Raw genomic sequence first — 144,179 nt, forward strand, 5'->3', positions numbered from 1 at the left:
TCGAAGAACTGCCCTGGGAGACGCAAGGCAGACCCGAAGACCAGGGTGGATGGTGCAACGCCACAGTCTACCTTGGAGGTTGCACGAATGCCAAGGAGCGTTAAAGGCAAGCGCTCGACCCAATGGGTCGGGTCTTCAGAGGCACGTAAAGCGGTCTTGAGCGTGCGATGGAACCGCTCGACCAGTCCGTTGGCGCTTGGGTGGTAGGCCGTGGTGAAGTGATGGCGAGCGCCAAGGAATCTGCAGACGTCGGCGAAGAGGCGGGACGTGAATTGGCGTCCGCGATCGGTCGTGATAACGGCGGGAGCTCCAAAACGCGCCACCCAGGAGGACAGGAACGCGAGAGCGGTTGTCTCAGCCGTGATATCCTTAATAGGTACCGCTTCAGGCCACTGGGTGTACCTGTCAATGCAGGTGAAGAGGTAGGCGAAGCCGGCAGACGGAGGAAGAGGACCCACCAGATCTAAGTGTACATGGCGGAAGCGGGCATCAGGGGTGGGAAAGGGCATCGACGGGGATGTCGTATGGCGCTGAATCTTGGAACGCTGACAGGCCAAACAATTCCGAGCCCACTGGCGGATGTCCCGATTCATGGACGGCCAGACGAAGCGGGTGCCAATGAGTCTCTGCGTCGACTTGATGCCGGGGTGATGCAGAGAGTGGTAGCGGTTGAAGATGTGGCGACGGAAGTCGTGGGGAACCAGAGGACGTGGGGTAGCCGTAGAGGTGTCGCATAACAAGAGGCTCGAGGTTCCAGGATAGGGAAGCTTGTGGATGTTGAGGGACGGAGATGACTGAACCATGGCAGGCATGTCGGGGTCGTTCGCTTGCGCTTCTGCAAGCTCAACATAGTCAATGTCTGGTGACAGATGGTGGGCCAGGCCAGCAATGTGAGCTCGAGAGAGAGCGTCCGCAACGACGTTAGCATGACCAGGAACGTGCCTGATGTCGGTCGTAAACTCGGCGATGTAGGCCAGGTGACGGATCTCTCGGGGCGAGTGAGAACCAGTGGCAGATGTGATTGCGTAGGTGAGAGGTTTGTGATCGGTATAAACAATGAACTGGCGTCCCTCGAGAAGGTGGCGAAAATGTTTGATAGCCAGGTACACCGCCAACAGCTCGCGCCCGAAAGTGCTGTACCGTGCTTCGGCGGGCTTGAGGGGTTTGGAAAAGAAACCCAGCGGCTGTAACTGGTCGTGCGGGCCGAGCTGGTGCAGAGCGGCCCCAACGGCTTCTGAAGAGGCATCCACGAAGAGTGCGAGTGAAGTGTCTGGGATGGGATGAGCCAATAATGAAGCGGAGGCGATGTCCTCCTTTATCTTCCGGAAAGCTTGGTCAGCGGATGGCATCCACTCGATGGTTTTCGACGGACCGCCAGGGCCAGCCAGCAAATGACAGAGCGGCTTGATGGTGTGCGCGCAGTGCGGTATGAAGCGGCGATAAAAATTCACCATGCCCAGAAATTCACGAAGCTTCCGCCGTGTGGTAGGGCGGGGAAATCGGTCAATGGCGTCAACCTTCTGCCGCAGAGGGGTGATGCCGGAAGTGTCAATGCGATGGCTGAGGAAGGTGAGGGAAGGAACACCGAGTTCGCATTTAGCCGGACTGATGACAATGCCATGCTGACGTAGACGCTCGAACAATTGGCGAAGGTGTTCGGCGTGGTCCTCGGGAGTGGAACTAGCCACCAGAATATCGTCGAGGTAGGCGAAACAATAAGGCAGACCGCGAAGGACCTCGTCAATGAATCTTTGGAAAGTTTGCGCGGCGTTGCGAAGACCGAAGGGCATTCGAACGTATTCGAAGAGGCCGAACGGGGTCGTGATTGCGGTCTTCGGAATGTCACTGGGCTCCATGGGGATCTGGTGGTAAGCCTTTATAAGATCGATCTTGGAAAAGTGTGAGGCACCGTGGAGATTTGCGGCGAAGTCGTGAAGATGTGGTAAAGGGTAACGGTCGGGTATGGTGACAGCGTTCAGCGCCCGATAATCCCCACACGGTCGCCAATCTCCCGGGTCCTTTTTGGGCACCATATGCAATGCCGAAGCCCATGGGCTGCTGGACGGACGAATGTACCCCAAGGCGAGGAGATGGTCGAACTCGCGACGGGCGATCGCAAGGCGATCAGGCGGAAGACGGCGAGGCTTCGCATGCACCGGGGGGCCTCTGGTGAGGACGTGGTGCGTGGTGGTATGGAGAGGGGGTGCATCTGTAGGTGGCAAACGGACGATGTCGGGGAAATCCTTAAGGATGTCACGGAACTGCACAGGTGCAGATGGGCGGGTGAAGACAGGGCCAATGGGGTTACAGAAGGCACGAAGTCCGCGGACAGATAGGCCTGTGCCGTTATCAATGAGGCGTCGTCCCTTCACATCGACCATCAAATCGAAGTGCTTGAGGAAGTCCGCACCGATGATGGCATCAGAGACGTCGGCTATGATGAAGACCCATTGAAAGTTCCGACGCAGGCCCAAGTTCAGGGTGAGGGATCGCTCACCGAAACATTTAATTGGTGAAGAATTTACAGCTTGCAATGAATGCTGAGAAGTGCGATGACGGTCCGAAGGATGGGGTGGAATGATACTGACTTCAGCGCCAGTGTCGATGAGAAAGCGAAGATGATTGATGGTGTCGTGGACGTAAAAGAGGCGGCTGTTATCAGGCCCAGCGACTTCGGCCGCGTTCAGTTGCCGGGGCTGTGGTTTCCCGGCCACGTACATGGTGGTTGACAGTTACGGGCCCGGGGACCGAACTTGGCATGGTACCAACAGTAAGGTGAAGACTGAGCTGGAGATGGAGAGCGGTGTCGTCGGGGCGAGCGAGTGTGTCGGCGACGGGTATCCCGGTAGTGCGGTGAAGGCGATCGATGTTGTCGCGCGGTTGTAGAGGCAACCAGAGTGGTCAATCCAGTTACAAGCTGTGTGAGCCGATCAACGCTGGATTGTAGGGTGTTGACAGTGACGGAAAGACTTGAGATCGAGCGCTGACCATCAGGATACTCGGCAAAAGGTGTGATGGCAGGAACGGGCGGCACCGTGTGAGCCGGGGGATGTACGGGGTCCGGATTGCCGTATGCATGAACGGAGCGGGTAACGCTTGCAACGGAGTCTGAGCGCAAGTCGAGGATACGATCCGCCAGCCGCGCCGCGATCCGCATCTCGCCGGCTGCGGTTAAGACCACCCGAATGTCGGATGGCAAGCGGTGGAGAAAGAGTTCTTGCAGGATGGTAGAGTCGAGAGGTGTATCACCTGTGAGATGGCGCATGCGGCGGAGTAACTGAGACGGCTTCTGGTCGCCCAACTCCTCAGCGCTAAGGAGCTGTTGAAGACGTCGATGAGTAGAGAGGGTAGTACGGGCGAGCAATTCCCGTTTCAGGGTATCATACGGCGCTTCTGCCGGCGGACGGAGAATGATATCACGAATTTCGGCAGCGGCATCCATGGGCAAAGCCCTGACGACATGTCCGAACCTGGCGGCTTGGGAAGTGACGCGGCGGGCGTCGAACTGCCGCTCGATTTGGGCAAACCAGAGCTCGGGGTCTTGGGTCCAGAACGGCGGAAAACGGAGACGAATAGCATCTTCGGGACCCCCGAGAGCTTCTGTGGTGCTGCGTTGAGCAATCTGCGCCGCAGCTGTGGCTGCCGCTGAGGTGTCGGTACCCGATCGGAGAAGTGGCATAGAGGCAGGAGGATCAGGCATCGGCATTCAGTGTTCAGGTCACCAGATTGTCGCGAAGTCAAGTCCCGACAATAGAGGAGACAGAGGCAACAACCACTTTACTGCGTGAGTGCCGGATCTCAACTAACGAATAATCGCACGAACAGTCAGCACGAGCAGGGCAGAGACAGGGCTCGTCGTTGTCAGCAGGTGCCGCTACATAGTATTCGCCTTGTAGGGCTTCATGTTTTGTTTCTGAGAAGTTGCTTCCTCCTCCCTGTGCAACTGATCTTCCGCAGCTTGATTTTCTTGTTAACAGCGCGTTTACAGCCAGAAAGTGGTGAAACAAAAGTTTCCGAATATGTCCAGAGTTGAACACCTATTGATATCTTCTTCCTCCCGAATGCAGTGAGCAGCGACGCTGAATGTTCCTCCTTTTTCAATTGTTTTAGGAGAGGAATCTCTTGTTTTCTTTTGCTCATGCAGAACTATAAAAGGGTGGGCTGAACTAAAAGTTTGTCCTTTGACAGTCGGACAGTCAGATACGATTCAGCATGTACTTCGGTTTGTGGCCTCTGTCTTGAAGAACAAGACACAGTTTTATAAATGGACAATAGCACCATCAAATTTTGACTCCACGAATGTCCATCTATTGCTCAAAGAAGAACACTGCAACCTTTAGTGCGTCGCTTGCCTCACTCGGAGTGACGTGAGGGGGCCTACTCAGCTCACCGGCAGGCACTCCTTCCGTGACGTTATCGGGCGGCGTCTGGGCAGACTCAATATGTTACACTCGGGAAGCAGTCAGAGGCAGTGTGTGGCTGTGGTCACTGAGCAGGACTTCAGCGCTTTCGCGTTTCGATAAGCGCTATACGTTACACGGAAGTCAACGACATCAGGAGTCATCCCAAAAGTTTACTACTACTCGAATTTTAAATGTGTGTCCTACCTGACGTAGTCTCTCGGGGTCAGTCTGGGGTCAAGTGCCGTTGTCATAATAACGGAAGAATAATACATGTGTTTGACCCTACTCGTGACGCAAATATATGTCGCGTAAGAGAATTGCATTCCTAAGAAGGTGGATTTACATAGCTGCGATACCGTTCCCAACAGAATCGGTCATAAAGCGAGCATGTCAGATTACTAACGAGGGTTAATTGCAGCACTAAACAATCGGGAACGTTACGGTAATACGGTAATTCAACTGTGGATAACAATTTTGTGAAGTAGCCATTCGTGTAATAAAATTTGTGAAAGAGCACTTGCGAAAGGGAACCCACTGACGCGTGCGTATATACAAAACGTTTTTGCAGAGACGATGACATAATACGTTTCCGACGTCTCTTACAATGATTATAAGTTTTCCGATTGAACGTCAACATGGTGATCACTGCCTCATGTCATGTAAATAAAAATACGTATTAAAAATAGTAAAAATAGTATTGTCGTAAATAGTATTGTAAAATAGTAATAGTATTGTAATAGTATAGTAAAAATAGTATTGCCGAAAGGACGTGGCCGTGATTAGAGCCACTAAGTAAGCTTTGCTTCCGAATAGCGGCACAGCGTTCCGTGGGCGATCTGGAGAACCATCTTATTTCTGCACCACGATAGCGCAACTATGCCATCTATCGAGCGCTCTCCGGAACGTTGCTCTCTGCTGCAGGCAGCTCATACCTTCATTGAGCTTACCTTGACATCCTTAGAACGCTATAGTTCACATGCTTGGCCATCCCATGGGGAGCTTTATGTTTGCTGTCTCTGATGCTCGACTGGGTATGGCGCTGGTGAGCTGCTGGAACGTGACGCCCCTGCTCGCCTTTGGACCCCAGTGTCGCCACTCTGAAGCGAAGCTTATTTAGTGACTAGCTGTGATTGCCCGACGCTAAATTGGTAGGGCGCCCTAAGGTCATGTCAATTCGAATAACTGTATTCGCCTCGAGATCGAACAGCGTCGCCACCATGTAGCTGCCCCATGAACTGCCTTTAGTGGGGATGCGCGGCTTGAGCCGGTGCTTTCGCTGTGGTCATAGCGCTCGAAAACGTGCTTACAAGGCTCAATTTCTGGGCATTTGAGCTTTAAAAATCCTTTAAAATGAGTGAAAATGACTTGGTGGAAAACTCTTTTGAACTTGTCTAGTTCTCTGCACCAGCGTGCTTTACAGGGAAGAAAATTACAGCACAGGCTTATGTTCCAGTATGCGGATTCTACTCGGCCTTTGTTATATTATATTTGTCACTGAGGTTCTGTGTGCCAAACAAAATGCACCAAGAGCTAAGGTCCACTTAACTGTAGGGGTGACAGCACTCGCGCTTCGGATCAACCACTTAATGGGCCAGTTTTCACATCGGTTCCATCGTCTTTGCATGCTCACTATGCGATTCAAGCGCCTTTGTTTGAGATACCTGGTGCATTCCACGCAAAGTGATCTAGCGGTGCTGCTCGACCATCGCCGATTATCACCGTTTGACGATAGAGATTCAAGACCATTTACGTCTTTTTGCCCGTTTTGAAGTGACAGGAACTGCTACCGTCGACTTATCGCCTACCGCAACGGCATTTCAAAAACACGTACAGAGACAGGTGGCGCTCAGTCTGCTCCTCTTGTCGACGACGAGCATATCGACATTAAATGTTCGGTTTCAAACTCAAGTTCGAATTTGGTACTCTGCGCGAATGTTTCTCGTATGTTTGCTACGAGAAAGTAACTTAGGCGAATTGCGGTAGGTTCATATACGATTAATATACATCATGCAATGTAACATGAGACAATTGATGTTCTGAGGCTGGAACACATAGAAAGGACAAATACATACAAATCCTCAAGTGAATGAATCATGAAAGATCGAAGTCACGGAAAAGGTTAGCCAGCTTTAGGACTCGAACCCACATCTTCTGGATTACCGGTCCAGGGCTCTACCAACTGAGCTAAGCTAACACATTTTTTTTTTAAATCAAGAAAGTTTTATTTCACTCTGCTACAGTACAAGACGTAGATGTTATTTTCACTGCAAGATGCGGTATGAGATTGAGAGGGATGACACAAGAATACATTCTTGAGATGAAGTATGTACAAAAGTGTGGGTGTGATTTGAGGACTAGGGCCAGTTCATTAACACACCTCCTCAGCAACTTTCAAGGCTGCGTCATCTGAAGGGACAAACCAACCACTCCCTCACTCATCCCCCTTTCACTCTTACATTTTTCTCACTCATACACACATTAATACGACGTAAGCGGCATCAGTTGAACATAAGACAATTGATGTTCTGAGGCTGGAACATATAGAAAGGAGAAGTGCATACAAAGCCTCAAGTGCCTAAGAAATTAATGATGAAAGATCTAATCTTTTCAGTGACGTCCATCTTTCATCGTGCTTTGTATGTATTTGTCCTTTCTATGTGCTCCAGCCTCAGAACATCAATTCTCTCATCTTCAAGTGATGCCGCTTGCGTTGACCCCGTCGTATGAATGTGTGTATGAGTGACAAAAATGTAGGAGTGAAAGGAGGATGAGTGAGAGAGTGGTTTGTTTGTCCTTTCGGACGACACACACTTGGAAGTCGCTGGGGAGGTGTGTTAGCTTAGCTCAATTGGTAGAGCCCTGGACCTATAATCCAGAAGATGTGGGTTCGGGTCCTACAGCTGGCTAACCTTTTCAGTGACTTCCACCTTTCATCATGCAATGTAAATTAAGATTCTCATTTGTTTTGCAAAAATGTAGGGTGCACGTATCTGCACGTACTAGCTATCTGGGCGGCTCGGTGTCCCGTAGCATGTCCCATATCCCCCTCAAGGGTTTTTGATCTTAAGTGACCGGGGGCTTTCACTATGTGGGCACGCCAGTAACACTGTTTATATTTTATAGGAGAGCAAGCTGTATAGCTTGCACTCCATCTTCGGTTGCTGCTTCCTTCAAGTCACATATTGTTTTTTGTTTTTTTTGTTAGGTTCGTTCACAATAATGGTGCTCATATAATGACAAAGCAAATTCCTCTGCACAGGAAAATTCTAAGTTTGCGGCAGTTTTAAAAGGACATTGTTTCAACTCGAGTGCTTTGAAGATGTGAAGTCTGCTCATCCTGGTTTGGTAAACTGAGCGCTTCTTTTTAAAGTGGGTGTGACGGAGCTGACCGCTATTTTGAACCTATGGAAACACATGGATGAAACTTCGGCTATGCTAGCACACCAAATAATATCCGCAGGAGCAACCGTTAAATCGCTTTTCATGATTTGCCGTAGCTTGTTGTACTATAAACTTTGCTCCGGAGACAACGAATTAGAGTTACATTCGATTATTGGGGTTCTCTACCCCAACAACACCGAATGTCTGTCAGATGTACATGATAGACCCGAATGACCGCAGTCCGCAGTCCGGTGGACGTACTTTTAGGAGCCGGGTCCGAGCGAATCACTAAGCGCTGTCCAGCGCGCGATCTGGCGCGCGGGGAAACGTCCAGACGGGATCTATCACGCAGGTCGGGGACAAAAAGTAAAAAACGTGTGGCCGCTATAGGTGTAGTAATAAGAGAAGCTCAAATGTGTCATTAACAACTCAAAATGAGGTGTCGTTTCCACTGACGGACGCGTAATTTGAGAGAACATATCCGACAGCATAATTTGAAACTGCACGTCTAGATGGCGCGTTAGCGTCTGCTCCTCTGTTCCTTTCCTACACTTGGTGCTGCTGTGTGTGGCGGGTTTGCCTTGCTGTTGTGACGCATCTGCGTGTGTTTCAGGAGCTCATAGTAACATAAATTCTTGTTGTAACTGCAAGGCACGACACGAAGGGTGCGTCAAATAGTGGAACGTAAAATTTGAACACTGTCGTGAGAGTTACGTGGTACGCTGCGTCGACGCCAATGTGGTGCGCGGACAGATGGACGCGCTACATTCAAGTAAACGCCGGTTGGAAATGACCCATCATAAGTCAACGATTTACCAAAAGCTGCAACGAAAGGTTCGTCACACTTTGTCAAATGCGTGTGCGGATGCTTCTAGCGGTTTCGCATGATGATTTTTTGCCCACACCAGTTGCCACGACATTTGGAGCTGCAGCGAATGAGCAACTGGGGGAAGCAACCAATTTCTACACAGTGCATCTTTTTGCATAATAAAGAAATGTTACCAATGAACGAGTCACGAGTCTTTCTAGAAGAATATAGAAGTGTGTAAATTATGTCAACATTAGGTTGCCCATACCAAACAAAACCAACATAATTATAATACGCGAATATACGTCCCCTGCGTTGCCAGTTTTGATTCGATAAGGTCCGCACGGGACATCCCTGGGCACTCCAATGGCGCTGTCTTCCTGTCTCATTCTGCCCTTCTCTCACACATTAAACGGACCTAAAACGGATGCGCATGGGACGTCCGAATGTCCGCTGTCGGATATTCCATGCACATCCATACGAGTGCAATGTGTTGTTGGGGTCTCCTTCCCAGTTGTTTTCGATTGGCACTTGTCTGAAAGTTTTCTTTTTGTGCCAATAAATCCCGCCCCCCTCTCACAGTGCCTGGCACTAGAACCTATCATTATTTTGCTGCGGTCTCCTGTTGTCACGTTGCTCCAAAGTTGACGTCATTCTCACCAAAAACGACAGTATTCCTTGACCATAAGGGGACCTTCTAGCTGTAGCGAATGTAGTTTGCATATTTCCTTCTTGGCGTTATTCACATAACGCATTAGAAAAACTTCAGCTTCGTTTCAGCAAGGTTTTCTTTGGCACAGAATATAACATATATAGGTTATAGCGCAAAATAACAGATAACTCAGTGAGAACCGCGATCACAAAGGAGGAGCCGAGCAAACCAAGATGAGCAAATTACACATGTCCAAGATAGTCGAGTTTAAATTATGTTCTCTTAAAACTGCCGTAAATATATAATTTTCGTTTGCAAAACAATTTGCTCATTTTCATCCGTCAAGCGCCATTGTTGTCAACGATGGCGAAAAAAATCTTTTGAAAACGCATATATTCGCATGCATTAACTTTGGTACACTTCAGGGGGCCAGATCCCATGGCATAGTGGTTAGGAGGACCGCTTTTTACGTCGAGACGAGGAGGTGAAGCGGGTTGGAATCCCCCCACCGACTGTGTTGCCTGGGGTTTTCCATGTTTTTTTCGGCAGGTTTTCTGGACGACTGTCGGCCCTTAATGTCGACCCAGGACGCATACTCACTCCCTTGTGTCCCCTCCTTCCTGCTGTCCTCTCTCCATCTCTCCCCGTGTGCGCGCTGCTGCATAGCCGCAGTTGCTTCGCGGAGCTAACACGGAACCAATCAGGGGCCCGTGAGAAGGCAAGGGTGCACAGAACAAAATGAACTTCTACTAGATGTACGTATGTCAAACATATAGAAATGAAACTGCAGGGAACTAATTATCAAAGTGCAAGTAAGGCAAGGAAAAAAATATATAACGTTGACTTTTGCGTCCAAATTACACTGCAACCAAACAATGGCTAGCAACTATGTCGGCAGCACACGCCTGACGTTGACAAGTCTACTTGTTAGAAGAAATCAATAGCAATGATAATTTAAGGTTCGACAGATGTTCCAACTTTGTCAGAGCGTACTGCACTTTCCAACCGGGATTCAATCACAGAATGTTAAGGGCAACGGTATTGCAGCAGTGGTAGGCCACTCAGAGCCCATTATCCTTCGCTAGACGATATTTTTTCTGAAAGTAGTGCTATAGAAACGTAGTGGAGACGGTGTTATTTGATCAACATTCGACCGAACTGGTTATTGTCACGCAAAATTCAATTACAGCATGTCCAGCGTACGTGTGTTGCGAACGGTTGCAAGACACACAAAAAACAACTTTCTGTTGTGCTTCATCCTGCTTGTCGTACCCTGGTCACTTTGCGTACGACAGCTTTTTTCGATCGATCTTTCCTTCGCGATGAATCCCACAAACCCGGTTGGACACTCAGTGGCAACTTTCTGTTGTGCTTCCTTATGCTCGTCCTTACCTTGGTCACTTTTCGCTACGATAGCTATTTTCTATCGATCTTTCCTTCGCGATGAATCCCACAAACCCGGTTCGACACTCAGTGGCAACTTTCTGTTGTGCTTCCTTATGCTCGTCCTTACCTTGGTCACTTTTCGCTACGGTCGCTTTTTCTATTGATCTTTTCTTCGCGATGAATACCAGAAACGAGGTTGGGATCTCAGGGCAACTTTCTGTTATGCCTCTTCCTGCTCGTCCTTACCATGGTCACTTTTCGCCTGCCATTGTTTTTTTCTATCGATCTGTTCTTCCCGACGAATCCCACAAACGAGGTTGGGCTCTCAGTGGGAACTTTCTGTTGTGATTCCTCCTGGTTGTCCTTACCCTGGTGACTTTTCGCTACGACAGCTTTTTTTATCGATCTGTTCTTCGCGATGAATCCCAGAAACGAGGTTCGGATCTCAGTGGGAACCTTCTGTTGCGAATCCTCGTGCTCGTCCTTACCCTGGTCAGTTTTCAGTACGATAGCTTTTTCTATGGATATTTTCTTCGCGATGAATCCCACAAACCGGGTTGGACATTCAGTGGCAACTTTCTATTGTGCTTCCTCCTGCTCGTCCTTACCCTGGTCAATTTTCGGTACGATAGCTTTTTCAATTGATCTTTTCTTCGCGATGAATCCCACAAACCTGGTTGGACACTCAGTGATAAATTTCTGTTTTGATTCCTCTTGCTCGTGCTTACCCAGGTCACTTTTCGCTACGATAGCTTTTTTCTATCGATCTTTTCTTCGCAAGGAATCCCACAAACCGGGTTGGACACTCAGTGACAACTTTCTGTTGTGCTTCCTCCTCCTTGTCCTTACCCAGGTCATTTTTCTTACGATCGCTACGATAGCTTTTTTGTATCGATCTTTTCTCGCGGTGCATCCCACAAAACAGGTTGAGCTCTCAGTGGTAGATTTCTGTTGTGATTCCTCCAGCTCGTCCTTACCCTGGTCGCTTTTCGCTACAATCGCTTTTTCTATCGATCTTTTCTTCGCGATTAATCCCACAAACCCGGTTGGATACTAGTGGTAACTTTCTGTTTTGATTCCTCTTGCTCATCCTTACCCAGGTCACTTTTCGCTACGATAGCTTTTTTCTATCGATCTTTTCTTCGCAAGGAATCCCACAAACCGGGTTGGACACTCAGTGGCAACTTTCTGTTGTGCTTCCTCCTGCTTGTCCTTACCCAGGTCACTTTTCTTACGATCGCTTTTTTTCTATCGATCTGTTCTTCGCGATGAATCCCACGAACCAGGGGGCTTAATCGCTTCATCGTCGTTACGGTCGTTAAAAGCTAACGAGTGGCGGGAAATTCAAAAAGGCGGGCAGGAAATTTAAAAAGGTGGGCACGTGATAAAACACGTGCACGGCGCTCTTCGCGCGATACGTGAAGGCCGGGGTACACGTCACGCGCAATGTGTCACGTGCCCACCTTTTTGAATTTCCCACTACTCGTTAGCTTGTAACGACCGTAACGATGATGAAACGATTAAGCCCCCAGGCTGGGCTCTCAGTTGGAACTTTCTGTTGTGATTCCTCCTGTTCGTCCTTACTCTGCCCACTTTTCGCTATGATAGCTTTTTCTATCGATCTGTTCCTCGCGATGAATCCCACGAACCAGGGGGCTTAATCGCTTCATCGTCGTTACGGTCGTTAAAAGCTAACGAGTGGCGGGAAATTCAAAAAGGCGGGCAGGAAATTTAAAAAGGTGGGCACGTGATAAAACACGTGCACGGCGCTCTTCGCGCGATACGTGAAGGCCGGGGTACACGTCACGCGCAATGTGTCACGTGCCCACCTTTTTGAATTTCCCACTACTCGTTAGCTTGTAACGACCGTAACAATGATGAAACGATTAAGCCCCCAGGCTGGGCTCTCAGTTGGAACTTTCTGTTGTGATTCCTCCTGTTCGTCCTTACTCTGCCCACTTTTCGCTATGATAGCTTTTTCTATCGATCTGTTCTTCGCGATGAATCCCAGAAACGAGGTTCGGAGCTCAGTGGGAACCTTCTGTTGTGAATCCTCCTGCTCGTCCTTAGCCTGGTCAATTTTCGGTACGATAGCTTTTTCAATGGATCTTTTCTTCGCGCTGAATCCCACAAACCGGGTTTGGATCTCAGTGGGAACTTTCTGTTGTGCTTCCTCCTCCTCGTCGTTACCCTGGTCAATTTTCGGTACGATAGCTTTTTCAATGGATCTTTTCTTCGCGCTGAATCCCACAAACCGGGTTTGGATCTCAGTGGGAACTTTCTGTTGTGCTTCCTCCTCCTCGTCGTTACCCTGGTCAATTTTCGGTACGATAGCTTTTTCAATGGATCTTTTCTTCGCGAGGAATCCCACAAGCCGGGTTTGGATCTCAGTGGGAACTTTCTGTTGTGCATCCTCCTCCTTGTCCTTACCCTGGTCAATTTTCGGTACGATAACCTTTTCTATGGATATTTTCTTCGCGATGAATCCCACAAACCTGGTTGGACACTCAGTGGTAACTTTCTGTTTTGATTCCTCTTGCTCGTCCTTACCCAGGTCACTTCTTGCTATGATACCTTTTTCTATCGATCTGTTCTTCGCGATGAATCCCAGAAAGGAGGTTCGGATCTCAGTGGGAACCTTCTGTTCTGAATCCTCCTGGTCGTCCTTAGCCTGGTCAATTTTCGGTACGATAGCTTTTTTTTCTATCGATCTTCTCTTCGCAAGGAATCCCACAAACCGGGTTGGACACTCAGTGGCAACTTTATGTTGTGCTTCCTCCTGCTTGTCCTTACCCGGGTCACTTTTCTTACGATGGCTTTTTTCTATCGATCTATTCTTCGCGATGAATCCCACAACCGAGGTTGGGATCTCAGTGAGAAGTTTCTGTTGTGATGCTTGCTGCTCTTTCTTACCCTGGTAAATTTTCGGTACAATAGCTTTTTCAATGGATGTTTTGTTCGCGATGAATCCAACAAACCGTGTTGGGATCTCAGTGGTAACTTTCTGTTGTGCTTCCTCCTACTCGTCCATACCCTGGTCACTTTCCGCTACGATCGCTTTTTCTATCGATCTCTTCTTTGCGATGAATCCCACAATCCCGGTTGGACACTCAGTGGCAACTTTCGGTTGCGCTTCCTCCTCCTCGTCGTTAACCTGGTCAATTTTCAGTACGATAGCTTTTTCTATGGATATTTTCTTCGCGATGAATCCCAAAAACCGGGATGGACATTCAGTGGTAATTTTCTGTTGTGATTCCTCCTGCTCGTCCTTATCCTGGTCACTTTTCATACGACAGCTTTCTTTTTTCTATCGCTCTTTTTTTCGCGGTGAATGCCACAAACCGGGTTGGACACTGAGTGTCTAGTTTCTGTTGTGCTTCATCCGACTTGTCATTACCTTGGTCACTTTTCGTACTTCAGCTTTTTTCGATTGGTCACCTCTTCGCGATTAATCCTACAAATCGTGTTGGACTCTCAGTGACAACTTCCTGTTGTGCTTCCTCCTGCTCGTCCTTACACTGGCCACTTTTCGATACGATACCTTTTACTATCGATCTTTTCGCGATGAGTCCCACAAACCAGGTTAGACTCTCAATGGCAACTTTATGTTGTGCTTCTACCTGCTGGTCCTTATCCTTGTCACTTTTCGCTACGATACCTTTTTCCTGTCGCTCTTTTCTTCACAATGAATCCCACAAACCGAGTGGGACACTCAGTGGCAACGTTCTGTTGTGCTTCCTCCTGCTCGTCTTTACCTTCACCACTTTTCGCTACGATCGCTTTTTGCATCGATCGCGATGAATCCCACACCGGGTTGGACTCTCAGTGGCAACTTTCTGTTGTGCTTCCACCTGATGGACCTGATCCTTGTCACTTTTCGCTGCGATCGCTTTTTTCTACCGATCTTTTCTTCGCGATGAATTCCACGAACCGGGTTGGTCAAACACCACCTAGATACACAAGCCCCCCCCCCCCCCCAACTTTGTGACGTCACCCCATGCCGTTCGTTAGGGAAGGCAACATGGCGTCCGCTTGCTGTGGTTGTGCTCGGCAGACATGCTATTTCGAAGACGATTTCACCCATTTTCTCGATGTGAAACAGCGAACCACTGTGCTTCCGAAGAACGGGATCCTACTGCAGTGTTTGTGCCCATAACTTACAGAATAATTGTGTACACAGCAGCAAGCCAGCCAACTTACAGCTTCTTCTGTTACGAGTATACGAAAGCACAAATAGAAGGTGAGTTGGAACAGCTTTACTACTAGTTTCGCTTGTGTAGCTTTTAATACTTCGTCCGGAACACTTCTAGAAAGGTCTGTGAGCAGAATTACTTGCAAAAGTTACCTGTAAAAAAGTGCTTTGAGGCGTACAATTCCTGGTGCAGATGTCTTTGGATGCAACATTGACTACGTTATGAATGGCGCCCGTAGAACGCTCTGATCAAATAGGGCTATTATAGTATTCGCCTTGTAGGGCTTCATGTTTTGTTTCTGAGAAGTTGCTTCCTCCTCCCTGTGCAACTGATCTTCCGCAGCTTGATTTTCTTGTTAACAGCGTGTTTACAGCCAGAAAGTGGTGAAACAAAAGTTTCCGAAGATGTCCAGAGTTGAACACCTAATGATATCTTCTTCCTCCCGAATGCAGTGAGCAGCGACGCTGAATGTTCCTCCTTTTTCAATTGTTTTAGGAGAGGAATCTCTTGTTTTCTTTTGCTCATGCAGAACTATAAAAGGGTGGGCTGAACTAAACGTTTGTCCTTTGACAGTCGGACAGTCAGATACGATTCAGCATGTACTTCGGTTTGTGGCCTCTGTCTTGAAGAACAAGACACAGTTTTATAAATGGACAATAGCACCATCAAATTTTGACTCCACGAATGTCCATCTATTGCTCAAAGAAGAACACTGCAACCTTTAGTGCGTCGCTTGCCTCACTCGGAGTGACGTGAGGGGGCCTACTCAGCTCACCGGCAGGCACTCCTTCCGTGACGTTATCGGGCGGCGTCTGGGCAGACTCAATATGTTACTCTCGGGAAGCAGTCAGAGGCACTGTGTGGCTGTGGTCACTGAGCAAGACTTCAGCGCTTTCGCGTTTCGATAAGCGCTATACGCTACACGGAAGTCAACGACATCAGGAGTCATCCCAAAAGTTTACTACTACTCGAATTTTAAATGTGTGTCCTACCTGACGTAGTCTCTCGGGGTCAGTCTGGGGTCAAGTGCCGTTGTCATAATAACGGAAGAATAATACATGTGTTTGACCCTACTCGTGACGCAAATATATGTCGCGTAAGAGAATTGCATTCCTAAGAAGGTGGATTTACATAGCTGCGATACCGTTCCCAACAGAATCGGTCATAAAGCGAGCATGTCAGATTACTAACGAGGGTTCATTGCAGCACTAAACAATCGGGAACGTTACGGTAATACGGTAATTCAACTGTGGATAACAATTTTGTGAAGTAGCCATTCGTGTAATAAAATTTGTGAAAGAGCACTTGCGAAAGGGAACCCACTGACGCGTGCGTATATACAAAACGTTTTTGCAGAGACGATGACATAATACGTTTCCGACGTCTCTTACAATGATTATAAGTTTTCCGATTGAACGTCAACATGGTGATCACTGCCTCATGTCATGTAAATAAAAATACGTATTAAAAATAGTAAAAATAGTATTGTCGTAAATAGTATTGTAAAATAGTAATAGTATTGTAATAGTATAGTAAAAATAGTATTGCCGAAAGGACGTGGCCGTGATTAGAGCCACTAAGTAAGCTTTGCTTCCGAATAGCGGCACAGCGTTCCGTGGGCGATCTGGAGAACCATCTTATTTCTGCACCACGATAGCGCAACTATGCCATCTATCGAGCGCTCTCCGGAACGTTGCTCTCTGCTGCAGGCAGCTCATACCTTCATTGAGCTTACCTTGACATCCTTAGAACGCTATAGTTCACACGCTTGGCCATCCCATGGGGAGCTTTATGTTTGCTGTCTCTGATGCTCGACTGGGTATGGCGCTGGTGAGCTGCTGAAACGTGACGCCCCTGCTCGCCTTTGGACCCCAGTGTCGCCACTCTGAAGCGAAGCTTATTTAGTGACTAGCTGTGATTGCCCGACGCTAAATTGGTAGGGCGCCCTAAGGTCATGTCAATTCGAATAACTGTATTCGCCTCGAGATCGAACAGCGTCGCCACCATGTAGCTGCCCCGTGAACTGCCTTTAGTGGGGATGCGCGGCTTGAGCCGGTGCTTTCGCTGTGGTCATAGCGCTCGAAAACGTGCTTAGAAGGCTCAATTTCTGGGCATTTGAGCTTTAAAAATCCTTTAAAATGAGTGAAAATGACTTGGTGGAAAACTCTTTTGAACTTGTCTAGTTCTCTGCACCAGCGTGCTTTACAGGGAAGAAAATTACAGCACAGGGTTATGTTCCAGTATGCGGATTCTACTCGGCCTTTGTTATATTATATTTGTCACTGAGGTTCTGTGTGCCAAACAAAATGCACCAAGAGCTAAGGTCAATGTTGTAACAGTTTGTTTAAATCATAATTATACAACTATGTCACAGTTATTTCTAGAATGGTTTATGTGCTAGCAATTCTTCATAATGTTCAGTTCAGATACACTGCACGCACTAAACACAAGTTGTATCGAATGTATTAATATATGGAATATATGAATGCATGAATATATATATATATATATATAAAGAGGGGGGAAAAGCCATTAAAAAATAACTTACTTATTTTTTTAATGGCTTTTCCCCCTCTTTATAATTCACTGGCTTGCACTGTGGCATTGAGGAGTGCTCAGTCACCCTCCCAGGTGTATGTCGCTCGCTGAGTGACCCCTGGTTTGCCAATCCCGAACGATGCACAGCTACCCAGGGCCGACGAGCCGCAAACACGGCGAAACACCTGTCCTCTGGTCAGACTTGTACATATTTGGAGTATTGTATTTAGAATACTGTATTTTAAATACAATTTGCGGTATTTTGGTACTCTACTCAATACTTTTTGTTTTGTGTATTTATACTCTATTTAAAATACATTTTATGGTATTTTGTACTCAATACTCTAATTACATATTTTGGATCTCCCTCTCAAACTTTCTGTGTCTCGTCTTTCCATTATCTTGCTTGTTCAGTGGAAATTTCCTGAGTCCCTCGGACATGACCCGGACATTGGCCCTTCTTGGAAGTCCCCATTTAGAGATCTTGCCTCGTGTGTACTAATCCTTGGCCAGTGAGGGTTCTATTCTGTGTGCCTTGACACGGTGACGCCGAATTCTGACCTCACCGTGCAGGGACGTCTTAGAAGTTTGCTTTGTTCTGGGTCACATACTTAGTGGAGTTATGTGGTACCTCCTTGTCATCTTTTTGGGACTTGTGTTTAGATGACTCCTATCAGACAGCGGCGGCTAGCGTAGTGCGCAAGGTTTACGTGATTCATGTCACATAGCGGCGACTTGCCGCATTGACCAGTGACCCGTGACTTTTTGCGTTCAATGATAAATAGTATCTTAATTGTATTTCAAATACTTTTTGAAGTATTTTGTACTCTATCTTAATTACTTTGGTTTTCATGTATTTATACTCTATCTTAATTACATTCTAACGTTAGTATTTATTATCCTGTCTTAAATACATTTTTGAGGATCTTGTACATGTCTGCCTCTGGTGCTGTCGCATCGTGCAATGAGTATCTATCTATCTATCTATCTATCTATCTATCTATATATATATATATATATATGAATGTATAACTGAGTACAGATGGACGCGAAAACAAATAGACTACAAGTAATGAAGTGACTTGGGAGGCCGTATAAGGGTTAAAAACACTTGCTACTTTTATTACATTAATAATTAAAGGGGCGCTAGGAATAGATTTACAGTTAGGGGTCGACGTTTCGGCAGTCAGCGCTGCCTTCAACAGAACTAAACTTGGAAATAGGTGACAAGGGCTTATATACAAGGGAAAAGGGGAAAATGAGAGGGGAACAGTGCACGTGGAGCGGAGTTGGTGATGTTGCAGGAGCATTGTTGCTAATGGTCCATTGAGCACTTGCAGGAGCGTTGGCTGTCTTCCAGGAGAGTTCTCCTTGGTCGTCTGATAAACCTGAAATGATAACAGAGAGACGGCAGAAAGAACGAAAGAGGGTCGGGGGACTTGGTCTAGGAGCTAAGGCTGCAAACTGTAGACAATACGCCGGGGTCTTCGTTTATCGTGGACTGGAATTTGTGGATTAGGAATGATTCACGCTGTTGCCTGCTACGGTCTGAGGGGAAACCAGATTGTAAGATGTACACGTGGATGTCCTTGAATGAGTGGCCGGTTTGATTGAAATGACGCGACACAGGGAGATTTGGTTTCTTTGTAATATCGGACTTGTGATTATTAAAACGAATTCGGAATGATGTTGTAGTTTGGCCGATATATTGTGCTTTGCATGCGTTGCATTCCAATAGATATACTACGTTGGATGAGTTGCAGTCAGAAGTAGTTTTGATTTTTACTTGGAAGTTGCTGTTTGTGCTTTGTACCCTGTCTGCAGTCTGCATTACAATACAAATTTGGCATCTTCGTCCGTTGCATGGGTGGCAGCCTTCGGTTGTAGGAGGTGGCTTATTGACTTTTGCGTTGACTAAGTGGTCTTGAAGATTCCTTGCACGACGATATGCTATGCGAGGCGGTTCTGGGAATATGGAGGGCCTTGGAGAAATATTCCCAGAACCGCCTCGCATAGCATATCGTCGTGCAAGGAATCTTCAAGACCACTTAGTCAACGCAAAAGTCAATAAGCCACCTCCTACAACCGAAGGCTGCCACCCATGCAACGGACGAAGATGCCAAATTTGTATTGTAATGCAGACTGCAGACAGGGTACAAAGCACAAACAGCAACTTCCAAGTAAAAATCAAAACTACTTCTGACTGCAACTCATCCAACGTAGTATATCTATTGGAATGCAACGCATGCAAAGCACAATATATCGGCCAAACTACAACATCATTCCGAATTCGTTTTAATAATCACAAGTCCGATATTACAAAGAAACCAAATCTCCCTGTGTCGCGTCATTTCAATCAAACCGGCCACTCATTCAAGGACATCCACGTGTACATCTTACAATCTGGTTTCCCCTCAGACCGTAGCAGGCAACAGCGTGAATCATTCCTAATCCACAAATTCCAGTCCACGATAAACGAAGACCCCGGCGTATTGTCTACAGTTCGCAGCCTTAGCTCCTAGACCAAGTCCCCCGACCCTCTTTCGTTCTTTCTGCCGTCTCTCTGTTATCATTTCAGGTTTATCAGACGACCAAGGAGAACTCTCCTGGAAGACAGCCAACGCTCCTGCAAGTGCTCAATGGACCATTAGCAACAATGCTCCTGCAACATCACCAACTCCGCTCCACGTGCACTGTTCCCCTCTCATTTTCCCCCTTTCCCTTGTATATAAGCCCTTGTCACCTATTTGCAAGTTTAGTTCTGTTGAAGGCAGCGCTGACTGCCGAAACGTCGACCCCTAACTGTAAATCTATTCCTAGCGCCCCTTTAATTATTAATGTAATAAAAGTAGCAAGTGTTTTTAACCCTTATACGGCCTCCCAAGTCTCTTCATTACTTGTAGTCTATATATATATATATATATATATATATATATATATATTTATGACACGGGTGTGTTTAAACGTGTGAATTTCAAGCTTTCATCCCATTTCATCTAACCGTATGACAGACTAGACTTTTATCGTTCACATACGTCATTGGAGCATCATTGGGGCACGCATTCAAGGTAAAATGCTATTACCCCCCCCCCCCCCCCGAACGTGATATGTAAAATACGCGCGTTTTTCGGGGTGTGAAGCACGTGTGCAACAGCGTGTTTCAGAATATATACCTCCCGCTGGAACAAAAAAACTTAGCTTATATGTAGTTATTACCTGACCGGTAGCACCCCACAGAAATTCAAGTCCACCACACAGGTGTGGTAATCGCGTAACATATTTTAGCATCATTTAGTGAATGCCCGCTCAGGAGACGAATCAAACTTCGAACCTCTGCCGTACTCACTCGACGCAAAATTGCAAAAATTGTCGCGAAGGGCTTCAATACTTACTGGACTATTCTGCCCTTATGTTAGATTTTTGCACATTTGTTCATTTAGATTCATTGTTATTGTTGATTAGTACATTGTACATTTAGATCAGTGGAGACAGGAATTTTGAGTGGGTGTTTTTCTTTCTTTTTTATCCTTGTTGTCTCGACGTAAGATAAAGAGGTACAGGGAAAGACAGCAATACACAAGCGACGAATAAATATTCGAGCGAGAGCAGCAGAAGACTAAAACAAAATCACGCTTGGAACAAAAGAGGCAGTGTTTCCCTTCAAAAGCACACAGGATATTTTCTTTTCACAACTTCGCGACTTGTGCGTTTCGCAGTGCAGCAATATTTGTCAACTTTCACACCTTATGAGCGTTCCAAATATCGCATTTCAACACGTCCGCAATATGTGAGGCACTGACAGCGGCATTTCATCCAGAAACACTGCGATATCTGCGTAGAAAAGCCAGAGCCTGCTGCGTACGATCATGCTGTACCCCCCCTAGGGCATCCGTCGCAGCGCCAACTACAGTACGATCTCGAGGCGAATACCGGCAGAGTACAGCAGTGCGTCTCGTACGCCGCCATCACGAACAGTGAAAGATGAAAGTCACTGAAAAGGTTAGCCAGCTGTAGGGATCGAACCCACATCTTTTGTATTGCCGGTCCTGCCGGTCCTGCTGGTCCTGCCGGTCCTCAGAACATCAGTTTATCTCTTGTTCAACGAACAGTGCTTCTTACAGACACGAAGACAACTGGGCTGCATTTTTCACAGAATCATTCTGAATCTTGTTTCTGCGGATGCTACGAACATTTTAGTCTTTCGGTAGACATGAAATTCCTCATTCCTTCAACCGGCATTCCCATGGACATTGTGCATAACTTGTTCTTGTGTTAAGCTTTCCGAAGCTACTCGTTGACGTGTTTTTGAGCAGCAACTGCATACGGCACAAAAATAATGGGAGGTGAGCTGCCTTGAATGGAGTTTACAGAGTTCAAGCACCACTTATCCTTCATCTACGCCATTCTGTCTAAGCGCTGCTTTGCTGAGAATGCTTCGACATATTGTAGACGTCACAATCCCGTTTTTTTAACGTTAACTTTTTTGCACCTAATTTCTTACCCTCCAATTCTGTGCACGGCACATCGACTGTACAATTGGATGTATTGTATGCATGAGCATTGTCACAGGTTTTCCAGTCGTATTTAATGATATACCGCCTACTTTAATCCTCATGCTGCCACTTTTAATCCTTATGCCGTGGAATTTAATCCTTCTGTAACATTTAATACAGGTGCTGCCGATTTTAATCCTTATGCTGTGGAATTCAGTCAAATGAAATTTTGAATCAAATGGAATTCAAATTTTCGGGTTATCTTTCAAGTCACTTTTTCCGCTACAATGGGATAGTATGGGATTGCGTGTACGATATACGTGTTGTTATAACCATTTTCTTGTTTACAGCTATATATTGTGACGACTACGACTTCGACTACTTTATGCACTACAATGAATACAACCGGACTACCTTCATGATTTATGACCTGGTAATGCTTTTTCCTTGCTGTTCATTTCCTTTTAGTATGCAAGCAAACTGTCCCTGCATTTCACATGTCACGGCCCTTTACAGCATCGTCTAGGTACTTGAAATGATTGCTGTCGTAGGCCACATAGTCTGAATTTTCCCCACTGCTTCTTTCTTGACCTGAAGAAATACGTTGCAGCGGTCTTCTATCATACTCACATCTTGCGGCGTTGCGAGAATTTCGTCCTGCCCCTCAGTAAGGAGGAACTTTACTCGTAGAATTTGGAAAACATTTCCTCACTGGGTTGAGGAACGGGCTGTAAGGGGTAGATACTTTGTAGAGTGTCGTGTGCTTAACCACGCGTCGTGCACGGGTTTGTGTGCAGGCGCGCTGTTCATCAGAAAGAGCTTCTTGATTCGTCTCGGACACTTCCGCAAGGCACGACGCCTCTGCTATAAATTCGTCATATGTCTTCCACGAAAGTTTGTCCGAAATTTGCCAGTGCAGGAGACCGCCCCATGACATACGGGCAATCAAGTTAATGTTCGCACATTTCGAGCCTACTTATAAGCGCACAGCTTTTGTTCGCCGTTGCGAGCTCCCATAGCTTCTGCTACACCGTATGTTAAAGTTTGTTTCATCCACATAGTAACGGAGCAGCTACAGACTCTATCTTTGCTCCATATTGTTTCCTTTATTCTTTGACGTCAGGCCGGTTTCGGTTGACAGTTTGACACGAGAGTAGTTTTATGGTGTAGCCATGACCATCTAGGAGTCTGTTCACAGATGATGTGCTGATGGTGAACTCCGGGGAATTGCTGCGTTGCGTTATGACGCCGCAGATCTGTACCAAAGTTAAGCTTGCATTCTCGTCTACAGTTTACTTCAACTTGCGCACTATCTCATCTCGATACCTAGTAATTGCCCCAACTCCCTTCTTTGTTTCCTCTTTGTTTCCTCTTTGTTTCCTCTTCATTATCACCATTCACTCGGTGGTCTTCACATTCACTTCGAGCATTTCGGCAAGCTAAAGTAGATCACAGCCGTACCTTGGGCAGTCAATGATCCTCCATGAATATTGGGGCGACACGCGTTTTCTTTTTTTTCTCTTTTCTTCTTCTGGTGTTTCCTTGGTGCTTTCGTGAAGGCCCTCGTGCATTGCTACTTGGTGCATTCAAGCATTCATTCCGCTACCAGGTTCAGCGCTGATTGATATCAATGTGAAATGCAGCACGGACGGTATGGTTCGCTGCATGCTCGTCTGCATGTCGCTCACTTATACGCTCAGTTTGCGGTGCACATTTTATGAGAAAAAGTGAATATACAGCTGTCTCATGCAAAAGCAACTGGTATTGGCCGACTTTCAGTTTTGGGTCTTCTGTAAGCACGCAGACGACACGCAGCAACGAGTCAACAGCCGGCAGCATGGTAGCAGACCGCGCTGCGATGCGATACGTCCGACGTCTGCGCGTATGGGGACCTGTTTTACTGTCGTCTGCAGTTCCCCGTCACTGAAAGTGAGAACGAAATTCTTGCTTTTTTGTTTTCCTGTGTTAGCGCCCGGAAGCAAATGTGGCTATGAGCACCCTCGCAAGGATGCATGATGTGACTGTAAGTGAATACTATTGCAACATATTGGTTCGGGTTACGGAAGAAATAATGAGGAAAATTCAACGTTCGGACTGTGCGGCCTACGACCGCAATCACATCAAGTACCTAGACAACGCTGTGATTGGCCGTTACATGTAAGACATTGAGAAAGTATATTTTTATACTACAACAAAAAAAGTTTAGTGGTCAAAGTGTGGCCTCTTTTTATTGAATGCCTTATCATCTTGCAATGTTAATAGTCGGCAATCACTTACGAATGGCCCCAATTTTCAGCTCGCTTTGCGCTCATTATTTAACAAAAGGGACATTCTTGAAATTACAACATTGTAGCTTCAAATAATAATACTAATACTAATAAGGATGATATTACACATAAGGAGTGACTGCCCACTGTGGCAACATTATATCTTAATCCTAGTTTTTTCTGAGCTATATCAGTCGACACAGGGACTGTCCTGACCTCCTTATCATTTGGCCGTATGTGTCCAGTGTTGCAACCACATATCCATGGTCGCAGTAGGGCGACTGCAGAAAGTCAGCCCGTTAATTGGTTACCCTATATTTGCCTAAGGGTTTCAACCCGTATCCATCATTCACCACGACAAATTGTGTCAATGAGCTCATAGTACATTAAAAGGAATATCACGCCCCCTTCTTTTTCACACCTCTTTCCAAATGTAAGTTGGTCAGCCTTAGAGGTTGGTCAGCAGTAACAGGCACATAATCACAGAATAGAATAGAAATAGAAAGAAAAAAACGACAACGTAGGTCGCACTAGTGCGATCATTCTGTTCATCGGTTCTTTATAATGCTCTTCATGTCCTCTTGTAGTTTATCACTTCATTAATCTCCTTGCGCGTCACAGGTCTTCTATCTTAAACTCACCTGGGCCTCGATCTTGAATTCTCACATAGCATGCGTTATCGTTATGTTTAAAGTTCGCACGCTCCAAACGTCACGGGGCGGCACGTGAGAACCGTTTTAATGGGCCGATATTTAAAATTAACGTTGCGATTGGCCTTCGCACGGGAGCTCGTGGCGAATAACGGGCGGAGTGAAATTGAAGATCGGGCGCCTGATCCCTTCTGTTTACCACTGATTATTTAGCGACATAATCGGACAACCGCATACCGCAAGGCGCGTTCAATTCTACTGCTGGGATTAGTCGCTGAACTTCGGCCTATCACACGTTACAGGGTAGTATCGCTGTTAGTAGGAAAGGTTTAACTCTTAATCACGCGTTGAGTATTTATCACCAGTGCACGAGAGGCTCGCAACAATGGCCATGTATATTTACAAGTCCGGAGCAACGAATCTTGAAAAAGATTGCATCGAGCGGCTTCAAAAAATGACTCAGAAATAAATTGGACGATACGAAGTGCGAAGTCAAATACAAAACAATGGGCTTTGTGTCCACCTCCCAGCTACCTCAAATAAACTTTGTATCACTGCACACCGCTAAAACGTATTCATGACTTGTTTTAACATGATAAGTGCCCTGTGCTGTCAAAAGAAATTAGCAGCCTAGCTGCTGCAGACAAAATTAATTGCCTTAATACTGCATATAGATAGAGAAGTATAAGTTACGATTCTTGTAAGAACCACGAAGGCACACGCTGTACGAAGAAACTGAATTTCTAAAAACTGGTTCATAGGTGTATACATGAAAAGTAAAGCGACAGGTATTTCCTATAGATTGGATCGGTTGACTTATATGGTGAATGACGATCAAGTGGCATAATTCATACAAGTGGTCATGACCTCCGTACTGTAATGCACAAAATAGGCCTAAACATAATTACCGCAAAAATGGGTGTCAAGGTGCGGAAAGGATAGAGAGGCAATGTTTCCGACAGGCAATCAGTCTTTACCACAATATAAGCAAACAACAGCCGCAATTGCGCGAAGTCAACTGTTAGCTGCTAGTATTGAGATAGTCATAAATATAATATTACAGAGGGAATCGTACATCAAAGCGTTGTTGTGCCAACAGAAAGACAATTTCTAACTGTCAACAGGTCCTACATCATGCATGTAGCCTTATACTATCCCAGCGTTGTGCAAGGAGTAGTCGTAATTATGAGAAGTTCATTTATAGAACGATGTAAGGATTTTTTTTCCGTTGGTGGACACTAAGGACACTAAATACATAGTTGCAAACAAAGAAATATTCATAACAGGTCATAAACCATGCAGGTAGTCTCATGTAATCTCAGTAGTAGTCTCAGTAATAGTGCATATAATAGTCGTAGTTATAAAACATGAATATATAGCTGTAAACAAGGAAATAGCCATAACGGGTCATGAACCATGCAGGTAGTCCCCCACTATACCATAGTAGTGCATAGAGTATTAATAGTCGTAAAAAGTCAATTTATAGCTGTAAACAAGGAAGTAGTCATATCGGGTCATAAACCATGCAGGTAGTCCCATACTATGCCATAGTAGTGCATAGAGTAGTCATAGTCACAAAAATCAATTTATAGCTGTAAACAAGGAAATAGTCAAAACAGGTCATAAATCATGCAGGTAGTTGCGTACAATCGCATTGTGGTAAAAAGAGTAATGAAAATATTCAAGGAAGTTAGGATTAAATTTCACTGCGTATGGATTAAAATCGGTAGCACGAGGATTAAATTTAGCAGACGAAGGGTTAAATACCATAGCAAAAGGATTAAATCCCGCGGAATAAAGACTAAAGTGGCGGCATGATGATTAAATTCCACGGTATAAGGATTAAATTCCGTGGTATAAGGTCTAAATAGAACGGGAAACCTTGTAGTTGTGGGACGTACTGCGGAGTCCTGCCGCTGACCACGCTTTGCTTCAGCCTCGGCAGCTCGTAGTGCGGGACCTTCACGGCGTTCCGCTTCGCTGCTGCCTCGGCGGTACGAACTGTTTCATCGTCATGCCAACGCTTATCCCTCTGGTTGCACGACAGGATCTTGTCGATGGGCATGCCTAGCACGAGCCCAATTTGTGCGAACCTCTGACTTTTGCAGTACAAGGCGTTTGCGCTCCCTATCTCTCTCTCTTGGCGCTTGGCCTGATATGCTCACCGGAAGTAATCAAATAAATGTCCTGTCCTTGTGAGGTGTTGCTGCTAGTGTTCTGTGGATGGTGGGTCATAGTCCGTAGGGTGCCAGATGGAGAATCCCACAGGATGAAAGCTCCTGCATTTAGTTTAATTGGAAACACGAGAACGTTACATGTGTGAGAAGGAGTGTAAGAAAGTGAAGAGTGTGAGGCACAATCGCTGCTTTCACAGCTAAACATCACAAGTGATTTCCAGCAAATTGTGGCTATTTTGTTGTTCAAGAACGACACTCAATATCTAACGCGTGAGGAAAAGAGCTCACAACATTCGAAATCCACTTTATTGAACTGAACTCAAACGGTGTCGATTGAACTTGTCGCATCCGTGGTCGAGGCTAGTTTCGAAGGATTGGTGTGTCTTGTCTGCACTCGCCAACATAGCACCGACCATTACTCTGAAACGATGATTAGGCAAGCCTTGTAGCGTCTGATACATTGAGTTGTGGTGCAAGGCAGCATTTGTAAAAGTCCACGCTCCCAAATGTTTGCGCAAAATGGCAAAATGTGAGGTTTTTGGTGAAGCCCGCCTTCGACTAACTATAGGCTTCATGTATTGCGTACACTGCTACGTGCATAACGCTATTACCATGTGAGTAACAGAAATGTTCTCTGGAATTGTTCAATAGGATATAAAATTGATTAAATTACTAAATTGGAAATATATGCAAATATTTGAGCGGTTCTATATGGAAATTGGAATGGGGAATTCCGTGGACCTTGTGCTAAGCTTTCGCGAATGCGACACTCTTCACTACCAGCGAGTGTAAATTATTAACTGCCTACCAAGGTTCGCTGTTGGACAGCCTTGTTATGGGAATATAATCGACATTTGATTGCTGGCATTGGGATTGATTTCCAGATCGCAGGACCATGTCGCTGCTGCTGATGGTCAATTGCAAAGAGCTGAGCCAGCATCTGTCGTCTTCATTGTCTGGCTCAGTCCGTGACAGAATCAGACAATTTCTCCGCACCACGCTGTCGCTTTTCTCTTGGCTTTCGAAAGCATTGCAACAAGTTGAAAAGTCGGAGCTACTCTCCTGCCTAAATGAACTTTGGATTCACTGGCATCAGTACGAGCCTTCGATTCGTTATATCGGAAAGTCTTTTGAAACAACTGAATGAATCCCAAACCTCAAAGGACATCTTGGGACGGAACAATAAACATAAGTATAGAACCATTCCTCTCACGCACACACCCTACGGGAGTTTGAGACAACAGAGCAGACCTACGGAAATGCGTCCAAAAGCAAGTAACTTCGCAATACAACGCGTCTGTATGACAAGTATTAGAAACAGCACAGCCGGACAGCCGTTTGATGAGCCAATTCAACAGTCAGTAACAGTTGAACAGTTGAAAAGTAGTTTCTCTGACGATAGTTTGGTGAAGTGCTTCTACGCACGGAGCCTACAGAAATGTATGCATGAGCAAGTGGCTTTGCTAAATAATGCATACATACGAAATATTATTCGACAGCCAGAGAGCAATAGAGCAATTCCACAGTGAGTTACATGGTTGAAAAGAAGTCGTCTAGAGCAAAATTTGACGAAGCACTTTCAAGAATAATGTGTGTTATGAGAGTATTGAAACCCGACAGCCTTTTGTTATGACAATTCAACAGTGAATTACCCGTTTGCAGACTTGTCAATCCGAGATAAAATTACGGAAGCGCGCCAGCCAGAGGGAACACCCAGATGTTCTCGCACGAGCAGTAAAATTTCCAGGACAAGGCATGGCATGAGTAGTATACAGTGAATACTCGTTAATATGAGCCCCACCCTACCCGTGGATTTTGCTCATAAAGCGAATTGTCATACTAGGGAGAAAGGCACCCAGCAGACAGACTATTGCGCTACGCCGAACAAAAGCCTACGTAATAATGATTATTTATTTCCTAAAGACGTCCGCTACTAATGTCTACTTTTGCGCAATTATCAGTAACCAAGTTTGTGGTATTAGCCGCACCCGTGGTATTATCTCAGCTGATATCACTAAGACTGTTCGCGTCACTTGACACGCGTGATGTAACCAGCGCACTACAAAAGTGCGGGCTGAAGTAAACGCTTGTCTTTTGAGAGCCCGACAGTCAACAAGATTCAGCACGTAATTGATTTGTGGCCTCTTCCATGAAGAACAAGACACAGTTTTCTAGATGGACAATATCACCACAAAATGTGGACTCGATGTTAATGCATTTCTATTGCTCAAAGAAGAACAGTGCAACCTTTAGTGCTTCACTTGCCTCATTCGCAGTAAGGTGTGGAGGCCCACACAGCTCACCGTTAGGCATTCCTTCCGTGACGTTATCACGCGACGTCTGGCCAGACTCTGCATCACTCTCGGAAAGCAGTCAGCAGCACTGTGTGGGTGTATATATGTATATATATGTGGGTGCACTGTGTGGGGGGCTATACTTAATCTCGAAGTCAACGACATCAGGAGTCATCCCAAAAGTTGTTGGTCTACTTTAGCATATCTGGCCTTCTGCCTGACGCGCGTGGTAGTCTCTCCTTGGGGTCAGTCTGAGGGTCAAGTGTCGTTGTCATAATAACCAGAGAATAATGCATGTGCTTAACCCTACTCATGACAAAAATATATGTCCGATAAGTTTATTACCATCCTCACGAGGAGGATTTACACAATAGCGATATGGTTCCCATAATGCGAGCATGTCAGAGTAGCGAGGGTCATACTAACGAGCGTTCACTGTAGTACTAAAAGTTTAGGTGTATCTTGATACAATAACTCAACAGTGAATAAGAATTTTGCAAAGTAGCCACTTATATAATAAAATTATTGGAAAAGCGCCTGCCAGAGGGAACTCGCAGACGCGTGGGTATATGCGAAAAGCTTTGGCAGAGAGGATGACTGAATACTTTTCCGACGTCACTTACAATGAGTATCATCACCCCAATTAAACATCAACACGATGGTCACTACCTTGTGTCATGTATGTAAAACTACATTTCCGAGGCTAGTGTTGCCGAAAGGATGAGGCTGCGATGAGAGCCACTAAATAAGCTTCGCTTCCGAATGGACCATTTCCGACAATGCGTATACGCATGCCCAGCCCTTGAGTCCGCCATTTTTGAGCGGAAGACATCGCCATGAACCCACCTGCGGGCGACTGTCATGTTCATTGTGGGGAGATAATCGGTTTCAAGGTTACGCGGACGTTTGAGGTCTGGTAATGAGTACAATGCGCTTTCACTCTTTCCGCATTCTTCTTCCAATCTTCTCTTGCTACTTTCCCAAGCAACGTACGTGCCAGTTCGTAAAGCGTCACCATTATTGGGGGGAAAGACACGACGTTCGACATTCCGCCGCCAGGGGCGACACGAATATGGAAAAGGTCCATTGCGCCACTGCGTTCTATTGGCGAACAGAAGCGCCATCTTGTTCCTGCGTCACCCTTGCGTAACGACGCCATCTATCGAGCGCACTCTGGAACATTGCTCCCTGTTGCAGGCAGCTCATACTTTGACAGCCTTGAGCTCATCTTCACATTTCTGGGACACTATAGTTGGCAATACATGGATTATTGCACAACCACACACGCTTCTCTTTCCCATGGTGAGCTTTATGTTAGCTGTCTTTGAATCTCAACTAGGTATTTCGCTGGTCTGCTACGAAAACAAGATGGCGCCCCTCTCGCTCTTGAACCTTATTGCCGCCATCCTGAATCCAAGTTTATTTATTGACTGTAGCTGTGATTGGCCGACGCAAAATTGGTTGGGCTCTTCAAGGTCATGCAAATTGGAATCACTCTATACCAGGAGAGTATCGTAAATAGCGCGCCTCTTACGGCGCCATTTGTCACCTATCACGGACAGTAATTCCTGCAGCCACAAAGACCAATGGGTTGCGTTTCCGGCGCGGAAAAGTCCCGCGGTAGTCTTCTAGGTAAATTGACTCTGATGTGAATTAGCAAGTAGTCCTTATTTAGCCGTGCATATACACGCGGAGAAGAACTAGAAAAGTTAACCAAACATTACCTTGTCGTTGCAAGGCATTCCGTCAAGTATCGCGTACTCCTCTACTGGTCCAGTTGCGCGTGTGGTCTGACATCCAAGCACACATCTGTACTCGTTTCCCTGAAGATATATTGCAAAAATAGGTACGACGCTTACGTTTTGACCAAGGCCACCTATGACAAGCGCAGTTCGACCACTGAAATCTGAAAGCGACATTCTACGGGGTATTTTACCTAGGGATTAAAAACTTCTATGGCGAAGTCGTTCGAAGACGATGTGGTGAATCACGTTTACCGTCAGTGAACTCTTTTGCCACGCCTTGTGACTGCTCAGTTCGTTCTGTTTTCTGCCGCATGACATTGGGTTTTCAGAACTAGCCTTGCAGGATCCCCAAGTTCACGAAATGTTTTTGTCAGAAACGAAAAGGGTATGTCTGATTTACCCCATTCCATTACCAAAGGTATTAGCTACTACGGGGTACTGTGTTAATTATGCCGCTTCATATTTTAGAATAAATCCGTTCAGTAAAACTTTCAAAATACATTGTTTTACAAACCACGTAAAATTCCCCGATAAGGAATCAGAGGGTAAAAAATTCCCGGCCAAAAAACAATCGAATCCGCCATGAAAAATATATGGTTGCGAGATATGCCGCAAAAAATGTTTGAAGATACAGCGTTAATAATAAATTGTTTCATAATGTATCCTGTAGTGCGATACGACAGTGAAGTAATACATGTGTATTTCTATGCAGAGGATAGCAGTGTAATGTAGACTGCATTAGTGTCTTTGCCCTTGTCAGCACTCACCTAGTTGACTGTCGTGGCGTGGCTATGTTTTTTTTCTCTGTGTGTGTGCGTGGTTGCTACATTTTATTTTCTAGTGTAGAAAGGTTACGCATTACACGCATGTCTCGCATTGTTTCGCTTAACAAAGAATCGATATTGGAAGTGTCTTATTGTTAAGCGGTCGTTCGTTCGTGAATGTGTCCTGAGTACCGGCCTCGGTGACTCAGTCGCTAGCATGTTCGCCTTCTGATCCCGAGATCGCGGGTTCGAACCTGGCTGAGGACGCCAGCAACTTGGTGGCAGGGCACAAGTTGCTCAAACATGCCGTCTTCCGCGAAGGACGTTATACAGGGTGCCGTGTGGTGAGCTCTCATCTCACGTTAAAGAACACTCAGGTGGGCAAAAGCAATTTACAGATCGACCGCTGTGGAGTCGCTCATAATCTCAGTTATCTCGCGACGTAACCCCGCTTATTATTATTTTGCGCTGAGTTCATTTTAGACTGACGTTCAAGTGGAACACGGTTGTTTTCGCGTACGAAGTATCAAAGTACGAGGTATACTCATGCTCATAGGAGCCAAAATGAAATTCGCCCACTGCAAGACTATTTCTCGAAGGTGATTGTCCATCCATTGTCCAGGATTTCTTAGCGTTTTTATTTACACTGTGGGCATTTCAGCGATTATTTGATTATTGTTGTGCATTTATTTTGTGTGTATATTATGAGAGATTTATTGCTGACAGTTGCTACTTACGCGTTTATTTTTTAAAGGTTAATTTGAAAGGTTGCAAAAGGGCCCCTCGACTACATGGACATAGCTGGAAAAATGTGAACTACTGCTTGTCGGCTGCCATGATTCCTCCGTTAAGCTAATTCAAGCACCGTCAAGAGGAGGACATGGAAATGCTCCTTCAGTCTGCTTTTAGTCGCTTATGCTGATAACGGCTGCAAGGCGACAGGCAGTTACCTGAAACAACTGTGAGGAGGAGACTAGGAAGACGCAGGAAGAACGCAGCTTTCTTCCGTCGTTCTTCCATGAACTTGATGGACTGATCTGAGGGCGGCGGACAATTTGCGTGTCTCGAAAGGTCGGCTTTCGCAATTCAAGCTATTTGGACTGTAGCGAGAAATGTATTTTGAAATGGAAACTGGTTAACCCGACACCGAGTTTCGGTTTCTGGAAAAACATCTTTACGCTCACTTTGAAATTTCAGAGTTCAGGATTTCATTGGTAAGAAAGCTGAAAATGTGGCTGGAGCTTCATGTATAGGCATGATCGAATAAATGCGAGAAGCTTTTTTAATGTACGGCTCTGGGTTGATGCAGCTTAGCGCATGGACAACGCCGACGACAAACTTTAATTCCTGCGAGCGCACGGAGGATTCTAGCAAGGTTTAATAATCCCCCTCACTGTTGGACTGATCTCCATATACATGGCATAGAAACATGTTCCACATACGCTGGCATAGAGCTTGTAGTGAATTCTTTTGCACTGGTTGTCACGGCTCAAATCTTTTCCTGGGTAATGAACGTCGCTGCCAATATCAATCTTCTTGCCACTCGCTTTGGTACACGCGTAGCTTCTGCAAGAAAAGAACGAAAACGGTCGTAATTAACGAAGTTAATTACATAGCACAGCCACGTTCTATTGTACAGGGTATCCACCCTAACAGTGGGCAGAGTTCATTAAAAATCTTAAAATCCCTTCTAATAGATGTGTATTACACCCCCCCACCCCCCCGCCCCGGTTATGACTCTGAATCCCTCGAGAGATATTTCCTTCTTCTGTGTCAGAAACTTGTCCATGTTACGTTACAAAACTTTTATCTTAGGTGGCTTTCCCACTCCTTGCATTGACTTCAGTTATGACAGGGCAAGAAGTGGCTATTGTTCATCTCGCCTCGGTCGTCAGCTCCTTGATTTAGTTCGCTTTCATTTGCTTTTTTTTTCAGCCTAATAACGTGCCTAAAGGGGTTGAGAAACCACACGGATAAAACTTTGTCTCTGGCAGAGCCTGTACGCCTTACTCCACGCACTTCGTACGCAATGTCCCACCTTCCACCTACTATTAGTTTTTATGCTACAGAGTTTTAAAAATCTCAAACTTTTTAGGCCCCCACCGACCGTGGCGCCAAACGGTGCCGGGCAGCTCCATGAAGTCGGCGGGCATGTCGGCCATGATGACGCCTTGTCCAATTGCCCTTCCGCTCGTTTCACTTCGCCGCGTCCCTGTTTACTGGCATCGTCATGAGGACGGGAACTCCGCAGTTCCGTGGCGCGCTGCGTACTACGTCATACCAAGATCGGGAGAGGAGGAGGCGAGCCAAGTGTGAAAGGATTTCCTCATATTCAAAGCGCCATAACTCCGTGGCGCGGGAGCGCAGCGTGAAAGGGCTTCGACGGAGATGTTTGGCACCCATAAATCTACATTTCAAACATGATTTTGTGTAATATTTGGATTTGGATTCACAACCCCTGTAACAGGGATGGCCATACCCCTGACTTATCCCAAGCACCACGTCAATATTGGTCTTCTATTAGACCCATATTGGGTGCCAAGATTACCAATATTGGTTCAATATGGGCTGTCCATATCAGCAAGCCCATTTTGCCCATATTGCGCCAATATTTACTTCATAACGTCAACGGAGAGTCCGTGTAATACTAAGTCATTATCCGGTTAATATCGACCACTGATATTGCGTCTCTTCTCTTTGCTTTTTCATTTATGCAGATATTATTGATCCACGTTGTATACGCTCCGTGCGCTGACCAGAGGGCACGGCGAAAATTTGGCACACACGCCACTTGCGGAGAAAATCGGTATGATTGAACTGAGAGCTGGCTGCTGTCGTGTGCTGCGCAATGGCGAACGCTGCAGCCAGCATCAAACTCAGATGCAGCTTCCGACCTCCTAAAGCAGTTTCTTTTCGTTTTATGTACAACTGTATAACTGTTGACCAAGGAAGGCTTTATGAGTCCTGACATGTTTCTGAAGTGGAAGATGTCTTTGAACACCCTGGAGGGGACAGTGCGGTGATAGCAACATGGCTTTTCTTAACTAGTCTTCTCGTTTCCGCTTGATGCATTTCTCGGGCGTAGGTTTTGTGGTTTTCGACATTTTCCGAAAAATGCGCAAGAACGTCCCCCGAAAGATTTTTTTTTTTTTGAAATTCGGCAGATTTCGAAAAAGTGGACCGCTATGCCAGATGTGAGTATGATCATGTACACTTGCATCTATTACAAGAAAATATTTTGCTTGCTTTCTTGCTTGCCTGTTTTCTACTGACGATAGACGGCATTGTTCATTTTGCTAGTTCTAGTTGGTGCTAGACGGTTGGCTAGTTGGTACTGCATAAAATAGGCATTGCTTCGCGTGCAATTAAATAGACGCCCGCATTCGGATGTGGAGGAGGCTATACACGGACATCCCGTCCGTTCCGACGGAACGCAGCCCCTGAAAGAAGTCGATCTTTACTAAACCACATAAATGACGGTAAACACACCCGGAGTTAGCTTGAAAGTAAATACCGAACACCACAAACCCTACAGGCTCTTTCACACATGCGTTTCAAAAAGCTGCGCCGCCTCAGCGTTCGCGCGCCGCCGAGAGGGGCCTGTCACATATAGCCGAGCCGCCACCCTGAAAACGCGCTTCGTTTGTTGTTGCTACTTCAAGATCGTACCGACACTTTCAGCTCTCTTCCTCAAAATTTACATTGTGAAGCACGCTATCCATTTTATAATTATCGTGAAGCATTTCTGCTGGAATCATCAATCGTTGGAACGACAGACGCGACACAATTGCAGAAAAAGAACGGCAGAAGAAGCGAGACACATGTTTACCTACCGACGACCAACACACGGTCACACACAAGTCGTATTTATTTTGGTCGATTCCGTGGTTTGCGCAAATTCCCAGCTCATCGTTGACAGCTCAGACACCAAACAACTATTGGTGACAAGAAATTGACTCATGCGGTAGCACCAAACACACACACACACACGCACAAATGACAAAAGATCCCAGCGCGGTATCGGGAGGCCAGCCGTTGCCCGCCGGCGCCAGAAGAAAGCCACCTCCACCTCTCCGAACGCTCCGATTGGCTGGATGAAAAGCGTTCGCGTTTCTGCCCTCCGAAGCTGCAGCACGGAGCGGTTCTCGAAAAGTGGCTGGAAACGCTCTGCAGCTCGCGTTTCGCGCGCCGCGAACGCGAAACGCGTTCAAAAAACGCATGTGTGTATCCAACTTACGTGTGATGAAGGGACACTGCGAGTGTAAAGCGTGAGCGGCCGCAAATGTAAACATTGTGCGGAACTGTCTATATTCGTCATTCGGCACGAATATGCGTCTCTCACAGATTTGCCAAAGTGGCGCCTTATTGTTTTCAACGCCAGTTATTTTTTGCTGCGATGAAAACGGTTGCAAGCATCATGCACAGCAGCTGACGTGTGTACAGAAGTTTCACCTGGATGCTTCCTATACAATGTAGTAAAATAAATGACATTCAGGTTGCATAAATGAAGACGTTCACATTTACTGTAAAACAGGACACGGATGTTACATGAGTAGAATATGCAGCATAGCTCATGCTACGTTGGCGCGCAAAATATATTTACGTTGCCTGCGGCCGCGCTTGTACAGCCGGGCAGGGAAACAATCCCTTGCTTCTCCGAGCTTCCAACGACGCGTTAATATGAGCCACACGGATCTGGGGTGCCCGAAACGTACTGGTCATTGCAAAAGTCGCAAAAAAAATCAACAGCAAGTTGCGTACTGTAGAAAAGCGTTAGCGGATTAGCCTTCAGTGTGGTTTCGCACCTCCTCGCCGCTTGGGTGGCTTCGGGCGTCCCCTCGAAGAGTTGCCTGAGAGGTGCCTATGAAACATTTTTTTATTTGTTCTGACGGAATCCAGGTCTCATTAGTGGAACGAGCGACATTTTAACCCGTATGAAACGACCGATTCGAGTGCCGCGCATACGCATCTGTTGTAGGACGCGCGATTCCGCCCAAGCGACCACGCTCTCAGTCGGTCCGACCGATTGGCATTGGAATGACGAAGCAAGATGCCGGCTGTTGAAAGCAAGTGGAAAGTGGATATTTTGAGTTGCAGTAAGTGTTACAGTGGGATCGCCACGCAGGTTGACTGTTTCAAACAATATATATCAGCTACGGGAAGTTGTTCAATGAAACGAGGTAATTGAATTGGGCACCTCACACACTTCAACGTCCAAGGCTGCCGTGCTGCTGGGGCGTTTTTACAACACGAGTACGTACCATTTTCTGCATTTTCAGTCTGTACGGGATGTACGTGGGCAAAACGGGTCCCATATTGGACCCGTATCGCCAATGACCAGCCAATATGGGTCCAATATTGTGTGCTGCTTGGGATGCATCTCCAATTTTACCGTGTCTGTGGAGCGTGCTCTCTCACCTCTTGTCTCTATTGATGACTACCATTCCCCTTCTTTGTCTGTATTTCTGCCACGTATTCGAGCTCATTCCCTGTCTCCTGACCCTCCCTGGCTAGGGCTGAAGAGACTTGGTTACGTTTGGCGCTATCATCACCTTGTTTCTTATGATTTCTCTTCAGTAGTTCGATGTACTGACCCTAATAGTGCATTTTGTTGCTTTACCAAGATTGTTCCAGGTAATATTGTCTACTTTGTCCCGTATTACATCCCCGGTCGTTACAAATAACGTACTTGGTTTTCATTAGAAGCGTGCATGTACTTGAACAAGAAAAAATACTACGGCAGAAAATTAAAAAAAGCACGAACACACGTGACACTATGATGATGATGATGATGATTGAAAGAAAAAATGGGGCATACTATGATGCGTTTGTTGCTTTTCCGGTTACTTTTTAAGAAGGCTGTTGTAAGGGACAGAAAACAGCAATATAGAAGCTGACTTATGTGATAATCCTGGGAAATTTTGCACAAACAAGATAAGTGTGGTCGCGCTGCAATGCCAAATGCTTGATGACAAAGTGGTGCAGTCAGATTCCCTAACTCAGAAGAGAAGAGTACCGCTAGCACACGCGCCGCCACACTTTTGACAGCCAGGCTGCGTCCAAGCACCGCTATGATGACTCCCATCGGCGTGTAACCTAGAGTGCATGGAGGAACGCAGCCTTCAACTATTGGACTTTTTCCCCTTTTTTTTCTTTGTCACCAATTAAGGGCCGTACGTGCTTTCCATTTATGTTTGCGCGTATGCCAACGCTCATGCCGACCTTCGGAGCGTAACTCCTGTCTGTGTAAATTGATACTTGAACTTTGATTCGTAATAAACCTTATGAACCAGAACTTGACTATCTGAAATGTAATATGAATCCAGGAAGGAACGAAGCTCCGCTGTCCGCCCTCGCTGCGCTCGTCACGAACCGGCCGCGGCAGGTGTGCGCGGAAACGCGGAAATGAAGTCCAGACTTCTCTGAAGTGATTTTCGTTTTCACTGCACTATGTGCGCTGAAAATTGCGAGGATGTGCAGTGCTTGAAATGGTCATTCTTGAATATTACTTTTTAAAAAACAACTATCAGATGTTTTCATGCTATTTCGTATCCCAATGGACTTCCTAACGACTAGGCGTCAACATATGTTGGTACGAAAAAAAATTGACAGGACGACAGGACCACTCTGCCTAATGTGAAGGTGTAGAGAGGCAAAGACAGATTTTCATCTGATGGAGAAATTGATTTGTTTTCCAATTCCAATAATTATATTCAAATCGTGCAGGTCATGTTATGCACGCATTAAAAACCTCCTTGCGCGTCTCCTTAGTAATGAACGCACTGCACTAAGGCTCCTGCTGTGGGCGTATGTGACAACCCTATAGTGGAGATATAGCGAAATGCCAGAGTTAAGATAACAGAGTAGAGTGCCCTAGAATAAGTGCATTTTCAACTATGCTCATCAGATCAATACAATTCAACAATTCAAATGAAGAATTCAAATGAAGTTGCTGGCGGTGATAGCAATGCAAGTCTTATGGTTTCATTCAAGGCAATCATTGAATGACAGAACCTTTTTTCTTCAAAAGCGTTGCAGCTTTCGATTACTGATTCAGTCATGCAGTTTTCCGAAGTAATTACCACAGTGACCGAAATAGAACGGATACAGATAAGGGCAACCGGTTTTTTTTTTTATGACGAACATTTCCGTTGCGGTTCTGCGTCCCTAGAGCTGTGTATACGATTAAAAAGGAGTGTGCATTTACACGCTGAGTTTCATAGTCTATTTTGATCACCAATGATGAAGTATGCACCCGAAGGTCTGGCATCAGTTGCTGCGCAGTAGGAGCTTATATACATTATAAACGAATGTATGCAAACAAGTTAACCGTTCACCTCAGATAAAAACTGCCACAAATCAGAAGGATGAAGAGGACCGTACAAATTGCACGTGATCCAGCGTGGGCACCAAATTAGCAATGTCCGAGCTCTGGTCCATGTTGCCACGGAATGAGTACCAGAATTCGCGAATAGATACATCTAAAGCCACTCTGCTCCCTCTGTTTTTCCACATTTTCCGACACATGAAGTCTCGCGCGGGACCATTTTTCCCTACACTCAGTAGCATGACAGCGTGTCAAGGGGAAGCGGTTGTGATAAATCTGAAAAAGAAAGAAGCTGCTTGATTTAGAGAAATGATCAGTTGTATATTGTTGTATATCAGTTGTAATTCTTACCCAACAGGGTATGAAGCCAACGGAGATAGTCGAATGCACGGTGGCAGTTTACGGAGGGTCTTCTCCTTTATATTACAAAGTGAAATTTCGGATAAATCAGTTGAAGTGGGGAAGAGTGTCGATCACAGAAGACGCGTACACTGGATGTACTGCGGGAGGCACTCCTAAAAAATGTGCCGGAAATTGTAACGCTGGATTTTTGCAGATCGGCGAATGCAGGTGTCCCGAATAGCGAAGGAGCCAGACATTATCGCAGGGTCAGTCTTGGCATCAAGCATGAAAAATGGGACATGTCTCAGGTAGCAAGGCGGGTACCGAGTACGGGTATGCGGGCATAAGAGATGATATAGGGGATAGAAAAGAAAAGGTATGGGCGTACTTTATTGGTAAAGTGCTTCTACGGTGACTTGCGATTTCTTGATACCGAACGGGCGAATGGTGTGGAGCTTGTATATGAGATAAGACTCCTTATCACGTCTGTCACGTATGGATCTGAACACGGTTTCTAGAATATATAGTTTAATGGTGTCAAATTTGTGACCAGGAACGTTAAAGTGTTCGGCGACTGTTTCGGGGAGTTTGTTGGAGGTGTCGGTTCTGTGTCCGGTAAGGCGGTTCTTCATTTGTTGGCAGGTTTCACCAATGTATTGCATAGAGCAGTAGCCGCATTCAATGCAGTATATGACATTGGAGCTTGTACATGTGAATGTGTGGTTAATGGAGTGGGTGTAATTGGTGCTTTTGATGGAGTTAGCGTGTTGAACGTGCTTGCATGTTTAGCAGCGCAGGAGGTTGCAGGGGCGTGTATCACTGTACTGAATGTTCGCTTTGTTGATTTTTGCGTTGACCAACGAGTCTGCTAGGGACTGGGGACTAGGGACTAGGGAGCTGACCAAGGGAGTCTGGGTACTCCCTTTGAGCAAGTGTACAGTAGAGTTCGTCAATCTTCTTCTCAGCTTAATCTGTGTCGTTTGAACAAATTCTGCAGTCCTACATTCTGGCCATTACGAATTCCAACCTTATAGTGGCGCGGGTGGTGACTCTTAAAGTAAAGATATTTCTCAGTTGGCTTTTGTGCAGGGTTGTGATGAGGTTGCCGTTGTCTAGTGATATTATGGTGTCGAGAAAGTTGATTGAGTGAGTTGAGTGTTGTGATGTGAACTTTATAGTGTTATGTGCGCTGTTCAGTAGGTCTGCGAACTTTTGAAATTAATGGTCCTTGTGTTCCCATATTATAAGTATATCATGGACGTATCGAAGGTATATAGTGGGTTTAAGTGCGAGGGCGCTAAGAACTTTGTTTTCTAGGAACCCCATGAAGATATTTGCGTACGTGGGTGCAACAGGTATGCCCATACTCGTACCACGTACTTGTAGGTGGTATTCGCCATTGAACTCGAAGTAGTTCAATTCAAGGACGAAGCCCATTAGAGCGAGGATGGTTTCCGTGTCTTATCTGGTGTTAGTTCTAGGAAGGGTATTGCAGAGGGCTGTGATTCAGTCGTTGTGTGGGATGTCAGTATATAGAGTGATGCCACTTCTAGCGTAGCGAGTATTATGTCCCTACCAAATGTACGCGTGTTGTTTATATCTCTGATTATCCTGAGGAGGTGTGGTCTGTCTTGTACATGGGATGGCAGTGTGGTCGAAATATGATTTAAATAGTGGTCCAGGAATTTCGAGAGTCTTTCTCTTGGAGTATTGCTATCAGAAACAATAGGCCTGCGGGGATGTCAACCGTATAGAGCCTTATTTCGTATTTTGTATTGATTTATTTCGCATTTATTTTCGTATCGTTTTGATTTCGTCTTTCTATAGTGCTTTATTTCGTATAATCATTTGAGCATGCCACACTCTACAGGTGCCTTCCTCAGAGGTAAGGGCAGCTCAACCACTTCAAAGGTTAGGCAAGTTCTGGTTTTGCTACTGAACGGCATTAGCCACCAGTTGGATCTGTTCTACCGCCGTCTACTTTACTCGTCGCTCACCGCAGATTATAGAGAGCAAAAAACCCCGAAATGAGGCCTGACGGCAAGCATTTCGAGTAGTTCGGATCCTATCGATCGTGTTTTCTTAGTAATTTTCCAGCACACACCATGACACTTGTACTTTCACAAATATCCACGAGGCTCCCAACGTAGTAGCCGTGTCCCGTACAAGGAAATGCAACTAAAGTTATTGTTTTATTGCATGGCTCCATATTGTCATGTACTTCAGTGAAAATACCTACGAAGCCGTTTAGTACGTGTCAACTATGCACGACAGAAAGAAAGAATGTCCAGTGCGAACAATAGTTCGCGTGTATCCCCGGCACCCCGCGCCACATAACATCCTCCCCCCGGATGACCATTAGCTGATTTCCATGGGCTAGCATTCTCCGTGCATGCCGATAACGTTGCTCTTTGGACAGTAGGCAAGTCACGACCAGCCATTCAGCGCCGTTTGCAACAAGCCGTACAAAATGTTCATTTCTACCTTACCCCTCTTTGGGTCGGAGCAAAGAAGATCGACCCTTTGTGTTTCTATCGTTTCCTTGGTGTGGTCCTGTACTCGAACCTGCGCTGGGCTCGCCACTTTAGTGTGCAGCGATAGCTCCCTGCCATTCAGCATCTTTCAGGCTTCGGCTGGGGCTGTGGTCAAACTCCCTTCTAGCCGTTCACGCGGCTTTGGCGAGCGCGACTGTACTTCACAGCCTTCCAGTCTTGCACAGGGTTTCTACAACATCGTTAAATACCCTTCGGATCCTGTTCGCCCGAAGCCTTCGTCGCTACCTAGGAGTTCTAAGAATGGCAGAAACACGGCAGGTGGTAGCTGAAGCTGGTGAACTCCCGGTGGAGGTCCTCCGTGAGCGGGAAACGGCTCCACACTTCCTACGTTTGCGTGCGCACATTCCCCGTCACCCACTTCTCAGGAAAATTCGATACCGTCTTGAAAGTGATTTCCATCGCGTAGCGCAGAGGACACGCCAGGCTCGCACTGGCTTCATACCTAACGATGTCACACCACCGAACGCCCCCTAGTCTCTGCCTGTGCAACCCACCTTCGCACGCACTCCGGACCTCCAGGACCGCAGCTAGATCAGGTTCCCCCTCAAGTCATTCGAGCGAATTGTTATGCTCTAGTAGACGCGAAGGTTTCTACCTCTGCTGCTTCATACACCGATGGCGCATCTCGAAATGGCAAGTTCCCGTCGGCATTCGTCATCCCATTCAAAGCCGCAGTCGAACGACGTCGCCTTTCGCATCAAACTTCATCCACAGCTGCAGAACTCTATGCCATACTTTTCTTTCTGCAGCACATTGTTCACTTTACCACACGGAATTGGGTGGAGTAAAGTGAACCCCCGTCATCATCCCGTAATAAAGTTGTTGTTGTTAGTGAAACTATCACAGCTATATCATCCAATTGACTTGCTTGAGTGTAGCTTCCATCTCGGACTTTGAACACCAAGAGAATGTGTGGGAGTCTGGGGAGTCTTCATAGTACGACATTATGTGTTTTCTGGCTTGTTGGCAGTCCGGGATATTTGCGTTTGCACCACTCCTCCTTACATCATAATCAGATCCCAATCTGAAATATAATGAATAGGGAGTTTTAGTAAATCGCTTTCGCTGAAACGAAACGACTGATCCGAGTGTCACGCGTTCGCATTAAGAAATTAAGAGTCAGGGGGAGCGCGTTTTCGTTCGAACGGCCCACTCGCACTGAGTCGTTTCCGTTGTACACAGCGTCTACGACCAATTGACATCGCGAAGCAAACTGACGGTTCTTTGGACTAGCGGTGCTACAGTAGAACTATCCAGGTGTTTGCGGACGGTGATCTCGGAATTCTTAGATGGTGACTACGTACTAAGGATATCATTTCACACGTTTGAGCGCCCAGTTTTGGCGGCAGAACATGTTCCTCACGTGAAAATTTGTTCGGATATGCAAGTCGCATTAAAGGGACGGTCACGTGCATTCCAGTCCATTTCGAAACAATAGTGTCATTTTATTGTCCCTGGACCCTTACCACGGTACAGAAAATACCACACAAAATACTGACGCAGTTTGGCTGTTATTCGACAGAATGCATGACAAGATCAGACGCCGGACTTTGAGAGTTTGCCGGAATTCTCTCTCTGGAGAAAAAACGTCACTCCTTCAGAGCCAATGAAAGCGCGACCTTGAGAAAAGGAATGCCGCGGTCGTGAGGGCTTCATATTCAGTTACGGGGCGTCTGGAAGGCGACTTTCCTCCTCAGAGCATAGCCCCACACTCCTCCTCCTAGGGAGTAACGTCACGCCGCCGGAGCTTCGGCCGCAGCGGAGGCAGCGCCGATCTTTCAAATTCGCTTATTTAACATCTAAGCACTTTTGGGATGCAGAACGTTGCCTGTGTAGATTGTTAGACTGCCGGCTGATTCCCAACATAGTGGCACTGCATAACGGTTGCTTTGAATGCATCGAGGTAAACTAGTACTGCAAACGAGTACAGAAGGGAGAGAGGAAAACACTGTGCTAGTGGTACCGGTTTAGTAGATGGGTTTCCGGATGCGACCGTCCGTTTAAAGCCACGCAAGGTGTCTCATCCCTGCAGTTTCCTGTTCGGTCATCGCAGTGTAAGTGTAACTATGGAGGGAGGCTCGCACACTGGTAATCGACAATCATTTTCAATGCGGAACTGCCTGTGACACCGTCCTGACTCATCAAAGTGAGATCCCGTTTCCGAACTGCCGGCGTCTGCATGACATCACGTTGGATGACAACATGACTCATGTAGTTCGCTCTCAGCTCGAGCCTTCCACGAAGAGAGCCCTAAAGTTCACTGTGACGTGTGATGTTAGCTGCCAGGAAAAATAATACACGACGACTACGACTCGTGTATCGCGAAATTCAGCGTCAGTTGTGTGTTTGGTGAAATGAGGCCGGATGAAATTGTTCTGACAAATTGATTTAAAGTAGCACAAAAGTCATTTTTAACACCCTATTTTCTTCCTATAAAACTGTTAAGTAGTTCAGTAAGACACAACAGAGTCATAATTATCGCAGAAATCGCCGCAAAACGCGACCGTGCGCAATGGTGGTGAAGAGCAGTACCTTGCCTATGATCTGCCTAGAACCTCGCGCTGACGCTATAAGGAGAACGCTCGCTGATTGGTCTAGAGAAATGTTGTCTGCTACTCCGCTGTCTTCTGCTACTCGGCTGTACGGGGTTCTGAAAAGCCTTTCTCCTGGCTTGGTAATGATTCGGCCGCTCCTTCTATCCCAAATTCTCCGGGAGAACTGGCAAAACTGGTTTACGCCGGCAAAGGAACAAGGCGCTGACCCCCACTGAGCGGCGAACCAGAACGCGTTCTCCTTATACCGTCATCGGTAACGTGGCATCATACCTTCTCATCCTCATTATACCTGGAGTGGCGAGTTAAGGGTGAAAGCGCGGAGCCATGTTGATGTGAGTTTGTTTCTGGGAAACAAATTGCACACATCAAAACCTTTCGCGGTATGCGGTAAAATGACGCACACTTTCATCAGACGTCTTAATCTGAATTATTTTTTTTATGGCCCTGTGTACTCCTTTAAGCGTGATAGTACCCCTTGAGCGATGGGGCTGTTCTGGAACACCTCGTCTATGCATGAGCCATATCTAGTTGTGGGTTGGCGGATGTTCGTGCACAACGGGAGGTCCACTTGTTCGGACATATCACTGAGGAAAGTGGTGTTCTTGGCCAGTGAAACGTCCACGTTGAAGTCTCCGACGCCGAGAAGTAAGGCGCGATTACACACACGTTAAAGAAGCGTATGCGTATGCTGGAAATACGTAGTAGACGTGTTCTCGTTGACTTCTCCTCGCAATTTTAATGAGATTCAATGACAAATTAGACTGCGAATTCGTTCAACGTGTGAAAGTGTTCAACGTGTTTCTCATTGACTGAATTCGAAGCTAAGCAAGGAAACTGCCTTCGCAAAACCGGGCTCTGCCGTGTTGTGTGGCGAAGAGCACATCATAAGAACCAATTTACCGAATTCGCTTAATGGTCGTCAATGAGAAACTCTGACTTCCAATTGATTTAATGGGATCCAACATATTCTGTATTACAGACTGCGCCAATAGAAGGAATGAGAAGCCAGTTGGAGGATCCTAATGTGTATTAATGAGAAACTGCTGTCCGGTGGATTCAATGGGATTCAAAATATTGCATGGCCCCCAATACAATAAGTGAGAACGCAGATGCTGAAAGAACTAGCGTAATGGCGTGATGGGAACGGTACATCATCACTCTGAAATTAATTAAGAACATCATTAGGTACATCGCGCCGTTCGTCGGTGTCGAAAATGAACTAAATCGAGGAACCTGTCCATTTCGAACAAGTGTAATTTCAGAATACGCATCGCATCGAAAAATACTGCAAGGCAAAACTGAATGAAATCTGAAATTAAAATTTATTCCAAACAAATCAAATGAGCAGGCCGTCCGCCGATGTTGCCGCTGGCCGAGTTCTAAGAGGGCGCGTTGTAACACGTTTCCGTGCCGCACCACATTGCGGCTCGAGAGCGTTGAAAATAGTTCGCGTTCATTTGAAGTGTTTGTGAACATATTCGCAAAAGTGCGTGTGCTGTGGTAACTTCGTATTACACCTTTTACTTTAAGCCATTGTTTCTGCATTCCGTACAACATTGCAGTAAGTAGACGTAAGTGCGGCGCTTTCGCCACTCGCCAACGAATTAGTCAGTCTGCTGCGAAATGTCGAAGTGTTCGGACGTGCGCCATGCCCCGCAGTGGCTCACGAGCAGTTGGCGTCATTCGGACTTCATTTTGAGGATTTTACCCGTTTCTAAAGTATGTAGTCGATGTGTCAAGCATTCCCTTTTTCTTTCTACGCCGTTTCACACGTTGTTACCCCGGCTAATAGCATTACGACCGCCGATGGGAGGACCGCGAGATGGGCAGTCACACTGTTACCAACTGCGCTGTGTGCAACGGTATGTAATATATTTTGCCGCCCATCCACAGTGACATACTGCTGTTCCAGCCTCTTTTGAAACTGTATGTCTTGCATGTTATGCTCCTACGACACGCCTGGCATAGGGGCGCCGGCATTTGTCAGCAGGTGGTTATAACGGAATGTTACCGAAGTTGGATGCTGTTAAATTTCCCGCAAGGAAGGCTAGCTGGACGAGTCATCGCGAATCACCTACCAAGCAAAGAAGAGCACGATCGCCGTGGCATTCAGTGTTTGAAGAATGTTTTATATATCCCTATGAATTATGATATGAATTATGAATTATTATGATATAGATTCCTATGAATTTACTCATTATCGATTTATGTTGTGTGTGTTGGTGATGGACGGTATGCTTTCAAAACATGTAAGTGCTGAATCAAGTTTCTATTCTGGTAGTCTTCTATGCTCTGCTAGCGAGTTTCAACTGATTGGTGAATATTCACACTTATACAAAACATTTGAAACAACTTTCAGCGTTGTATCTGCCACTACTGTACTATTATATATGTAAGAATACATGTTTTCACGCAGAGACGGCATCTAGCGTAACTTCTCTTTACAGCAAAAGCATGCAGCAGAATCGTATGTTTCGCGCTCAGTTTCACGCTCACGCTCGGCTGCTGAGAAACGGCGTTACGTTGACATGTAAGCAACAAACATCCCAATAAACCATAAAAAGGCCATGGACGTCCTCATCTGGTCCAGACGTCCTCGTCCAATTCAAACATCATTAGGACATCCATAGGTAGTGTCACAAAGGCTGTCAATTGTATTACATCCTGAGGATTATATTTTGACATTCTGCTCTGGACGTAATGTGGGGTGACTGTTACTTCAGTGGAATTAGATATGATACCAGGCACGTGCCCGATACAATATTTTTCAGTTTAAATTGACAAAAATTATTATGTACAGTTTCCTATTTTTGCTTCTTGGGCCGCGATGGCTGCATTGACTGTATGCCAACACGAACTCCCGCGTCCTTGGCTGTTCACCATGCCACCAGCCAGCGCTGTCAGTCGCGCATGCGCAGTTTTGTTCGCATGGCGCTGGTTCGCTTTGCTTTGGCTCTAACGGACATTTCTCATCGCGACGAGTGGAGCGCATGATCTCGAGCAAATTATTGTTCCGCTAAGTCTGCAGCTATTAGAGGGTGTGTACTGTCGTTCCCAGTTTATGCTGTCGTTCTAGCGACCCATCTAAGAAAGAGCCCGTAAGGGGAAATGTTTCTGCAAACCCACAGCAGACCTGTATCTGAAGCCAAAATCGCTCTTCACCATCAGGATTTTCACCAGGTAAGGTGTGTAATCAATATAACTGTGAAATAATATGTTCGGCTATGCCATATGCATTGTCATTGTAGATTTCACTCCATTTGCAGGCAATCTGACCAACGACAGGGATTACACTGAGTGAAGGAAAAACGGGTAGGAACACTTTATTACAATTAAGATGAACGAGGCTTTCGTGCCGAGTCTGCACTTCTTCAGGTTAAAGAGTAGCCGTACAACCGGACGTATATATACCAGTAGAAAGGGAGGGAGAAAGGGAAATAGACAAGCAAAAACACAATCGAAGACACTTATCTAGCTGAGGGAGTTGAAAAAACAATAAGTAAAATAAACAAAAAGCGAAGCAGACCGGACAAGACCAAAAAATACAGCCCAGGGTCCTGTGTCACAGACACATAACAGGGGATAGTTCACAGCGCGGACAGCGGAAAAACGCAAGGCGACCCTTCCGATGCTCCCTGTAACAAGGGGTTTCGGGGAAGGCTCAAGGTCGCTCCGCGGTCCCCAGCCGGCCGCGCTGCCACCCCCACCCCCCCGGCCCGCGAATACATCCACCCCCAACATCCACACTTCTTCGATAACGGAAGGACGACCCACTTGAAGCATAATTAAAACTTGAACAACTGTAACGGGCCAGCGTATATGTTTAACCCGTGTGGCTGAAGGGAGCAAAATTTAGAGATGTAGTAGGATTCGCGATTTTTTCGTTTTATGTCATTTGTATGTCCGGATTCAAGGAGAACAATTGATAGATGAGTATTAAAGTCATGTCCCGATATATTAAAGTGTACAGAGACAGAGACAGGGGTGGGGCGATTATTAATTATGTCAGATTTGTGGCCATAAAATCTTTCTCGCATGGAATTTGATGTTTCACCAATATATTGGACGTTGCATTTTTTGCACATAATCAGATAGCATAAATTAAATGAATTGCAATGTAAAGAGTGTCGTATCTTGAATATAAAGGAATTAGCGTTACTAGAGATAGACGTACATGGATTTATGAAATGACATGTTTAACAGCGTGTTTAATTGCAAGGAGAGCAACCGGGTTGCTGTCCTTGCAATTAAACACGCTGTTAAACATGTCATTTCATAAATTCATGAATGAAATCAATGAAAAATTGGGTTGCTGTCTCACTAAGCGGGAGGAGGTGAGGATGTTGCGAATACTGCGAGATCTGCGGAAAGTTACAACTGGAGCAGTTGGGAAAATAGCTTTAAGTTTTTCATCGCTGTGCAGTATGTTCAGATGACGTTCAAAAATGGATCTAGCGTTGTTCAATGTTTTGTTCTAGACGGTGACGAAAGCGATATCATCGCGCTGTTTAATAGGCTGGTGGGAGAGCAATGTATCTCTCTGCAAAAAACTACATTTTAATAGGGCGTTCTCTATCAGTTTCGGCGAATAATTGCGTTTCTGAAAGTCAACTGACATTTCTCTAGCGCGTTCAAGAAAATCGTTTTCGTTAGAGCATATGCGCTTAAGGCGTGTAAATTGGCCGTACGGTATATTCCTTTTTTGGAAATTTGGGTGGTGGCTTTGGAAGTGTAGGTATTGACGTTTATCAGTTGGCTTCTTGTAGAGGTCGGTAATAAGTTTGCCAGATTGTATAGATATATTAACACCGAGGAAATTTACCGAGGTGTTAGAATGGTTACAAGAGAATTTGATTGTATCATGAACAGAGTTAAACTGTTCAACAAACGAGCGCAGTGAATCTTCATCGCTAGACCAAATAACAAAAATATCATCGGTGTATCTAAGAAAAACTAAAGGTTTCGTCGGGAAAGAGTCCAGTGCTTTCTGTTCGAATTGCCCCATAAAAATATTTGCATAATTCGGGGATACACGTGATCCCATAGCTGCACCTTGCACTTGGACAAAATGGTTGTCATTAAAAGTAAAGTTATTATATTGGAGAACGAGTTGAAGAATGTAAATAATGGCGGAAGTTTGGAGGATCTCAGAAGGGAAGGAAGAGAGGTAAGATTCCACGGCGCTAAGACCTTCGTCATGTGGTATATTGGTGTATAGTGATGCAACGTCCATGGTAACGAGAGTCATGTTACTAAAGCCCATAAACTGGTCGTTTAACGAGTTAATTTTGACTAGGAAATCATTGGTGTCCTTGGCGTATGATGGACGAAGCAACGGAATGTGTTTTGTGCAGTGGTCAACAAGAAGGGATATGTTTTCAGTCGGTGTGTTGATGCCTGAAATTATCGGTCGGCCAGGGTTGTTCTCTTTATGTACTTTGATGAGGAGGTAGAAGGAACCAGGTGTGCAGTTCTTTGGTTTGATGAAGTCTGCAATGTTGCGTGGGATCAGGTTTTTGTCAAGGAGCTCGGTAATACTTTTGTTGATAATTTTACAAAACGATGCCGTAGGGTCTTGGTCAAGGGGTATGTAGAACGAAGGGTTAACCAGGTGCTTGTTGGCCTCACTAATGTAGTCTGAGGTATTCATAACAACGAAGCCGCCGCCTTTGTCAGCGGGCCTAATAATGATATCATTCCGAGATTTAAGATTTTTCAATACAATTATTTCTGATTTTGACAAATTGCAAATAACTTATATTGTTATTTGAAGACGTTAGTGTGCGTTTCATGTCATTAAAGACTGCTTTGATGTAATTATCAATTTGATGGCTAGTTTTGGAAGGGTCCGGGGTCCAAATGAAAGGTTTTTTGAAAAGAGGTAGACCTATCTGTTCGTTACCGTGAAAGAATGTTCGTAGGTGCATTCTTCTGCCTAAATTTTGTAGATCGTTAAGAATATCAAACTCGTCAATTGGTGGCGGGGTAGGGACGAAGCTTAATCCTTTAGAGAGTACATTGATTTCCGTTTGGTCTAAGGTGGAACTAGACAGATTGAACACAACATCCTTAGCGTTGGCAATAGGAGCGGATGGAGATTCAGACAAGACACTGGATATGTTAATATTGCTGATATTTGTTAGATTAATGTGGTCACGTTGGGCTTTTTATGCTTAACATGTTGTAATTCAGACAATTTGTGAGATGCGAACAATTCAAGTGCTTCAATCTCGCTGGCTGTTAGGGAATGAGCAAGTTGTCGAAGCTGGTTGTCAATATCATTAATTTTTAGGGAGCTCTCTGATCGCAGAATTCTGATTAGGTCTATAGACGCACGTGTCAAAGTATCACACCATGTTCTGGAGCTACGAGGGGAATGGAAATCAAAAGTAGCGAACAGTTGAAGCCTTTGGCCCCTGGGAACAACTTTTTGTGCAATGCAATCAGAGTAGAAATGGAAATGTGACATAAACCTAGCCTTTTTATCAAACAACTTACGGGCCTTGAGAAACACAGAAGACGGGGTACAGTCCAGTGGTTGTCAGCAAGAGTCTGTCTTACGCTTCTTTTGATGCTTGTGTAGTTTGTTGGTCCTGACGGTCGAGGCATAAGTAACAGGGGCAGCGGAATGGACAGTCCGGTGCGGGGTTGCCGACTTCGGCCTGGAAGTTGAGTCGACCGAAGCTCTGGACGAGGCCACGGAAGAGTCTCGTGGTGCGAAGTTGGTGTATCGTAGAGGGGGGTGATGCTTACGTGAACGACGAGAGGAAACGGCGCTTGCTGACGCCGAGGATACAGGTGGACTAGGATGGGAGGGTGTGTGTGTGACCTGGGTCACATGTGCCGAAGAGGTGGAGGACTGGTCCAATGGTGGGAAATCCTGGGGATTAACGTTAAAAGATGAGTGCTCTTTACGGGGAAAGATGCAGGCGGGAAGTGCAGCCTAATGCAACTTCTGTAGTGGGAAGCGAGGACTTTGGCTCCTTGAAAGTCGAGGTGATGGCCATCCAAAGCGAGGAATTCAAACGGGCACTGCTCAAAACGGTTATGGCGGATAGACCCAATCCGTTCGTTCACGATTGAAAGATACCAGAAGTGTTGGTTAATTAGTCGAATCTTGAGGTTGGTCTCTCCGATGAAAGCTCGTTGGTCCACGGGGACGTACATCGAGGGAAGACAAGGCGGGATACTTGACAAGACCACAAAAACATGTGGGTGGGAAGAATGAATGTGAGACAAGAGCACGTCGAAGCGTTCCAAACACGTGAAGATCGAGGTATCAGCGACATCAATAGATCCCACTTGAAGAAAAATTACATCCACGTCTTCGGGAAGATCCAGACGGTGTGTATGTGTCTTGACACCTACTGCACACGGCTATGTTGTCATCGTGTTTTATGAAAAGATATTTCTTGCAGATTAGGCGTGTATGGCGCAACGTGCACCAGGAAGAAAGACGCAAGCATTGTGTTCAGTGTGGCGGAGACTCATGCACGTCATTACAAGATTCGCAAATGCTTTGAGATAGACAAGTTGGACCGGAAGTGAGAATCTATGTGCTTTTTTTCATTGCTGTTCATTGTCCGATCATTGCGAATTTTGTGCCTTGGTGAGACGAATGCTCAGATGTGTTGATGATGAATGGGGATGCTTTCAGAGGTACTTACTCGTGAGTGGTGAATAAAGTGATTTCTTGCGACTATATCTACTGTTTCGCGTGGGTTTTTGCGGGTTCTCATCTCCCCAGACATGAGCGTCTTACTTCGCAGAACATTTCAGAAAGCATGTAGACAGCGACGGGGACGGGCGGTGCATAGCTTGCCGTTGCTGGCCACACAGCAGCATTTTCAAGACTGCCATAACCAGCGTCAATGCAACTATTGTGCCGCATCAGCATTAAGGCAGCCCTCATGTTAGCATCAGCATCAGCGAGGCTCTAGTGTTAACATGAGCCTGAACAGTTCTGTTAATATTAGTATCAGAGCAGCACCACGTGTTAACATGAGCATCAAGACAGTGTCCCCAATCACATCAAACCTGATACCACTCGTCAATAGGGAACACACCCATAAACGTGTGTTACCACGACAGTGCCTCTGCCACTCTGGTTACATGCTATGTAGTACAATGTGGCTTAACATTGTTCTCTACACAACCTGCATATTTTTTTCTTCATTCTTCTAAAAATGCTTATAAACCCAGCATATGTATAAGCTCCTCGCTGCTGTGGTACTCTTGTAGTTTGCTATCTTACTTTTGATTCATAATAGTCGAGAGTATTTTTATGAAAAGCTGTCTTACTGTACTCAGTCAGTGCAACAATAGACGTTGAAGCTGAACCACATATTTGCACCATGATATTGCTCAAAGTATATACACCTAGCATAACATAAAAAACGTCCCAACGAGGTACCAGATCATGTCTCTGAAAGACATCCCAGTGACATGATATGGATGCTTGTTTTAACATCCATGGGATGTCCACTCTGACCTCATTGGGAGGATTGCGGACGTCCACAGGTAGTCCACATATCCTGGTAAGGATGTCTTGCAGTCATCCCAGGGGCATTTATGATTTACTGGGATTGTTCATTCTTTGTTAGCTGTTGTGTTTTGTCTCCTTCTGGGTTACAGCGGTTAAGAATCAATCACCCGGGATTTGTGTGGCGCGGTTCCCACAAGCGCTGCATACCTGCGCAGTGCTCACGATGTAAAACCAGAACAATTGCCGGTGGTGGTCGTGGTGGTGCTGGTGAAAGGACTCGCCGTTGTCGGCCACACAGAGGTGGGCAACCTCACAACTGACGCCCTGGGGGAATGTGGGGGAACGCGGGGTGCGACGACGTTTGAGTACTTGTAAACTCCTACACCACGTGCCGCCAAAGAACTTACGACTTTCTTTTTCTATATGTACTCACTAGCTTCGAACAGGGCATTCACTGGTGAGGCAGTCACTCTGATGGCGGAACATCGCGCTCCACGCGAGTTCCTGGCACCACCCACTCAAACGTTGCCTATCTGCACACTGCTGAAAACAGTTCAATAGGCCGAAACAGCTGTGAAGTAGTAGTACGGAGACGCAAACTCATAATTCATTTGTTTATTGAAGTAGAGCTTGTTGCATCGACGCATGACCCTCTTCAGGGCACCATTCAGTGATTACTATGAGGTCATGTTCGGAAAGGTTCAGGTTGTGCTGCAGTTCGCAGGCGCTAATGGTCAAGAAGGGCTTTAAGTACGACGACACCGCCTAGGCACACTCCGACTGTTGCAATAATGCGCTGCTTATCTCAAAAAGTCTTCAGCAATACGGCGGCCGTAGTTGTAACGTCAACGAGCGCGGCATCGATATTTTGAAGCCGTCAGGAATTATGAAGAGCACTCTTTTAAATGATCTTTCCATATTGCCTCTATCTAACAGAAGCCAGAAGTGATACCTACAATCTCGCAAGTAATCGGGCGGCCGCAAGTATCCCAAGGAAGGTTCCCGGCTTTTCCGGTCCGATGGCCACGTTGTTCTCTTTACATACTCCACCTCGTGCTGAATAGCCTGTGAGAACATTATACGCACACATTAGTTTGCACAATGTCTATAATCGGTTTCAGAGCGACGCAATATCGAGATATCTTAGACAAGGGTGTAAGCGAAGAACACAAGGCTGATGAGAGCCATGCGCAATGAAAGCATAGCGGCTAGGTATTTGTGAACTTTAGGGAAGCACATGGAAAGAGTACAGTCAAGATATTCGTAGATCTCGTACGTTCGTTGTTGTCGGGAACGACAGTGCTCCACAACGGTTGACATACCCCATATGAGGCGCACGACTGCCTGACTAATACAACGCAGGTGCGGCTAATACGTGGCGAATCCCAGGAACCAGATAGAATTCCGCCGGCAAAAATGGTCAACAAGCGACGAAACCAGTGTAACTGCCGCATAATCTAAAACCACGAGACAAGAGAACACGAGGGGCCAGACACAACACGAAGTCTCCCTAGTGCTCCCTAGTCTCGGGTTTTACATTATGCGTAATCTTCACCAGCTCGCTTGCTTCCTGGCCATTTTTTCAGTGTAACTGCACCGAGGAACAAATGTTTACATCAAGTTTACACATGCTATTTGGTGAAATGTGTTTGCGTTGCCTGTGTTCGCTGCCACTGGAAGTTGAATAACTGGTAACGTCTAGGGGCAACATGAGCCATCTACGTTCAAGGAGCGTCCACTGGATATAAGATTCTGGATATCCACTGGAGTTTTGTGAGCACCCATCCCACGTCTAATTAATATCCGCAGGAGATGCACTTCAACCCTGTTTTGATATCCAGGAGATATCCACACGATTAATTTCGTGGATGTATCCTGGAGGTCAAAATACTGCACGCCTGGTTGCTCCTTCGAAACACCGTGCTACGTGTTCGGGCTCTAGTACAAGTCTGTACACTGTTCTCATTCCACATTTTATTTAAAACCAGGGCCAGAACAACATTAGATATTTCTGAAGTGTAACAATACTGCCCACAAGTATACAACGCTGCACCCCATCAGCCTGTGTATCGCCAACAGTTGGGCGTTCCCGGAGGGAGGCCACTTGGGCATTCTTGCACTACTGGATAGAACATATACTGAAATACAAACTGTTAGGGCACGTTTTTTTTAAGGGTAGCCTGGCGTGACACGTTTGCAACGGTGAGAACGAGAATACGTCGTTCCTGTTATACCGTACATCGGCGTATACAGGGTAGTCCACCAGCCATGATAGAAATTCATAGTAAAAAACGTAGGCCCCGGAGAGACATGCGGTCAAGGAATTTTTTCTGCCAATAACCACCTGCCACCTATGCTCTGCCACCTATTGGTAACATTTTTATTTCATTTCAATTGACGAAAGTTAATTTCTTGAATTGAACTCTGAAATTGCTCTAGGCAACCTGACGTTTTCTTTGCGGAAATGGGTTCCCCGTGGTCATTTTACTCAGTATAGCACGTAATCCTACTCGCAATGCAACGGCAATTGCCGAAATAAATTCGCCGAAAATCTGTGGAAATCGGCTCTTGGCTCCGCCTCTTTTTTGACGGCTGGTTGTTTGAGCGCAAAGCTGCGAAGAAAGGATGTTACATTGACATGACTCGCGAGGGGGGAAAGGGTTACAAGGCTTACCCCCTGAACAAACATGTGCAGTGAATGCGGGAATCAGAGCTATCTTATAAAAAATGAGGTCACTCTCGGCTTGTAATCCGTTCCCCCCTCGTGTGGCGTCAATGTAACCTCCTTTCTTCGCAGCTTTGCGCTCAAACAGCCAGCCGTCAAAAAAGAGACGAAGCCAATGGCTCATTTCCCCGTATTTTCGGCGAATTTATTTTGTACAATCGTGTATGACTAAAAACGCTGCGAAGGTACAGCGTAGGAGCATCCAACCATCCGATTTCTGAGTCGTTCTTCGTCCCTTCTTTCGTGTTCGCCCAAACCGACGGTAGCCACTGTAGAAGCAGCTTTACCTCGTAAGTTGTATTTTTACCCCTTACTCTACATTGCATACACCTTCGAAAGTTGGAGCTGCAATTGGCATCGCTACTGCTTTGTCTCCTGTACCGCATATCCATTTGCCCAAGCAGCACAGCCCGTTTACAAGTGCGCGAGCCGAAGACGAGGGAAGATCCTGTTAAATGGGGCGCGCGTCGCCTCCTAACAACGGTCCTACGTACGTTTTGCAACCACAGGAGGACAAAGGCCTGATCACAGTTCCCGATATCGGATACGAGCTCTTTGTTGACAGAGCCCGTTACCTTGCCCTCCATGCGCTCGTGTTGCGTTTCCTCTTTTGTTTGCGTGTGCTTATAGGATTTGGCTAATAATGAGCACAAGTGATGGGAAGAACGTTAGTTGCGAAAGTTAGTTTAATGGGAAGCACGCGCTCAAACACGATAAATGGTACTAGAGTCACTAGTACCATTTATCGTGTTTGAGCGCGTGCAAGAAACAAATAAGGTAAAAGTGAAACACGTGTTCGTCCCCTGATGTGTCATAACACTGTCCTAAAATTGTCCTCAATGAGGGTCTGGGGTCAATAATAGCATAACGGATAGCCTGCACAATAACACGATGAGAATGATTTGAGGATCAGATTTGACGTTCCTAGGGACGGCACCCCTGTCCGTGCAGATGCTCTTGGATATCCCTGGGATGACAGTCAGATGACAGTGACATGATCCCTCTTTTCCCTGGGTTGTTCCATCCCTGGGATGACAGTGTTCTTTTGTGACTCTAAATGGTACGAAACTACACGCAGTCCCGATAACTTCTGCTTTACTGCTTCCATTCATCTTGGTAAGCTGCCGCATGAAGTCTAGCTGTTCGTTTCTGGTCCTTTCCATAACGGACAATGAAAGCGGCGCTTTAAAAGAAAGTAGAGAGAAATAAACGCAGCTCGAAAGGTACTGCAGATATTCACTTCGTATTTAACCCTTATACCGCGGAATTTAATCTTTATACCGTGGAATTTAATCCTTACGGCGTCATTTTTAATCGTTGTTCCGCTGGATTTAATCCTTACGCAGCCTCTCCTAATTCTTATACAGGGGGATTTAATCCGTCTGTCAAATTTTATTTTCATGCTACCAATTTTAGTCCCTATGGCGTGGTATTTAATCCTAAATTATCGCGTTACCTTTTCATAATTCTTTTCAATACAACGCGACAGCGTGGGACAACCTGTATGATTTGTGACCTGTTTTGATTATTTTCTTGTTTACAACTATGCACTGCCTTTTTCTGACTATCAATATCCTGCTGCACTCTATGTACTAATGCTCTATGAATCAATGCACTTCTATGTGATAGTATGGGACTACCTGCATAATCGATTATCTGATATGATTATTTCTTGGTTTACGACTGTAAACTCACATTTTATAACTATGCCTACTCTATGCAGTACTATGGAATGCTACGGGACTACCTGCATGATTTATGACCTGTTACGACTATTTCCTTGTTTATTGCTATAAATTGACTTTCTATGGGATGACCGCTATGGGATGGTATGGAGCTCCCGGCATAATACCGGCATGATTTCTTACCTGTTTTGACTACCGTATGGACTATCTGCATCGTTTATGGCCAATTTTGACTATTTCCTTCTTTATGGCTATAATTTGAATTTTTATTACTAAGACTACTCTTGCGCTACAATGGGGTAGTATGGGACTACCTGCATCATATATGACACGGCATGAGTATTTCCTTGTTTATGCCTCTCAATGGACTTTTTCTGACACTGCTACTACGTGCACTACTAGGGGAGCAATAGTATGGGACTTGCTGAACCTACCGTGAACTACCTCCAAAGTAACTGCTCTGAAGCTAGAAAATACAAACACAAAAACACAACACAAGCTTCAAGTTGTCTGGGAACAAGAACAATTGAAATATAACATTCACCGTAAAAGCCCCTTCTTTTTCGGGTCTCTTTCCAAATGTAAGTTGGTCAGCAATGACAGACACATCACAGTATCGCATCCTGGTCATCAGGTCTTTATAATGCTCTTCATGCTGCCCTATAATATATCGCTTCATTCATCTCTATGCGCGTCAAAGGCCTTCTATGTTAAAATGACGTGGGCCCTGATCTTGAATTCTCAAATGGAATGCGTTATCCTGAAGGCAGCCTTATACAATCTCATCAGGGTGTAAGGAGTAGTCGTAATTATAAGGGTCCATGTAGCTATAAACCAGGAAATCGTCATAACAGGTCATAAATCAGACAATCTTATATTGTCTTATTAGAGTACGAGACGTACTAGTCGTATTTGTAAAGAGTTCATTTGAAGCTGGGAACATGCAACAGTCATAACATGTCAAAAATCGTGCAGGCAGTCTCATACTATTCCTGGCCGAGTCCAGCCCATCAACGCTCTGCGCTCAAAGCTCTTTTTACCTTTCTGCGCACAATGTGATTTCGATCCTTATTGTAAAGGGGCTCATTATTTCATTCATCACATCATCACCAGCAATGTGGTAGAGTATCGCCTCTTGCGATGAAATTCCCCATTCATCACCTCAAAATACAGTTGTTTTATCTGATTGTAGTGCACAGAGTAGTCACAGTCACAAAAATACAATTCGTAGCAGTAAACCAGGGAATTGTAACAACACGTCATATATTATGAAAGTAGTCTTATACTATCCCTTTGTTTTGCAAAAAATAGTCGTATTCACAAAAATCAATTTGCAGCTACAAACCAGGAAATAGTCATAACAGGTCATAAACCGTCCGGTTATCCTAAATTATACCATGGTAGTTGAAATACTACACATCGTCATAAAAAAGTCCATTTATAGTTGTAAACAAGGAAACAGGCAAAAAATAAGGCAGGTAGTCCCGTACGAACCCATATAGTGCGTAGAGCAGTCATAGTCATAAAATTTCAGTTTATAGCTGTAAACAAGAAATATGGCATAGATCATGCAGGTTGTCCCAGACTGTTGCGTAGTATTGCATTTACCTGTGTTAGTCACAAAAAGTACACTTAGAGCTGCATACGAGGAAGTAATCATAACTGGTCATAAATATTGCAAGTAGTCCAATATCATCTCACAGTAGTGCGTAGAAAAGGCATAATCATAAAAAGTCAATTTTTAGGCCCATACAAGGAAATGGTCATAACTGGCAACAAATCATGCAGGTAGTCCCATACCATCCCATACTAATGCAGAGGGTAGGCACAGTCATAGAAAATTTGTAGTTACAAACCGGGAGATAGTCATAACAGGTCGTAAACCATCCAGTTATCTTAAATTATACCATGGTAGTTCAAACAGTACTCATAGTCACAAAAAGTCCATTTATAGTTGTAAACAAGGAAATGGTCATAACAGGACAAAAATCATGCAGGTAGTCCCATAATAACCCATAGTAGTGCATAGAGCAGTCACAGTCATAAAAAATTCAGTTTATAGCTGTAAACAACAAATAGTCATAACAGGACATTGATCATACAGGTAGTCCCATACTATGATAATAAGTGCAGTCAGCAGTGATAGTAACAAGAAAGTCAAGTCAAGTCAGTGTGGGCTTTAAACGAGGAAATAGTCAAAACAGGTCATCGTTTTTGGAGGCCGAGAATTTTACACAGAACTGCTATTTACGTATGTCAAACAAATGTGAGTCGGGCCATAGGATCGACCGACAAAACAAAAATAGTCGCTCAATATTTGGGGAATCTGAGGAGGTAAACTGAACAGAGTAGTACTTATCGTCCCACTAGCTACCCGCAGGGAGGGGTACAGGGTGTACCTTAATGACTCTTCGTGGACAATCTGCCAGTGTCATGGGAAGTTCTAGAGAAGTTGGAGTTCTGAAGTTCTGGGCACACATTAAAGGACGAGGATAAGATGGCACTAAGGAGACATCCTTTGGGCCGTGCATGTTCTTGGGGTTCAGTCAGACACACTACAACACAAGTGAGGAATCCGGGCAAGTAAACCCATTTTACGAAGAAAATTCTTATGTTATGCCTTGCGAGTACCTGCAGACTCGAGATCTGTTAAACAGCCCTCTCTAATGGCAAAATGGATATAGTTAAGCAGCGAGTACTTTGCGCTCTTATCTTCGAGGACACAGAATCTTCTTCATGCCCCCAGCTCACTGCAGCTAATATCCCATAATAGTTCCAGATAACAACGCGCTCCAGACAACAACGGAACAATAGACAATGGCGTCCAGTGGCATTGCCCACTGCGACGCACACCAGCGCGTGCGCTCCCTCTCACCCAACTCCACGATGTTGAAATTACGTGGTTGCTTCCCAGCGGCACAGGTTCGGTCTTCCTATGCCATAACTTCACCGCAGTGTACGAAACAGTCACGTAATGGCAGATCGCCAAGCAATGGGGAACAGAAAGGCGCGGAACCGTCTTCGGCTCTGCCGTTGCGAGCTTTCCTTGCATACTGGCTCGCGGCGGAGCGTAGCTTGGAACAGGAGGGAATCCTATTTCTGATCGCTCTCCCGTTTCTCCTCTCAAGCTGAGGAAGCAGCTGGGAAAATGTTGTCGATGTCGGCCAGTTCTGAGCAAACAATCCAGTTGCGACCCCGAGCTTTCCACAGAATGCGGTGGTGCTTGCTTGCCGCCATTTGCTATAGGGTAGCCAGACGACAAAATATATGTCATCTGCTGGGATATTCTCTGTGAGAGAAAGTGCTAGAGCTTAGCTCTACATAATTGACGCGCCATTTCACATTATCGCTGAGGTAGAAAATGCAAATTATGTTAAAATACAAGTGATACGGTTCTTGTGTGTTACTCGAATGCAGACACAGTCATGTGGTTTCGTCGCCAGGCGTGATGTGGTCATGTGACCTGGCAGTGGCACGCTACCCTCAACACAGACGAAAAAAATTCCCAAGAATACCCAAGAACCTCAACAATATCCCAAGAAAAGAAGGAGGTAAAGAAAAACACACACAGAATCAACTACATATCAACAATATATATGTATGTGCATTCATTGCAGTACTGCAATATATCTGTTGCAGGAGTGTCAAGTATGTTTCTAGGTTCCAACAACCCAGAGCTGCAGACATTTGTAATAACTGATTTATAATTCTAATAAAGTTGCTAATAACTCTTCCTCTTCTTGCTCGATTCCACTCATTATCTACGCCTACTGACCAGTGAATGGTTGTTCGTGACACCAATAACAGGAGAGAGGATGTTTATTAAGAAAGAGGCATTTTCAAGTACCCTTTCGCTGACTGGCTGCACTGACCGAGGCTGTTATAGATCGTCCCCATTGGCTTAATGGTCCACTTCCACTCACTGATTAGTCATTTCTGAATTTCCAAGCCCACTTATAGCTTGGTAGACCCCCTCACTTATTTGTCCATTCTACTCATTGGTCCGTAATTCCAGGATGCTGGGGTACTCCCCACAATTTCAAGGACAGCTCATAGGCTGGTACTCGACATGTCGTCTAGACCTAGACAAATTCGTGTGAGTGTGCATTGGTACACCACTCCAGGGCTCACCCAATAGTTCACTACTCTGAAGGGACAGCACGTAGACTAGTTTCCAATACCTCATACACTGCCCCCAACCCCTTATTGGCCTATTCTACTGATTGGTTACTCTTCTAGGACGTCTCATAAGTTGGTTCCTAATATGTAGGCTTAGTTAGACGCATTCCTGTAGGTGCTCATTGAGCCACCAGTACAGCATGCTACCAAATATTGTATACTCTGCAATTTCTATAGGGCAGTTCCTGGGCTACTTCTGGCTATGTCATACACCGCCCCAACCATTTATTGACGGATGCACTCAGCGGTCCACAATTCCAGGGCACATATAGACTCTTTTCTTAACTCTGTCCACTTACAGACCTGCCTCCTTCGTGTAACGGACGTACACCTGCTTCTTATACAATTCCGAGCCTGGTATGGAAGGTTACGTCGCCCTCCTCGTGAGGGCATGCCTGAAGTGCAATTTCCCGGCGAAGCAGTGCACCAGATGGTGCACGCCTCTCCCGTCCTGACGGTGCCCCTCACATACGCAAACATATTCGAGATCTGTCGGTCTCCGAAGATGGCGCACTGTCCTTCATTCCACTTGGAGTCTCCAAATTATGATTACACCGTTTATCAAGCACATGATCAAGAAAACCTATGGTCGTGTTACAGAGGCTAATTCTAATGATCTTATACAGTGAAGCTGTTCTTGAAGAGCGATTTGCCCATTAGCACCCGAGAACATTTCTCGTTACGAAAGCTCCGCGGATCCAGTTCTCACCTAGTCTCTACAGTCCAACATGCTCGTGCTCACCGGGAGATTGTCGTATGGATTTTCCGAGAGATCAATCCGGCTTACGATACAGTCTCCCACTATTGTGTGCTACACACCTTATGCTTTTGGGGGGGGGAATCCAATCGACTCTTGACCTGGCTTCAAGACTTCATTACGGACCGAACTGTCGCTGTCCATACACCCCAAGGCCCAAACCCTAAACATCATGTTTATGAAGGAGTCCCCCAAGGCGGAGTTTCAAGCATTCTGCATCTGACACTCTTTAATGGGGTGGGTGATGGATGGCCTAAAATAAAGCATTATTTACAAAGTGGCGCACTCTATGTAGATGACGTTGCCTTTGGGACAGTAGGAAATTGCGACCAGCCATTCAGTGCTGCTTGCAGCTGGCTTTAAATAATGTACACATGTACCTCACGCAACTTGGGATGGGCCTTTCCTTTTACGCAAAGCTCCCATCGCCACACGTCCAGATCTATGCTGTTTGAAAACCTCTACCACGTTCAACGTGGTAACATCAATAAGGCTAGCACCTCTGCAGAGCTGACTTGCTGTGCAGGCATGTGCGCTTCTAGTGAATGTATAGTGTCCCAGTAAGGAATCCGACAATTTCAATAGAGATGACAACAGTCGTCTCTAGAACGTGAACTGCTACATCTATTGGTCTCTCGTTTAGACGCGTTTTTGACTTCCATTAAAACCAACTCGCACATCGGACTTGCACAACATCTGCGAAGGGATATCACAGACACAATCCTCAGATCATTTTGTGTTATCTGAGACAGATGGGGAAAATGTAATTTCTCCATTGCAGGGAAGCGAGGTGCGCCTCCAGACATCGAAGAATGGAACGACAGTCTCCTCTCAGCGGTGCAATACTCGTCCATTCACAAGATGACAGAACTGCTTCTGTTGCACTGTCAGCCTGTTCGTTCGCCACAGCACCAGAAAGGGCTGGCACCCACTGGAGAGACAAACTGTGCCTTGCTTTGCACACCTGATGGTATGCCATTAACTAAGGGTGCGGACGAGCCTTGTGTTCTCAATAGCTCGCAGTACAGATTTTGAGTCGGTAAACAGTGTCCATTCTCACGGGCTAAAATGAACTATGTGCTGCAGAAAAAACAAACTGGAGTTCTGCAGCTATTGATGAGGTTGGATACGACCATGCCTTTGGATGGTATTACAAGGGCTGAGGCAGATATGCCATTTTCTAGAAGCGCTATGTGTGTAAAACTTCGCCGAGCCAGCCAGTCGACCGTTTATAGTTTTTTACTTCTAGAAAACTCCTGATCATCCCACGTGACGCCGGAAGTGGAACGTAGCACCTTTTTGTTCGCACAGTGAGTAATGTTCGTTCTGGTGCTCTGTGGCTCTACTGTGGAAACAGCAAAGTGTCATCTGGGAGCGGGAAACGCCAAATGCTTCAGACACCTATGGGAACGACTACGCTTCTTAATCTCCTGAAGCGTCACCCTGCACTGGACTGCAAATTGCACGCAGCAACCACAGCACAAACAGTGCAAGCATTCTTCAAACAAAAACTGAAGAGATCGCGCATTTCATAGCAAGGGGTCTTCATTCGTTCTTACTAATGGAGGAACTGGGTTTCCTTGAACTGATGCACTGTATGGAATCGAAATGTTCCGTTTCATGAAGAACGACTTTCTCGTGGTCCTGACTTATTCCTGACTTATACAAGCAGCAAATTGAGAGGGTCAAGTACAAGATTCAGGACAATTTGAAAAGCACCTTGTGCTACTCAGTAATGACAGATGGCTGGACTTGGTGTGCAGGTGACAGTTATGCCTCGTTCACATGTCACATTATGGATGGAGACTTTGTGGCCCACAACTGTGCTCTGACCTACAAGCACATGTCTGATAGCTATAACAGCACCAATCTGCACAACTGGCTCCTACAACTGATTGAAGAATGGGGGCTTTCACATGACCTGCAGTATTTATTGTTATAACTCATAACTTCCTGTGGACTTCCTTGTCCATGGACAAGGATACCATGCTTTGCTCACACTCTCTAGTTCAGCATTCAAGATGCAATAAAGCAGACCGATAACTTCAATGAATTCCGTGAGAAGTCACGGTCACTTGTTGGCCACTACAAACGTAGTTACCAAAGTATGTTGATGAACTAGCATACCTGCACAAGAGCTTGAAGTGATTTAGTTCCTGTTTCTGTTGGGTTCTAAATTTAACCCCAAATTGAAATGTGCTACAATCCTTAGCTCATACACAGCTTGCTATGATTTCTCCTGGAGAAAATATTTTATTTTAGTTACTCGTAAATAATTCATATTGAACTAAAAACTATTTGAATTTGATTTGATTTGAACGGTACTCGTTATAATCGATTTCAACTAAAAAAGCTCTATTGGCACTAGTGTACTGTTGTAGCGGTGGAAATTTTCTCTTCTAACAGAACGTAACACTGAGGTTGAAGCACTCGAGGGGGGGGGGGGGGGGCTTGGTACCTGAAGATCCAGTACACTCACGAAAATGGGCAGGTCGAGTAGGCACCAAAGGGGTTTCCAATGGTGTTACGTCCTTAGCTATGAAGACAGTGAGGCTAAGGCGCGTCATTTGTGCCACTCGGTAAAGTGACTTTCCAGGCGGCATCGAATTTCCTAGGGCGTGGATGACGGTGATCTTGCGCAGACAAATGCAGGAAGTGCAGAGGTGTCTCGTGTTCACCTAGAACCTCAATTGGGAGATCCAGAGGGAGGAGTTTAGATCTAGAATAAATATTGAGAACCAGTCTATGAGATGTCTTAGGAATTGTGGAGAGTTGCTAAATGCCCTGGACCAGTGAAAGAGAATCTTGTAATAATGAACAAATGGGTGGGATAAACCAATAAGTGGTTGGCGACAGTTCATGATGAACCAGCCTATCAGTAGGATCAGAAATCTAAAAACAGGTAACCAATAAAAGGAACAGACCAATAAGTGGTTGTGAGTGGTCTTACAAATTTAGAATTGAGTATTCAATGGATGAAAATAGAGCAACAAGTAATAGCGGGTATCCTATGACGACATGAATCAATGCAGACAATTAGCAGGAAGGCGGCCAAAAATGCCTATGATTGGTGTGGAAAGTGACACATATTTATAGATAGACCTTTTAAAGAACTTTTATGGGGCACTGTTACAATTATGAAATTTGAAAGGTGGCAGGAATTTCCATCAATAGAAGATGAGCAGCTTGGGGGGAGGGGGGGTTATCAAGCGAGCCGTGGGACGAAAATAAGTCTTTCTCACCAAATGATGTGTGTTGTACGTCCCTTTAGTTCCCCCGCACAGGGGTTGTATCAATTTTAATGTAATTGAGTGTGAGTTAGCTTAGTTTGCAGTCAGTAGGCTTGGCCAATGAGTGGACTAGACAAATCAACGGGAAGGGGAGGGTCTATGACGTAGGTGGGATGAGCCAATAAGCGGATTTACAATTGACTTGAACTGGATTAGAATCAGCCTGACGTAGATAAGAAGTGGCTTTCACTGGATTAGAAAAAGTGGTCGTTGTGGGAAGTTGATCTATACTACTTATATTGGTGAAGTTAAATGTTGCGTAAAGAGAAATTCTTAACAAATACATAACTTAATGTAGTTTGGAACGTTTTATAGCCTTAGCCATATGTCTCCTAAAACATGGATGTCACATACCTGGCCATCGCTTGTGTTCTTTTCCTACTGTCCTCATTGTGTCGTGCCTATAGAAAATATGGATAACGTTTTGCACTTAAGCGCTTTTTCACATTCACAGAAGCAAAATATAAAGCTATGTCTTCATAGTTTTTACAAACGTGAGTTCCAAAAATGCGTTCTAAACCACACGTTTCGTGTTAAGGATTGTTGAGGCAGATTACATTCTCATCCCAGACAATCCTGGTGGCCTCGCTTGGCAACCCTGGTGGCCTCATTCATTGCTGTTTTTCTTCCCATCAAAACCTTGTTCAGCCGTTATTGATCCTTTCTACACTATTGCACATTTGGTGCCGAAACCCTGGAAACCGGTGCTGATGCAATAATTACCGACGAAGGTTTCGGCTAACTGAACTGCGCTATAGAATGGACAATTTGCAACAGCTGCAAAGGGTACGTGCCACTTCTCGCTCGACGGTTGCGAGCAACATAAAGGACTTCACGGCTCTCTCTATCTCTGCTCTATCTGTATGCCCTATCTCCATCTCTCTTTTCTTACCGTGAAGAAAGAAGGGGCCAAGTTCGTTCTGGGATACTGGATGTGTCAGCATCTGGCTGTTAATTCGAAGGTCTGCGCTGCACACATCAGCTGAGCACGGCGGTGCGGTCGAGGTGCAAGGAAGCTGCACCCGAAGGTTGTCACGTGGTACAATTTTGAAATTTGAGCCCTCACTTTTTTGCGAGCAAGAAAATGTACGTCGAGGGGAGCACCTGTATTAAATGTACAACTTTCCTACCTACACTGTTCCTACCAGAGCGGTAATTCAAAAAATAATTCATTATTCAAATTGAATGAAGCGGTCACTTGCTTTTACACCCCCTCTCATGCCGTTGTCGGTCTTACGTGTGCATCCTCAAAATTATTCCTTTTTTCGGTGTGTAGCAAACACTGATTACAAATTCTGGTGGAGAATCCCATATTCGATTCGGACTTCGCAAAAATTCCACAGCTCTACAACGTATACAAAAGCACGTATGAAATGGTAGACTTCAGGACAGCTTACCCTGTAAGGACGTATACTAATGGAGCACCTCCCGGTGAATATGCAATTGAATTTGAGTTCTTCATACACTTTGTAAATTTATCTAGTGACTCGTCAAGTTTAAGGTACTTCAAGACGACTGGTTTGCCAAGACTCGTGGTGTGGTGATCGTAAAGGGTAAAACACTCGTTTTCCACTTTTGTGTCCTGCAAAAATAAGGCTCAGGTGCAGAATTTTGTTTTCAATATCAACAGAATTTCACCACTGTCGGTTAGAACTGCCTTTGCATTGCATTTTCCAACTGAGATCCACTACAAAAAGAAGCATTAAGCTAAGCGAACCAAATTTCGCCATTAATACGTGATTATTTAATCTTCTCTGTCTAATAAACTGATACTTCAGGTTAGAGAAAGTCGATGGAGTGACAGGTAATCACATCTCCGATATAATCACTTCACAGACATAATCACATAGACCGACAGGTAATGTTGGACACATGATTTGAGCACATGATATCGGCGGTCGTTTTTCCCGTTTGAGTGGCAGAGGTACACATTACAATCAGTAATTTTGACTAGCCGGTGCTGCCAGTCCTCTGTTTAACGCCTGCACAAGTCTAATAAAAAAACGAAATAATATCAAAGCATTTTCCTGCTATCACCTTAGCGTCATTCCAGCTCGAATGTCCCGATGGCGTGACTCAAGCATCGTCCATTTCACTCTAAGAAAAAGATTATACCCGAATCAAGAGTGAAATACACTTTAATTAGGTGTATTCCTCATAAAACACTCTGATAATGGGCATTTAAAAACAAAAAACACTGTTAAGTGGAGAGTATTCTATTGAAAACACCTTTCAGGATGGAGTTGTTTTGCGGCAAATACTCCCTTTCAAATGGCTAGTGTAATACAAGCTCCCGCACCAGCATACCGGGACATACAGTTCGACATTCTTGCGTCTATGGCAAGTGCCACCGTGAACACTGCAGACTTGCAGCCGTGGTTTCATCGTACAACCTAACCCGGAGCGCAATGCGTCACAGGCACGTCGCGTTAGGTACCGTAGGTGTGAATGCCCAGGCTTGAAGATACTTGGGCACCCTCGGTAGCCTATATTGGCGTATGGGATGGATCATATACTGAAATACAATTTGTTGGGGGCCTGTTCGTTAAGTGTAGTAGCCTGGAAAACGTCTCTAACGGTGATGGGATTTCGTCTTTGCAATTAAAACGTACGACTGGAATGAGTCAAGGATACCATCTAAATGCCTGACATCCTTCCCTGTCAAATATGGTGTCTTTAACTTAAGTTATCGTTTTTAATGTGATTAACTTCTGGGTGAAGCTGTGAAATCAGTATAATTTTTCTTCCACTAATTAAAACACCATTTTCAGCACCATATTACCAGTTCAAAGAGGGTGTAAAAAAGCTGTACCGGCCGTAAACACTTCTTTCAACACCTCACTTTACACGCTTAATGATCGACATGGGATAAAATGTGGTGTATGTCGATATTGCACCTTTAGTAATGCTCTTTTTACACCATTTACTACAGTTTGCGGGACAGAAAAGGGTGTTTTTATAAGAATACGCTTGTTTTGAGCGAATAAAGGTGTAAAATGATTTACTGTGTAGACGTGCAGTAGCCGTGCTACCGTTGCGCTAGTATGCGTCTCGTATCTGTACATCTGCAGCCGAGACCTAGACAATTTTAGATCAAACCTCTACGATGAGAGAGAACTTAGCAAGTCAGCTACGACTAAGACATAAATTTGCATCAATGTCCAAGACTAGACCTACCTTTATACCTTAACAGCTTAGTTTAGCTAAAATATCTACAATTCGACATTGTATATGCGTTACTATTGTCATCATTAGGTGTGATTTATCAGGAAATGCTATTGAGGTGAACATCGGCTTTGTTGTGGTGTTTGCAAGATATTGGGGAGTGTTCGATTCATTCCATTGCATGCATGCAAATATTATGACATACATATAAATACAATACACAGAACTCATTGCGCAGTCTTTCCTGTATTATACATAACACCCAAACTAAATAGGCGTGTGTGCATGGAGACGTCGATTACACATAGTAAAACAAATACTGCTGTCATGTAGTCCCTTCCCTCAACCGTAGTTACACGACAGGTACAACTTCACGCAGGGTTCACTTGCACGCAGCTTCGCCATTCTGAGCAGGGAGGGAACACCTAACCGGCGTGTAGCGAAACTAAAACGTGATATTGTTTGGACTATCACACCCATGATACAGCTATATTCGGACTAGTACCATGTTCGTACGCATAACCCAGTTCTTGCATCATTACCCGCCCCCAGCGTTGCCTCCATCCCCTTATCTTGATGGATGTATAAAGTACTGTAGAAGTGGGTTTTTTTCTCGCGAAATTATTTTTCGAGTTTTTCTCGCATTCCTCCAGAATCGCGAATTTAAGTTCCCGCGAATAACTGGGGTGATACTGATACGGACAGCACAGCGTGGCGATGGCAATGATTTAATGGACAGAATGAGAATGCGCGTGACAGGATAACGACGTCACAACCCCCCCCCCCCCCCCCCGAAGTCGTGACCTCCTGGGCACGATGGTCAATGTTGATGAGCGAAGATGTTAGGTCGTGGGGGTGGATGTGGATGTCAGTGGGCGAAAGATGAGGCGACGCTCTGCTGTCCGCAGTAGCCCGGTGCCTCCGGTCCTCTTGCCATGCCTAACTGCCATTGTACGCTGCTGTCCTGGGCGCCTTTTATCCACGGGGCTGATGATAATCTGGTCAGGTCCGTCGTTGTCGTCTGGTCTATCGCGTCGTCGGGGCGGGCTGGGGGGTCGATGGCCATCACAGCAGCGCTGGGGCCAGAGACGCAGCAGCAGTGCAGGAAGGACTCACCGGTTATGTCCTGTAGGTGTCCTTGTAGAGGATGTTTGAGGGGCAGCGAGCCTGCACCTCCACCAAATGATACGGACAGCACAGCGTGGCGATGGCAATGATTTAATGAACAGAATGAGAATGAGCGTGACATGAGTCGTCGTTATCGTCGTCACAATATGAGGGCGAAAATCGTGCGGCGTTGGACGCCGTGCCGCGACTACCTTGACTCTTTCTACTCGAGACAGTGTAGGCAGTTTAAGCATGTCGTAGAAGATTGTTTTATCCCATCAGGCAAAATGTAAAGAAATAAAAATTTATCAAGCTTTTGTTACACCTACAAACGCATTGCACTGTACATATATACTACGAAGCCGCCAACATGCTTTTCCCCGCCTTCTTAAAACCAGCTTGTATGATAGTACGACATCTCAACGGAACAGTTCAGTGCCCTGAGTGATAATGAATGAGAACTGTTAAAATGAACTGGTTCCCTGCACACGGCTAGTACTATGGCCTCCTGCAGAGTCCCTAAAGGGCATTGTACAGGGCATTTACTCCCATGTCTGTGAGCAGAAGAAAGGCATTGACCGAGAACGCCGCCATCCCCGTGAACAACGGATGTCTCTGTACGTGCCGAAATATGCCCGAGTATAGACGAGTTCAGAATATCCCAGAGTGCTTAGCGCCGCATGAAATTGTGGGAGTTTACTAACACGAAAGCAACGGGTGGCCTCTAAACTGTTCGATTTCTCCCCTACCGGTCCATTGTCCACGACGTGTCAAGGTGAGCGAAAGCGAAATGTGAAGGATTATTCTTGGATCCCCCGCTCATCAAGCGCCCAGGATGCAATTCATGCGCAAAGAGCACTGGGATTTTCTGAACTCGTCTGAGAGTTAAGCACTCCCGGAAACCTGCGTCGCGAATTTAAGTTTTCGCTAATCACTGCTCAAACCAGCTTTGTTTGAAAACGCGAAAATATTTTCCGCGCGGAAAGAACGACTTACAGTACATCACACATGTGTGGGGCGCTCCATGGCACTGTTCTCATATCCACTATCCTTCTGGCATTACTACCAAACCCCTTTATACAACAATGTTACGTTATGCCTTCATTAGAGTATCATGCCACATTTGGCCTCAACCTTCTCACGTTGACTGCTAAACTATCATAATCATGCACATTTGTCCTTTCTGCCACGATGCAAGTCGCAAATACTTCCTGTTCATTCAAAGAGGGTATTGTTTTCATTCTGCAGAACTAATTTTATACGTCATGCGTCATTCTTACACAAGCTTACACAAAATATCAAAGATCAAACTCTGTTGAATACAGTTAAGGGATGGGAAGCCAGCTCGTGACAGTATCCTTATAGGAAAACACCGACACGACGGACTTGGAAGAGACGCGCACACACGAAAAACACAGTCATTCAGACGTGTGCATCTCGGGCGTTTTGCTATCATGGATACTTTCGCTACACTTGCCAGTTTTATCAAGCTTGAGCGGCAGCAGTGTACGTATGTGACCATGGTTTAACTTCACATATTGCATTTGGTGACTGACATGAAATAGAGAGACATATGCCATGGTCATGGTGAAAAAGCACCTGTATGCGCAACAGACAAACGAGCCGCCCAAACTTGCCTGATTTTCAAGTCTTTGTCTATTTACAGTATTTAGTATAGTCCATTTTCAAATATTTGTCTTTTATGTTATAAATGTGTTTTTCTCTTCTGTTGTCACACATGGCCATGATTCGTTATGTTTTTGTCACTTTGGATATTGCCTTCCTTTGGCTCTTACCATCGTGAGAAAGGTGATCAATATCTTACACATGCCTCATACGTGCTGATTTTATTAGAGCTTGCTGCAGATGTTTTCGAATATTTCTAGAGTTAATGTTGCTGTTGTAATAGGCAAATTGAGTGTCTAGAACTGCTATCTAATTCAGTGGCTGAATTGGCAGCTGAAGAAAGAAAACAATTGTCTGCTACCACCTGTCATACCGAGGAGCACGTCCCATGGCGGGTCCAGATCCATTTGTAGGCTTTGGACCCGTATCCACGGGATTGGAGATGCCGAAAATGGGATAGAAAATCTCAACGTCTGAAGCGTGTGCCATATACCGGGTGTCCAGTTAGATCCCCAGGCTAAATAATTCACAAACGGGTGCGCCTATCGAATCACTTTCTCTTTTACAAGTATCTATCAATACCACCTACAAGCTACGCATTGTGTGAATGAGCGGGAGGCGCTCATTATTTAAATAAAAATTCAAATAAGTTTTGTGAAAAACATGACTTCTAAAGCACGGCGCCGTCGGCATTAAAATGGATACTACCCCTTTTCGGACCTTGGGTGGATACCTTTTAAATAAAAAAACTCCCCTCAAAGTGGGTCTTTTGTTCCAGTAACTAACTCGTTTTGATTTAAATTTTTTGTGCGGCTGGTCGCGGTGAAGTGCAAAAGGAGGCTCTTCCACTCCCTTATCCACCAATGAATTGTGTGTTCTTGAGCTGACTTCGCTATGGGGAGCGCTGAAGAAAAAATGGAAAGCATGTGATATCAAGGCTCTCTGTGATTAACTGTGTTTCGTCCGTGCGATCATAGCAGAGAAAGGGCGCATATCAGTCAGCTAAGCGGGGTGGGGCCTGGCGTAGCCTGTCCGACGGTGTTACTTTTTCTTCAGCACTCCCCGTTGCAAAGTCAGCTCAAGAACACGTACTTCATTGTTGGATAAGGGTGTGGAAGAGCGTCCTTTTGCGCTTTACCGTTACCGGCCGCGACAGAAATATGTAGACCGAAACCAATTAATTACTGCAACAAATGACCGGCTTCGGTGGAAGATTTTTCTCTAAAGGTGTCTATTGAAGGTCCCAAAAGGGGTACTACCCATTTTAATGCTGACGGCGCCCTGGTTTCGAAGCTATGTTTTTCACGAAACTCATTTGAATTTTTATTTAAATAATAAGCGCCTCCCACACATTCACACGGTGCGCAGCCTGCAGATGGTATCGGAGAAATACTTGTAAAAAAGAAAATTATTCGATTGGTGCACCCTTTCGCTAATTATTTAGCCCGGGGATTTAACTGAGACACACTGTATGGTGTATGCGGGACATGCCAGAAGAGGTCTCAAAATAGGCATTTAGTTTTGAGCGTCCCTGAGCGATCTCATAGACCTCTTTTACTAGACGTCTATATATCGGATAGGACTATAGAAGTATAATAGATGTCTAAATTTAGACTTAGCTCCAAAGTATAAGTTTAGACCATGTTTACACGTCTACTTTCCAACCATCACAGTAAATCAGAAACGTCTAACGGACATCCGGAATATGGTACACAGTGGACATTTTGGATGTATAGTAGATATCCAGGTATGTCCACATTACGTTCCATGGATGTATGGATTGTCGGAAGCTCGTTCATAGCTGTGTAAATTTGTCATATCCAATGGACGTGTTTGTGAGAAATTGCAAGGTCTAATCTACGTCCTATAGGTTTTCCTATACGTCAATATAGACCAGATTGCAAATGTACTTTTAGGGCTACTTTGTGTGACCAGCGCAAATGCAGTACCCATGGCCGCACCCCACCCGAAACAGCTTAGAATTTCTTAGTAACCACTATATGCGCACTGAATGGGACGTATACTAAAATACAAATAGCTGCGCTAGGTTTGTTAAGTGTGGTGGGTGCCGAAAGCATTTGTAACGGTGACGAGGATGAGTTTCTGCAATTAATATGTACGCCAGCAACGAGTCAAACTCTCCGCTAACAGTTCTGACATTCCCTCCTGACAAATATTGTGTTTGTAATTCAGGCTATCGTCTACGATGAGGTTACCTACTGAGTGGAGCTGTCAAACCTATAGGTTTCCTGTGTTGGTGGAACAGTGCTACATAAATACTTTGCAGAGAGCAGCACGCGAACAGTGAAAAAACTGCTTTTAGTTATTCTCTAATTTCTCACGTTGTCGCAAGATTGATTTGCTTGCTTCTAGCACTATGCAGTACTTACTGTTAAATTAATAGTCGAAACAACGTTTCGTAAACGGCTCACAAGTTTGTATACAATTCATGATATGTTCATTGCACCTGCTAAATGGATGTATACAGGATGTCTAGAACATGGGTACAATGAACGTCCCATAGACCTCCACGGTTTACAACGTACTAACTGTACGAATAACAGACATTAATTAGACGTTCCCGTCGGTCTTGGATGTTTGATATTGCTGGTACGTCTAACAGACGTTTGCGGTTTACTATGATGCGCTACCTGGTCACTTAGACCTCACGTTTGCTGTATGCTCCTGGTGGTGCCACAGAGCACCGCTGTAGAGCATATAATTTTCTTTCATTTTTTTTGTGTATACCCTACCAGCTACACCCATGAGCGCCCGCAGTACGTGACTGTGCGGAGAACATGCAGAGTACGTGAGCATGCGCAAAAGGCAATCATCCAGTTTGGGACGCCCGTGAAATTTCAGTGCGGATCGTTAACGGCTTCAGATTTCCAGCATTGAATCTTCACTATCCTTGTCAATGCATGTCGTTTGAAACTTTATTTTCTTATTGCGTGCTCAATTTGGTAGTAAGCCTATCGTGAGTGCTGCAGGTGTTTTAGTCAAGGAATGTTTGTGGCAGCATCAGGGGTTGACAGCGTTCGTGTTGATAGTGGGCGTGGCAGAGCACATATACGTATGCATATGCCTGTGTTTGCGTTCAACAGAATGCATGAGTAATGCTATTTGTTTCCGTATACTGCACTGTTACAAAAGAGGTATAAAGAAGGTATTATAATGGGCTATTGTACCTTTTTTATACCTTCTGTTGCAGATATATACCTTGGAGGGTACAGAAAATGTGCAAAGTGCCGATTTATACCTCCAACCATGCAGAAGGGTATAAAAGAGGTATGAAGCAGGGATAGCACAACATATTTATACCTCATTTTCACGTGTTCATACCTCGTGTATAGCATACAGAAAACCGAGGCTAAACCTCCTAAGGTATAACTGCATGCTGTTCGTACCTTCATCGCTTTTATACATTTACTTGCACCACCATGTTGAATCACATAATTTTCTTTTGTTGAAGCGGTGCATTTAAGATAAACAGTAATTTGTTTATGAAACAGAGACTTCGTTAGAGTTGTATCTACAATCTACAGGTTGAGTTTATGCCTGAATTATATGTGTACCTACAATAATTAAATCTTGCCATGCTCTACAGTTTGCGAAGTTGCCAGCCATATATCAGTATTTGTTGTCCTTAGTAGTATGATGGGGGCCGCCCTAAGAACCACCTTTTTCTAATCCAACAGTAGCCAATTCTAATCCAACTGTAACCAATTCTAATGCAACACAAGCCAGTTCTAAGCCATCTGATTGATGGCCCCACTTTGATTGATAGGCCCCCTTTTTGGCTTCGCCCCTTCATGCTAATTGGTTCAGGATCTGATTGGTGGCCCCACTTTGATTGACAAGCCCCTTTTTGGCTCTGCCAACTTCACGCTAATTGGCACGCTCCAAACCTACTGATCGCTGATTGGTTGGTCATAGCCCCACCCCTGATGCTAATAAGCTGGCCTGGCTACGCCTCCCGTCATGCTGTTTGGTCCACTGCAAGCCCACCCCAGAGTCGGCTCCCCCATTAATTGGTCCACGCTAAGCTTACTGATCTTGTCCCCACCACTCTATGCTAATTAACTAGCTTGGCTCCTCACTTCGCACGTTGATTGGTCCATTCTAAGCCCACTAATTGGTTGGCATGCAGCCTCCTACTGATTGCCGATTGGTCCGCTCCTTCTAAGCCAGTTGACTGGCCACCCCAGTGGCACCGCTGTGGGCTTCTTCTCAGATGTCCAAACTTACCTCGTTAGAGCGCCACCAGATGGTGCAACTCAGGTGCATCGACTCCACTTGGTTCCACTTCGACGCACCACACAAGCCAGAGAATTTTATTGAGATGTGTTGCCACATATCACGCTTCCGTTTCACCACAAATAAGTTGCGGGAGATCATACGAGAAATCTTGGACAAGTACCTATCGGCTTACATTGAGCAGTCACTGAGTGTGCTTTAGCAACTATGTCAGGAAGAAATAAAGAGTCCTGGAGACGATCACCTCGCTACACAGTCTCCTGAAGTTATTCCACAATGCGCATGCAGCTCCAGCACTTCGCTCGAATTCTCATCCCCGGCCCGTCCATGTGTGGCAAGACAGCGCTCACACACAATATAATGAAACACCCCGATTTAGCATTCCTCTGCAGAAGATACTCTACGTACGAAAGTATGCAGCTGGACAGGAAAGAGATTTCGATGGATTTCGAAGGATATTCAAAGTTTATCGGCAGGATACCCAGAGAATCGGATGAACAATAACCCACTCTCACAGTTATTGATGATCAAATTACGGAAATTGGAATTCTATCGGAGGTAGCCACCATAAGAATGCGCCCGTGATCCTGATCACAAAATCCTTGTTCTATCACAATGCCGCTTTTCGAACGATATCCCTGAACGCCAGTTATATCGCATTGTTCCGGAATGCTCTGTCCTTACAACAGATTGAAACCTTTGGACGTCAAGTATTCGGGAAACAGGAGCTCTCCTATTTCTCGGCGCATATAACCAGGCGATGGAGGAGGCACATGATTATTTAGTTGTAGATCTTCACTCGCAAACACCTCCGTGCTGTAGCCTGCGAACAGGTATTTTACCGCATGAGTGGCAGTTCCTGTTTACACCTGCAACCGACCGATCTTAGAAGACATCCCACGCTCCTCAAGGTATTGGTCACGAGCAAATCGGCGCACCGTGCAGGGTTACTTAACAAGCTCTGCTACGACGACATTGTTATCCTTGTTATAACATTCTACGTGGAAATGTCCCACTTTCGACGGAATTTCATAAAAACTTGAACAAACACAAAAAATCATCCGCTTTCTCGCTTACAAGTCACTTCATAAGTGCCCCCAGCAGTTGAATAAATATATTAGGGGACAACGAGATGGTCTCATTCCCATACTTCCACTGCTCTGCTCAGGGCTCTCAAGTCTCGTGGCGGGAGTCGCCGGGCGATCGATATGCAAAGCCATCGGTCATAGCTCATAGAATAGAACTAGGTGGAGTTCTGAAATCCAACGATTCAGACGATATAAAAGTAGGCAAATTACTGGATGGAGTGGATTAATCAGCGTGAAGTGGGCGAACCAAAAAGGGGTCTGTCAATCAACGTGGGGCCACCAATCAGAGCTTGAACCAATTAACGTGAAGGGGCGGAGCCGAAAAGAAGGCCTGCCAATCAAAGTGCGGCCACCAATCAGAGGGCGTAGAACTGGCTTGTGTTGGATTAGAATTGGCTACTGTTGGATTAGAAAAAGGTGGTGCTTATGGCGGTCCCCGTCATACTACTGTCCTTCAGGTGTCGATATCTGGATTTGGTTGATCCAAACTGCCAAACTCGCAGAACGGGTATTGCTCTTTGAACCTTTTCTTTATTATTTTATTTTATATTTCTTTTAACATGGGGAACTCGTATGGCGTACTCGAGCGTTGCTTTGAAATAGCTTGCATGTGTGAGTGTGTGTGAAAAGGAAAAAAAAAAGCTTTTCTTCTCCTCAAATGTGATTTCAACTCATTCTCCTAAAAATTTGTCACAAACTGGATTCCAATATACTTTTGCAAAGGTACAGTTTATGTGAAGAAAAGGTATAAATTCTATATCCCCACTAGGGTATAAACTATAAATACCTTTCTGGATGGTCTAAATTTATACCTTACAACGTATGAGTTATTGTATGGGCGATTTATACCCTAAAAGGTATAAATTTTTCTCACAGTGTCACCTTATCGCCTTAACGAAGCTCATCTGCCTCGTAACACCCGAATGGCCAGAAACAAAATAATCGTCCGCGGAAAACGGAAACGTGACGATGTCTTTGGTGATCTCGTGACCGAAAGACTCATTATGCAGGTGCTATACTTCATATGGCATAATGACGTATTTACATTAACTATCCCTAGTATTTCATATTTATCGATCAGAAAACTTTGTGTACAGTGCTCTTTCGCATTGCGTCCCATGCGTCTCTGCTTCTATACATTTTCCCAATTATGTTACTAATACAACTATCATTCACCTTCTCAAGTCAGAATAGATTGATGATGTTTCAGAAGAGTTCTCTCCAGCCCATCGTTATTTCTACGCTTCGTTCGTCGCGTTTCTTTCTACACTAGCTATAGCTATTACGAAAATTCGCCAGATAGGCAAGTACTTCAATACATTTTCGCAAAGAAAATAATTGTGAGGGAAGTTGCTTGTGATGCAATAGCAGCATGAGAGAAAAAAAACTGACAGGTATGATGCAAGTTACATCAGATCAGTGACAGGGACAGGGCTGAAGGGTTGAAGTACCGTAAGGTGTACCCTACGGTCACTGTAGCATGTGAACACAGTACAAGTGGGTACACCATCCCAGTAAACCAAATATGTCCCAAGGATATCTTGGGGAAAAACTGAATTTAACATTTGGGTATCCCAGGAACGTTCGTGGACGTCCCGTTTACGTTCGTGGGAACAGACTTTTTTCCTCATTTTGCAGTCCGGGGGACGTTTACCGTATGCTGAGCACTATGCATTATTATTAAGTTTTTGCTATCTGTCCACGTTTTAGAAATAGTTTTGGATTAATAATCAACATCTTTTCTTTGAGAACGGTATGCAACCACTGTATACAGCACTAATTTCCACGCAACGTGACCTGCGTACCCATTGTCGGTAAGGGAGACCGCTTGCACTCGCACATACACTCATATGTGATATCGAGACAGAGCACTACATACGGAGGCCTGTGGTGGCCTCTTTTGGCGTACTAGATGGAGCATATACTGAAATGAGAGTTGGAGGTGTACGTTCAGTAAGCGTACAGCGGGGTGAACTACGCTTGTAACGGTGAAAACGTCTTTGGAATTAATTAGTTCGTGTGCCAACAATGCCGAAGCATAACCGTTGATACTTTTGGCGCCCCTTTCTCACAAATATTGTGTTTTTAATTCAAACTATCTTCAATGATGTGATAACTCTGCAAATAAAGGTCTAAAACCAAAATGTTTCTCGCTTTGCTTACGTCACTACAGTAAGCATCACGTGTCCCAGATGTGTGTGCAAAATGCCACTCTTGGGCCAATTCCTTTTACATCATGCAGCTGTCTGTGGGAGATACAATATCCGACGATTTTCAACGTCGCATTGTGGACGTCCAGATATCGTCTGGTGGGCCTCCTGGACATAAGTGACGTGTGCGAGTTTTCAGGGACGTCCCTGGGATATTTTTGGTTTACTGGGATAAGGCTCGTCCCTCAGAAAGATGTTGTCCAGCCAACCCCCATTTCTGCAGGTGGATTCTTTGGTAGATGGCATAAGGTAGAAATCCAGAAAATCCCGGATCAATTCGAGAAAGACATTGTGGCACTTGACGTCCACGTTGAAGTCACCGGTGAGGGTGACAGGATAGGTTCGTTCACTGGTGAAAGTTTCCGCCAGGAACACATGTGTTTGACATACACCGGTGACACCCAGTGCTCCGCACTAAAGAAAAACAAAGCAGCCTTGCGCTATTTTTTCGCACATTTTTGATACAACTCATTGGGATATACTTCTGTGAAAGTTTCAATGCTGTAACCCGTCTGGCAATGCTACTTTGTTTTCATCAAAGTTATGTACCTTTGCTCCAAATCAGCAGACTGTCATGTTTTTGAGTCAACGATTGAAGGGACTCCACGCTCTCGCGGAGTGCGTACGCGGGTAGAAGCAGCCTTAACCTCCCTAACAACGGGCCCTTTTGAATTTTTCGGTCATGTAAATTGCACCATACTTTTCGCTCCCGCATTTGATTTAAGAGCCCACACGGGGTCATGCTATGCAGTTCCTGACAAAAAAATAATATAGAAGGTGTGGTACACATTTACGTCATTAATTTTTGTCACAGAAACCAGTGATGGTGGAGCCAAGCGATCGGATTATTTAAGCTGGAATGACCCTTTAATCACGTTCACTCACGCGTCTCTAGATTCACTTTATATAGGAATGTTGAATTGCTCAATTAAGATAGAAGACACGGTTACCACACCCTCATTGCCCTTGTGTTCTTATTGCCCCGTGTCCTTATTCCATGAAATGATGTTAAACATACGCAACAAAGAATGTAGTTCCACCGTAGCAGACACCAACTGACCTAGAAACGCCTCCAGTCTTTACGGAAGACTACGCGTTGGTGACTCGGCTATGTAACGTTGGACTTCGAGTTACTTCCAATATTAGTTTATGTTTTGTAAAACCTGGTCTAGTTCACCACAACCGTTTTTGCGATAACGGTACTGGACTGTACTCACGTTCAGAAAAGTTATGTTCACCAAGTGAAGTTTCAGGTTTTCGTGCGCCGATTGAAACCTTAGGAATACCTGCAAAGCGGGGTAGGGTGAGGTGGGGCAAGAAGAGACAGAAATTTGCACTTGAATATGGAATTTTTATTATTCATGTGTAAAAAAAACTAGCCATAGGCACATTCTCATAGGTCTAGCGTTCAGATCTATAAATCAGAAGGGACGCAGCCTGTTCTAAAAGAAGCACAGAACAAGAAATTCAAAAATGCAGATTCTCTGATCTTGCCCCAACCATCGGGGCAAGACGACACAGGGCGTGAGACAAGATGAGACACGCCTGCGGTAATGAACTCTACAAATTAGTTTTTGCAATCCAAGCACCTACACAGCTCTCCTTGAGCTCCTGGCCCACATGATACGCAAAAAAAAAAGCGAAAAGAAAAACAGAACCGAGTGCTATTTTGCTCCACCGTTCTTTGCAAACAAGGCACCGTGAGTCTGATGTGTCGCTGGTCGTTCGCATTTGAGTGCGCTTCTGCTTAGCTGGAAATATACTAGGAAATATACAGAAAAATTCGCTGGAAAATACGGGCATTATGCAAAAAAGCAATATCTCAGGAATAAGCAAAAAGCTACCTAATAGTTGACTTATCAGATTCCAAATTACATTAAATTTAAATTGCATTAATATAAATTATCGCGTCTTGCCCCGTGCATATGTAGGATTCATTAATTTGTCTGTTGACCACGTGGAAACGAAGAATGTCCATATTTTGCATATGACTAGTTGAATGAATATAATAGACATATCTAGATATATAATGAATATATCTAGAAAACCTGTTAATTTAAAAGCCATAAACAAAAACAGAGAATGAATCAATGCCAGACGGCAGCAATAGGCCCTTCAGGGTGAGCAGACAGACAAATGAAAGGGGCTTGGTCAAATCAATTTACTGTCTTCGGAACAAAATATGTACACTTGAAAGCAGGTGCGAAAACACAACCAGGAAACAATGTACTGAGTAAATTATCTTGGAGCGCCCAGGAATGGTTCGTATTACGTTACATGATTATTTTGTTGTCATCTTATTAGGAGCTCAGACACGATATACGTCTATATTTCCTACCGTGTCTTCGTGTCATTTCGTACACGCGCGCTCTGAAAACGCCTGAGAAGGCACATTTTCTTCCAAAGCATCGTCGCTAAGAGTTTTACATGGGGTACACTGTAAGTCTTGTAACGGTTTAGTACGATATGAAATGGGGACCGCATCAAGCCAAAACAGTACAGATGAGTTACGAGCTTGAAACTGCAGGTACCGTCACCGACCCACAAGCAGCCAGTACATCTGGTCTAACGAGGTACTCTACCTGCTTAATTATCTGTGTTTGAGAAAATTTATTAGACGACTCATACTATAGAGCACACTACGAGTACTAATACTAATATTAATACACACCAATACACTAGTTGTAATTAGTTATAATGTACAAGATACAATGTATATAAGGTTGCATGACTGTGGGACTGTACATATATGACTACACAACTGTGACTATATACACATGACGACCATATTCGTCACTGTGGCTATGTACATATGAGATAGCCTTTATACATTATGGAGATGCACCAACGATGCTAACATACGCATCCTGAATGACAACGGAAGGGTGATCACGCCATCGACGCCGGAAGACTTCCTCTCCCAGGGCGAAGAGGTCCTGCTGCAGGATGGCGATTACGCGAACTCTCAATTTCCGCGCCAATAGGAAAACAGGGATGTTGCGCAGACGTTGTGCCACAGCTTTGCAGCGCGCTGCCCACAGAACCTGTGCCCCGCAAGCCGTTAAAAGTGCGCTAATCCGGTGGCAGGACTGTCGACGATGTAAGGGCACTGGGCATATGATGTTCGTATGCCGCCGAGCCAATTGCCAAAAAATTCTTGCAACCCGACAGTCAAAAAGCACGTGGTAGTCCGTCTCGACATAATTGCAGTACGGGCAATTGTCGGTCGGGGTCAAGTTCCATGTCTGAAGGCGGTCCCGCGTGGGTTGGATGCCCCATGCAAAGTTCCACACCACGTCACGCAAGGGAGCAGGGAGCCACGAGCCTATGGCTCACGCCCCTGGAACTGTTATAACCTGCTGAAGGCGTCCAATCCAGTTTGCGCTGACCTGCACTTCGCTCCATAAAACTGCTTGGGACATTCGTGATGGGGCACTCACGGACACAGAGAGAGACTCCAGTTTGCGATGATAAGCATAAACAGTAGCATGGAAACGCTGCGAAGATCGCGCCGCTGGGAATGATGGATCATATGCCTCTGGCAAAAGGTCTCGCGCTAATGGACCCATCCAGTACTTTAGGAGCACTTGCGTTGGCGATGGCTCACCACGAAGTATCCGTAGGACGGTGTTCAGGGCCATCCCTTTGCTCATCAGGCTTATGTCAGGTAGGGACAGTCCACCCTGAGACAGAGGAAAACATAGCAGAGTACGAGCTAGTGCCCTACCGCGCCGCTTCCTCCAAAGGAAGGACAGAAGGGCAGTATGAGCAGGTATGACTACGGAATGAGGAGCAACTGTAACGTGGCTCAGGTGCCACAACCGGCCACAGAAGACACTCCGAGCCAGATATACACGCTCTAGATAGGACAGCGCGTATGCATCAGAAGCTTTACACCTGGAGCAGAGATCTTGCAGTGCAGTCGTCCAGTTTGAGGTCGTAGGACCGTGACGATCGAACACAACACCTAATATTTTAAGGGATGTAGCGCATGAGAAGGGCAGTAATGAATAGGAAGCCCAATCTCCGAGAGGCATCAGCTTGGTCTTCCGATAGTTGAGTAACCCCCCCGAGATGACTGCATATGCATCATAGACGCGTAGGACCTCATCAACCCAACCAGCATCACGCAGTAGCACCGTAACGCCATCTGCGTAAGCAGCCACCTTCCACGTTCCAGAGATTGGAAGCGGGATGCCGTGAATGTGCGCGTCTGTATCGATGGCCCATAGAAGAAGGTCAATAACCAGAGTAAACAAGGCGGGAGAAAGAGGGCAGCCCTATCGGGACACCTCTGGTTACGGTGAACTCATCGCAGAAGCGGTGCAGCATGAAGATGCGGCTACGGTGGTGGTTGTACAGTCGTCTAATGACACCACAGATCCATGACGGAAACCCATACGCCTGAAGCACAGCGAGCATGTACGCATGCTCGACACGATCGAAAGCTTTCGCCTGGTCGAGTGATAACAAGCAGCCCCGCGATGACACAGACGTAGCCGTAGCATAACGCAGAATGTCGCGCAAACCAGAAAGAGTGTCATACATACTCCTACCTGGCACACAGCACGTTTGTGAAGGATGTATGACGGATGGCAAGACACTCTGGATTCGCTTGGCCAATATCGCGGTCAGGACCTTATAGTCACAGTTCAGGAGAGTAATGGGCCGCCAATTTTCTGGGTCAGCATGGTCACCACTATTCTTGGGCAAAACAATTATGTGTCCAAAACCAAACGACTCTGGGAAGGACTCTCCGTTTAGGCTCGTCTGAAGAACGCCAAGAACGAACCGTCTGAGAAGAGGCCAGAACGTAACGTAAAACTCGACCGGCAGGCCATCAGGGCCGGGACTTTTTCCAGAAGCTGCAGTGGTCACCGCGGTGTCGAGCTCCTCAATAGTCAACGGCAGCTCGAGAGAGACCCGGTCCACATCGGAAAGCGTCAGCAGTCCATTAAGAAAGGAATCTGTACCGGCAACGTCCACTGGACAGCTTGTGTAGAGATTTCGAAAGAACTCCTCAAAGCCACGTATGACTTCATCCGGATCTTCTGCTAAGGATCCATCACGACGGCGTAAGGAATGCGGAGGACACTGGCTACTCTGGGAGTGGCGAGTACTTTGGAGATACGGGTGTATCCCGTTTGAAGCTCTTAAAAATAATCTTTCAAAAATAAACGCGTAAGTACCCACTGTTAAAACTATATCTCCCAGAATATACGCTTAAAAATCAACGCACAAAAATAATGGCCGAAATATCCCCATTTAAATAAAAACGCTAAGGAATCCACGGTTAAGAATATATCGTTAAAAATAAATCGTTTCAGAATCCCCCCAAATCCACCCGACAGTTGCTAGAGCCATGTGGTATGGCCCAAATCAAGGTGAACTGCAAGCAAGGGGCTTAAACTAACCTCACAGGACCAACCTATCCTAAACTATCCCAAACTAACCGAAACCAGACTAACCTAACCTAACGTAACCTGATATAACCCGGCGCGAATTGCAATCAGTCCGCCTCCGTGCTAGATGGTGAGGGGATTTTGAAACAGTTTATTTTTAATGGTGGATTATTAAACGGTGATCTCTAAGCGGGGATAGTCAGCGGTTTATTTTAGGAGATATATTTTTAACCGTGTATTTTTTAAGCGGATTATTCTTGAATGTTGTATTCTTAAGCGTTTATTTTAAATGGTGGATTTCGGGGACCCCCCGGAGATACTGCACTACGCCGGGCCTGGCAAGACCTTGCACTCTGAGGTGCGCCCTTCGCGCGTTGCCTGGAGGCGACCGAAGGAGGAGACGATAGCGATCACGAAGGGACTCCAGGTATTCCTGCATTAGCGGCGTCAAATGAGCCCCCCCCCCCCTACGCACAATATTAATCTTTGCAGAAAGCCGCTTCAGCTGCGCACTTCGGTCCCGAGCACACTGTTGACCTAACGATTGGAAAAGGGTACGTGCAAAACCCTTGAAGGCTTCCCAAGCCGTTGGAGAAGGAACAGACGTTGAGGCGTACTCTGCTATCCTGGATCCTATCTTACAATATATGTGCGTCGCGTCTTCCCTATAGGTGAAGATCACGTAACGGAGCAGGCAGTCTAACACATTTCACCAGCGGAACACTGCGTGTACTTCGCATGATTTCGAACGACAAATATGATTGGTCTCAGGCAGTTGCGTTACAGCAGCATCGTGCGCCGCTCTCGCTTGAAGCATTTTTTCTGATAGTCTGTTTGACATCGGACGGTTTTTAAGGGAAGTCTTTTCTCTGGACCCTCTAGCTCATTTTTCAGTCTGTTCCGAAACGTGAAAGCATGTACCCTTTGGACCTGCCTCTAAAGCACTTCACTCTTCGCCTTCAGTATCTTACTCAAGTGCTGTATTTATAACAATTTGAGGTAATTTATCTGACGTGTTGCGATTCGGCTATATCTTACAATGTCACTTTTCGTTTTATTCGTATTCGCAGGTGATCTGAGTACTTCCCAATCCTTGTGAGAGCTGGATGAGTTTCATGCTATAGGTGTGTCGTTCGCTGGCTCTGTCACTTCTGGTCCTTCTGTCTTGCGTGTCAAATCTAGTTGTGCCTTGCGTAACAACAAATGCCTAATTTTCTGTTAAATATTACGCGGTATAGCTACGTCTTGTGCGATACCTCATTTCAACAAACGCGTTTTATCACCTTCGTAGTCGTACTTTATCTCTATGTTTATCTCGCCCTGGCTCAAATTATGGTCCGTCCTATTTATGTTCAGCTAGTATTTAGAATCGATCGCCCTCTTCAAACATAACTTCACTGCACAGCGCACTCCTTGCCTCCCGAATGACATCGTTGTCTGCACTGATTTATTGAAAACAGGAGGCCTTTTCTGTGACACTTATGCAGCACCTAATTGTAAAAAAAATATTAAAGGTGTACGCTTCTCGTTTTCAACAAATCAGGGGAGAGAATGATGTAATTCAGGATGATGGCTGCCTAGGAGAGTGCAGTGCGGTGAAGTTAAGTTTTTTTTTTTCTTTAGTACAGGCGTGCCTCGCGGGTCTGCCTGTATCATGTAATTGCACATTGTGCATTAATACAAATGAAGTTAAACATTTATACTTGAAGTCTGCTTAGAGCGTAGAGATCTTCTCTGCTCTATATAGCTGATGCACGTGAGGTCGACCGGAGTGGGTCGAGTTGGGTTGTTGGACTTGACTCGCTGATCAAACAAGCAAAATCAACAGCGAGGGGTAGGTTGACACGACTCGCTCGGGCTGGGCTCGACGCGCTAGGCGCGGCTCCGATCAGGTACGGTTGGATCATGTTCGTGTAAGCAGCGTCGTGCCGGTCGTGCCGGGCTCGACTCAGTCCTCTAGTTAACTCCACCCACTCCTGCCAGGCTCATGCGAACGTGGTGGCTGCCTGTGGTGGCATATGTGGTGGCTGCATGAACCAGCGCAGCTGAGCGACGTGCCTTTCCTTGTGCACGTGTGTAGCAGCGTCTGTGCATGGCGTACGCCAAAATGGATAGTGCTATGATGGTGGCCGTCGAAGAAAGCTGTTATGCAACTAGACTAGTAGAACACGTTCTGGTCCGGCGTGAAGCGTGCCCACTAGAGCACGCTTATCCACGTGATAAGTACACAGTTACTTTAGAGTCAACATTTCGAACAAAGTATGTTGTGCATACCGACTTGAAGAACCGAAGCACGTATTTCCTGGCATCATCAGGATCGCTGAAATTCCTTGTGAAGTTGACATCCGTGTAGACGTGCACACCAAGGTTCATGTCAGGATTAAAATGCACGGCTGGCGCTGAAGAAAACGATAGGAGAAGATACGGAATTGTGCAACAGGTTACGTCGTACAACATGGCAACATTAGTTGTGAACATTGGAAGAATAATATGTTATGAAATCATCAGGTTGACTTGTCAGAGTAGATTTATTCACTCAAAATTGTTGTCCGAGAACGGTCTGTTGCAAGTGGCATTTATAGTAGTTTTATATTTAATTAGTAGTTGTATTTAATTACTACATGGTCTAATTACCTAAAACTCAAAATCCATCCATGAACAATTTTATAACGTGCTTTCGGGCAAAAGCTAGACAGGGCTTGACAGCGGTAGAAGGTTACGGAACCATCTGCACGAAGGAAGGGAGCCATGGACCGGAAACCGCGGTGTAGGGATTTCGGCATAATCTGGTGTCCCGATATCCCGGAATTTCACCAGGACAGATGCTGGGATTTCGTGATACACAACTTCAGCTTTCTGGGCTACGAATATACGGTCGTGCGACTGAAAATGAGAGAACGATGTCTTACCGACTTTTGGTATCAAGCAGTCCTCCACAAAAAATATCATTTGCAATCCGAAACTGAACTTATCGTCCGCGACAAATGACAAAGGCGTTACCCGCTGACTTATGTGGACTACACAAGCTATAGGCAAGAGCAGCCCTCAACTTGCACTAAAACACTCAAGAAATCGTGAGTGTTTCGATGCGTAGGGTCACACAAAATATTGCAGAATCTCTGTGTGTCTCTCTCTCTCTTTCTGTGAAGAATTTCCTTTTTTCTTGTTTTAATCTCCAGAAATACGTTTGTTTGAAAGTGTTAAGAAAAAACAGAAACCCCTAGAAAACTAGATTGGGATGCTCCAGACCAGAACACAGTAATTATTGTGGATGAGTAAAAGGAAAGAAGAGCAAAGCGCTGCAGTCCCCCAGAATACTCCAGCGGAAGATGCGAAAAAGATCATTGCTTTTAGCAGCCGCCATAGTATACAGGATGTCCCAGAAAACGTATCATTGAATTGCAATAAAAAACTGCACCACCTAGAATCATATGGTCAACGGCATTTGTTATTACTAGGTCTTTGACACCTCGTGATGTGAATGACATGTAGTGCAAGTTTAATTATGTATTTTTTGCCATCTGAACTCGGGAATTTGCCAAGTACATTTCACTTTTTTACCCCTCCAATGGAAGAACGCGATGATAAATGGCAGGGATATTCAGTACTTATCCCATCAAAACAAAAACAAGAAAGCCAAACATCATACTCTACGGAGCACCGAAAGGACACCGGACCACGAATTTTTCAGCGCAGTCGTCGTCAGTCGGATGAAAGGAGGTTGCAAACCTAGCCCACACCGGCGTCGTAGAAATAGATAACACAGGCATGGCTTATCGCGTCCGGCTTCCGCTGGTATCATGCCTTCCCTCTTACAATTTCAGGAACTCAATTTTTCTAATATGACCCTGTGCGTTGTGTTCGCTACCTCCCTTCATCGTTCTGACAGCGTTTGCGCTCGAAAAGTCGTCGCTGGTAATTCTTGAGTGCTCCGAGAAGCATGATGTTCGGCTATCTTTTCCGATGGGATAGATCACGAATATCACCGTCAATTACCATAAAACTGAGTAAATTCGGCACGCTCTTCATATTGTTGGGGAAAGAGTGAGCTTTATTAGGCAAATTTTCGAATTCATTTCGTAAATATTTCTATAATTAAACTTATGTTATGACATTCACATCACTAGGTGGAGAAATCCTAGCTAGAACAAATACCGTTGACCGCATTCCATGACCAACGAATGGCAGCTCCCTTGTGGTAACGCTTCCTCGAGCGAGCCTGACACCCTGCCTGTGCGTGCACCAGGTGGATGAACACGAAATCGACGGTCGGATAGCTGCCCCAAAGAGCACATTGGTGCACTGCTCCGCGTAAGAAATAGGTAAACCGAAACCAATTAATTGCTGGAAAAAATCACGATGTGTCGACGCGGCATTTTGCTTGGAATATTTTTGGCCGAAGGTCCCGATACGTAAAACAAAGGTTCCGTAAACGTGCGAAGTAAAATTTAAAAGTTCCGATGTGTATTTAATTAGTGAGTAAATGCATCTGGGGGAGTCAACTTGTGTCAAGCAGTAACACCACTTAGCTCTAAGAGCCATATCCTAGTCGATTTCGCATTCTATAAATTAATGCGGCATCTTGAGGTGTTTTGTTGAGGTCCTCTAAAGACTTCTCCGTCTGTGACTTATTTTGTTACACACGTGTGTGAACCAGTTCGACTAACACGCAATTGACAACTAGATAGTTTAGGCGAAAAACGCATTGGCACGCTGCTCAGTCCAAGAAATGTGCAAAACGAAAATAATTAGGTACTTGAAAACATCATCAGGCGGTGAAGCGGGTTCCTTCCTGGGATATTATTCGCGCAAGGCCCAGATACATAAAACGTATGTTACGAAAGCATTAACACATCGGCACACCGTCGACACACCGAGACATCATTTGGCTGGCTTTTCCGCTTTTTCCCTTTCTATTTCTCTCTAATAACTATAACCCCACCGCAATAAAACTTAAAACTTTTTTACTTTTCTGTTTAAGGATAAGGATAATAATTTTAAGGATTTCTATGTAATAAAGGAATGCATGCAAATGATCAACGTGTAGGTCAGTTCCTGCGCAACATCTCAAGGTTCCTTACCGAAAAAATTGTGCGCGAGCGCAAGCCTTCGCTGAATGGTTCACTATAGGAGCAATCTGTAGTAGTACGGCTGAATTAATGATTCGGCCGGCGGACTACGTGAAACATCCGGTACATAGTGTATTCGGGGTGTCTTGTACATAAATTATCTTAAAATTTTGAGCACTGAAGGAATGATGCAGTGGTTCACAGCAAGAGTACGCCTCTGACTAAGACTGGCAGAGCAACTGAAAAAAAAAAATCTATAAACAGTTCATATAGGTCCTGTACAAAATTATATATGATGATACAGCGGCCTATAAGGTCCTTATAGGTTATGCAGGGACCTATATAACTTCCGTGTAGGTCATTAGGGGATCCTATACGAGCCCATGCATGAGTCATGTAGGAGCCATAAGCTCCTATATAACTTCCGTGTGGGCATAGACGCGTAACAATAATATCAGACTGCAGTCTCAAAACACACCTTCACCACATAGCACATTGAAGACACAGAACAATACTGTTGCTCCCGATTTTTCGAAACCGCGAGGCGTATGATGTTTTGGGACGATTTTCATAACTGCATAAGAGTCCTGAAAAGGAGTACGTCTCCAGTTTTCAACCAATCTGTGGGCAGAACGATGTCATTCGAGGTGGTGGTTGGCTAAGAACGTGCTACGCGGCGAAGTGAGTGTGCTTGTATTTCTCATCACCCGAATCTTTCCCAAAGCCAAGCCCTGAAGCCCATATCAGTGAATGCTATAACTGCACTCAAGTCGAATATTCTGACGGCTACTCTGTGCTTTTCTAGCCAAGCTAAAAATATTTGGAAATGATCGAGCACACTTTTTTTTTCAGCCTAAATTATTTTCTGTTAATCCGAAGAGAGTAGTTATTCAATTTATCACCGTCCCCAGTAAATGAAATAGTGTGTTAACTGCGTAAAGCAATACTTACTTGGTGTCTCATAGCAACACGCATCAATGGAATTCCTCGCTAGAAAGGATAAGAAAGTCAAAATAATGTATTTTTGATACGCGTAACATGTGCACCACCACTAGAGTGCCATTAGCTGCCAAAGGAGGGCAATTGAAAAGGCAAGACAAGATACTATTAAGAAAGTCACCCTTAGTGACTCTGAGTTAGACAAAGGGCTTCACAAATATTGTTTTCTCATAGAACACATCCAGAAAATGTCACTGAAATACCATCCACATATTCATTTCGAATTAGTTCAATGATGGGTAAGACAGCATAGTTAGCTCACAGCATGAATTTGAGAGTGTCACCCAAGCTTAAGCTTGTATTTCCTCACGGGTATCTTCCCCCAGCAGACCTGCGTGTGACATCTGTCGTACGTGTCGCCCCCCTTGAGAGTGCTGCTCAAGCTCAAGCTTGATTTTTTTTCTCTCTTTAGAGGCTGTCTTCATTTCGTAGTGGGCGCTGTAACTCAAAATTTCCATTCAGTTGCGAAGTTGCAATCTACATCGTACCGGGCGCTTTTCGTTATCCCAACGGTTTTCAATCTCATCTCAACAGCCAACGGCTTTCAATCGACCTGAGAACTTGATAGACATCCTTAGGGCCGTACTCTTAAACGACGGGCTTAATCGCTTGCACGTCTAACGAGCTAACGAGTGGCGGGAAATTCAAAAGACATCCTCTGTCGAATGCCGCTTCGAGCTGTCTCAAAAGTACGGCAAAGTTTCCACATGGACGTACAGCGGATGGCCGGCTCGCGGCACCTCGCCGCTCAGTATGTGGCGCTCGCAGAAATCTTTGGTACCACGTGATCTTCGTAGTGTGCGCACGCGTGCCAGGCGAAGCCTGATCGAAAAATTTAGACGTTAAGACAATCTAGCGACTTGCGTTGTTTTCAAGGTCCCCTGATCATCAAGTTGCTCTTGTGCTCATATGAGGACTGTGTTCTAGTTTGATGGTAAGCATTCATTTACGTTATTTTCATAATTGTGCTGTGTGTGTCGCAAAGGAAACGCTCACAACAAAATGTGTAGGAGCACGCGGCATCAGTAGTTATAACTGACTCAGGAGAAGTCGTTTAGTAAGCTGCAGCTCTGAGGTAACCCGCAGCGTAACCTTCTGCTGTTCATCACACCACGGAGTTGACTGACACGACTGACATGTTGGTTCTTGTACAGCAACAAGAGGAAAATAATATGCCCCAAGCGTTACGAACTGCAGTCTGTTTCACCTGCCTATGCCTTAAAACGCAGGAGCTTCTCCTCCTCATTACCTGTAGGCAGTGGTGGGCACCCTCACGAGGGCAAATGAGGGCGAGGGTGCCCTCGCCCTCATATCACTCTCACCTCACGCACATTGAGGTGAGGTGAGGAAGAATTCTCAAAAGAGGTGAGGTGAGGTGAGGCGAGTGATGAAAAATTTCAGAAATTGAGATTGAGGTGTAGCGACGAAAAATGTTTGAGAGGGAGGTCGACGAGATGTGGAGCGGCTATTTTCAATTGCGCGATCTCTTAAAATGGCACCGAGAGCCAGCTTTCTATAATACCAATGTAGCAGAAATGCCTTTGTACTGTCAGCATAGGCTCTCTACACTAAAATGTGTTAGCTGTAAGCCCGTTAGTTTCAGACTTTCAGTCGAGTCAGATACATGATAGACGTATCAGATCAGATACACGCAAAAGCCATTCCTGCCTTTTCAGTATGAAAAACAAACGACTCAAAATTACTCGGTTGTGCAACTTCTCTACACATATACCCTTCGTCCAATTTTTACTGATTGAACATGTAGTGGATACTTGTTGCAAGGACGAACCAAGCAAGGTAATGAATCTTAGTTGTGGGTACTTGTAACTTGTCAGGAATCAACCAACGAAGCACTAAAAGCCAACTACAACGTATACGCCTACTCGTTCCTATTAGTTTTTTTTATTCCGTGTTATCGTCACGAAACAACTGTGGCTGTGAGCGACCCCACTCCTAATTGAAAGAGCAATTGTGAAGTGAAAACGTTTTGCAGAAACAGGTTAAGGTGAGCTGGACGAGACAAAAATTATAACAAGTAGGTGAATATATTTTAGAAAGACGGCTGAGGTGAGGTGAGGTGAAGAAAATACTTTAGAATGAAGGTTAGGTGAGGAAAATACTTCAGAAAAAAGGTTGAGGTGAGGTGAGGAAAATTTTTCAGAAAAATAAGGTGAGGTGAGGAAAAAGTGTTCTAGAAAATGTTGAGGTGAGATGAGTTCAGGAACATTTTTTAGAAACAAATTGAGGTGAGGTGAGGTGAGGAAAATAATTTTAAAGGGAGGTTGAGGTGATGTGAGGTACGAAGTCCTGCCCAAAAATGAGGTGAGGTGAGGAAAAACACCGGGGAAGAAAACTGAGGTGAGGGCAAAGATAGTGAGGGCATTTGCCCACCTCTGCCTGTAGGTAATGTGATGTGAAGAACTCCAGAAAATTTCGTAGTGTTAAAAATTTAATTTCATAAGCTTCATTTCACCTGACATTGAACAATTCAACTTTCTACCACCAACTCATATTACAGCGCACAAATCGGACCTCGTGCATTTGCAATGGATCAATGGATGACGCAAATTTTGGGCGGTTATTAGGAAAGCATGAAGTAGTCTTAAGGTATTTTTCGTTTCAGTCTAACTCAAGTCGCAGTTTGGGCACTGAGTCAGACACCATAACTTAATCGACCAAATGGAGAGGGCGTAGACTAACTGGTGCATGATGATTATTCGTTCTTTCATCACTAGAATTTATGTTGAGTTCAGTTTACTAACTTTGCATGAGCGGTTTTGGCAGGAAGATTTGCCTTAATTACATTTGGATTTTCCGTATTCTCAACAAGTTTAAACTATAAAGGCTTCCTGTTTGTTTGTTTTTCATCCCCCAATATGCCTTAGTAGGCGCTTGTCTTTCCATCTGGGTGCCTGCCGCGTCAACCGTGAGGAAGAAAACCCCAGTCATCGGGACGGTTCACCACACAATAGGCTGCGTTCCAATACCCCGGTTAGTCGACTTTTTCTTAATAAACATATCCCCCCCCCCGGTTAGTCGACTGCCTAGCGGTCTAACCGGAAGTGCCGCCATGTTAAGCCTCGTTCCAAATCTCGCCAAGTCCGCTTTTCAGTCGGCTACCGCCTAGTGCGCATCGATGCAGTCTAGTTATACGCCTGACCATCTGACAGCCGGGATGGCTGACAGCGGGAAACGCTAGTACCTGCTGCGCTTGCGCCGTACGCATTCCTTGCGTAAGCAACGAGATGGCGCCACAGGTGCCTCGGCTAGGCAAGCCTGTTCCAATAGTGACAAGCAAAGGGGTCTACTCAGCTGCCTAGTCAGGCGGCTTCGCGGGCGCGAGGTATTGGAACGCAGCCATAACTTGTTTTGCTGTTCCTTAACACCTGTATGTGTATCAGCGCTCCGTAGGGCGCGCAACGTTCGTGCTGAACATTAGCGCTCTTATTAAGATTATTTTATTTCTGTTATCGTAGATATACATGCTGCACGTATATATTACTTTAAAACCGAGCGAAACCCTCAATGGTAACCTAATTAAAATAAATTAAGACTAAAGAGACACAACACGTGCAGTTGACGTTCACCCGCACAATAATATCCAAAACAGTAACCGTAACAACTGTCCTCTGTGCCATACGCTTACTGGACCATCCAGTCTAAAAGAATCGTCAAGGTGAGATCTATGACACAGGCGGGTAGGTGTAGGATGTATCTGTTTTGTAATGAAACTTCCTTGGCGTTAAACGAAAATGTATTCATTGTAGCCAAACAAGAAAATGAAGCAGAGATCAATAGGGAAAAAAAGATATGTGGAGTGCGTGTGCTGTCTTGCTATTGATTATCATGATAGGCAAACCTGAGCGATGGGCAAGACACGTAAACAAACACAAACACGAGGTCTCAAAACCAGCAAGACGTTTAACTGATAACAACGAACTTCATGAACAAGTAGACGGTGCGAGGGAAGACAGAGAGAGGGGAATAGAGAATTGAGGACAAAGTGAGTTGAAGGAAGGTCAGAGGAGGCGCTTGAAGGCCAGGTGGATACATACAGACGGCACATAATACAATTGCCCACACTCTACACAATTGCCCACATGCTCTACAATTGCCCACATGCCTATCATGGAATTTATCCACCTTCATTTACGCAATTCTGTCTATTGATTATCCTTCGTTAACGAGCATCCACACGACAACTGGGGATTTCTGTTTTGGAATTGAAGTGGGAACATGCGCAAGTTTTAGTCTTCCTGCATATAGCATTTTATCGGTGTGTTATTTTTTAAGTTTCTTCCATATCCCTGTGTCCCTATCGATGACAGCTTGTGAACTCTAATTTTGAACGCGCATTCCGAACGCCCATTTTCAAACGTATTCCTTATTTGATAAGCCTATCCAGTGTGCTGTTGTGTATGTTTCTCATTTAATGATATGATGGTCATATGCAAATAAACGTTTTACGTTTCCCATCACGTTTTCATTCAGTCTTTTCCACCCTGTGTGCGAGAAGCAGAATTTCACAGGGAATGCATTTCGGCTAGAATGCTTTGTCTAAATAATATGGCTCTCCGCTTGTCATGCAGTGGTAGCGGAGCGCAGGTTTTTCTATAACACTCCTCGCGAAACAAGTTTCATAGAAAAAGCTGTGCCGTCCAGCTTTTGCAAGACAAGCCCAGGGCCAGAGCCGTAGCGACAGGGGTGCGAGAGGGGCAGCCGCCCCGGGAGCCCTCGCGAGAGAGGGTGCCGAACGACAGGCCCTGGTAGGTTGGTTGGACAGGATAAAGCTGGAACGAAGAAAATTTGAAGCTCGGCAATGCAAATAACGTTTTTGGTTCCATCTTTCATTCATTCCATCTTTCAAGCGTTTTAATTTCTCTGTTTACAGGGCTTCTGACGGTAGTTGGTGAGGAGGGGGGAGGCGCTTCAGATTTACTGTGCCCTGGCGCAAACTTGCCTCGCTACGACTCTGCCCAGGGCCATCGTATTTAAACACGGCGCTACGACCGAAACGCATGCGCAATAAAGGTGACCGCATCTGGCAACCGGCATGGTGCACATGGCATTTCTGTTTCAAATCTATCATTGTTTTCCGCCAAGTTCTGACAGCGAATGTTGTTTAACCAAGGGGATTTCCGTATCAGAAAAATATGTAATTGGCCATTGCACCTCATCTAGAAATCGTCCCTTAATGAACGTTGAATTCCATCTGTCCTTTGTCGTGGCCAATGAGCGGCCCTAATTGTCACGAAATTGTGCAGCAGTGATGGCCATACGATTTGACTTTTGTGCTAGTCTTTCCGTTTCAGTTCCTTTCTTTTCGTATTTATTTTTTTGAGTGTTCTGACTTTGCGTGACTCTTTATATGAGTGTTTGCATTCCAAGTGTCTAGTACGTTCATCTGAACTGAGTTGTCTACGTGGTATGGCGTAACCGGCTTCCACGTTGGCTGTGCCAATTTTCACAATTTCTTTTGTTCTTTTTCATTCAGTCACTTATCTAGAAAGGCCTTGCATTTGTGGAGGGTATCCAACCGTTGGTAACACTCTACACCAATGAGAAAGCGACCTCGAATAGCGGCTCCATAAGCACCCAGGTGAGCCTTTCGAGGACCTGGAACGCTTGCCTGCGGACTGCTGCCGTGGACACCCACACGGTGTAACATGCAGTGCTGCCTGACATCGTGACCTTTGTCAAGAGCTCCGACGTAGGCTGTGATGAGATCCTTTACGACAAAGCAAAGATAGGCCAATATATATCTGACATGTACCGAAACTCCCATAGGCCCCGGCGTCTTCAGAATGACACCCTCATAGAGGCCGTTAGCGGCATCTATCCGTTGCGCGGACTACTAGGATTGTAAATAAATGACGTCAGAGACGACGCCAGCACTATGAATAACAAGCAGTGCATAATTAGCCATGGAGCGTTTATATGCGCGCACTTTGCGTTGCGTTCCAAACAGCTGTAACAAACACTCCAAAGACGTTGGCTCACTAGCCTAACCAAATTTTCCCTTTTCCTGGCCAAACCATAACAATAGCACAGGGGAACAATACCAGACGACAACAGAGAAAACTATATCGCATCAGCAGCTGGTTTAATTACAAATAACAATTGAAAATCATACAGTTATCAGAAGTGCTGACAACTCCATGCAGGAGGGGCAACGTGGTGACCACACATACATTGTAAAGTTTCATTTTGGGGTTCATTTCTCAGCTAGCGCTCAATGCGCCGTAGTTATTAGACGGATGCATTTTTCCAATCAGTGATCATAATGGGCCGGTTGCAAAAACGTGACACCGTTGGTGCACGGCTGCTTCCGGCTTGTGCTCCCGCCGACATCATGGCCGGTCTCGCCGTGGCGCAAACTTCCTTCGCGGGGTATGCAACAGGGGATACATTGCATTCATTTGTTGATACGTATTGATCTTGGCCTACAGCCCCCACTTTGTAAACCTCGGTTCCTGTTTAACCCTAAAAGAGTCCGAAGTGCCCATTAGGATACATTTTGGATGCGCGGACGTACGGATACAGGGATGCACTGATAAACAATCCCAATGTGACACATGCGCAGAGGAGTAGGATACGGAAGGTTGCTACTCGTTCTGTTCTGGATTGTGCACGACGGATTTTGAAACAGGTTTTCCTGCATTGAATTTATGCATAAATTATTAATATATACACATGTTGTACACGCTTGTCGTGCTTCTTTTGTGTTTGCGACCCTATTGCTACTACCAACACCCAGGTTCGCTCACGCATCCTGAAGATAGGCGTGTCGATCGCTAGCTTTCGCTGTCAAAATCATGTTTACCTTGGATAGGCTACTTGTCGTATTCACCATGCGAAACGCCGTTAGGTCACTTTAAGAATATATTAAGATAACCCAGGAGTCTAAGCCTTGTACCGTGGCGACAAACCGAGTGATGCTCAGGATTCCATGTCAGTATGCAGCTGCGGCAGATGCCGCATGGTATCCCCCTGCGCACTTCATCACCTGCATCCCCTGGCACTGTCCCTGAGGTGTCGCAGGGAACGAGCAGGCCGATCGCGCCGCAAAAGCATCTTTCTCGTGTCGGAGACGGACGCGTATTTTGGTGCTGAGAGGAGATCGTCGTTCCGTCCTTCGACGACTGGTGAGGGGGTTACACTAATATATCTTTAAGAATAGACCCTTTAAGAGAAGCTCTTTCAAAGCGCATTGTTTTACAATAAACAGCGTCAAATTCTCCGATAAGGAGTCAACCGCACAGAAATCGCCGCCCAAAAACAATCGCTCAAGAATCCACAATGAAAAATATACCGTTAAGAAATATATCGTTAAAAATATGCCATTTCAAAATATACCCTTAAAAATAAACTGTTTGAAAATATATCCTGCAGTCGGATACGACAGCGGACTAATATCAAGGTAGATATAGCCAGGTAGCGAAGGCGAAAGAAAAAACTGACCCCGGCAACACTGTGATCTCCGTGACTCGAGCAATCCTGGGTGTTGGTAGCACAGGTACGGTCGTAAACAAAAAGCATTTACGACGCGCGCATGGGTCTTGTATAAACTAATAGTTTATTGATAACTTAAGTGTAGGAAAAGCTACCTGTTGCCCCACTAATACACATATACGAAATCGTCTACCACCTGAGTACGTTTCCGTATCCTGCTCCACTACGCATGTGTAGCAGTAGGCACGTTTGTCCATGGTCCGTGAATTCTTGTATCCGTGCCGTGTGCCCGTGCATAGTAATGCGGAGTTCGTACACTTTTTGGATTAAACAGGAAGCGGCGTTTATATCTCGAAGCTGAAGGCCAAGATTAACACGTGTGAACAGATGAGTGCTATGCATCCCGTGTTGCTGGCCCCGAGAAGAAAAAAAAGTTTCGTTGTGGAAAGACCGGCCATGATAGCGTGAGTATTAGCGAATCAGCTGTGCACCCCGATATCGCTTTGTATTTTATTTATTTATTTATTTGAAAGATACTGCCGGCCATCTCTTGATGGCCATGGCAGAGGAGGTGAGTACACTACATACAACACGTACAACATACAGCTATACACAGTGCAAAATGTCAAGTGTTAAACATCTGAAGTCAAGAAAGAAAGTTAGTCTACAAGACCTTGTAAAAACTGGGTTGGTGATGAAATTTGTGTAACACAAGAGGGCAATTTGTTCCATTCTCGTACAGTGCGAGGAAAAAAAGAAAATTTAAACACATCTTTATTGCAACGAAACTCACGGATTAATTTACTATGTTTCAGTCTTGTGGATCGGCTCGAATTGTAAGTTAAGTAATCGCAGAACTTGAGCCCATTAGTACCGCTGACTATATCGTGCGAAAACTTGAGACGCCGAATTTTCCTTCGTTGAGCCAAGGTTGGCAAACCAGATTTAGCATAGAGTGAAGTCGAAGATGTGTGCTGACCATATGCATTATATATAAATCGAAGGGCTTTTTTTTGCACAGATTCTAGCATGTTAGTATGCGTCTGTACGTAGGGATCCCAAAGAATATCCGCGTACTCTAAAATTGGCCGCACTAACGTAGTGTAAGCCGTCAGCTTCGTTGCAGACGTACAGTGGCGCATCGTCCTCCTCAGTGACCAAAGTTTACGGGATGCTCTGGTAGCAACTTGTTCAACATGCTCGGCCCAGCTTAGGTTTGATGCTAATGATACACCAAGGTATTTTTGGTTCTCCACTTTACTCAACACAGTAGTGTTAATGCTATACGGAAAGGACAATGACGTTTTCTTCGTTGTAACACACATGAACACGCACTTTTTCACATTGAGCTCCATCTGCCACATTTCACACCACGTAACAATAGATTGCAGACAGTTGTTTAATTTGACTTGGTCGTTAGTAGTGTTTATACTAGAATACAAAATGCAATCATCAGCAAAGAAACGACACTGGATTCCCGGAATGGCGATGCAGAGGTCATTTATAAAAATTAGAAACAACAACGGTCCAAGCACGGACCCCTGTGGTACTCCGGAGAGTACTGCCAAGGAATGCGAATGGGCTCCACCAACACTCACGAACTGTTTACGATTAGTAAGATAGGAGTGAAACCATTGCAGTATACGATCATTACTTATTATGTTTTTCAATTTATACAACAGCTTAGTGTGCGAAACTCTGTCGAATGCCTTTGATAGGTCTAAAAACACAACGTCCGTTTGACCACCTTTGTCTACAACAGAGGCAAAGTCATGAACTATGTGTACAAGTTGCGTAACTGTTGAGTAACCTCGCCTAAAGCCGTGCTGCTCTTTCACCAAGAAATCACTTTCTTCCAAAACGCTAATTATGTGTTTAAAGACAATATGTTCCAGAACTTTGCTACTAGTACTTAGTAGTGATACCGGCCTGTAGTTAGTAATGTTTGATTTATCACCGCTTTTAAATATTGGTACCACTTTGGCTACCTTCCAGTCAGACGGGATTTCACCCGATCTTAAACTGGATTGGTAAATGATACAAAGAAACTTTGAACACCACTCTGCATACCGCTGTAAAAAAGCATTGGGTATCCCGTCTGGACCACATGCCTTCTTCGTGTCCAGCCGGAGGAGCCTATCTAAGACACCTTCTGTGAACACTTCGACATCGCTCAGACCAAAGCAGGTAGAAGAGAAAGGTGGTTCTGTACAGTCGTCGTTGGTGTACACAGAGGCAAACCACCCGTTGAATTCGTCCGCGATTCTCGCGCCGTCGACAACTGCCACCCCATTGAGTTTAATCTCTTTAATCTTATTGTCCTTTTTAACCAGATGACTCCAGAACCGTCTTGGATTATGTTTAAGAAAGTTGTGCATAGTAACATTAAAGAAGTGGAAACGAGAACGGCGTGCTAGTGAACGCAATTTTTGACGCAATACCGGGAGTGAGCCTTTGTGCCCTGGATGGAACCTTTCTATCCTATTTATTTTACGTTTCAACTGTAAAATCTCACGCGTTACCCAAGGATTACGCTTCTTCCGCTTCACTGTGCGCAAAGGCACAAACTTTTCGATGCACTCCAGCGCCAAATTCTTAAAGAAAAGCCACCTTTTGTCAACAGAGACTGCGGTATCCTCACAAAGCACAACAAATCGGTCAAAAGATTCTTCCAGCATGTCCACAACATCAGTATCACTTGCCCTGCTGAAATCACGATATTTGTTGGTCTCAATATTTGTCCCCCAGTTAATTGACATGTTCAATGTGCAAACAACTGCATCGTGGTCGGATATTCCATCTGCGATCGACACATCAATTAGCGTATTTGCTGCAGCGTAAGATAAGAAAACGAGGTCAATCAACGACTCGCCATCATTGGTCCTACGCGTGGGAGCATCTACCACCTGCGATAAGTTGTTATCAAAAGCGATATCAGTTAAGAGCCGAGAGTGTTCACATCCGGCTGCAGGCAACATGTTTTTCCAGTCTATTAGCGGGAGGTTGAAGTCACCAGCCAAAATCACAGATGGAAATTCCTTAGATTTCGTGTCGAGAAAGTGGGACAATTCATGAAGTACATCTGTACTTGCTCTAGGGCACCTGTAGAATCCTCCCACCAAAATCGAACAGGTGTGACTCTTTACAGCAACCCAAACCATCTCGCACCCGTGGTCATGTTCAATAACTGATGCAGAGAAGCACTCCTTAACAAGTATGGCTACATCGCCTCCACGTGAACCACGGTCACGACGGAAAACGCTGAATCCATCAGGAAAGATCTCGCTATCTTGAATGCTTTCGTTCAACCAAGTTTCAGTCACTACTGTAATGTCAGGATCGAACGCAAGTAATATTGACTCCAGCTCCGCCACCTTGTTGACAACACTCCTAGCATTGATATTTAGCAACCTAAAGGGGCGCCGTCAACACGTGTCGTATCAGACGTAAGATCGTCGACATGAATTTTGGCACCAAAGCGAAGCCGCCCAAGGAAAGGCCTAAAAAGGCAGCCTTCAGGCCATACATTGGGGCAAAGAAGCCTATCAAAATCAGCCTCCTGTACCGCTATGTGGAATGAAGCGTATGACGCATGCCTCGCGGGCAGTTTGGTACATGTAAACTGATCGTTGTTCAATGCGTTTGATACGACCTCAGACAGGTCCTCACTAGAGGTCGAGGGATGCAGCCTGGATACAAAGATGGCTTTCTCCCGCGGAGGTTTTGCCACAGCTCGCAACTTACTGTCTTTGGATGAGCCGATCGATGGCTGGACGCGCCGTCTCGGTAGGATCATACGAAACCCTTCATCGTCCACTGGCCCCTTCGAAGTATCGATGCTCCCTGACTGCTCTGGAAACTTGTTCCGATCATTGGTAGCCACCGTGTTGGGAAGCTGCCGTGCGATGCGACGTTGATTACCACGCTGGCCAACCATTTCTTCCGCCGGCGGTACCATCGGTGCGAAACGAGTCAAGCTTGTCGGAGAAGCTGTGGTGGATGTCGACGAAGCAGCAGCACCATGAATTAATACTTCCGCGTATCTGTCACACGGCGTCTTAACAGCGTCTTCGACGGTGGTTGACTGCGACATGTACCTTCGAAGAAGATCCGTGTTGCGTGAAAGATGCACAAACAGGGCACCATTTTCCGCTCGCAGGGACTTGACCTCCCTCTCGAGAGCGCTAACCTTTTCCAACAGTGTCCCTAGCAACTTGCATGCGTTCGTAGGCAGGTCATCCGTCGAAACCTGCACCCCGAAGTCAACGGCTTCTGTAGCAAGTGTGTATGGGCAACGAAAGAGTCGTCAGGATTCCGTCGTTTGGTGCAGTCAGCGCACTTGAACTTGCTCACGCCTTCGCTGACAAGGAAATCGTATTCCGCATCGGTGATGTTGACGCATTCGCAGTGAAAACTGCGGGAACAGGCTCCCGAGCAGATAATAAACTGCATGCGGCCCGACAATGAGCGAGCGCAGCAGCCACACACGTCCGCTCCGCGCGACATCATGAACGATAATTTTGAACTGATATGTATCATTAAACATGATTGATTGTTCTCTCTTCTCGTCTGGTATTGCTGCCCTGGGTGATGAGTATGGTTCGGTCAGGAAAAGGGGAAGGGAATGCAACGCAAACGAAGTAAACGAATGCAAACGTGTCATAGCTGATTATGCACTGCTTATTATTCGTGCTGCTGACGTCATATACGTCGTCATTTATTTACAAAAGTAGTAGTCCACGCAACGGATGGATGGCGCTGACAGTCTCTATCGTGGCGTCATCTGAAGACGCAGGGCCCTATGCGAGTTTCGCTACCTGTCTATATATACCTTGCTAATATCTCAACACAGATGATAGTGGTACGATGTAGCTTATATTGGTGGTTTTGCTTTTAGCTCTCATCCGCACCTAGTGGACTGTCATTGCTGCCATGTGTTTTTCAGTGTTTTTGCTACGTTTTCTTTTTTTAGTGCAGAAAGGCTATGCATTATATGCATGTCTCGCGTTATTTCGCTTGACAAAGCATCGTTAGGAATAGTGAAAGTGATGAGTACCTGCTCGTTCGTGCACGTGTCCTGAGTTCGCTTTACTCGGACGTTGAAGTGGAGGGGGGTTATTCTAATAAATCTTTAAGAATAAATCCTTTAAGAAAAAAACTCTTTCAAAATATATTGTTTTACAGTAAACCGCATAAAATTTCCCGATAAGGAATCAACCGCACAAAAATCCCCGCCCAAAAAGCAATCGCTCAAGAATCCGCCATGAATATATGTCGTTGCAAAATATATCGTCACAAATAAACTGTTTAAAAATATATCGTTAAAAATAAACAGTTTAAAAATATGGGTGTATCCCGTTTGAAACCATTAAAAATAATCTTTCAAAATTAAACGCGTAAGTGCCCACTGTTAACAATATATCTCCCAGAATATACGCTTAAAAATAAAGGCACAAAAATAATCGCCGAAATATCCCCGTTTAAATATAAACGCCAAGGAATCCACGGTTAAGAATAAATCGTTAAAAATAAATGATTTCAGAATCCTCCAAATCCACCCTACAGTTGCTAGAGTCATGTGGTATGGTCCAAATCAAGGTGAACTGCAAGCAAGGGGCTTAACCTAACCTCACAGGACCAAAGTAGCCTAAACTATCTCAAACTAACTGAAACCAAACTAAACTAAAACCTAACATAACGTGATATAACCCGGCGTAAATTGCAATCAGTCCGCCTCCGTGCTAGATGGTGAGGGGATTTTGATTTAATGGTGGATTATTAAACGGTGATCTCTAAGCGGGGACAGTAAGCGGTTTATTTTAGGAGATATATTTTTAACCGTGTATATTTTAAGCGGATTATTCTTGAATGTTTTATTCTTAAACGTTTATTCTTAATGATGGATATCGGGGACCCCCCAAAAATATATCCTGTAGTCCAACACGACAGCGGAGTGATAGATGTGTATCTCTACGCAGAGGATAGCAGTAGCACGTAGCTTATATTGGGGGTTTTTGCCCTTGTTAGCACTCACCCTCTACCTAGTGATATGTCATGGCTGTCATATTTGTTCCGTGTGTGTGTGTGTGTGTGTTGGTGCTATGTTTTCCTTTGTAGTGTAGAAAAGCCTATGCATTATATGCATGTCCCGCGTTGTTTCGCTTGACAAAGCATCGACGGGAACTGTGGCAGTGCTGAGCGCTCGTTCGTTCGTGCGTGTGCTGAGTTCGCTTCACACTGAAGTTCAAGTGAAGTACGATTGCTTCGCCTACGAAGTATGAAACGTATACTCACGGCAGGAGTGCAATTAAATTCGCCGACTTTGGTACTATTTGTCGAAGCGGATTGTCTATTTCACTCGCGGCCATACCACGTGACAGTAGCAACCGTATGTTTGATTTTGGGGGGATTCTGAAACGATTTATTTTTAACGACATATTCTTAACGGGGGATTCCTTAGCGTTTTTATTTACACGGAGATATTTGAGCAATTATTTTTGTGCGTTGATCTTTAAGCATATATTGTGGGAGATTTATGATTAACCGTGGCTACTTACGCGTTTATTTTTGAAAGGTTATTTTTAAGAGTTTCAAACGGGATACACCCAAGTGGAGCACCGGTTGTTTCGTGTAGTAAGTATCGAAATGCGAAGTATACTCATGCCCATAGAACCCCGATGAAATTGACCTACTTCGGACTATTTCTCGAAGCGGATTGTCCATTTCATTTGCGGCTATATGACGTGACTGTAGCAACCGTAGGGCAGAATTGGGGAGATTCTGACACGATTTATTGTTAACGATATATTCTTAACCGTGACTTCCTTAGCATCTTCGGGACACCATAGGACTTCGATCCATATTGTGAAGGGGCTCATTATTTCATTCTCCGCATCACCACCAGCATTGGGGTAGAGTGTCGCCCCTTGCGATGAAACTCCCCATCCATCATCTCGAAATAAAGTTATTGTCGCTGCTGAGCCGTCGACAAATGCGGCGACGGTCTGCTCTGGGCATCGCAATACTCGTCCGTCTACGGGACGAGAGAGTTGCTTCTGCGGCGCTGTCCGCACGACACCAGGATGGGATGGAACCCACTGGAGAACCAACCTCTGTCCTGCTTCGTACACAAGGTGGTAAGCCATTAACACATCCATCACTAAGGGTGCGGATGACCCTCGTATGCAGGAATTTTCAATGGCTGGTAGTGCAGATTTTGAGTCGGTGAACAATGTCCACTCCCGGGAGGTAAAATAAATGATGTTCTGCAGAAAGAAAAGGATGGCATAAAGTTCCGTAGCTGTTGATGGGGTTAGAGGCGAAGGCGTTGTTCTTGCACTACGCCTTCGGATGGTATGACGAATGCAGAGGCGGTCTTGCCATTTCAGGATGCGGCATCTGTATACGCTGCTGCAGACGTGGAAAACGTCGTCTTCCAGGACATAAAAATGGGCTCGAAGGTCTTGAGGGCCTGATCTCTTCGTTCCAGAAGGTTCGGAAGACTTGTTGTGGTAACGAAGGTCTGTGGCACCGGCAGAGACCAGGGGGCATGCGGCGGTGTTACGCCCTGAGGTACGAAGAAAGTGGGACTCTGGCGTGTACGCTGCGCTACTCGATAGAATAGTACTACTACTGCTTCATAGAACTATGTATCGAGGTTTACTGAGAAGCGGGTGACGGGGAATGTGCGCACGCAAACATAACATCCGTGTGGTTAGAGCAATTTGTTACAGCAGTGTGGCTACAACTATAGGAGCAATGTTTGAATGGGCAGCGCACTCTGGCGTGACCTAATGCAAAGTATATGGATGATTGTTGGTATAGCTTTTCCCTTAAAATTCCGCAATCCACCTCGTGTCGAAAACGATAGCTCGCTTGATCTGACAACAAATCAGTATGGATCAGATGTGTCATATATGCTATTGCCTGGCCTTCAACATTCTGTAATTGGTCTCGTTCTGAGAATAAGATCGTTCTGGTTCCTGATTGAATGTACAGCACGTGTGTAGGCCTTCTTATCCCGTGCCCTAAATATTGTGTAACAGAGTCCGTGTTTGAAAGGGCGGCCCATTCTGCCGTGACCTAATGCAAATTATCTGTATAATTGTTGGTATAGCTTTTCCCTTAAAATTCCGCAATCCACCTCGTGTCGAAAACGATAGCTCGCTTGATATGACAACAAATCAGTATTGATCAGATGTGTCATATATGCTATTGCCTGGCCTTCAACATTCTGTAATTGGTCTCGTTCTGAGAATAAGATCGTTCTGGTTCCTGATTGAATGTACAGCACGTGTGTAGGCCTTCTTATCCCGTGCCCTAAATATTGTGTAACAGAGTCCGTGTTTGAAAGGGCGGCCCATTCTGCCGTGACCTAATGCAAATTATCTGTATAATTGTTGGTATAGCTTTTCCCTTAAAATTCCGCAATCCACCTCGTGTCGAAAACGATAGCTCGCTTGATATGACAACAAATCAGTATGGATCAGATGTGTCATATATGCTATTGCCTGGCCTTCAACATTCTGTAATTGGTCTCGTTCTGAGAATAAGATCGTTCTGGTTCCTGATTGAATGTACAGCACGTGTGTAGGCCTTCTTATCCCGTGCCCTAAATATTGTGTAACAGAGTCCGTGTTTGAAAGGGCGGCCCATTCTGCCGTGACCTAATGCAAATTATCTGTATAATTGTTGGTATAGCTTTTCCCTTAAAATTCCGCAATCCACCTCGTGTCGAAAACGATAGCTCGCTTGATATGACAACAAATCAGTATGGATCAGATGTGTCATATATGCTATTGCCTGGCCTTCAACATTCTGTAGTTGGTCTCGTTCTGAGAATAAGATCGTTCTGGTTCCTGATTGAATGTACAGCACGTGTGTAGGCCTTCTTATCCCGTGCCCTAAATATTGTGTAACAGAGTCCGTGTTTGAAAGGGCGGCCCATTCTGCCGTGACCTAATGCAAATTATCTGTATAATTGTTGGTATAGCTTTTCCCTTAAAATTCGGCAATCCACCTCGTGTCGAAAACGATAGCTCGCTTGATTTGACAAGAATGAGTATAGATCAGATGTATCATATATGCTATAGCCTGGCCTTCAACATTCTGCAATTGAACTGGTCCTGAGAATAAGATCGTTCTGGTTCCTGATTGAATGTACAGCACGTGTGTAGGCCTTCTTATCCCGTGCCCTAAATATTGTGTAACAGAGTCCGTGTTTGAAAGGGCGGCCCATTCTGCCGTGACCTAATGCAAATTATCTGTATAATTGTTGGTATAGCTTTTCCCTTAAAATTCGGCAATCCACCTCGTGTCGAAAACGATAGCTCGCTTGATTTGACAAGAATGAGTATAGATCAGATGTATCATATATGCTATAGCCTGGCCTTCAACATTCTGCAATTGAACTGGTCCTGAGAATAAGATCGTTCTGGTTCCTCATTGAATGTACAGCACGTGTGTAGGCCTTCTTATCCCGTGCCCTAAATATTGTGTAACAGAGTCCGTGTTTGAAAGGGCGGCCCATTCTGCCGTGACCTAATGCAAATTATCTGTATAATTGTTGGTATAGCTTTTCCCTTAAAATTCGGCAATCCACCTCGTGTCGAAAACGATAGCTCGCTTGATTTGACAAGAATGAGTATAGATCAGATGTATCATATATGCTATAGCCTGGCCTTCAACATTCTGCAATTGAACTGGTCCTGAGAATAAGATCGTTCTGGTTCCTGATTGAATGTACAGCACGTGTGTAGGCCTTCTTATCCCGTGCCCTAAATATTGTGTAACTGAGTCCGTGTTTGAAAGGGCGGCCCATTCTGCCGTGACCTAATGCAAATTATCTGTATAATTATTGGTATAGCTTTTCCCTTAAAATTCGGCAATCCACCTCGTGTCGAAAACGATAGCTCGCTTGATTTGACAAGAATGAGTATAGATCAGATGTATCATATATGCTATAGCCTGGCCTTCAACATTCTGCAATTGAACTGGTCCTGAGAACAAGATAATTCTGGAGGTGATAGAATTCACAGAAAGTGCGTAGGTCTTGTTATCGAGAGGCCAGTGCACTCTAGACTTGATTTCCTTTAAAACAGCTGTATGATCATTGGTATAGCCTTTGCCGTTGTCATTCTCTAAGTGCCCGTACTGAAAAACATACGTAGGTTGATTCCACTACAGGTTCCGAAACCGGGATCCCAGCACGTATTCATGTTCAATAACCCGGGATTTTGCTATAATACATTTTGGCTTTGCTGACAACGAATAGTTGGTAGTATGTTTTGTATGCATGCTCGTTTTAAGTCGTTGCTGTCTCTTTCAACTATTCAACTTTTTCTTCAACTGTCCTCATTCAGTTCATGACAGGCCATTGCTCCTACAAAATTCCTACGAAAACACAACGGAGAATATAGCTTTTGTTTAGTTCACTTTTAGAGCCTAGGTGTAGCCGCGTTGCGTCAGGCTGGCTGGCGACGGAGAGGGACCCCTTCAGTCTCACGGTGCGCCCTCTTCCCCTCGTTTGGTTCTTTATCGCGCCGCCTGGGCTGGGAAGAAAGCTTCCAACGGAGACTCTCGCTCGGTAGGGTGGTTTAGCAGATGAGAATATCTTTACGATAAGACTTCCGAAAACATGATGAGCTAAGCACCAGATTCCTTTGAAGTGGCTGACGTCACGTTGCTGGTCATATATTTGAGAGATTTCTCTACGATATAGTTTTCGTAGAGCTAAAAAGAGCTAAAAAACGAACAGAATGGAACGAGACAGAAACCGCACGCGCTTAGCTTATGGAAGTTAGTGAAATTGCTATTTGTGGCAGAAATACTTTTCCCGTTTAAAATGTAGCACAACGGCTATTCCGGTACTGAAAAAAAGTAGAAAATACAGTAGCTGCCCTACTAGTAGCGCCGCTACGTGCAACACTGATCATATTTTTGCTGTTTCGTGTGGCTCCTTTTGAGTGATCCCCAACTCCATGATGAATGTTCACGCTTCTGCGAGCCTTGTGAAATAACACTTACGTAATTTGACACCGCAGCGTGCATGCCTTTCGCATGTCTTTTTGTGTTAGCGCCGCGAAGCAACAGTGGCTATGAACGGCGTATAGACGTGGACAGGCGAAGACAGCACAACAGGAAGGAGTGGGGACAGGGGGGTTAGTATGCGTACTGGGCCGACTTTTTGGGAAACTGTGCAAACATTCGTCTGGAAAGTCTAAAGGAAGACCCAGAGAACGCCCTAGACAGCACAGTCGCTGCTGGGAGTCGAACCCGCGTCACCTCCTAGTCAGTGCGTGGAAGGCAGTCATCCTTACAGACTGTGCAACGGGACCGATGTCACATTGCTGCATCGCGATCTCATCTCACATGAGGACATCAAGGTCGCAAGTTACAGCCTCCTGTCGTTCTTTTTTTTTTTTTTGACAACAAAGTTAAATGAGTCAAATATTTTCCATGCGGTGAAGTTCACTTGTAAGAGTGTGAGATGCACTTATAAAGACTGGTTAAAGCTACTGCATGATTTTCATGAAACCACAATTTGTTTTTGCAAAGAGGAAACCAATGTCGCCGTCGATACCATTCATGGCAAGTGAAATGTGAAAGACTAGGAAGCATGCTAGTTTGAAATCAAATGCAAGAAACGAAAGAAATGTAGCAAGAGGTGGAATAGTACATGTCTACTGGGCTTCTAAATTTAGACGAGTCTGCTACGACTAATGTCCACTAGACGCCTCCCGATAGCCTGAATGTCTAGAGGACTTTCCTCTAGCAAAGTTAACGTTACGCCACCTAGCCGTCCAGCTCTAGACATCCAATGCCTTACACTAGCCCAACATCATACATTTTAGGGAACAGACCCAGGGCGCTTCTATCCCTGTATTAGCCATCACCTCTAAATTTAGACCAAAGCTCACCCCATCTTTCCTTGTAACGTTTAGGATTACTTCATTAGGGAGTCTGTAGGGATACTCACTTTTTTAACTTTATTGGTGTACGAGGAGCGTTCAAGTCAAACCGGGACTTTTCATTTTTCGCAAAAGCAAAATGAACTTACAAGCGAGCAATTAGTTTTATTTTTCAACACAATCTCCAGCTGCACTAATGCACTTTTCCCAGCGTTTCACGAGGGCTTGGATGCCAGCAGCGTAGAAATCCTTACCGGCGCGTAGCAGCCATGATCGGACTGCATTCTTGACCTCGTCCTCGCAGCTGAAGTGGCGGCCCCCAAGGAACGCCTTCAGTGGCCCGAAGAGATGGAAATCGCTGGGGGCAAGGTCTGGACTGTAAGGGGGATATGGCAGCAACTCCCAGCCAAGTTCCTGTAAGGTGCGTGTCGTAAGATGCGCGGTATGCGGCCGTGCATTGTCCTGTAGGAGGGCTCTTTTGGTGATGAGGCCCGTTTGCTTCAGCGCCTTATGCACACCCCTGAGAACCTGGCAGTAATATGCACAATTGATGGTGGTACAACTGGGCAGAAAGTCAACATGAACAACGCCGGCCTTCCCCAGAAAACCGTGGGAAAACGTTGGATGTTCTGAGGAACTCTGACACTGGGCTCTGAGCCGTCCCGGCCGGGATCGTCTTGGACTGATGTACGGCCGTCTCGGAACCGTTTGCACCACTGAAACACTTTGTTGCGGCTAAGTGTATCGTGGCCATACTGAGCCTGAAGTCTTCTGTGAATTTCAGACGTATTCACGCCTTTATTCACGAGAAACTTCATGACAATTCGCTGTTCGATGTGCGCGCTCACCTCGTTGTCGGCCATCTTGTCCGGCAGGTGTCTTCTGTTTTGCACAAACTTTGGACCACAACGTGGTGAACGCGGAGGCATGTCGCGTGTGAAAATGACGAAGAAATTTGTGAATTTTGTGAAATGTGTGAAACAGAAGTAGCCCGAGCCGTTTGTACACTCAGGAGACAGAAAGTCCCGGTTTGACTTGAACACCCCTCGTACATAAAGCACTTGATTTATATCTAAATATTATAGACATATATTCCAGCGTAACAAAATAATCTCTAACTGACAAGTATTGAACTGTGTGTTATTATGAACATCATAACATTAATATCTAGTCGACGCCTTTCGATATGTCACTTTGAGAGTATTATACAATGTGCATGCCACCAAAATATGGGGCATTCAACCGCTTTTTTGGGTCGCTGACCTCAGTATCTATTTAAATTTGTTGGTAACTTGTTTTAATTAACCTTTTGCTTTTGAGTACTTCCAGAATCAGCCTACGGGAGTTGAAGATCTATATTCAGGGAACATAAGTAACAAATGTTTAATTTTTCAATGTTTTTTTTTTCAAATTGATCAATATGGACGTGCTGTGATGTTACGAACATTACTATATTGTCATTATCTAGCCCATGATAAGCATGTGTACCATTATTGTCTGATGAAAGTTCTGTGCAGATGTAAAGTGGATACATGCTAGTCGCTATTGCAGTGTTCTAAGAATTTTTGGCAAAATTTGTTTCTTGTGTGAGTTACTGCACGTGACTTTCACACGTACAGTAGTCGCTGAGCTGCTAACTGAAGTACAGAAGAACTGCTAAGTGTGGTCTTTTTCCATTTTGCGTATACAGAGGATTATCAACAAGGCTGGCTTTGTTAAAAGTATTATCGGCATAACTTTTATAGCAATAACAGAATCAGTAAAAAATGTCTAGATAATATTTAGATATAAATGAAGTGCCTTATGTGCATCAATGAAGCTAAAAAACTGAATATCTCTATAGACTCCCTAATGAAGTTAATCCTAAACGTTGCAAGGAAAGTTGGGGTGAGCTTTGGTTTAAATTTAGAGGTTATGGCTAATACAGGGCTAGAAGCACCCTTGGTCTGCTCTATAAAATATCTTACGTTGGGCTAGAGTAAGGCATTGGATATCTAGAGCTGGACGTCTAGGTGGCGTAATGTTAACTTTGCTCGAGGAAAGTCCTCTAGACATTCAGGCTATCGGGAGGCGTCTAGTAGACATTAGTCGTAGCAGACTCGTCTAAATTTAGACGCCCAGTAGACATGTACTATTCCACCTCTTGCTACATGGCGTGGTTTGTATTGTTTCTTGCATTTGATTTCAAACTAACATGCTTCTTAGTCTTTCATATTTCACTCGTCATAGACGACAAACTGCATGAATGGTATCGGCGACGATATTGGGTTGCTCTTTGCGAAAAGAAATTGTGGTTACATGACCCAATCATGCAGTAGCTTTAACCAGTCTTTAAAGTGCATCCCACACTCTTACAAGTGACCTTCACCGCATAGCACACTGCTAGCCATCCAACATATCGAATGACATCGTTGTCTGCCCTGAGTTGCTGAAAACGAGAGGCGTGCGCCTTTTTTGTGACACTTATGCTGTTCATAACTCTCACAAAAAAGGCGTACACCTACCGACAAATCAGGGCAGATAGCGATATCATTCGATATAAGGATTGGCTTGGACTGTGCTATGCTGTGAAGTTCATTTTTAAGAGTGTACACTCTTAAAAATGAATTCCACCTCATAGCACGCCCCTATCCAACTATCATCCCGTATGACAACGTTCTCGTCCTTTACTTGTTGAAAACGGAGGCGAAACCTATGTCGTACCTTATACCGGGAGGCGAAGCCCCTTTGTGCATAACGGTACAAAATATGCTTCGCCTCCCGTTTTGAATAAATCAGGGACGAGAACGTCGTCATTTGGGATGATGGTTGAATAGGAGCGCGGTATGTGGTGAAGTTCATTTTTAAGAGTGTGTACCTTCTAGCATCAAACGAAGCAAGGTTACCAACCTCTTCAGAATGCCCTTACCTCTGATCCGACGTTGCTTGGGAAGTAATGTGAAAAGTATCTCCAAGAAAAACATTACTACGAAATATTTTTATTACATATCGTACTTGATCTTATCTTCAAATATTATGTATCAATGTCATGCCTCATTTATCAACGCACCTACGAAAGAGGATGGCGTCCTACGTTTGATGTGCACTCGTGCTTTCTGAATTACTGATGTAACGAGAAATTAAGGCAGTTTCGTTATAAGGTATACTCGTTCATTTCGTCGTAGTTTTTTCACCAATGTGAAGCATGTCGTGTAATACGATAGTAATAGATCTGCACTTTGCGCCTCAGGCGATTAATCTCTATGTTCACAGCGTACTAGAAGAAAAAAAATATGTACCTTAAAAGAGAAACAAACTTACACGCTTCGGAATCTGCTAACCGGCTTTGTTGCAACGACGCATTACGTCATCGAAGCCCATTTCTGCACCCCAACAAAGTGCCTAAAGGACGCGGCTTGTGCCCCCAGTCTTAAAAGCCTAAATTTTTCCAATCCACGCATGCTGTTGACCTACAGTATCCACAAATCTTTCAACGCTCTTCCCTAACCCTTTTAATACCATGCCAATGATGAGGGCGGTACCCAGAAAAAGAACAGACTCTTTTCAAAATGGCGGCGGCTTTCCTCTTGGCCTCTTTCCTGATTATAGAAAAATATTGGTATTGATCGGAAACGATCATGAAGCGCAAAATTACATATTTTTTTTTTATTTTAGACTTCTGAGCTATGAATGAATTTTAGTTTAATTGAGCGGACTCTTGCCCTGAATTGCTATGAAATTGTTGTGCAGGTTTAATGTACCATATACTACTGCTATCTATGAGAACCATATGCTGTCTACTATCCATGAAGTAGAACACGTGATCTTTAGGGTCACACACCACTGGGCGACATTCCCAGACTTGGCACACACATGGAGGTCTCTTAAAGGGAGACACTGCACCAAAAAGGTGTTGAGGTAACAATGCGGCATCAATCCATACCGTATCGTATTTCGGTGAATACAATTTCTCATCCCCAAATGACACACATAATTAGAAAAGGAATATTTTCCTTCAACTTATTAGCCGCTGCTCCACAGAAAAGCAGTTCAGCAACACTGGGCTTCACCTCACTGGTATTCCTAATACAGACCCACCTCCTAATACACACCTCCACCTCCACACACCTCCACAGATCCGAATACGCCTTTCTGTAGGTTTTGTTTTCACCGATGGCGAATATTTTAGAACGAAATCGGGAAAGCAGAAGACTGGTGATCCATGTGGCACCAAGAAGTTACAAAGCGGTAGGACATCCAGAAGTTTCGATTTCTTTCTGAGCTTCGTAGCTCTTCTGGCAAAGAATGAGTCCCCGACGGCCAAACCAACATTATTTATCACGTACCGCGCTTAGTAATGGCTTGCACAGCCATTATGACATTCTTGGGATTGTCGGAGTCCAAATTCTAAGACCCGGTAAGTCGCACACCGGCGCTTCGTGATGTTTGGCTCCCCATCATATCTTTACTTCAATATTAATTTTCTTCCTGATACGTACCAGGTGGTAACACGTTTAAACAATACACCTCGCACAAAATTCGAGTGACGAGTTTTTTCAGCGCACCGGCACACCGGACAGCGTCTAGTCATTGCGTGATAGGTGATTTGAAAGACAGGGAACCCCGAGTTGAGGAACCGATTCCAACGCGTCCACATAAGTAACACTTTGGGATAATATAGACCTTTTAACGTAGTGCCAATAGTCACGGCACCTTGTCAAGTTTACAAGACAAAAGTGCAGCATGGGAGAGGTCTACGTTGGGTTCAACTTTCTTAGTCCTGTTGCATCATTGCACATGTTCAAGTGCACCTGAAGCAATCGTCCACTAAATTGTAAGTCTCCCATGCGTATTAATACGAGCGCTAAAGGTTAGATAGGGATTTAGATTGGGAAAATATTGATGAACCCAGGGCAAATAAATCATTATCTTGTTGACGTCGCATATTTGGAGACTGCTGCTGCCCTGAAAGTCACATCATATATGTGAAACGCGTTCCGTTCTTTCAAAGCCTTTAATGCCTGTAATGAACCTTATTTAAAACATCCCTTACCTAGGATAGCCGAGAGCAGACCTATCACAAAGATAGCTGACATGGTCTCCTATTGAGCCTGCGCGTCAAGTAAGTGCGTTCTTTCGAATCACGGGTGTGGAATACCTTAGATTTACTTATATAGGCTTTTAAAATGACATTTTCTTTATGTGCGTATTTCGAAACATAAATATTTACACAGAGGGCAGTTATGCAACGTCTGCTACAGCTTTGCATTTAACGGTGTATAATCGAATTGCTGTCGAAAATGACAACGTGCTACATCTGACTGGGTAAGAAGCACACGTGCAGTGTCTCATCCCGCGCGCACAATTACGTAACCTAATAGATATCACGTGGATGATTGTTGGTATAGCCTTTCGCTTGAAACTCCGCAACCTATCTTGCTTTGAAAAGCATATATGGCTTCATCTGACATGACTGAACACGAAGCACATGTATCAAATTCGCTACAGCCTAGCCTTCAACATTCTATAGTTAAACTCGTGCTGACAATGAGATCGTCCTGCGGCGGGATTGAATGTACAGCACGTGTGTAGGCCTTGTTATCCCGTGCCCGAAATTTGTGTAATGGAGTTCCTATTTGAAAGGGCAGTGCGCTCTTGCTTGATTTCATTTAAAGTACCTGAACGACCATTGGTATAGGTTTGCCTTTGTCATTCTGTAAGTGCTCCTACTGAAGAGCACAGGTTGTCTCAACTGTGTGTTCGGAACCCGGGATCCCGGTATATTTTCATGTCCCAAAATCGCGGGATTTCGTGATAAGAAATATTGGCTTTAGTGACTACGAATTGGCGCTTTAGTGACAACGAAGGGTTGGCTGTATGTGTGAAAAGGAAAGAACGGTACCGACCTCTGTTTTCAGTCGTCCCTACTGCGAAACATATCCGAAACAGAACCAACGGACACACAACCAACATATAGTGGTTCTAAATGGCGGTGCCTTTTCTTCAACTGCCGTTATTCTGTTCATGACAAGTACGTTATCTGCTGACCAAACAGACCATACAGGCCATAGCCGGCCGTCAAGCAGTATCACCCTACGAAAGCACAAGGATTCTTTCTGTCTGTGAGGCTACATAAAATATTGCATCTAATTTTCTCTCTCTTTTTAGATTGAATAGCTTTTGTTTAGTTCACTTTTGTATCCCTTCACCTGTATCCCTCTCCGTCACGCTCGCTGGTGACGGAGAGGGATGCCTTCACTTTCACGGTGCGCCCTCTTCCCCTCGTTTGGTTCTTTATCGTGCCGCCTCGGCTGGGAAGGAAGCTTTCAATGGGCGTACACACTCCATAGGGAGATTTAGCAGATGAGAAGAACTTTACGATGAGAGTTCCGAAAACATAATAAGAGAAGCACCAGATTCCTTTGAAGTGGTTGACGTCACGTTGCTGGAATTTTATTTGGGACCTTTCCCTATCGTATTGCTTTCGTAGAGCTCTATCGATGTTCTAAAATTCCTTAATGTCTGCGCAGCGCATCTCGCGTGATGTCGTCCACGCCGTCAGGCAACACGGACGCTGCAGGCTTAGAGCGTAGGCGGCACAGAGGTAACACAAACCTGCCATTGTTGTAACTACCCTCAAGCGGGTAGTTTGCGCAGAACCTGCGATCTTATCGCAGTCACACGTCATACGAAACGACCTGTTGAGGTGATGTGACATTGCTTAGACGTCGTTTTAGCGCTTGCCGACATAATCCCGTGAAGTCAGGAGATGAACGTCTTTTGCAGCGTAAACAAGACCGGGCTTCTTCCGCGACATGGTACCCCATGTATCCTTAGTTTAAAGGTTAGATACGCTGGTTTTGAAGTGCCGAGGAATTGACCAATACTTGGGCTGTGTGTTCATTAGTGAACACTGAATATGTGTCCGAAATATCTTGGTGCAACTGTTTGTAGTTTTTAGAAAAACATTTTTTTAGATTCCCCGGCCGCCCGTCAGACCGTAGCAAGCCCTGCCACGGGCGCCCAGATGTCACTGCTCTAGGTTTATGAGTCCTTAGCTTGGCATGCACTCTTGGCTTGACCGCTTGGCTTCTTTGGTTTCCTTTTCTGTGCATCGTGCATTAACAAACACCTGTTATGTTACTGGTGAGCCGGAAACAAAGCATGCCAAAATGTCTTTGGCACCACGTCATTTGGAAAGTGCTCTTCCTTGTGCAAACCTTGCCTGTGATGAGCTGAAGCGATAGGAGGTGTGGTATGACACGGCGAAGTTGTCGTACAACGATGCTGCAACGATGCTACAATACAACGATGCTACGCTGTTAGAACAATTCATAGGAGCCTTCAATTTTAACCTACCATAAGCTGCCAAAAGTCCAGGCGGTGCTAAGCTCTTGGCTGACAGCGATCGATTGTCGGGCGGACTGAGTACCACTCAAGGATTTCGTCCACAAATGTTATCATTGGTTACACAGAGGCAATTTGCAGTCTGGGCTCGAAATCGTCTGTAGTGAGATGCCGGACACACACATTTTTTTTTATTTAGCTTACCTTCGAGCGGCCTTAGGCCATACAAAGGGAGTGGGGCACTCATAACACACACAGAACAAAGAAGAAAACACACTGATACTAACACTACATACGGTCAAAATGAAACAAATAAGTAAAGCACACTTCTATTACGTAATAAATATTGATGCCGCTACTACATAGATGATATATTCTTACATATGATTCTTAGATGATACATACTTCTTCGTGTGTTATCGTTCCCTCAAGCTCAAGGTATGCCTTCGTCGAACCTTCACCAGCTCGCTTGCCTACTCACCCTTATTTCATCACATATAATAGAACACAAGTCTACTGCGTAGTAAATGTTGAGAACTATATGGTCATGCTGGTGTGTTGGGGGCAAAATATGATGTAATAGCGGTGATATGGTATGGTATTGCCACGAATCATCATCGCGAAACTTCCAGGGCAGGCACTAAACGATACATCTCATCCCGGCGCATGCTGAAGAAGAAGCAAGAAGCTTCCAGACACATCGCCTGCTCTCTGGCAAACGCACGTGCTGTTTCTAGACTTTTCGGCGCGACGCTTAAATGCTTGTGCGCTCCAGGCTGGAGCATTCATTCTTTGGACTCAGTTGTGTTCAGAGAGCTATCACTCTTGTGTTTTGCTACCAAGTAGTCTAATAAACCGTTCGCTGTTTTTTCGACGACTCGCCGGCCCATTTCGCTTCGTGACATTTCTGGTGGAGGTGCGGGGCACTCCTTGTCCAACGGCCTGGAAGACCAACTGCGACAAAGCAGAAGACAGCTTGGTCTGCCTGCAGAATTCGGTCCATTAGAACCCCCTAAACGCAAGAAGAAGATGACTGAGAAGACCAGCACCCAAGTGGCGCAACCTGTTGCCACGCCCATAGCCCCTGCACGGTCGCCGAAGACATTCAGCGGGGAGTATTACGACGACGTGGACGATTGGGTCGACCACTATGAGCGGATCGCCAAGTTCAACAACTGGAGTGACGACCAAAAGCTCGTGAACGTCTATTTCTCCCTGGAAGGCACCGCGAAGACATGGTTCGAGAACCGGGAGACTTCGCTCACGTCCTGGACGTCTTCAAAATCAAACTTCGCGAGGCGTTCGCTTTTCAACAACGAGCTGAACGCGCTGAACATCTGCTCCAGAGATGGGTCCAGCTGCCAAACGAAAGCGTTACAGGCTTCGTCGAAGATGTGTTGCGGATCTTCCGCCGAGCTGACCCCAAAGCATCCGAGGAGAAGAAGGTTCAGTGGCTCATGAGGGACGTAAAAGAAGAAATTTTTCGCGCCCTGTCCGGGGATCCACCCGCCACGACCGACGCTTTTCTGGACGCAGCCGTCCGCATTGAGAGGACACTGCTCTCTCGCGCTACCGTCAACGAACGACACCAGGGCTACGAGGCTTTCTCCACGACGGCTGGCCTCGACGTCGGATCGCTCAGACAGCTGATTCGAGAGGTGGTACGCGAAGAAGTACGAGCTCTCCTCTGTCCTGAGAAGGCTCAAGACCCTTTGTCTTCGATCGGTGCGATCATTAAGGACGAGGTTCAGCAGGCAATCCAGACATCGTCAACTGCCAACCCCGACGCCGAAGTACCGAGACCAACCTACGCCGCCGCTGTGAGACAGGTGCCACCTACTCGTCCGTCGTGCTACGGAAACCGTTGGACGCCTCCTCGGCCTGTCCAACCTACTCCGAGCGTCCCGCCACACTCTCAGCCGTTTCGCAAAACGGACGTTTGGCGGACTCCCGACTTCAGACCGCTTTGCTACCACTGCGGAGAGGCCAACCACGTCTATCGCCGATGTCCCTACCGACGACTTGGCCTTCCCGGTTTTTCAACAGACGCCCCCCGCCCCCAGCGCGGTAGTCGCCCCGCCGCAATTGAAGACTATCTACGCCAGCAGAATGCTTCTGCTGGCTCGCGACGCGACCTGTCCCCGAGCGACCCCCACCGCAGCAGGTCGCCAGGAAGAGCACGTTCACCGTCACCGGCAAGACGACCTGTGTGGCGCAGCCCTAACCGGGAAAACTGAAGACTGCATCTCCGGGAGGTGAAGCTGCGGACCGACGACAAGCTACAATTCCTCCAACTCGACGAACAGCAACGCAGCACCAACACGACGCTCGAAATATTACCAATAACCTGAAAATACTCATCGACGGCCATGAGATGATTGCGTTAATCGATACCGGAGCCGACGACTCTGTTATAAGTGGTAAGTTGGCAAAGAAGCTTCGCAAGGTGCAAACGAAGTGGGATGAGCCTAACATCGGCACTGCTGGTGGACACGTCGTAACACCGACTGGCCGATGCACGGCAGTCATACAAGTGCGTGACATCCAATACGTCGTCAGCTTTGCAGTCTTGCCGAACTGCCCACGGGATGTAATACTCGGAATGGACTTTCTAGTCGAAAACGAAGCAATCATCGACTTCACAAATGGAGTTATCTCTTTTAAAACGCCGGAAACAGCAGAAGACAAGTGGTGGGCACGAATAACCCCAGAGAAACGCGCAAACACAAACGTAACCGCCGTGACGACTCAGCACGTCAACCTGCCTCTCTTGTCGTCAATCCTTGTGACGGCTACGTGCGAGAGAATACCGACTGGCTGTTTGTTGGCTGAAGGCAACACGCAACTTCTCCTCGAACGAGGAATTGGGATAGCAAGAGGAATTGTGCCCGTAAGAAACGGAATATTCGAACTCCTGGTCACAAATTTTCGCCCGGAGCCACAACACCTGGCGAACGGCACGAACATTGCCGTCATCGTAGACCAATACTCCACCACGGATGTTTGCCTGATGGACACTGCTCGCATCGCGGTCACCACGGAACACGAGGCCGAACATTTCGACGTAAACCCTCAACTCAATACAACTCAAAAGCAAACCCTTCTCCAGATGCTCCACAATTTCAGTGACTGCTTCGCTGCATCGTCGAAAGTAAGACAAACGCCCATTGCGAAGCACCGCATCATCGTCGACGAAAAGGCCCGTCCAATTCACCGCATGCCGTACCGGGTCTCCTGCAAAGAGCGAGAAACGATCCGAACGCAAGTAGAAGAGATGCTAAGAGATGACATTATCCAGCCGTCGACCAGTCCGTGGGCATCGCCGGTGGTACTAGTGAAGAAGAAGGACGGAGCACTCAGGTTCTGCGTCGACTACCGGAAACTCAATGAAATAACGAAGAAGGACGTCTACCCGTTACAGGCGCATCGACGACACGCTCGATCGCCTTCAAAACACAAAATTTTTCTCTTCCATGGACCTCAAGACGGGGTACTGGCAAATTGAAGTCGACGAACGGGACCGTGAGAAGACTGCCTTCGTCACTCCGGATGGACTCTACGAATTCAAGGTTATGCCTTTCGGCCTTTGCACAGCACCAGCGACGTTCCAGCGTGTTATGGATACAGTTCTCGCCGGGTTGAAGTGGCAAACCTGCCTGGTGTACCTGGACGATGTTGTCGTCTTCGCAAGAACATTCGAAGAACATGTTGAACGACTAAAGCAAGTCCTCGAGGCCATCAGAACTGCAGGGCTGACGTTGAAGCCTCAGAAATGTCGATTCGGCTACAAGGAACTCAGATTTCTCGGCCATCTCGTGAGCAGCGACAGCGTACGCCCCGACCCCGACAAGAGGCGGCCATCGCAAATTACCGTGTTCCTTCTAACGTGAAAGACGTTCGAAGCTTTCTTGGCCTTTGCGCCTACTACCGACGGTTCATTCCGAACTTTTCAAGAATTGCGTCATCCCTGAATGCCCCTACGAAGGACGGATCCACGTTTATCTGGAGTGAAGCCCAGCAACAGGCGTTTGATGAATTGAAGACGCGTCTACAGAGCGCACCCGTGCTCGCCCACTTCGATCCAAACGCCGAAACAGAAATACACACCGACGCAAGCAACGATGATCTAGGAGCCGTGCTCGTTCAACTTCACGACGGCGTCGAACGTGTCATCGCTTACGCAAGCAGAATGCTAACCAAGGCAGAGAAGAACTATTCGACGACCGAAAAAGAGTGCCTTGCACTCATATGGACCATCACAAAGTTGCGCCCCTACCTGTACGGACGGCCGTTCAAGGTGGTTAGAGACCACCATTCTCTGTGCTGGTTGGCTAGTTTAAGGGACCCCTCAGGACGCCTAGCGAGATGGAGCCTCCGATTACAGGAGTATGACGTAACCGTCACTTACAAGTCAGGAAGAAAACACAACGACCCCGACTGCCTGTCCCGAGCACCACTCCAGCGACAGGACAACAGCCTCGAGGACGACGACGCCTTCCTCGGTCTAATGAGCGCGACTACCATGTCTAGCAAGCAGTATAACGACCCCGAATTGAAGACACTCGTCGACTATCTGCAGGGCCGCGCCGACAATGTTCCTCCCATCTTCAGAAGATCACTTCCAAGTTTTTCCCTACGTAATGGTGTTCTCTACAAAGAAAACCACGCACCACAAGGCGCTACGTGGCTTCTCGTTGTGCCTGGGGACATGCGCAGCGAGATTCTTGAATCCTGCCACGACGAACCGTCATCAGGTCATTTGGGATACAGCCGGACACTGGCCCGTATAAGGGAAAAGTACTACTGGCCAAAACGGGCCAAGACCGTACACCACTACGTAAGGACGTGCCGGGAATGCCAACGACGAAAAACGCCGCCAGTACGACCTTCTGGGTACCTTCAGCCAATCGCACCGCCGTCAGCGCCGTTCGAGCAGATTGGGATGGATCTACTCGGGCCCTTCCCACGTTCGTCTTCCGGAAATCGTTGGACAATCGTCGCTCCCGACTACCTGACACGCTATGCTAAGACTAAGGCACTTCCACAGGGCACAGCAACAGAAGTGGCGAAGTTCTTCATCGAGAACATCGTACTACGGCACGGAGCTCCGACCGCCTTAATCACCGATAGGGGAACGGCATTTACAAGCAGGCTAACACAAGAAATCTTTCGACTCAGCCACACCGCTCACCGGAGGACAACGGCGTACCATCCGCAAGACGAACGGGCTCACCGAACGCCTAAACAAAACCCTTGCCGACATGATTTCGATGTACGTCGACGTCGAGCACAAGACATGGGACGAAATACTGCCTTACGTCACGTTCGCCTATAACACGGCTGTCCAGGAAACAACGGGATTCACACCGTTCCGCCTTGCACACGGCCATGACGCATCGACTATGCTAGACGCGATGCTGCCCCACGAACCCAGTGATGTGGAAAACGACACTCTGGACTTCACACAGCGAGCAGAAGAAGCCCGCCAGCTGGCCACACTACGGATTGGTCAACAACAACGCGTCGATGAAAGAAGATACAATTTGCGCCGACGAGACGTACGCTACAGTCCAGGCGACTTGGTATGGGTTTGGACACCGATTCGACGACGAGGCCTGAGCGAGAAGCTACTGAAGCGGTACTTGGGTCCCTACAAAGTACTTCGACGCATTGGAGACCTGGATTACGAAGTGGTACCTGAGGGCAGCGTTCCCTCTCGACGACCCCCGAGGACTGAAATAGTTCACGTCGTTCGACTCAAGCCGTACTACAGCAGGAAGAGCTGAAGACTGGCTGGAAGGAAACAACATGAAAAAAAAAAAGAAAGAAAAAGAAGGAGAAGAAACGGCATCGAGACGATGCCCCGTCTACGGATGGGGGCAATGCCACGAATCATCATTGCGAAACTTCCAGGGCATGCACTAAACGGTACATCTCATCCCGGCGCATGCTGAAGAAGAAGCATGAAGCTTCCAGACACATCGCCTGCTCTCTGGCAAACGCACGTGCTGTTTCTAGACTTTTCGGCGCGACGCTTAAATGCTTGTGCGCTCCAGGCTGGAGCATTCATTCTTTGGACTCAGTTGTGTTCAGAGAGCTATCACTCTTGTGTTTTGCTACCAAGTAGTCTAATAAACCGTTCGCTGTTTATTCGACGACTCGCCGGCCCATTTCGCTTCGTGACAGTATATATGATATGGTATAATAGCATTTTGAACGTGTTGCCAAGAGGATCAAGGTAAAAAACGAAAGCGAAGGGTAAGTCGAGCTTCAAGTTCAGGTTTATGAAGAAGGCTCGCTCCTAAAGCGGAACATATAACAATAGGAAACTTCATGAATCGATTGTGCAGCTGTTCTACTGCGCTTCTTCTGACATAGCAACGATTAACAACGCAGCAGTATTGATAATCTAACTTCTGAATTACCACTGCTGCACGTAAGGGCGGAAATGAAGCAGGAAATGAAGCACCTGCTACCAAAATGCATGACAATGTGATGTCATAATTTGAGTATTCACTGATCATGGATATTCACTTTTCATGAGCTCTCTCAGGCAGATATCTTGGCGCCACTCTTAAATCTGCACTCAACATTACAACTTCTGCTTTCAGGGTGTTCTCCCAGTTCGAGCACTTTTGCTGTCCAATCACTGGTTCCTGTGGATGGTGTGGTACAAGCAGAGTTGTACACGTTACTCCAAAAAAAGTAATTGATTACAATTACTGTTACTACTGCGCGAAAAGTAATTCTTTACCGTTACAAATTACTTCATCGAAAGTGTAATACGTTACCGATTAAAAATGTAATGCGTTACTTTTCCCGTTACTTTTAAATTGTGGACCATAGCACACTGGATAGTGGTACTCGATTGGCATTCCACAATACTTTTGTTGCGCTTGGTGTATTACTGTAGTGGGGAATGCCACATTCATTGCATTTTTAGTCGGTCTACTGCACAAATACTGTGCGCATACTGCATACATGCTGTTCACTAGGCAAAAATGCCTGGACAGTGCTGTGTAGTCTTTTTATCCGAACTCCATAATCTTATTGCAAAATGATTATAGTACTTTGAAGAGCAGTGTGCCAGTATCCGCCGATAAAAATGCACAACAGAAAGAAGACAGTTGAGAGCGTCTAAATTTTAGTGGGACGAGACTTTCATGCGGGGGGTAATGACATAATATGCTAATGACGGATACTGGAATGGCATTACAGTAATGAATTACTTTTTCTGGTAATTTGTAATGTAAAGCAATACTTTTGACATCATGTAATTTGTAATGTAATGTAATACTTTTGACATTACGTAATTTGTAATGCAATTTAATTACATTTTGGCAGTAATTTTAATGACATTACTCATTACTGTTTACGAAATAATCGAGTGTGTGTTCTGTGCTGGCACTTCGCAGAAAGAGAGTTGGCGACTGGCGAGTTAAAAGAATTCCAGCGCCCACTATGAACGGTGAGCTTGGGCTCTTTTAGGCTAACCAACACGAAGTCACATGGGTTCTCCTGTCTTGATGCCTTTCCAACCATCATAGTCATGTTCATTGACTACAACACCGCGTTGCCATGGTCTGCATTGGTCGAGAGAGTCTGCAGCATGGTCAAGCCACGTTCAGTCGTAAGAGAGGCAGCCTAACTGACAGCCACTTCGAACGTCAGTTGCTTCTACGCTGCAAAAATAACTTTTCTTGCAAGACGAGTAAGTGACAATCCTTGCGACGCATACAATAAAATATATCTTGTTGTTACAACATAGTGTTGTTTGACAATGAATTTCCACATCCTCAATATCGTTACGATTAAGCTCGCAGTAATGACTTTGCATTGTCATTACTTTTTCGTAGTAATTGTAATGTAATTTCAATTGCAGTAATGAGTAATCTAATTTAATTACCCTTTAGAAGTAATTTGCCCAGGCATGAACGTACTGGTGTTCCTATACTGCACTAAAACTTGGGTCTCACAGTAATTACGATTAATGTTGTTTCCCACCCCCAGTTTCCCTTCCGCACAACGCTTTCTCTCTTAAAAAATATGTGTCTTTACCCAGAAGATGTCAAACGCTGTCAACAATCAATTACCTTAGCGGTAAACGCCTCTTTAGCGCCACCAAGCAAGTGTGCAAACAGCATTAATAAGCATGTTGGTATACAGAGAATCCCGAATAATATTACTTAATCATTTTGTGTGGCTCATATACCCTCAGTACTCCACAGTGTAACGCATGGAATATGAGAAAATAACTAGGCCGCGCACGAGGCTGCACTTCCTCAGGTACCAAAGTAGAACCTGAAGAAGTGCAGCCTCCTGCGCCAAAGCTTGTACAACAATAAATCTACGATCGTCTTCATTGCTTTTGTTTTTGTGTAATGTGCAAGGGAGAACAGTCCTTCAGGTTTCGTTCTAGCTGACCTTGACACCTCTTGTACAATGGGCCGAGAGAAGAGAAGGCGAGTTGCAATTGGAAGAAGAGAAACCGATGTTGATCTTGATGAAAACAATAATAGGGAAGAGATAGCGAAACGGTTTGGAGACCGTATCCTCCTTTGTTAAGAGAAAGTTCCCATAGTTCAAAGCGGCGTTAACTCCCGGATTTTCTGAAGTCGTCTATTGCGAGGGCCCATCCTGCATGTTGAGTCCGTGCGGTTAATACCACATAATTTTGATGTGGGAAATTATTCAGGATTTTTTGGTTTGACATCACTCGTGGAGCCGATTCTAGGAATTACAATTTTTCTTGGGTGTGATTAAATACGATCGTCGATAAATTGAACGTTTCAGAGGGTGCCCACTGTAGCGTGTTCATAGTAACATGGCTGTACCGTGTTCAGGGTACCTCCAAAATGCCCCTACAACGTTGCCATAGCTGATTCCCGAGATTCAGCAACAGCAGTCAAGGATGATATATCCAGCAGGAGAACCCTTAACTATATAGCCTATCTTGTTTTGTCCCTATACATTTCTCAAACCAGCGGCCAAGGCGTCCCGCTCGTTGACGGTAGCCAATACCGTGATGAAGACTGGGAGGTGATGGGTTCGAATCCTACCACCGGCTCTGCTGCCTGAGGTTTTCCCTGGGTTTTCCGAAGGCTTTCCAGACGAATGATTGCACAGTTCCCCCTGAAGGGGACCGAGGACGCATACTAACACCTCCGTCCCCCACTCTTTCCTGCTGTCCTTTTTCCATGTGTGCAGGTCTCTGCGTCGCTCATAGCTACAGTTACTTCGCGGCTCTAACAAGGAACAAAAATTTTCTCAAACTTGTTCGGTGCGATTTTTTTTGTCAATGCCGGGATGTTTTTATTTATTTAGGTACCTACATCGCCAATGACATTACAGTATTACAGGGGCATTTACAGGGAATTTACAAGTACATAATTCATAAAAAGTCATGTACAGCAAGAATACGACAATAGGTGAACATTCGCTGGCTTCACTCACACACACACACATGTTCAAAAAGCAGGTTGGCCTTTAGTTGCTCTACTATACCGCTAGACGATTTGTTCAGCTCGGAAGCGGTCCAAGGAAAAAAGGAATACATGAACACATATGTCCCTGATTTAATTTCCACAACTCTTTTTTAACGTGATCAACTCTGCTTGATTCATATGTGGGTGGCAACATTTATTTGAAGGAAGCAGGAGGATCTGATTATGAAAAATATTGTATACAAATTTAAATTTGAGGTTCCTCCCGCCTACGGCCAACAGTTCACACCCCAGTATGGCCTTCATCTCCGAAACGCTATCTCCACGTCGATATCGAGCACACACAAACCTTGCAGCATCATCTCTGTTTGGTTAATGCAAGTTAAATTATGAGTGTCCCACAAGATAGAGCCGTAGCCTCACGTTTTTAAAATACAATATATTTGACCTGCAATGGTGCCCGCTTAAAATGTCTTATTAATCCCCTTAAAGTTCGACAAACTTTACCCACTGTGTAGTTAACACGCTTAGACCATCCCAAATCACTGGAGAGTATAATGCCGAGGTACTTGTGCTCCTTAGCTCTCGGCAACGGTGAACTATCAGGGGTGCACAAGAATGAATAAGGGCTTTTACTTCTTGTGAATGTGATAAACTTACATTTATTCACAATAGCGATAGCTGCCACCTGACTGACTAGTTAAATATTGTGTCTATATCGCGATGTAGCGCCACAATTCATTATAAATACGTATTTTTCTGTACAAACTGTCTTTAGTCCTGCTTTGATCTCATGTGTTAGTTGCTTGATTTTAAGACGTAAAACATCTGACGAATTCTTACGCCGGTATTTAGAGAGAAGTCTTTTCTGGGTCAATTCCCCTAAATACGGATTTACCCAGGGTTTATGGAATCGTCGTCTACAAGTTACTATCTTGGAAGGTAGGTACGTATTCATAAGACCGCAGAGTTTGACTTTAAAAATTTGCCACAAGTTTTCACAAACAGCTGATTTTTGCAACTAAAGAAACTCAGGTAGATTGCTCAGATCACGGTTCCTGCTTTGATAATTACCCTTTCATAGAAGTCAAGTTTGCGATTTCCGTATCTTGGAGAGCACCTTTTAAGAACAATGAGGTCGACGATAATGATCCTTAATTCCAGGGTGGGGGACAACATTGGAAGTAACATCCGTGTGGTTACAGAACAATACATCTAAATGTGACTGGTGTCTTTACCAGAATGAGTGTGGGAAAAAACATACAGATCGTACTGTGACAAAATATCTCACTAAACTAAAGAATAAGAAGAAGGGTTTCGAAATAACTTTTCTTTAACCCACCTGGCATCAGGGAAGTTAAAATTGCCACAATTAGTGACAAAGTCACCCTTCACCATTGAAAGTGCATCGAAAAAGTCAGGAAAGAATACTGGACAGCCAGAGGGGGGGGGGGGGTTATAAAAGGAATACTGCACCAACTCATCACAACCACACTGCACTGAAATTTAAGAGGCCAGCAGGGACTCTTCCACAGGCGACGTATGTGCGGACTCTTTTTTCCCCACCGCTACCGTTACATTTCATAGTACGGAACACGTTGAACACATAGGAAAAAGTAGACATAGGAAACACATAGGAAATAGGCGAGATGATGGCGAAGCAGAATCTTTTTCTTGCTATTCATTTTAGTCACTTGTTCATCAGTCAGGCTGATATGACGATCTTCCTCAATTTCGCTAACTCAGACAAGCTAAGCGCTTTCGAAATATTTAGGAACATTATTTGTGTTAGTTTGAGGGGGGGTGCAGTTTTCAACTTCTTAGATCACACCTGCAAAACACAAACAGGCATCTGTAACAGAAAAACAAAGCGCCTTTTCTCTTGGAACAGGAACACGAAAATATATCGGAAGCGCAACGAGATGTCGCCATGGTCACTGCACTGCAAACGTATCGCTGTTTGTGCCGCAGGTGAAGCATTTCTGACAAGACAGAATTGCAATAGAGCGGTAGAAAATCGAACGAACCGGCAAGGAAATGTGAAGTGACGTGCCACTTCTTCGCTTTCCAGAGAGTCACAAAGGTTCGGGAACGCGATCAAGTAATTTTGTCACATTAAATATGTTACACTGTAGGTCTGAGCCACGCAAAATGGAAAAAAAATTGCATTCGGGAGCCAGTTGCTGTATATTATTGCCCTTTGCACACTTGCTTTAGTGACGGCATACAGGCGCTTAACTTTAAAACTGTAGCAGCAGCGTCATAATCATCACCAGCACCGCCATCGGTTACGCGCAGCACTGCGCGTGGCCCGAGCTTTCGTTTTCGGTTCATCGCCATTAACCGTCATTAAACCCATCAACCTCAGTAGAGCCTGGTCGCCTCATTTCTCGCTCTACAACTGGTGACCCGAACGTGATGTCTTAGCGTTCCACCATCATGAACGGCGACCAGCACTCCACCAGCTCTTCGCCTCCCAGCCGGCCACCGCTGGCCTTCCATCTCCAGGCTGCCTTCCATCTCCAGCCTTCCATGGCTGGCCTTCCATCTCCAGGAGCAGTTGCCGCCCTGGCCCCCCGCACCTCCCCTCCACCGGTGGACGTTGCAATCAATGCCATCAGCACGTCGCTCCAGCAACTCCAGACTACGGTGGCGGCCCTTGTGAACCGGGTGGACGCCATTCCCCCGCAGCGACCACGTTCTCCTCGCCGCCCGTTTTGCCGTCGCTGCTCGCCATCCCGTCAACGGTCTCCTTCGCCCTCTCAGCACCACTTCTGCTGGTATCATCGAACATTCGGCGATGCCGCAAGGAACTGCCAGGCCCCTTGCTCGTGGCCGGGAAACGCTCCCCCCAACCATTAACGGCTGGCATGGCTGGGGGCGACAACAGCCGGCTCTTCCGGATCACGGACCGCGTGTCCGGCTGTCGCTTCCTGGTGGACACCGGGGCTGACGTGAGCGTCGTTCCACCAACCCCCGCAGAAAAACGACACCGACAACCAGACTTGGCTTTGCAGGCCGTCAACAAGTCCACCATCTCAACTTACGGTCAACGCTCCGTCACCCTCGACCTCGGCCTGCGCAGAGTATTTCGTTGGGTTTTTACCATCGCCGACCTCCCCTTCGCAATCCTTGGCGCCGACTTCCTCCACCATTTCGACCTTCTTGTGGATATTAGACGCCAGTGCCTCGTCGACAACACTACTTCTTTGCACGTTTATGGAGCTCCAGCGCATATAGCCGCCATTAGTCCCACCATACGGCTACCGTTGCCCACTGCTTTCGCCGACATTGTCACGGAGTTCCCCGCTGTCCTGCGCCAATCGCACGCCTCTTGCCCACCTCGCCACAGCGTCACTCACCACATCGTGACACGGGGCCCCCCTGTCTTCGCTCGCCCCAGACGGCTGGCTCCGGAGCGCCTCGTCATTGCCAAGAGGGAATTCGAGCACATGCTCGAACTGGGGATCATTCGGCCTTCCTCCAGCCCGTGGTCTTCCGCTCTCCACATGGTGCCCAAAGCAACACCTGGTGACTGGCGCCCATGTGGGGACTACCGTGCACTCAACATCGTCACGGTACCGGACAGATACCCGCTTCCCCATATTCAGGACTTCACCGCGAATCTTGACGGAGCGACCATCTTCTCCAAGATAGACCTCATCAAAGCCTATCACCAAATTCCCGTCCATCCCCCTGACATCCCGAAGTCTGCTATAACCACCCCTTTTGGCCTCTTTGAATACGTGCGGATGCCCTTTGGCCTGCGTAATGCTGCGCAGACATTCCAACGATTCATCAACGAAGTGCTCCGCGGCCTGGACTTCGCATTCGCATACATGGATGACATCCTCGTCGCAAGTCCATCTCCGGAGGCTCATCGCGCCCACCTGCGCGCCCTGTTCTCGCGCCTGGAGGACTACGGAGTCTCCATCAATGCCGCGAAGTGCGAGTTTGGCGTTACCACCCTTACCTTCCTGGGACACACCATCACCCCGCAAGGCATCCGGCCACTCGCATCCAAGGTCCAGGCCATCCGAGACTTTCCTGCCCCCACTTCTCGCAAAGGACTTCGTTCATTCCTTGGCCTCGTGACTTTCTACCGACGTTTTGTGCCTCGCTGTGCTGCCTTGCTCCAGCCTCTCTACGCAGCTCTCGGCGCTGACCATCCGAAAGAGGCCCGTGCTGCCCCTCTGGAGTGGACACCGGCAGCAGAACGCGCGTTCGTAGAAGTCAAGCAGGCCCTGGCAGATGCTGTGCTGCTCCACCATCCTCGTCCTGACGCCAAGACAGCGTTGTTCGTCGACGCCTCCACTGCTGCTGTCGGCGCGGTCTTGCAACAGCGTCAGGATGGCAACTGGAAACCTCTCGGTTTCTTTTCCCAGCGCCTCTCGCCAGCAGAAACACGCTACAGCACCTTCGGGCGTGAGCTCCTCGCCGCCTACCTGGCATGCAGACACTACCGCCATTTTCTCGAGGGCCGCCCATTTGTGCTGTACACCGACCACAAGCCCCTCATGTTCGCCCTGCGATCGCCCTCCCTCAACCACTCGCCTCGTGAAACCCGCCACATGTGCTACCTCTTGGAGTTCACGACCGATGTGCGACACGTCGCAGGCGAAGCCAATGCCGCTGCCGACGCACTCTCGCGGCCGGACGTCAATGCTCTCCATCCGCCCCCCGCGGTCGATTTGGACGGCATCGCCCAGGCGCAACAGGCTGATCAAGAGCTCGCCGCCCTTCGCTCATCCCCCGCCTCATCCACCACTTTTCGGGAGATCTCGCCCCCCGGTTCGACGGCAAGTCTATGGTGCGACACCTCTACTGGTACCCCGCGCCCTTTCGTTCCCCTGGCCTTCCGCCGGCATGTTTTCAACGCCCTCCACTCGCTGTCCCACCCTGGCGTGCGCGGCACGCAAAAGATCGTCGCAGAGCGCTACATATGGCCTCGCATGAATGCCGACGTCCGTGACTGGGCGCGGGCCTGCCTTGCCTGCCAGCGGTCCAAAATCTACCGCCACACCATCTCGCCTCCATCGCGGTTCCTTCCGCCAGATGCACGTTTCGACCAGGTCCACATCGACTTGGTCGGCCCGCTTCCTCCGGCCAAAGGCTACCGCTACCTGCTCTCGTGCATCGACCGCTTTACCCGCTGGCCGGAGGTAACGCCGATCCCTGACATCACGGCAGAGACGGTGGCCCACGCATTCCTCTTCTCCTGGGTTTCCCGATTCGGCGTCCCGTCCACTGTAACCACGGACAGAGGACGCCAGTTTGAATCGGCCCTCTTCGGTCACCTGTGCAGCGCCCTCGGAACCCATCACATCCGAACCACGGCCTACCATCCGGCTGCCAACGGCCTGGTCGAGCGCCTTCATCGGCAGCTCAAGGCTTCCCTCCGCGCCACTGACCACGGCGACACAACCTGGCCCGAGCGTCTACCCTTCGTCCTGCTTGGCCTTCGCGCCGCGATCCGCCAGGACGACTGCAGCGCGGCCCACATGGTCTACGGCTGCCCGCTCCGCCTTCCCGGATCATTCTTCACCCCCTCGGCCCCGCTCGTGCACGACCCTTCCTCCTACATCGACCGTCTCCGCCAGCTCTTCCGGGACCTCAAGCCCACGCCTACCCGCTCCGGTCCCGCAACACGCGTGTTCGTGAGCCCCGACCTTAATCAAGCCACCCACGTCTTCGTCCGCCGGGACTCTGTGCGCTCCAGCTTGCAGCCTCCCTATGACGGCCCCTACAAGGTCATCTCGCGAGCCGCGAAGTTTTTTCGCCTCGATCTTCCGCGGGGACCTGACACTGTGGCCATCGACAGGCTCAAGCCCGCATTCCTGGAGTCGGCACCTCTGGTATCGCCCGACCCGCCCTCCCTACGTCCGTCCTCACCTCCTGTCTCCAGCATTCCTCCCCCTCCCCGTCGAGTGCATTGGGCGCCGCAGCTCACACACTACGAGCCGCCCGCCGCCTCGGGTCCGGCTCCTGCACTCCTTCGCCTCGGCGCCCGACCTTTCCGCCAACCTCGGCCCTCCTCGCCAGCTTTGTCATCCGCCACGGGGGGGAGCCCTGTAGCAGCAGCGTCATAATCATCACCAGCACCGCCATCGGTTACGCGCAGCACTGCGCGTGGCCCGAGCTTTCGTTTTCGGTTCATCGCCATTAACCGTCATTAAACCCATCAACCTCAGTAGAGCCTGGTCGCCTCATTTCTCGCTCTACAAAACAATTGATTGTTTACGGCGTTTGACATGTTTACCGAAAAGGTAGATTATATATTTTTTCTGTAGATGCTACACGTATTGACTCTCCGTGTGAGATTCCGTGCTCCGTGTGAGACACGTGGTAATCTCACACGCGTAGACTCTTTTTGATGAATACGCACTGTCGATAGAAGACCAATAAACGTAGTTCTTCGTATAGTCAAAGGCCTTGTAAGCGAAGCCGTCTTGTGTCTAGAGGAACGGAAGTAGGGAGTAGGCGACAGTTCAGTATGCCTTTGTAGTACGACTTTGTTTCCGTATGCCAGCCGCACTCAGACGGTTGTCTATTCTTATTGGGAGGGTCATTAAGGAGTTTTAGTTCCCACTACGATAACACGCCGATCGATACGATCTCGGAAAAACAGATACGACTCACGAGTCGGTGGGAATGATTGGTAAAGCGCTTGTCCGCAGTTTTAGTTTGCAGAGGAAGAGTCACTGAGAACGACCCACCGATACGGAAAATCACACAAATCTTAACTTCGTTTACTAGTACCCAGTTACATTATGCGCATGAAACGCGTGTTACAAGCATTTGTATCAATGGTTGTGGATGTTGCTAAATGTTTCTCTGCGCATTTATGCGCCGGCAACAGCTTTTGGTCAAAAATAGTCTGCGAAACAATGCACATCTTCACTTAGGCTTAGGCGTCCAGACGGGGGAAGACACACAAGGTGTGAAGTCCGCCGAGTACGCCTCGTGAACAGTCCACTGTCCCTTCTTCAGAACATCCGCTACAGTACCCGTCGCCCAGCGATGATTTCGGGAAGTTGCAGACCAAAATCGTTCGCAGTGCACGCCGCGAGCGAACGATATTGTTTCTGTTGTTGTCAGCTATCTTGTTTGTAAGTGAACGCTCTGCGCCTAGCTGAGTGGGAGCACGAAAGCTCTCACGAAAGAAGTCCGATAAATTCGGAATGCGTGGGATTCCGATATTTTTCGTAGCCGATACAGATCTCCGATTCAGTATACCCATGCGCACTTCGCGGAAAGCTGAGTCGGAAAGTTATCGGAGGAGCAGAAGTGGGCAACTAAAACTCCCTATATTAGTCCTGGCGACAGCATGCGCAAACATTATGCCGTTCCTTTGATACATTTACCACTTGATGACTCTCTTATGATGGCAGTTGCGCCACTTGACCAGAGGGAAAGCTGATCAATCTGTCAACAGTAAGCAGACGGAGAGTTTCGCGGATGTCACTAACTGTAACCACAGAAAAACGACCTTGCGTTGGAAACATTGTGACGGTAAAATTATTAAACACGCATTTGTGCTACGTGCATTTAAGTATGCGCATCGTTCGAAGTTCAAGGTCAGTGTGAAATAATGTACCTCAGTTGTAAGTAGTGGTGTACTTTATCCTACATGCTGCCATATGTGAGGGTCCATAAATTTTGCGCCGTCTTTGGACATATTCTGAAATGAGATGCCTACGGTGAGGTGTTGCCTAGAGAAGGGTACGGTAGCGGAAAAGTAGCGGCACAGCATTTACGTTACTTTTATTTGGTATCGTTAGCAGTATTCCGTTGCTTCGACTTGGCAGCGGGTACAACACTAACAAGGAGTCTCTATGTAGTTCGCTGGTACGTTTGTTGACTCGTGTGGCATCTCTGCTGTCTTTGCCTCAGTCATGGCCAGAACACTCAACAGAGGCTTTTTAGTTGAGCAATTATGACACCCTCTGAAGACAAAATCATTGCGCTTTCGACGAGAATAAAAATAAAGGAACACGCCACAGCTCACTTACTTCTATAAATTGTCTTACCGCACTTAAAGAAAGCAACCAATATATAAGTTTGTGCCGCTCTATAACGCCAGTTTCTGTTTCGCCTCAAGGTAATCAAGAACGCGAGATGGTTTTTTACATCTGCGTTACAACCTCGGATTGCTTGGACGAGTCATTTCTAATGAAAAATTCGCGTGGCCATTTCCTGGCTGATTTCTTTACCACATTCTCAGCACTTGTGTTCGCTTTGTCAAAACGTTGCAATCTCGTGTGCTCGCGTGGCGTTTTCCTAGTGTCAGGAATCGGCCAGAGCTCAGCCATTCCACGCCAAGTGCTGTAGCGATGCTGCTCGACCATCGCCGATTGTCACGGGGAAAAGAAAAAATCAAAGTTCATTCAGGTGGTAGACGTATATCAAATCCCAAATATTAGCCTCAAACTCCAACGACTTGCAACGCTAGAGGACCCTGAAGTTTCCGCCTCCAGCAGAAAACATATGCCCCATCTGGAAGCGTGTTCTGAGCGTTCTACTACACCTAAGAAATTTAACCGTCTTTTTCTAGAAGGAGCACCCTACCTACTGACCGACGTTCAATAGTCTGCCGCAGAATTTAGGACGGGGGTGATTCTGGGAAACAGTTCAAATTTGCCTAAACTTTGACATACTTTTAATAAAAATAACTACAACCTCTACCAAAGCGTAGAGTCCGTCAGGACTAGTCTGTAGTAAATGAGATTAGGCCCTTTGTCAACGATCTAGGTGTTGTAAAAAATCAAAAATGCCTAAAAAATCTTCAAAAACTGTACATTTCAGGGTGAAAAGTTTCGAAGTCGATAACAAGCTAGAATGATGGGCCTCACACACAACTGCAGAACTCCTCATTTATGCGCTGAGAAAAGATTCTCAATATATATATTTTTTTCTATAAACTCAAGAAATATTTTTCTTTTTCGGCATACCATACTCGCGACGTCGGCATTCCAGCGCGGTCATCGAGTATGAGCGCGTTCTACTCCCGCTGGTCTCGAAAAAAGTAGAGGTAAAACTGAAATTTTAGCAACAGGAAAGCTGGAAGCTGCTCTACAAGTGGATTAAGTCAATATTGGAAAAGTAATTTGCGTATTCGCTACAGCTCTTTCAGTGCAGTGGCGTCTTTGCGCACATTTCGGCTGGTGGCGAGTTCGCTGAAGCTTCTCACCTCCCGTACGCTCCAACGATCTCAAAGCTCAGACGTTCACGAATAATGTGGAGCGCATTTTCTGTCTATGTTAAGCACGCCATACATTTGTTGTTTGTTTTATGCTACTCGTAAGTCGCAACCATATACTTGGACATACCCGTGTCTTTCATTTAGAGCACTATGCACATCAACCCATTATGCACCTTGCAGCGGAAAATATCGATAATCAATGCGCTCCTTACCGAAGGACGGGGTCAGCAGAACAAGCAATATTATAGGAGACATTTTTTCTCCTAAGCTATCGCTTCGTGTGAGATAATTTACTCGACAAATATATCACACCGTGAGATTTCATATATTTTTTTTGCTTGGTTTGCAACCTTTTGTACTACATTGTTAATTTCCTGGAACCGTGTATTCGAAACAAGGGTACTCTCTGAATTAAACGATGTGTGTGTTGGCTGCTACACACTTTGCCTGCACACTGCGCAATTGAATTTTGCATTGCAATCACCAGTGTGGCCGAATGCAGCTCAATTAACACCGTCTGTATGACCTTTCTACAGCACTACCCTCAGAAAAGCATCGCGTTGCGAACGATAATGGCGTTTGAGTGATTCAACGGAACCACCTTCATGACCGCTGCAACACCGTTGGCCTTAACATTCTTCGATTGAATTCCAGTTGGAAAGGGCAGTGCGCCCTGACGTAATTGAAGTTGGAACATCTGTTAACACTTGAAAAAATATTTGCAATTGATTTCTTCTAAGAATTAGACCTGCCGACGTGATTGTTAGACACTGTTTGGTTGCGGTGGAATTCAGACTCAGAAGTCAACGTTATATTTTCTGTGTGTCCCCTTGCCTTGCTTGCACTTAAATAATTAGATCCCAGTATATAGTTTCATTATTCTATGTTTGACATACATCCAGTACTAGTGCATTTTGTTCTCCGTCCCCCTGCTTTCTCAGTGGCTTCTGATGTGTACTCTTTTACTTCCATAAAGATAACAACAACCTCTACCAAAACAAAATTTTGTAGGTGTACGGTTCGTCGGGACTAGTCTGTAATAAAGAAGATGAGCCCTTTTGTCAACGGTCTAGCTGTTGTAAAAAAATCGAAAATTCAGAGAAATCTTCAAAAAGTGCGCGTTCAGGCTGAAAAGTATTAATGGTGATAATAAGCTAGAAATATGCGCATGACACAGAACTGTCATCAGAAAAAGTAAAAAAAAAAAGAGCTCCTCATTTATGCGCAAAAAAAAACATTTTTTTCCTCTTTAAACTGAAGTAATATTTTTTTTTCGGCACCGTACTCGCGACGCATAGGCATTCCAGTGCTGTCACCGAGTGTGAGCGCGTTCTGCTCCTGCTGGTCTGGGAAAACGTAGAGGTAAAACTGAAATGTTAGTAAAAATAATGCTGGAAGCTTTTCTACAGGTGAATTCAGCCAGCATTGGAAAGGTAATGTGGCTATTTTGCTAGAGCTGTTTCGAGCATATCCATAGGCGGAGTGTTTTCAATCCGCTAGAGGGTGCCGAGGCATAACGTCCCCCCCCCCCCCCTCTTTCATGCACAGAGGTCGGGCAGGGTGTCGGGAATTCTGTGTTGCGACGTTGTGAGGCAAATTTTTACATTATTGTCATGATCACTAGCATGAAACACGCGATTCTTCCCCCCCCCCCCCGGGAAAGTTTCAGGGGGCTAAGGCCCCCCCCCCCCGCAGTCGTCGCCTTCGACCATATCAATGGCTGCGCTGCATACAGTACGTCTGATGAAGAGTTCGCTGAAACTACGGACTTCCCGTACGCTCAAAGGAACTCAAACTGAGACGTTCACGAGTGATGTGGAGCGCATTTTTTATCTATGTTAAGAAAGCCATATGTCTGTTATCTCCTTTGTGCCCCTCGTACGTGATAACCACATACGGTGAACCCTTGTTAATATGACCACTGCGGTTCTCGCTGATTTCTGTCATAAAGCGAATTAGCATATCATCGAGAAACCACCCCCCGCGGACCAGACAGACCTCTACGCACAACAAAAGCCTATGATTTATTACCAGAACGGCCTAATAACAATGCGGAATAGTTTTCAGTAAACAATTTTTCTAACTGAAGGATAGCTCCATCAATTGTGGACACGTTATCAATGTCCTATCTTCCAGTTGTCCAGTTCGTTCTGGCCATTCTTACGTGACGACAGCAGCACAGTGTGACCTGGTCCCGTGGCCACCGCCCTCTTAAGCACCTCGGTGGTGCGACAAGCGATATGAGTATAATCCCGGGGTCAACGATTTCAGGTGTCATTCCGAGCCTTGACGCCCTACTTTAACACGTCTCAGCCTCTGAGTGACGTATGTGGAAGCCCCTCCAGGGCTGCTACAACTCTGAGGGTCAGGTGACGTGGTCATGATAACGAGAAGACAATGCCTGTGTTTGACACCACTTGTGACAAAAATATTTGTCATTGTCCGATATGCGGATTGTCATATTAAGGAGGGGGATTCGCATGCCGGCGGAACAATTTCCGAGGAAAATGCTCATGTAGCGAGTGTGTCAGATTAATGCGGGTCATAGTAAATACGGTTCACTGTGCTTTGACAAACCAGTACCTTTTGATTTGGAGCACTATGTATATCAATCCGTAAGGCACTTTGAAGCGGAAAATATCGATAATCAATGCGCCCCTTGTCGAAGAACGTGGTCTGCAGAACGAGCAGTATAATAGGAGATTCTGTCTTCTGAAGTATCACTTGACAAACTTACTGGACAAATATATCGAACAGAGAGTTACATGTATTTTTTTAGTGTACTGCAACCGTTTGTGCTAGATTGTTCAGTTCCTGGAATTGTGTGTTCCAAAGAAGGGCGCTCTCTGACGCAGTTGAATTAAACAATCTGTATGTTGGTTGCTACACACTTGCCCTGAACACTCCGCACTTGACTTTTGCATCACAATCACTAGTGCGATCGAATGCGGTTCAAATGATACATTCTCTACAACGTTTCTATAGCGCTACCCGCAGAAAAACATCGTGTTGCGAACGATAATGGACTTTGAGTGACCTTTGAGTGGCCATTTGACGGCTGCGACACCGTTGCCCTTAACATTCTACGATTGAATTCCATTAGGAATGGACTGTGCGCTCTGACGTGATTGAAGTTGAACATCTGTTAAACCCTTAATAAACATTTGCAATTGAGTTCTTCTAAGAACTAGACTAGTCGACGTCAGACGTGTGCTGGCCGACATGATTGCTAGACACTGTTTGGTTGTGGTGTAATTCGAACTCAGAAGTCAACGTTATATTTTTTCGTGTGCCCCTTGCCTTTCTTGCGCTTTGATAATTCGTTGATTAAACCTAGGATAGCAGAAACAAACGCGAAGCAGACAGACAGGTTCACTGACGTAATATTGTGCAGATCGCGGATAGGCCATTCATTTCTGCCGCACGGCTACCTACTACGCAGAGAAGACCCACCAGAATGCCGCCATTGCAATGCCCGGCTCACTGTGATCCACCTCCTTACAACTTGCCCCTCGTTTGAAAATGCTCGCTTGAAACACTTTGCCGTACTATACAAGCACAAAGTTCCGCTTCATCCGGCCTTTCTTCTAGGTGACGAGCCAATGGTTGAACCTGATTCCATTATGAAGTTCCTTAGAGATTGCAACCTCCTCAACCAACTCTAGTGCCATCATGACCGCTACATGTAGAGAATCGGCAGACAGGGAAACTCCCGCCCGGGGCTGTGTCCTCAAGTCCTTTTAAGGACAGAGGAGGATTGACGACTCCCTCGCCCAGGACACCCCACGGAATCCCTTAGGTAGGGAGTTGGGTGATGCCCTCACCCGAGGCAGCCCCGAAGTCTCACATGAGACAAAGGAGGATTGGCAACTCCCTTCCCTGGGGTTGCCTCAAAGTCGCGCCCATTCACACCCCACATGGGTGACTTTCATCATTCACTTCATTATCTACTTGCCATAGTCACAGCTTTTAATTGTGAACTATACAGAAGCTTGCTATATTTAACCATTGTTTTGGCGCAGAGCCAGAGCTGCTCTTGCGTCAAAACCCCCCAAATCAAATCAAATCAATTAATCATGAGTACCAGTGCAGTTTGTTCTATGTCGCCCTGCCTTCTCACTGCCTTCTGATGTGTTAAATTTTACTTCCGTATTAGCTCCGCGAAGCAACTCTGGTTATGAGCGGCATACAGACGTGGACAGATGGAGAGAGGACAGCAGGAAGGAGGGGGAGACAGGGGGGTTAGTATGCCTCCTGGGCCGACATCAACGGCAACTGTGCCGACGTTCGTCTGGAAAGTCTGTCGGAAACCCGGACAGCACAACCGGTGCGGGGATTCGCCACACGAGTCACCTTCTAGTCTCGGTGTGGAAAGCGGTCGTTGTAACCACTATGCCACGGGAGCGGGGCCCCGATCTTGAACTTTCAGATAGTGCTCGGTATCGCGTATTTAATGTTCGCGCGCTATAAATCCGCTTTGGTTGGCTCACGCAAGAACTCGTGGCGACTCACGGAAGTGATGCCAGGGCGTCCGTCGTGACGTTGCCCACCTCTGTGGAGCAAGACAGATATCCCACAATTGATCTCGATTGTAAAAGGCTGGATCGCGGATAGGGAGCGCGAGCGTGCGGCAACCGGCCGCCATCTTACTGTACCCAAAACAGTCGCCGCAGCGCTCATGGCAACTTCTTGCAACTACGGTCGCACCAACCGTACCGGCAAGGATACAGGGCCGAAATTTCTAGAGGTGAGTCATTCTTTATCAAGGAATAAATAGGCGTCCACTCTGTACATGTATTTCACAATTATGAAGTGCTTTTTGTCCAAAACCAGCACTGGGTGGAAGTTGTTTGATCGCTCTTCCGAGATTCAATCGAACACACTTGCATTTTACCCGGCGGCAAATACAGTTTGAGTGCATAATATGCTGGAGAGAGCATGTTACACTACACTGGTAGTGGTGTCATCAATATATGTGCGAGCACTCGAGCGCTTTTATGCATGCATTGCTAGCACGGTACACGGTGTTCTCTACGGAAGCAAGTGCACAGTCATTTCTTTGGATTACCTTCGCGCACATGCTTCGGTATTACGACGTAATGAGACTATGATTGTCACCCCTTTTCATGTATTGGTATTGTTTTTGGCCTTGGTTTGATTTGTGACAAAGACTCCTACGTAACGGTGGTGTGGTGTGACTTGGATACCGCCTTTGTGTCTGAGCTATGTTGTCAGCTTGTTGCCATAATAATAATTTGTAGTTTGTCGTGTTTTTTGTAGCAGTGTTTAAGGCGAAAGTGGTCTCTCAATACAGGTTTCCTCACGGGGGCTACCCAAAGGATCGTCTGTGCAGTGTGATGCGATCGAGCTTACAGATAAGTATCATGTTCCTCATCCACGGGTTCCTACTTTACGGGGAGGAACCACCTCAGTGCACGCACTGTGGTGAGCCTCTCTCAATTTTGCACATTCTCTTTACGTGTTCACATCATGGAACACATCACTTCAGAGAGATTTATATACACTTTAGGCCCCTTCACCCAGCAAATTTTTAAAAGATATTGGGATTGTAAACCCTGTTTTAAACTGATGTTTTAAACATTTATGCAATGCGTTTACTAAACAACGTATTTTCAACTATTTACATCCTAACCAATGTTCTCTCCATCACAGCTGCCTCGACATACTCAAGAGATGAGTGCAAAACCTGAGCAGTGCCCACAAACTTCGATCACAGCAGCACCTCCAAAAAGTAAAAGCATATGTGTCACATGAGATTTTTAAAGGTATTCATAGTATATAATACCCTGCATTAACTGTTGTAGATCTAACCCACCTTTACAGTATACACCCTGAGGAATTAAAACTTGTTGGGGAACTCTGATCATTGTTTCAGTTAATAGGCATGCACATATATGCTATAAGAAGAAACTTATTTATTGAGAATGCACTACTGTTGATCCCGTTCATGCAGCTGTAGGTTGACCTTCGGCCTCTTGGAACTCTCTCTAGTTGCCTTAGCTGCAGGAGGAGTGTCCTCCAGCATGTGAACTACTTGCAAAAATATATACGTATTTAGGATTATGACACAGTTTGAAGGATTTCAATTCAGGAAATTTGCAGTGGCAGGGCCTGCCAGAGTGAAACCTACTGAATATTTTATGGCGTCGAAGAAGCGGTTCTTTCAGGATAGGAATATCTTAGATGGGAGGAAAAAGCTTGAAATTAACAAAGTGTTGTTTTTATTATGCAATTTGTAATACACTGAACACATAGGCAGCAAAACAAAAATTTAAAATTCAGCATGTATGAAAATTGGATGCAACAAATTTACATAGTGTACCTGTACATCGTCATTCCTGAGGTATATATTGTCATTGGAGGGAGGTCACAAAACAATAAACGTATTGTTTTATCACCTCCCTGCACATTCATTGTACTTGAAATGCATATATGCAAGAATAAATGTTGAATTTGAAAAATGTATATTCTCTTTATTCATAAAGCATAACATCTCTTATCTTCTTTAAAAAAGCATATCATGTTACATCTTTGTCACGCAGAATGCACAACCAAGAACGCCATCTTCCACTAAACATCACGTTTGACATGATTCAGTCGGTAACAATTCATAGACAGGGTACACCAGGGCTCCAGTTTCAAGCTCGAAATCGTGCTCCAAATGTTGCAGTTTGGAAACCGTACATGTGTAGTGCAAGAGAGCCCTCGCACATTAAAATGTAAGATGGGAGTCACTGTTAATGCAAAGTGACTCCTATGAGAGAGACTGACGCTGAAGATAAGTGTGCAAACTGCGGAAAGTGTCATAGAAGATCTTCAGAAATTTGGCCTGGTTTCACGGCAGTGCTACCAAACTCCCTTTTAGATGACGATGATAATGATTGGAGTTTCAGATGTGCAGCTGCATTTTTTGCAACATGCTCCACATAACAATCATGACAAAGTCAGCAGTGGATGGCAGGCCCCCGCTTCCATACGCAGCTTTGTTCACGCTGCAGTTCTATTCAGCAAAAGCATGTGAGTACGCTAGAAGGACATTCAATTTCACCTGCAAATAATCAGAGCAAATGAAGGAAGAAGCAAACAAAAAAGAAGTGCTGTACTTCAAAAGGAGATAAGTGTTGTGTCTCAAGGAGGTGTTACCACTTACTAAGTAACTTGATTAAGTTTACATCAATACCTAGATTAACTGGCCTAAGCGTGATCTAATTGCGTGAAGTAATTATTTGGGCTGCTTCCGTGTGTCCATATTTGCGAGGCAAGGCACCGCTGTCGTTCACTAAAAGACTCTTTGTGCGGCGATGCTTGATATAAATCATACTAAACGCATACACGGCTAAAACAACGGCTGTGATTCTACAGAACGATCTCTTTCTGCTATGCGAGTATATCTTTTCCTGGACCGTTGTTTGTGGAACAATTTTGTCCAGAACGCAGCACGGGAAATTATATACATGGTTGTTGTTAATCTCACATCCTTTCTTACTGAAATATTGGCTGGGAAACGTGCTGTAGTACAATCCTCAGCGCTGCACTGCAGTGACGGTCTAGTTCCGGAATGCAAAACATAACGTAATTAAGAATCGAACGGCAGGACACCTGTGAAACACTGTTAGGATACATCAGTATACTGGCACCTTACAAAATTGTGTGACGACAAACAACGATCAACGCCTGCAGCGCAATAAATACTCACTATCTCTGTTGCCTCCCATTATTTTCTATGGGCGCACACAGCGCTTTAGGGCCTCCCAACATGGCGGCCGGAATGCGTGCCTCTCCCCCACGAGCCCCTCTCCCATGCGCGATCCAGCCTTTATACATAGAGATCAGTGTATCCCACATTGGACACGCTCAGATTTAGCACTGGGCACGAGGCTTAGACGGAAGTGCAGCTGATGGAGCAATGGTTGTTTCGGCTGCTGTCATGGCGCACCGAACTAACCAACGGCTTCGCTGTCTGTTATTCTGACCAACCTAACCTCACTTAGAAATTTACAAATAACAGCGTAATTCATTACTAGCGTACGCGCGACTTCCGGTTAGCCTCGTTCCCAGGAGTGGGGTCCAATATGGGAATTTTGCATTTTCGCACCTCTCTGAGGCCGACAACGACCAGCAGTTTCACCAGCAACACCGAAGTGATACATTGAACGCGCGTTATGGGATAACGGCAAGTTGGAGATCGGGACCCAGATGTACCGAAGCAAATAAATGTCAATATATACGTTTGCAAAAGCCACAGGTTGGAA

General features: G+C 45.8%; 2 protein-coding genes across 3 annotated transcripts; both read right to left on the minus strand.

The window, feature by feature from the left end:
- Positions 1 to 12,482: 12,482 nt before the first annotated feature.
- On the minus strand, positions 12,483 to 26,836 carry LOC135391627 (uncharacterized). The gene is made up of 2 exons (XM_064621955.1): positions 26,693 to 26,836; positions 12,483 to 13,544 (listed from the first exon to the last, which is right to left on the minus strand). The coding sequence occupies exons 1-2, from the start codon at positions 26,834 to 26,836 to the stop codon at positions 12,483 to 12,485; spliced, it is 1,206 nt and encodes a 401-aa protein (XP_064478025.1).
- Positions 26,837 to 27,237: 401 nt separating this feature from the next.
- LOC135373806 (uncharacterized) lies at positions 27,238 to 115,047 on the minus strand. 2 transcript variants are annotated; one of them, XM_064606875.1, is made up of 11 exons: positions 114,968 to 115,047; positions 90,527 to 90,565; positions 86,781 to 86,905; positions 80,322 to 80,390; positions 67,049 to 67,233; positions 66,006 to 66,052; positions 53,972 to 54,080; positions 42,844 to 42,999; positions 33,194 to 33,317; positions 30,967 to 31,065; positions 27,238 to 27,368 (listed from the first exon to the last, which is right to left on the minus strand). In XM_064606875.1, the coding sequence occupies exons 1-11, from the start codon at positions 115,008 to 115,010 to the stop codon at positions 27,309 to 27,311; spliced, it is 1,056 nt and encodes a 351-aa protein (XP_064462945.1). In that variant the 5' UTR covers positions 115,011 to 115,047; the 3' UTR covers positions 27,238 to 27,308. The 2 variants fall into 2 exon arrangements, with proteins under 2 accessions (XP_064462945.1, XP_064462950.1); XM_064606880.1 differs by lacking the exon at positions 30,967 to 31,065.
- Between the last annotated feature and the right edge of the window lie 29,132 nt (positions 115,048 to 144,179).

This window comes from Ornithodoros turicata, chromosome 1 (genome assembly GCF_037126465.1).
Source record: "Ornithodoros turicata isolate Travis chromosome 1, ASM3712646v1, whole genome shotgun sequence".
Lineage (NCBI taxonomy): Eukaryota > Metazoa > Arthropoda > Arachnida > Ixodida > Argasidae > Ornithodoros > Ornithodoros turicata.

Bases quoted from the DNA above. Each gene is read 5' to 3' on its own strand.
- LOC135391627 (XM_064621955.1), bottom strand. From the start codon at position 26,836: ATGCCCATCGACAAGATCCTGTCGTGCAACCAGAGGGATAAGCGTTGG. The intron at 13,545-26,692 runs GTCAGCGGCAGG...AAAATTTACCAG, and splicing joins CGAGGCTGAAGCAAAGCGTG to GGTAAGAAAGAGCAGCAAGC.
- LOC135373806 (XM_064606875.1), bottom strand. From the start codon at position 115,010: ATGTCAGCTATCTTTGTGATAGGTCTGCTCTCGGCTATCCTAG. The intron at 80,391-86,780 runs GTATGCACAACA...CCCGCTTTGCAG, and splicing joins TGCTTCGGTTCTTCAAGTCG to GTATTCCTAAGGTTTCAATC. The intron at 33,318-42,843 runs GCAAGTCAATTG...CTTTTCTTGCAG, and splicing joins GAGATGGAAGCTACACTCAA to AAGCTACGCGTGTACCAAAG.